The sequence below is a fragment of the Canis lupus genome, chromosome 23 (assembly GCF_011100685.1).
Source record: "Canis lupus familiaris isolate Mischka breed German Shepherd chromosome 23, alternate assembly UU_Cfam_GSD_1.0, whole genome shotgun sequence".
Lineage (NCBI taxonomy): Eukaryota > Metazoa > Chordata > Mammalia > Carnivora > Canidae > Canis > Canis lupus.
The window spans coordinates 16,758,603-16,888,419 of record NC_049244.1 but is presented as its reverse complement, the minus strand read 5'-3'; the positions used below and the strand labels follow the sequence as shown (position 1 = coordinate 16,888,419).

Genomic DNA, 129,817 nt, shown 5'->3' with positions numbered 1-129,817 from the left:
AGCACATAACGTGAAGACAGCTTGTGGCAGTGTGTTGAGCATGAGGATTTCATCAGTGCTGTGTGTCACAGCTGAAAAACAAGTTTTCTGAGAGAGTAATATGTCACTATCAAGAATGGCTCACAGAAAGTGATGATGCGGTGTTGCTGCTGGCTGAGGCTGAAAAAAATTCAACCAACCAGCCAGCCATGTAGTCAAGAAAGACAATGACATAAGATCAATGTGGCCCATCTCTGGAATCCAGTTGTTTGCTTTGCTCTAAATCAACCCAGCTTCAAAAGCTGCAACCAGACAGAATTCTTTTAATGGCTAGAGGAATGTAGAGTTAGGATCTGTGACAAATACGTGAAAAATGCCCTCTCAGGCTGGACGGCCAGTTTGGACTTTGGGCTTCCATGGTACTTTAAGGAAGAGTCTTGGGTCGATTCCAGAATTATTTCTGGAGCATGGGCCAGATCTCAGGGCTTATTCTTCATTCTGTCATTTTCATTATGCTGTTTGCATTGCTTTTATTAATGGATTGGCCAAGGGCTACCTCACTTATTACTAAGACCAGGGTAATAAAGTTTAGCTTTCATGTTTGTAAAGTGCACATTCCTTGTAAGGACAGAGAAAGCTGTAGGGTGTGGCTTCCTAAAGAGTTATTAGAAAGTAGAACTTAACAGCTCAGAGTCCTGGATCAGCAGAGCAGGGTACAAGTTCAGTCTCACTGCCTCTTGGTTATGTGATATGAAATGAGTCATCCAATTTCTTTAAGCCTCAGTTTTCCCATTTGTCAAGTTAGAATAACAAGAGCATCCGTCCTGCAGGGTGGCTGGGAAGATTCAATGAGCAAAGGTCCTTTAGGTGCTTGGCACAGTGCCGGGCTTAAGGCAAAGCAGGGTTTACACTGGCAGTGCTCAAACGTCCAAACAGCCGGTCATCAACACACTTGACAACTGGAACGAGGAGCACATGGACTCATCAGAATGGATGCTGTGATCGCCAGCATCCATGCCGACTGGTTGATACCTACACTGTTTCTGTTGTTAAGTATTTTTATATATCATTTGCTGTATTAATCATTCAATCAGTGTTCACTCTGGTTATTATCATTGCTGTTCTCACAAGGAGAGGAATCAGAAATTCACAGGGCAGAGTGCCCTGCACAGTCCGTACCCATACATTGAGCGTTGTATTCCTGAGCCTCTCATCCCCACCCCTCCTTGTTGCCAGGAGGAAAAGGCTTCACCATAGCAAACAGCGTTCATGTGCCATCCGTCAGATGGGGAACTGTTCAGTGTTTCAGCTGCAATGAAACAGATGAGAACCCCTCGCTTCCGCAGCTGAATGCTTCCAAGCATGTACAACATCATCACCAAAAAATGATCATGTATCTTCATCAAAGAGAGGCAATCTTTCCTACCCCTTTCATGCTCAGTGGAGAAATGATGAGATCAAGAACATAGAAAACAGAACGAGCATGTGAGGAGACAGAGCTGAAAATGATGGATACTCCCATTTATTAGAACAAAAGCAGAAATAATGAACAATGCCACTTTGTGTTCAGATAATGAATTCATTCATGGAAGTCTTACAATGGTCTGGCATGTGGGATAAGATTATTTCCTTCATCATTTGCACCAAAAAAATGTGTGTATTTCCAAAATACACGTGTCTTTTGATTTTCCCCCATAGGGTTACTTGGGTTGTCTGATGTTGGGGTATTGAAACAATTGCTTTTGGTGCTCCATCCTTCTTAGAACACAAGCTCTCTGAAGGGTTCCAAAAGTATGCACAAGCACAGGTGCCATGAAATAAGGTAAAAATGCATTAGATGTAAAATCTTATTTTCCCTAAAAACACTAAAGAGGATCATTTTATACTTTCTCTGTGAGATTGGGAATGGTAGAAATACACATGCCCAGAAGACATTTCACAGAGAACAACAGGGAATTAGAGCATTAAAAATAGCTAGGTGGTTCAGTTGGTTAAGCATCTGACTCTTGATCTCAGCTCAAGTCTTGATCTCAGTGTCATGAGTTCAAGCCCTACATTGGAGCCTACTTAAAAAAAAAAAAAAAAAAAAAAAAAAAGCTTAATTGTAGTAGGATTTCCTACTGTAGTTCTTGTTGTCATATTTTTATGTTTGAACTGGATAGTTCATTGTTATATTTGAATTTATAGCCATTTGCCCTGGAATTGAGTTAAACTCACCATTGACAGTCTATTAATATAAAGCTGTTTGTCTTTTTTTTAAGGTTTTTAAATTTTATTTATTCATGAGAGGCAGAGACATAGGCAGAGGGAGAAGCAGGCTCCCTGTAGGGAGCCTGATGTGAGACTTGACCCCAGGATCCCTGGATCATGACCTGAGCCAAAGGAAGACACTCAACCATGGAGCCACCCAGGCGTCCCTAAAGCTCTTTGTCTTTTTTTTTTTTTTATTAAGATTGTATTTATTCATGAGAGAGAGAGAGAGAGGCAGAGAAACAGGCAGAAGGAGAAGCAGGCTCCATGCAGGGAGCCCGACATGGGACTAGATCCTGGGTCTCCAGGATCACACCCTGGGCTGAAGGCGGCACTGAAACCGCTGAGCCCCCAGGGCTGCCCAAGCTGTTTGTCTTAAGAAAGAAAGAGGGTAAAGCAAGTTTTAAGGCAGATATAAACTGTGGTAGACAGATCCTTGTGTGGCTCCATGTTTATACCCTGCTTCTCCCTTTGAGTTTGGGAGAAATGTATTACTTGCTTCTAACTGATAGACTATGACAAAACTGATGTAATGTCACTTCTGTGATTATGCTATGATATGCATATTGTCAGCTTGCTAGCACTCCTTGGAGACTGGCTTTCTATTGCTGGCTTCACTAAGCCACCAGAATAGGGAGAACCATGTGGAAAGGCACTGAGGGTGGCCTCCAGGTGCCGGCCACAGCCCTGCTTGAGAGTCAGCGAGGAAGCAGGGACCTCAGGTCTACAAATGAATTCTGCCAACAGCCTGAGGGAGCTTGGCAGTGGATATTTTCCCAGTCAAACCTCTTATGAGCTCACAGCCCTACCTGAAGAAAAGAACCCAGCCAAACTATGCCTGAATTTCTAAGATTATAATATGTGTGATGTTAAGCCACTAAGTTTATGATAATTTGATACATAAAAATAGAAAACTAATACATAAACTCTCATCACTCAGCAAGTATTGCTGATCTCCTCTGTGACTAGCATGTAGCAAAACAGCATGGTGGTTATGAAAGAAATATGACCCCTGTCCTGCTCAGATTCTACTTGGAGGCAGAGAATTCTAGGTAAATGGAGGATGCAGCATACTTTATGAATTTCCCTAAATCTCTCAGATAAATAGAGCACTTAGACTACCAAAACCAAACATAGAGAGGCAACATCGACCATAAAATTGCATTGCACATGTCCTTACAAACCCTAAACACATGCGGATAAAGACAAACACCCATGTGGGAAAAAGAACTGCATGGGATGAAACCAAGGTGAGGCAAATGGGCTCCACACAGCTCCTAAATTACACAAATGCTCTCACAAGAAAGCACAGTGAGTTGGTCTGAGAACAGCCACTCCAACTGGAATATGGTTCTACAAGATCCATTATGGGTGTGCATGCAGGGAGATGGTGAGGCAATAGGTCTTGACAGTGCTTGAACCACCTGGGCCCTGAAAAGCCTCAGAGCTAACAGACAGGAGCTCTTTTCTAAGGTAAAGCCCTGCAGGAAGGCAAAACTGCTGGACATAGAATCCAAGCTGAGCAGATTAGGACACTGGGGGCAAAGGAAAAAATAAGGTCCCAATATTAGTAGGGAAGGAAGCAGCTCAGATATGAGTTGGTCTCAGAAAGTTTGAGAACACACACACATACACACACACACACACACACACACACAGTTTCTTATCACTGTGAAAACAACAGGACAGTTCCAGAGCCCTGAAATTAGAAAAGCTGTCCTTTTTCTTAACACAAAAGAACATGTATTTCACTTAAACAGTTACAAAGAGAAAAAAATCGTTGTAGAATCCTATACAAAATTACTAAAAGGAAAGAGAGAGCAAGGAGCAGAATAATGTCCTTATAGACGATGAAATCATGCCAGTGAAAACTAATATTTTAAAATGAACTAAAGTACAATAAGAAAATAACAGAAACTCTGAGAGGGGGCATCAATCAGAACCAGAAAAGGAGTATTTGAAAATAATGGTGACTTGGGGTGCCGGATGGCTCAGTCAGTTAGGTGGCCAACTCTTGATTTCGGCTCAGGTCATGATCTCAGGGTTGTGAGATCAAATCCCACATCGGGCTCTGCACTGGGCATGGAGTCTGCTTAAGATTCTCTCTCTCTCTTTTCCCCTGCCCCTCCTTCCCTCTAAAAGAAGGAAAATAATGGTGACTTAACATAGGAAAGAATTAGAAATAAGAGAAAAAATCATTCCATAAATAAAGACTAAAAAGCAACACAGGAGAAATAGGCCCAGTAGATAACACCTACAAAGCAAGGCAAAGGAAACAAACAAACAAAAGTAAATAAATGAAGAGATTTCTGGTTCTGGTTCTGGTGGAGTATCTAGAACTACACTAACCCTTCTACCATAAACAGTTATAAAACTGGACAAAATATAAGAAGCAGATGTTTTCTGGCATTAGATAAGAAGCTAAGGAAGCCTAAGAGTCCAGAAAAACAGGGAGGTTCATGAAGCAAGCCCTATGTTTGTCCCAGCTCTGCCTAGGGAAAAATGTCCTGATCATGGCACAGCAAGATAGAGTCCAAGAAGAATGACATGGCCCCATTTCACTGAGGTGACAGAGATCATATCTGGGGTCATCTAAAGATAGTAGATTATATGCTGGACTAAAAAGTAAGTGTATTAGATTTCAAAAGACTGAAACTTTATAGAGTATATAACACTCTCTGTCAACAACAGAATTAAATTAGAATCAATAACAAGATCTCGGGGCAGCCTCGGTGGCCCAGCGGTTTAGCGCCACTGAGTCCCACGTTGGGCTCCCTACATGGAGCCTGCTTCTCCCTCTGCCTGTGTCTCTGCCTCTCTCTCTCTCTGTATCTCTCATGAATAAATAAATAAAATCTTAAAAAAACAACAAGTTCTCTAGAAAATCCCCCAATATACATATATTAGAAAATTTTAAATAATTCTTGCATCAAAGAAAAAGTGACAAGGGAAGGTTAGAAAATATGTTCAACTGAATGATAATTAAAAACAACATCTCAAAATTTGTAGGATGCAGCTAATGCAGTTCCTAGATGCTAAAGTTTTAAATGCCAATATTATCAAGGAAGAAAGTTTAAAATCAATTATTTAAATTTCCATCTTAGTAAACTAGAAACAAATCAATTAAACAAACAGAAAACAAAAAAGAAAGTCACTCTTTATAAGTTGATAGCACTTATAAAATGCTTTTATTTCTTTTATTTCTCACCTATGTTTAGTAGTTTCTGATGCAAAAGTTTTTTTAGCCACATGGCCTTGCATTAGGGATTCTCCTTATTATTTTTTTTAGAGAGAGAGGAAGAGGGGGTGGGTACCCCCTTATGCCTGCACACACAAGCAGATGGAGAGGGAGAGAATCTTAAGCAGACTACATACTAAGTGTGGAGCCCTGCCTAGGGCTCAGTCTCACAACCCTGAGATCATGACCTGAGGTGAAATCAAGAGTTGGATGCTGGGATCCCTGGGTGGCGCAGCGGTTTGGCGCCTGCCTTTGGCCCAGGGCACGATTCCACCTCGGGCTCCCGGTGCATGGAGCCTGCTTCTCCCTCTGCCTGTATCTCTGCCTCTCTCTCTCTCTCTGTGTGTGTGTGTGTGTGTGTGTGTGTGTGACTACCATAAAAAAAAAAAAAAGAGTTGGATGCTTATGTGACTGAGCTACCCAGTGGCCCCTTCATTATAAAGGTTTAAATGAAGAACAGAAATCAATGAGATAGAAAGAAAACAAAAGACCAAAATTTTAAAACCTTAAAGTTAATTATTTGAAAAGGTTAATAAATTGATAAGCCCCTAGTGAGAAAATGAGAGAGAATACAAAAATTATCAACATTAGGAATGAAAGAGGGAACTATCTTTATAGATCCTACAAACATCAAAAGGACAATGAGGTAATATTAGCAAAAACTTTACATTAAGAAATGTAATAACTTAATTGAAATAAACAAGTTTCTTGAAAAGCTAAACTTAACAAAATTGAATAAGAAGAAAAAAAGAAAGAAATTTGAATAACCCTATATGTGTGAATTCAACAAAATATTTCAAAACCTTCCCACAAAGAATGCTCCAAGATGCAATAATTTCATGGGTAAATTCTATCAAACATTTATGGAAGAAATAGTAGCAAGATAAATAAATTCATTTAGAAGACAGAAGAGAAGTTAATGAATCTATCTCATTTTTAGACCAATATAACTCTTATTAAAATCTGACAAAGACATTATAAGAAAATTACTGACCCCCTAATGATTATGTGCAAAAATGCTAAAAAAAAAAAAAAAATTAGCAAGTAAAATACAGCAATATGTAAAAAGGGTAATGTATCATGACCACGTGGGATTTATCTCAAGACTGCAAGGTTGAGTTGACATCTAAGCATCAATCAATGTAATTTATGAAATTAATAGAATAAAGGAGAAAAATCATATAGCTATTTCAGTAGATGCATAAAAACTATTGAAAGGGCATTTGGATGGCTCATTGGTTAAATATCTGCCTTTAGCTCAGGTCATGATCTCAGGGTCCTGGGATCGAGCCCCACATCCAGATCAGCTGAGAGTCTGCTTCCCCCTCTCCCTCTGCCCCTCCCCACTGCTCTTGCATGCACTCTCCCTCTCTCTCTCTCTCTCTCTCAAATAAATATATAAAATCTAAAAAAAAAAACCATTGAAAAAAATACTCATTTTTTAAAAGATTTTATTTATTTATTCATGAGAGACAAGAGAGAGAGAGAGAGGCAGAGACATAAGCAGAGGGAGAAGCAGGCTCCAGGCAGGGAGCTGGATGTGGGACTCGATCCCAGGACTCCAGGATCATGCCCTGGGCCAAAGGCAGGCGCTAAACTGCTGAGCCACCCAGGGATCCCCCCTCCTTTTTTAAAAAAAAATTTTCTTTATTTATTTATTCATGAGAGACACATACACACACAGAGGCAGAGACACAGGCAGAGGGAGAAGCAGGTTCCATGCAGGAAGCCCCCAAAATACTCATTTATGATAAAATCTCTCAGCAAATTAAAAATTGAAGATAAATACCTAAATCCAACAATTGGATTATTTAAGAAGCCTACAGCTAACAATACACTTAATGATGTAAGAATAAATGTTTTCATTATAAGATTGGAAGCAAGGTAAAAGCTATCCATTCTTACCATTTTTAGTCAACATAGAACAAGAGGTTCTAGCAAGAAACATAATGCAAGAAATAAAAAATTTGAGGTGCCTAGCTTGGCTCAGTCAGTAGAGCATTCGATTCTTTTTTTTTTTTTTTTTAAGGATTTTATTTATTTATTCATGAGAGACACAGAGAGAGAGAAGCAGAGACACAGGCAGAGGGAGAAATAGGCTCCATGCAGGCAGCCCAACTTGGGGCTCAATCCCAGGTATCCAGGATCTGCCCTGGGCTGAAGGCAGTACTAAACCGCTGAGCCACCCAGGCTGCCCAGAGCATCTGATTCTTAATCTCGAGTCATGAGTTTGAGCCCCACCTTGGGTGTGAAGCATACTTAAAAAGAAAAGAAAAAGAAAGAAAGAAAGAAAGAAAGAAAGAAAGAAAGAAAGAAAGAAAAGAAAGAAAGAAGAAAGAAAGAAAGAAAGAAAGAAAGAAAGAAAGAAAGAAAGAAAGAAAGAAAGAAAGAAAGAGTAAGGGAAGGAAGGAGAGAGGGAGGAAGAAAGGAAGAGGTAGGTTTGGGAAAGAAGAAATAAAATACTCTGTTCACAGGCAAAATGAGTGTTGACATAGAAAATCCTAAGCAACCTATAAGAAATACAAAAACTAATATGTGGATTTACCAAGATCTTAGGACACAAGGTCAACTGAATTTGTATATGCTAGCAACAAATAATTAGAAAATGAATTTTAAATTACGTTATTTATAATTTTTACAATAGCTTCAGATCATTAATTACTTAGGAATACATTTCTTGAAAGATCTGGAAAATCTTTACATTGAAAACTACTACGCATTGTTGAGAAAAATTAAGGAAGCTCTAAATAAATTGAAGGATGTATCTGTGGATTGGAAGGAAGTCCAGTGTCCCTAAATTGTTCTATGAAGTTGATGTGATTCCAAAACCAGTAGTTTTGTTTTTTAAGGTAATGATGAACTTATTTTAAAATTTATATGGAAACACAAAGGATGTAAAATAGCTATAAAAACAATTTGGAAGATAACAAAGTTGGATGATGTGGTGGCTTTGCAGTGTCAACTTGGCTAGGCAGAACTACATTTCCCAGAATTCCCTTCTTGTATGTTTCCAGGGCCTCAAGGGAAATTTTTTTAATGTAGGATTTGGAAAGCAGATAGGATGCAGCAGGCATGTCAGAAGGTTGGAACAGGTATCTTTTGGTAGCACAATGACATTGTTGTTTATCTGCTGGAGTGTGTGGTTGGCGTAGGCAGCAGCCAGGATTGCACCTTCTCCTGGGTCCAGCTGCAGATTCTGTGTCTTGGGCCATGTCTATGAAGATGGTAGGCAGTGACACCAACATACAGTTCCAACTCATACTCATGGATTCCAGCTTACATCTATCTTCGTTTCCTGCCTACTTGTCCCATGGACTCGAAGCTCCAGTGTCTGACACTTAGTCTTACAGAGATTGTTTAGCCAGTTAGCACAATGGCACACAATCAAATCCCTGTCATAAATCCCTTTTTAATTGTATATAATCTTCAAATGGTTCTATATAATTGAACCCTGATATGGAGAAGTTATTCGGAATGGTTTCAACACCCACTGTAAAACCTCAGTTATCAGTATAAAGATATGTAAAGACAAATAGATGCTATTAGAAAGTCCTATGGTTAATTGATTTTTGATAAAAGGATTAATGCAATTCAATGGTAGAAAAGATAGTCTCTTTAACAAATGATGCTGCAATAACTGGATATCTATAAGAAAAAAAATTACCTTCTCCCTGTACATTACACCATACACACAAATTTATTCAAAATGGATTATACATCAAAGCATGAGAGTGAACTTATACTAAATTCTGAAAGAAAACGTAAGGTAGAAATCTTAGTGAACTTGAGATAGAGAAAATGTTTTTATTTTATTTTATTTTATTTTATTTTTAACTTTTTATTTATTTATGATAGTCACAGAGAGAGAGAGAGAGAGGCAGAGGGAGAAGCAGGCTCCATGCACCGGGAGCCCGACGTGGGATTCGATCCCGTGTCTCCAGGATCGCGCCCTGGGCCAAAGGCAGGCGCCAAACCGCTGCGCCACCCAGGGATCCCGAGAAAATGTTTTTAGATAGAACACAAAAAGCAGTATGTGAAAAGAAAATATTATAAATTTACATTCATTGAAATCAAAAGTTTCTTTTTCCATAGAATCATTAAGAAAATAAAAAATGAAAAAATAAGCCACAAAATGGGAGAAAATATTCACAATATGTGTATCTGAACACACACAAAGGATTTGTGTTCGAATACGTAAAGAACTTTCACAACTCAATCATAAGAGACAAATACCCAACTAAAAAATAGTCAAAACAATTTTAATTTTATTTTTATTTATTTATTCATTTAAGATTTTACTTTTTTATTCATGAGAGAGAGAGAGAGAGAGAGGCAGAGACATAGGCAGAGAGGGGAGAAGCAGGCTCCATGCAGGGAGCCCGATGTGGGACTCAATCCAGGACTCTGGGATCATGCTCTGAGCCAAAGGCAAGCACTCAACCACTGAGCCACCAAGGCATTCCAAAAAAATTTTAATTTTAAAAACAAATTTCTTTTTTCCAGGTGTTTGTTGTCTGATTTTTATTCCAATGTGGTGAAAAATTGGTCAGTTTTAAGTAGGTAAGTGATGCAATCTGATGATTTACATAAATTAACTTTTTTCTATTTCCTGTAACTTTTAATACTGGCATATTATTACAAAATTAACAAAATAGTTCAGCATTTTTTTAAAAAAGCATCAGAGACTTTAGACACATCACATATGGACATATGGACACAAACATATATGTGGCTGAATAGCATATATTAAAGTCTTGATAAAAGAAATAAAAATTAAAACCACAATGAAATTTTCTTTGTGTTGAGTATAATAGCTAAAACGAAAACTTCTGATAATATCAAATGTTGACAGAGATATGGAGCAACTGAGAGGCTCAGAAATTTTTTTATTCAGAGTGTTAGATAACACTACCTTGGAAAGCTTTTCAATACTTTTTTATGAAGTTAAACTGTATACATTTACCAAATGATCCAGCAATTATATGTCTAGGTATTTATCAAAGAGGAATGAAAATATATGCTCAGTAATAAATTTGCATGCATAGCTTTGTTCATAATAGTCTTACACTGGAAACAAATCAAAGGTAACTATCATAACCATCAACAGATGAATAGATAAACAAATATAGTAGTATAAGTATACATTGGAGCACTACTTGGCAGTAAAAATGAATGCTATAATGCACATTATATATACGGATATACACAACATTATGGATGAATCTCAAAAATATGCTGAACAAAAGAATGTACTCAAAAGAGTGCATACTGTCTACATTTACATGAACTTCTATAGGAGTTAAAACGAATGTATAGTGATATAAATCAGATCAGTGATTGCCTGAGAGAAAGAGGGAGGACAGTAACAAGAGGATTTTTTAGAATGATGAAAATTTTCTACATCTTGACTGGAGTGATGCTTGCATAGGTGTAAACTTTGTCAAAAGTCTTCACCTGTATACCTAAAATTTGTGAATGTTATTGTACATTAATTATACCTTAATAAGGTGGATCTAAAAGAAATGTAAATTTCGTAGGTCCGTCCACTGAAAAGGCCTAGCAACAGTAATTAACCCATTGCCAATGGATACCCTAGCATTTTGACTGTGATGCCTTGGAAAAAGTGCTAATTCCAGTCAGGAACATGTACATTTCCATATACAAAATGAGCCTACTGCACTTTGTCATGCCATAAAGCAAGGTAGTTCTAAAGACTACTAGGATTGGTTTAAAAAAACAAGTGTCATACTAAAGTTCCAAAGATGTAGCAAATTAAGCATCAATAATAAGTTAAAACTCTCAGATATGTTTAAATCCACAAATTCATTACAATACTTAAAGAATATCAACTCAACTAATTGGATTCCTTTGGAGATGCTAGAGAACAACTTCATTATTTTTTAAACTGACAAATAAAAAATCAATGTTTATCCTGACATACTAAGCAAAAAATGACCAAATAGTTGATATGAGAAGTTACCCTTTATAGAAAAATTACAGTTAATAAATAATGAGTGATAAGGGTGCCTGCATGTCTCAGTTGGCTGAGCATCTGACTCTTGGTTTCAGCTCAGGTCATTATCTCAAGGTCCTGAGATGGATTCTCAGCGACGAGTTGGATTCTCTCCCTCTCCCCCCTTTCCCCCCATCCCCTGCTCACACTGTCTCTCTCTCTCAAATAAATAAATAAATAAATAAATAAATAAATAAATAAATAAATTTCAAAAATGAGTGATAGAGTTAGAATACTACCATCTGAATTACTAAATGTAGGCAATGATCCTTAAGAGTTGATAACATCACAAAAAAAGAAAGAAAACCAGACATTACATACCTCCCAGGAGAAATACACAGCACCATTTATGGTGTAGCTTTGCCAAAATAACAATGATTGAGGCTAAACCTGGTCAAATCTCCTGAATTGACTACAAATTTATGGGAAATACAAGGCATAAAGAAATGTGTTAAATGACACCACAGGGATGCAGCAACAAAATTCAGACTGTGGGAAAGCTTAAGTCAAACAGCTCAAGTTACTTCTACAAAAAATTGCAAGAAAAAAATAAAAGGGAGATGTTAGAGGAATCTATAAGTTAAGAGATGAAACAAATGTATCACAATGTATGGACATTATTTTGAATCAGAGTGAAATAAAATGAAAAACAGTATATAAAACAAAAATGTGAACACTGGATATTTGGTTACATTAAGGGATTATTGTTAATTTTTTCAAGTTTAGAAATAGTATTGTGTTGGGGGAGCACTGAGATACTAACAGATGAAGTGATATAATGTCTGGAATTTGCCTCAAAATATCAGGTGGGGGGACTGGGTGTGGTTACAGGTGAAACACGTTTGGACATATATTGATTATTGTTGAAGATGGGTTATAGGTACATCTGATTTATTAAGCTAGTGTCTCTATGTTTTGCATATGTTTAAGAATTCCCATCATAAAAACTGGAAAATAAAAACAATCTATTTGAGGGTGGAAGAGAAAAGATTGACACATCTGAAACAATTAGCAAATCAGTTAGATGCTGAGAAAAAGCAAAATTTTATCCTCCAAACTCTGTTTCAACAAAAGGGTGAGTGGTCTTAAGTTCTAGCCCCTAGAAGTCTCTGTCATGGGTATCTTGCTCAATGATTCTACTTTGAAGAGCAAAGTATTAATGGGGAATAGTATATTAACCTGGAACCACTTCAATCAATACTAGCTCAAAATACACGGATATCAAGTGGTGAAGCTTTTTTAAAAGCAATGCAGATATTTAATAAAGCTGTTATCATTATTCCTCTCAGTTGTAAATGTTGGCGGTTTATTATAAAGAAGCTAGTTTAAAACAAGATCATTTTTTTAAAAGCAACTCGGTGATTACATTGAGGAAATCGCGAATGTAAGCAAGCAGTCCTACTATTATGTGAATAGCTACCTGTAGCTTGAAATATATTTTCTAGCAATAGCCCCATAAAGGGTTTCAAAAAGGACTTATTTGGAAGTAAAGACTTAGCTCGAAGTAAAGATGATATCATCTGGACACCGCAATTAATGACTCAAAATGTAGCCTGAGTGATGACTAAGAACTTCAGTTGCAAAGAAGTTCTAAATAAAACTGCCTCATGAAATGTGAGATAAGACCAAAAGGGAGTATTTCCAAATCAAGATACGATGTTATATAAAAAGCTATTTTAAAAACTCCTATGTGTTTAAATGAACACATTAAGCATGGTTAAGTAGACATTTGACTATTTCATTTACATCACCAAAAGCTTATGAGCTTAAATTGGGCATGTTTCTTTTTCCTCTGGTGGGGGCGGTTTCTCACTGGGAAAATGAGTGATTGCTTCCCATCTGGGGTGGCCTATATTCTGGTAGGTACAGTAAATTCACTGTGCTATAGGTTAGAATATAGATAAATGCAGGTGGTGGCTGTCAGGGAAGGGTTCGTGAAAAAAAGACGGGAATAAAATGGGTGAGTTCCGTACTAACAGTGTAGAGAGCTTTCCAGATGTGGAAGAAGAGATGAATAATATATATTTTCTTAACATTTTCTTTATTTACTCATGAAAGACAGAGAGAAAGTCAGAGACACAGGCAGAGGGAGAAGCAGGCTCCCTCTTTTTTTCTTCGATGAGTGACTCCATCCCAGGACTCCAGGATCATGCTCTGAGCCAAAGGCAGCTGCTCAACCACTGAGCCACTCAGGTGCCAGGAAGAAGAGATGAATAAAGACACATTAACAAAAGAATATTTACCTGGGGCTCTCACCCGAATAGTAGTTGGAAAATATTGGCTAGCATGGAGGGCCCAAGCAGATGACAATTAGTAATAAGCTATACATGTGGAGTGAGACCAGGTATGGAAGACCTTGACAAGTCAAGAGGGCTCTGGATAAATTCAAAGAGAGTGACGCTCTTTTCACAGTCAGGACTAACATGTGACTTTCATGGATCCTTGGCACTTCGGTCTTTGTGGGTCCCTTCCTTCATAAAAAAATATGAAAAAAAATATTTTATGACTACATTAGTATAAAGATTAATGTAATCCAGACTGAATTTATTATAATATTCATATTATTGTAGCTATTTTTTCTTCCTATTTTGAAAGAAATTAAAACATTTTCACAGTCCCCTAAAAGTATCATGGGACTTAGGCATTGTGCCTTCTATGTCTGGTAGATAAACTGGCTCTGATTAATGTTTGTTAATGTGTGTTTTATATATGTTACAGAGATTTTATGGTTAAAGAACTGTTACGGCTGTTTCATATATGTGGACCAACCATTTTCTGTATTTGGGGAGGCAGGTCTCACCTGGATCGCACAATGCTTCTTCATCGGCAAAGCTGGTTCAGGAAGGATGAAATCATTTTTTGCGTCTACCATTTGGCTATGACCATGAAACATGTCTTGCCTCCCCAGATGGAAAGCAGAATTTCGTGGGAGAATATAGTGTGTCTGAGAGGTTTTTATCTAGGCCCAGTCACTGGGGAAACAGCTTCTAGGACACTAGAAAAAAGATGATGCTCATCAAAATGGAGGTTGGAGTTGGTAAGGAAAGTCAGATCATCTTCTAAGTAAATTGTATTGGGCTTTGGGGCTGGAGTGTATTGCCTTAAGATCAAATACTTGAATCTGATTCTCATATTGTCCTTTAGAATTTCTATCACTACTTCCTTTTTGTGCTAAGACCAAAAATGCAGGCGGGGAGAGGGGGGCTTTGGGCCATTCTCAGGTAAGGGTTTTAAATGGCAGCAGAAAACCCTCGGGAGCTGATGTGAAACCGAAGCAGAGATCACAACCAGAAAAAGACTGCACAGAGAATGAGGAGCTTAGGAGGAGACTGCATGTCTACTTGCTTGATGGGGCTGTTCCAGAAGAATCAATTAGACAATACTTCCCTCCAAAACTACTGGAGTGCCCTGTGTCACTCTCCCTTTCAGGGTGGTTGATTGATCCTCTCTGAAACCATCAGGGCTGTAATGAAGAAACATTTATTTGCCAATAAAATGTAGTAGGGCCTGGAAGAGAGACACACTTATCTGAAGGCCAGTAAGGTTAGAGGTTAGAGGGTAGGGTGGTTAGAATTGAGGGTAGAGTGGGGAGGAGAACATAGGCTAGGGCCTTGCTACTCAATGTGTGACCTCTGGACCAACAGGATCTGCATTAGAATACATATTTTAACAAAATCCCCAGAAGATCTGTCAGTATAATTGAAATTTGAGGAGCACTGCTCTAGGATGTTAGCTGAGAGAATGAGGGAAGGGTAGGTTTGAAAAGCATAAGAAGGTAACAACGATCAGGCTTTGGAATCTTGATATTTTTAGAGATAGAGATGACTCAAATATGACTCCAAGAATACAAATTGGGGAGACTAAAGAAAACAAGTAATTTCCCAACATTCATTTGCCTCACAGATAATTGACGGTCTAATTAAAAATTGTATCCATTAATTAAAGCGCTGTCAGATCACATGTTTTGTTTGCCTAGTTTGATGTACCCATTAGCATTATTTTTATGCATTTGAGAATAATTAAGCTGTTCTTTTCCTGCTTGATAAATCAAACTCCGGTTGTGCTTACTCATATCCACTTCCCTCTTCATTATTTAATCTGGATTTCCTTTCTAATGTAACCTTGGACACTGCTCATTGTTAGGGCCATTGCAAGCAAGGTGCCATCTTCTTCAGTGTGTAACCTATTCGGTTACAATTTGGCATCATGAGTGTTACACATGTATTCCAAATATGAACCCCTAAGATGTTAGTTAGTACAGGGGACCGGTAAGAATGGTCTGGCACCCTGGTGCTATGAACGCGATAGACTAGCCATCATGGGTGACTTATAGGAATTCCTATATTGACAGTATAGGAATTCTAAATTGAGTGACTCTGGATTTCTCTGCTGGGTGAAAGAATCAAGAAAGGCAGGGAAAGGCATTGCATCTGTAAGGGGGAAGAGCACCCTCCTGGTCCTCATATACCAGGCAGCTATCCAGAGGCTGACAGAGTCAGTGACTTATCCAGATGTTTTGACTACATACTAGCTTCACAGATATTTGCAAATATCCTATAATTGAATACTTCTTCCATTTTCATCCCATCATTTTCTTTCACCAGGTAGGCATGCTTCTACCTCTTGCCCTCTCTCCCCAGATGCAGAGGGAAAAAGCACCAGTGAACACAATCTACCCATCGTAACCTGGCTACTTCCAAATTAGAAGTTCTAAATTGGACCAAGGAAACCTGTTCTCTGGATCTTTTTCTCCCCAAATGAAAGGAGAGAATGGAGTTCCTTTCCATTTCCTAAAGCTAAGGAGTGATGAAAGCTGCACATATTGCTTTTCATAATATATATGATCTATTCTTTAAGAAAAAGAAGTAATTCAGAGGAATTTTGGTGCCCAAGATGCTGAGAGGTTTTGGCTCATCTCTCAGGAAACAATTGCAAAGTGAGTTCAGTGGCCTACAGCTTACTCTACAACATTAGCTAACTGTGCTTTCCAAGCATTCTTGTTTCTCATCTCAGGTTCCAAATGTGTAGCCTGAAGGGCAGATCTGGTCTGTGGACATGTTTAGTTTGGACTACCCAGTGTTTTTACAAAATTTCAGCCAAAATTTAATAGGAAAATCACACATTCCTTGTATGACAAGGATCAGCTGAAAATGGCCAGTGAGTACCCCAGGGTGCCAATAGTCCTCACCATTCCCAATCATTTCCTGACTTCGAGGCTGAGAGCCCATGAAATAATAGAAAGTCAATATAGAAATATAGATATAGATATAAAGATACAGATATGTTGGTCTCTGACTCTGGTTCCTGGCACAGAGCTCCTAAAACCCTTACAATTTCCTAAGCCAGAGACAACTAATAGCATCTTTTATTCTAATATTTGGCCCTTGACCCCAGTTCCTGACACAGAGCTCCCAAATCCCTTGTAATTTCCTGGTCAATAATTATGCTTTTTGTTCCAATGAGGTGACTCTTGGTGGGCTCTAGGATGGGGGCTGGTCACCAGAATGACCAAGCCATAATTAGAAGCTTGGAACTTTCAGCTCTGCCTCCACTCTCCAAAGAGGGGAAAGGGCTGAAAAAGGGGTTAATGATCCATCATGTCTACATAGTGAAACCCCCATAAAAATGCCAAAGTATGGGGTTTGGAGAGCTTCCTGGTTGGTAAACACATCTACACACTGGTAACACAGCGTACTCCAATTGCGTGAGGACAGAAGCTCATGTGCTTGGGACCCTTTGAGGCCTCACACCATGTATCCCTTCATGTGGCTTTTCATCTTTATCATACCTTATATTATAGAATAAATGGTAAATGTGCTTTCCTGAGTTTTGTGAACTGTTCTCACAAATAACCAAATCCAAGGGCTGGTTCACAGGAACCTCTGATTTGTGGCCAAGTTGAACAGAAGTTGTGGGTAATCTGAGGATCTAGCACTTGGTGTCTAGAAAGTAGGAAGCAGTGTCTGATGAGTGTCTGAAAGTAGGAGGCAGTCTCGTGGGACTGAGCCCTTAACCCTTGAGGTCTGCCTTAAATCCAGTTAGTGTCAGAATTGAATTGACTTGTAGGATACTCAGCTGGTTTCATAAAAAAAAAATTTGGTATTTTTGGAAACAAAAGAATCCACACTCCTGGTGTTGGAAGTGTTGTGAGTGTGGCAGTAGTGTTAAGAATAAAGGAGAAACAGAAGAAGTGGATTTTCCTTTTCGGTGCTGGTTTTCATTTATTGAGCTTTGTACTTGCCCTTATTTTTCTTGAAGTAGAGAAATAGTTATCTGGGTCCATGTCTTTATTAAGAGTGAAGTAGCAAAAAGATAGATAATGATTCAAGGCAACTGGGAGTTTGCAAATTTCTTTTTGAGCTTCTAGAACATTCCTGGATATCCCATATGCAAACTGTATGTGTGTGTTGAAAGATAACTTAAGACCCTGGTTACTGCCTGGACCCTCTGGTCAATTGAATGAATGACTCCTTCCTCTCCATGATTTGGAAAAGAGTGCATAACTTGCCAGTGACAAAACTTAAATAAGTTTGCAGAACCACATGACAGTGTATGAGATGTTCCAACCTATATGTACCTTGAACTAGAGGAGAAGGAGCCACACTGTGCAGTGGTGTTATATAGGAAGTGTCATAGTATTTTCATTTCTGTCTTTCTGCGGAACCTGTTCTTAGCTCAGACTTCAATCAGGAAATAACTCTTCATGTCAAGGTGCCAAATAAAGACCTCTCGCAACCTCCCGCAGACCTGTAGCACAGCACACTAGCTGATATTGCTGTCAAATGAGTTGCTTATAAGAGAGTACCATAGACCGTGTGGTTTGAGAGCCACAGAAATATATTTCTCACAATTCTGGTGCTGGAATCAAGATCAGGGAGCCAGCACAGTCAGGTACTAGTCAGAGCACTCTTCTGGGTTGTAGATTGCTGACTTCTCATTGTGTCCTCATAGCGTAGAGAACAGAAATAAGGAAACAAGCTCCTCCTGACTCCTATAGGGCCACTAATCTCATCATGAAGGCTTCACCCTTATGACTTCATCTAATCCTAATTACCTCCCAAAGGCCTCACCTCCTAATGCCAACATCTGGGTGGGGGTAGGTGGGGGGGAGGATTTCAACATATGAAGTTTGCAGGGACACAAACCTATAATCCGTAACTCTGACCCCTGGTCAGGCTAGAGAGCGTCCTGTAAACAGAAGACAAATCTATCTGGGATAATGAGTAGAACAGCAGCCCAAATTTCCAGAGCACATCTCCAGGTTCCCTCCCATGAAGAAAGCAAGACAAAGATAAGAGTAAAATTCAAACTTTAAGTAAGTGCAGACCTGAGCATTGGGATATTGCAGAGTGAACAGAGAGAAGACAGTTAGTAGAACCCTGAAGAAGAAAAATGCAGAAGAGAAGGTGATTCCCTTACCAGAAGAGAGGTGATTCCCTTAGCTGAGACCCATTGTCTACTCCCCTAACACTCAACAGTACTTCTTTAGCAGAAAGAACCAGAAATTGCTACAGATTGCTCTTGATGGGGTGCCAGAACAGTGGAAACTTCCTCCTCCTCCTCCTCCTCCTCCTCCTTCTTCTTCTTCTTCTTCTTCTTTTCTTTCTTTCTTTCTTTCTTTCTTTCTTTCTTTCTTTCTTTCTTTCTTTCTTTCTTTCTTTTTCTTTCTTCTTTCTTTCCTTCTTTTTTGTTATTTTGAGAGGGAGTAAGGACAGGGTAGTGAAAATGGCCAGATTTTTAATGTTCATGGAAGAGTCTCTTTTCAGGAATTCTTAGGAGCAAAGGAAGATAAGAGGGGTTCATTGCTCTGGACCCTCCCCCCTTATAGAACTGTCCTCCAAGGGAGAGGTAGGAAAACTTTGTAGGGGACAAGAGGGATTGAGAAGTCCCAGCTCTTACTCTTTTAAGACTCAACACCTTGAGAACCTCCCTTCAGTTGAGATAAGCCCACTGACAGCTGCCATCAGGAAAAAGCCTCAGAAAGGAATTCACCAGGAGGCAATAGAATGTCGGGGCTGGTAACCAATGTTCAGCGCAGAGAGACGTGGGAAAGGGTGTGGGGGAGGGTTAGCAGTAGCATGGCATAGAGCTGAAGTCAAATACTTCACCTTATGTGAAGCACATGAAGTTAATTAAAAGAGCTGTAATTGGGGCAGCCTGGGGGCAGCCCCGGTGGCCCAGCGGTTTAGCGCCTCCTTCAGCCCAGGGCCTGATCCTGGAATCCCAGGATTGAGTCCCACATCAGGCTCCCTGCATGGAGCCTGCTTCTCCCTTTGCCTGTGTCTCTAACTCTCTCTCTCTCTGTGTTTCTCATGAATAAATAAATAAAATCTTAAAAAAAGAGCTATAATCTTGAATCAGTCCAGAGTTGGGGCACCATGGGCCCAGGCATCATTGGACCGGTAAGAGTCTCACTGTCACAGGGGATAAAGGTGCCTCAGACGGTGTAGGATCAGACTGAACACCCGTACCTGCAGCCAGGGCCCCAGTGGTATGAGACTCTGTGGTACTTTGCAGCTCTCTCCCCTACTACGCTGGTTTGAATAAGCCCCTGAGATTCTTAGACAATTCAAGGAATTGAGAGACATGCTGTACTTCTTGATAATATCAGTAGGGTTGAATCCACTCGAGGTGATCAATTGGGCCATAAGAGTTACCTGGTCTAGGTAAAACATAAAGACCAAATGCATGTGGTTTTCACCGCATTGCATAGAATCAGTCTTTACAAAAACCCCTGGCTGTTTTCATGTGACTCTCAGCTAAAGGAAGAGAAATACCTGGACAAGGAGTATCCTACTGAACCCTTGCACATGTGACTCTGTGGATGAAACAGGTGATTAGGCCTGCCTCGCTAATTTCTGCCTTAATGAGGTTATTTCCATCTGGATTTATAGATAGCATGGTTCACTTGCTCAGGTGTCTGAGGTGGGAGTGAGGAGGAGGCTGAAGATGAGCGACAATGGGAAAGAAATCTGTTCGCCTTCAATAAGACCACTAGACTGCCAGAGGGAGGCGACAACTACCTGTAGCAGGTACACTGCTTACACCTACCTACTCAAGGCAAGCCCTGAGCAAGTCTGATGGGGTAAGGGGGAATGTGCCATCCCCTGGGAATGGGCTGCAAAGGCACAGAAGCCAACACAGCAGTGGGGACTGGCTCCTCTCATCCCCCCACCTTAAACTGTGGGAGCATCAGGCTTGGGAAAAACAGCCGCCGGTCAGATGCACCTGGGGACGTTTCAGCATGTTCCAAGGTATAAGAATCAAGTTAGCACATACCAGTACAGCTTGAAATGGCAGATAATAAGCATTAATCTCCCTAATAAATTCATTAGTCAGCTGTATGGTCTTGAAAGAGGTTTGTACACTCAGATCATAAATTAAGCCATAGATAGACATTAACCTTCTCTGGCTTTGCTCTGCAAATCTCCCAGTAGCTCTAATGGGATCAAAAGTTTCTTGAGCCTTCCATAAGATCTAGCTTTCCTTTGCCTAATTACACTGATATAGAGCTTTGCAGAACATTTTTATGGTATAGTTAAAAAAAAAGTAATGCCTAATCTAACTTCTGTGGGCATATTTATTGGAAAAAGGAGTGATAAGGTACACAGTCATTTGGTATCTATTTCTGGGAACAGATATTCCCTAGGCCATCTGCGTAAGGAGCTTAGAAGATCTATCCATCACTCATGTGACACTTCTTTCAGGGTGGGCTCCTTTCATGCCTAGGGCCATGGCCTCTTGGTCCATAAGGCCAGCCATCTGGCCAGTTATCTTTCTCTCTGGATGCTCCAACTCGTATTCCCAGGGTAGTGCAGTATCTCTCTTACAGGGTTTATTTTTTTTTAATGTAAACCCAACCCAACATGGGGCTCAAACTCATATCCCTAAGACCATGAGTGTGTGCTCTACCAATTGAACCAGACAGGTATCCCATAGGATATTTTTTAAGATTCTATCTATCTTATCTATCTATCTATCTATCTATCTATCTATCTATCTATCTATCATCTATTTATCTATCTATTTACTTACTTACAAATAAGAGAGACAGAGAGAGAGAGAGTGCAAGCATGCAGGGGGAGGGGCAGAGGCAGAGAGAACCTCAAGCCAACTCTGTGCTGAGCTTGGAGCCTGATGTGGGGACTCGATTCCGCTGCCCTGAGATCCCAACCTGAACCAAAATCAAGAGTCCAATGCTTAACTGATCGAGCCACCCATGTGCACCCAGTATAAGGTATTTTTAAGCTTAATTATACAACATCTAGCCAACACTTTGTATTCCCTGGATATAGAGTGCTATGGACTAGCAAAGCTTAGAGAGATACCAGGAACTCTTGACAAAATGGCTTTTCTGCCATTACTCTGCCAATTACTCCTCTCTCTTAATCCCTAGTCTTTTTTTTAATTAAAGATTTTTATTTATTTATTCATAGAGTCAGAGAGAGAGAGAGGCAGAGACACAGGCAGAGGGAGAAGCAGGCATCATACAGAGAGCCCGATGTGGGACTCGATCCAGGGTGTCCAGGATCACGCCCTGGGCTGTAGGCGGCACTAAACCGCTGCGCCACCGGGGCTGCCCTTAATCCCTAGTCTTATTTTTCCTTCCCCTCTGCCTTATGCTGTCTGCTCAACTGAGAAAATCCTACTTTTGCTCGCTATTCTCTCACCTCTTCCCTCTAAATCACAGCACACACGTTCAGAATGCTCACCTCTCCATATTCTCCCTCAACTCAACCCCTAACCCCTATCCCTTCAAAATCTGCCATCAACTTCTGCTATTTACTGAAACCTTTCCAAATGGTCCCTTGTACTTTCTCATTCCCTCTTCTATTTCACTTGTTAGCGTCTGGAGATACAGAGCGTTTGCATAGCAGAAATTGGTTCTAAAATAATTCAGAATTTAAATCTTCCAGGCAGCTGATAACCACCACCAAGGGGCAAATGAGAGCCATAGCAACACGTTGAATGTCTTTGTGACAGGCATGATTTTAGGTGCCTGGGGATATGAGGGTAAACAAAGCAAAAAATACCCTTACCTCCTAAAGCTCACATCTGGTGGCACAACCGATTGATTTGTTTAACTGTTGACTGTAGCCAAACCTTTTAGATTTTTATTGAAGTTCCTTGAGAGTAAACACAGTGAGACTTTGTACTTATAAACATAAGTATATACATATAAAAGTATAAACATACTTTTTAAAAAGTTAAGGTAAAAGGGTGCCTGGGTGGCTCAGTTGGTTAAGCATTTGACTCTTGATTCCAGCTCAGGTCATGGTCTCAGGATCATGAGGTCAGGTTCCATGCTGGGTGTGAAGCCTGCTTGAGATTCTCTTTCTCCCTCTTCCTCTGCTTCTCCCCCTCTTCCTCTCTAAAAAAAATTAAGAAAAAGAAAAAAAACAAAGAAAGGCTTTTTTCCTTCTGTGTTTAGATGAATCCCTAATAATAATAATAAAAAAGATGAATCCCTAATGAAAACATAAGTACTGGTAGTTTACTGAGACTGTGATTGTCAACAAAAGGAAGATCAACAAATGCTTAGATCATTGATGGTATCCTGCTGATGGATTTACCCTTCCAATGAATTTTTTAAAAAGTAATCTCTATGTCCAATGTCTGGCTCAAACTCGTGACCCTGAGATCATGCTCTATCAACTGAGCCAGACAGGTGCTCCTTCTAAAGAATTTGTAATAAAAAAATTTTTAAATAAAGAATTTATAATAGAAGCTAAGATCCTTTGCATATGGAAAACTCTTATTTTACACAGTTAAACACACTTATCTATAACTGCTTATTGGTTTTTTACATTTCTCTATGTATTTTTCCATATTATGAATGCAAAATATAAGTTTTTAAGGGCAGATGACAGAAGAGAGTGTAGATGTATTTTCAATCCTTGGGTCTGCTTGTTGCCTGAACTCAGAGGTGACAGTCAAATATTTAAGGACACTTACAGTCATGCCTTGATCATTCAGAACATATATCAGCTGAACATAAGTCCCTGAGTGACTCCTAGAAACTGTCTCCTCTCAACCAAAGGAGAAAAAATGAAATTGAATATGCACATATTAGTAATCTGCAAATATGAGCACCAAAGTGTTTTTTGATTATTTATTTACTTTTGGCCAGCCTAGCATTGCTGAAAATTAAAAAGTGTGTGCATTTTCCAGTTGCCAAGGCTTTCCCCTCTGTATTGTATTTTCATCATTTATATAATAAGCCATCATACCTTCCTGGCCCATGATGGCCTCTGAGTTTGCAGGCCCTGAATTCGAAGCTTTCCTAGATCCCCCCATTTAGGTCTGACATTTCTGGTTCTGGTTCTCTCTCACTGCCTGCCTAGCATTGTGCTGTTTCAATAGGACACAGCAAGTCCATGGGAGACATAAGTTAAATATATTACTTTTAGATGCCTCTTAAGCTTCATCCTCTCTCCTTCCAATGATTTGGGTTCTGGATTCAATTTTATTGGTGATCATGGCAGTGACCAATTTTTAAGCATATTTGAAATTTTAAATCTAGACATTAAGAGCAATATGGGCACAGAAACTTCTCCCCTTTCTTCATCCATCCTGAGTACTTTAACTTTCTTGTGATTGGTTAGATAGGGCTGTTTCTGGTTGGTTGTGCCATGTGTCTGTCAGTCTAGGACAAAAAAGCAGGATTCAACTGCATTGTGGGATCTTAATGATCTGGTCTGGTGTGGCTCACTTCTTAGGGGATGGTTTTGGGGGCTGGGGATGAAAAGGGAAATGGGAAATTGTTCAGTTTCATATCATGTAGAACCCTGTTGTCATGGCCTGCGATACCACACTGAGGCAGCCCAAAATTATCCTCAAATTTAAAAAACTTTTTTCAAAATGTGTTCCTGGAGCCACCTGAACAGTAGGTTAAAATGCAGATTCAGCCACCCACCTGGGTGGCTCAGCGGTTGAGCGTCTGCCTTTGGTTTAGGTAGTGATCCCGAGGTCCTGGGATTGAGTCCTGCATCAGGCTCCCAGTAGGGAGCCTGCTTCTCCCTCTGCCTATGTCTCTGTCTCTCATGAATAAATAAACTCTTTAAAAAATGAAGATTCCACTCAACATCACTTGGCATCAGGGAAATGCAAATCAAAACTACAACGAGATGCCACCTCACACTGGTCAGAATGGCTAAAATTAGCAACTCAGGAAACAACAAATGTTGGTGAGGATGCAGAGAAAGGGGAATCCTCTTACACTGTGTGTGGGAATGCAAACTGGCACAGCCACTGTGGAAAACAGTATGGAGCTTCCTCAAAAAGTTAGAAATAGAAGTACTCTACAACCCAGCAATTGTACTACTAGGTATTTATCCAAAGGATATAAACATAGTTATTTGAAATGGTACATGCACCCCAATGTTTATAGCAGCAGTTTCCACAATAGCCAAACTATGGGAAGAGCTCAAATGTCCATTGACAGATGAATGGATAAAGAAGATATGGTATATATACATACATACATACAATGGAATATTACTTAGTTGTCAAAAAGAACGAAATCTTGCCATTTGCAATGATGTGGATGGAACTAGAGGGTATTATGCTAAATGGATTAAGTCAGAGAAAGACAAACACCATATGATTTCACTCATATGTGGAATTTAAGAAACAAAACAGATGAACATAGGGGAAGGGAAGGAAAAATAAAATAAGATAAAAACACAGAGGGGGGAGAACCATAAGAGACTCTTAACTCTAGGAAACAAACCGAGGGTTGCTGGAGGAGAGGTAGGTGATGGGATAGGGTAACTGGGTGATGGGCATTAAGGAGGGCACTTGATGCAATGGGCACTGGGTGTTATATGCAACTGATGAGTCACTAAAATCTACCTCTGAAACTAATAATATACTATATGTTAACTAAATTAAATTTAAATTTAAAATGTTAATATATATATTATATATATATTATCCTATCAAAGATTCCTATCAAAGCTGTGCTCCAAATCCCTGTGACCCACTTCAGAATTTGCCTGCAGCTATGATGGATGATTCTCTGCATTGATCTCTTCACCATTCTGCCCGAGGTCTTTTTCTGGGTTCAGAGGAGTATGTTAGTGACACAGAATTCAACCCTCAGCAAGACAACCCTCAACTGAGAAGGGGAAGGAGCCAGAGTACACACCCTAGCTTCTCCAACTTCAGTAGGGCAATTCTAAAGGAATGTTTTTCATGGTCCTTTGGAGGGTTCCTAGCGGGACTGAGCCCTGGCTACCCATGGCAACAACCAGCTCATTAACGCAGTTCCCTGTCTGGCTTTCTTGCATACTTGTGTCTCTGGAAACCATGAGTCCAAGAAATTGCCTACATCTACATCTTTGTTTCACGGGCTCCCTTTGGGAAACTCAGAGTGAAGAGCCTCACCAGACAAGAGGTGGTCGAGTAATAGTGGGTAAGAGACTTTGACACTAACTGCCTGGGTGCACATCCAGGCTCCACCACTAACTGGTTAATAAATAGTTAACTAGATATCAATCACTCTGAGCATCAGGTTCCTTATTTGTAAAAAAAAAAAGGAGTAACAATAGTCATTACCTCATACAATTGTTGCAACAATTAAATCAGTTCATACATGTAAAGTGCTTCTAATAGTGCCTGGCACATGGTAAATGTATAATAAATGCTTGCTATTATTATTATCTAATAAATCAAAGTTTCTTGGGTGGGGCCCAGAAATATGCTTTTAAAATAAGCTCACCAAGTGATTCTCATGCACAATAAAATTTGAGAACCGCTGATTTAGAGACACACCCCTTGACATTCCTGTTCACAAGAGAACATTTTAGGAAGCTTACTCTATCCCGGCAGATAAGCAGCCAAACGTCTTTTACATGAGAAGGCTTGAGAAACAAAAAGTGGTGGTATCACTGTTCAGAGCATTGGAGGAAACAATAACAGGTGATTCCATGCTTTTGGGCTCACCAGGAAGTGAATTCATCTCTTTTTTATCACACAGTTTTAGCCATATTCCCATTGACCATTGGGTAAAATAAGTCCTAAAACACACTAGTCCTTTCAAACCACAGAAAGTCATTCCCAAAGTATGGTCAGGCTGGCAGTGTTGCCCATGATCAGTGGGGAGTCTGCTGGAGACTCTCTCTCCTCTCTCACGTGATTCTCTTACAGGCTAACAATCAAGGGTATTCTTGAAAACCTCTTTCCTTTTGTTGCCAGTGAGATACAAAAGGCAGAATTTTGGGGGATGTGTTTCTTTCAATCAGATACCAGCAAATGTGGTTTTTTAAAAAAATGAAATCTCTACCCTGCTTAGTACTTTAATCCTGCTTAGTAATAATAGTGACTAATGGGCCCCAAAGGTAAAATGTCCAAGGGTTATTCGATGAGCCTTGTAGGAACTCTCCTGAGTTTTGCAATACAGGGAATATTAGAAAAATGTAATTGTTTATCCATAGTAAGTCCTAAATATTTCTTGCATCTAGCTTGGCAAGGCATCTCACAGATGACATTCTAGTATTTGAGCCCTCTGGCCCAGAAAGAGTATAGAACAACAACAAAATGGAAGAAATGGAGTCACTTAGGAAATTTTTGGTTATTTCTCAAAAGAAAAATTATCTTAAAAAGGCAGAAAAAGGGGCAGCGGGTGGCTCAGCGGTTTAGCGCTGCCTTCAGCCCAGGGTGTGGTCCTGGAGACCCGGAATTGAGTCCCACATCAGGCTCCTTGCATGGAGCCTGCTTCTTCCTCTGTGTCTCTGTCTGTCTCTCTCTCTCTCTCATAAATAAATACAATCTTAAAAAAAAAAAAGGCAGAAAAAAGAGTGAAATGAATAGTTTGCTTTAGGTACATGGATTCTCCTTCTGGTGCCCACTGAGACTTACAAACTGTGTAGGTTCATTTCACCTCTTTTTATCTATCTCTGACTTTTTGGCCCATTTTCTGACTTATAACCAAAAGAATTTGGTGGTGGTGGTGAACCGATTTTTCTAGGTTATTTCTGGGATATTTGAGAAGATCTCTACTATTTGAGTATTATCTTGTTTGATCTTCATGTTGTCCCTGTGATACATCATACCTTCATTCTACAGATAGAGAAACTGAGGCACATAAGTTAAATGACTTGTCTGAGGTCACATAATAATGAGGAGAATTCAAATCCAAGCAGCCCAAGTCTTCACCTGCTGCTGCTAAATAGTGAAACACAAGATAGTGACTACTAACAAACAATTTCTTTCGATAGCAGATATAATGATAACATTTAGAAAATACTAGGACAGAGGTTAGATCTGAAATTTGAGATCAATTTTAAAATTTTTTAAAATTTCAGAGCAATTTTAGGTTTATGGAAAATTTGCAAAAATACAGAAAGTACCAGATATCCTTCACTCATCTTCTTCCAATGTTAACATCTAACCATGGCACATTTAACAAAAATAAGAAATCAGGGCAGTCCCGGTGGTGCAGCGGTTTGGCGTGATCCTGGAGACCCGGGATCGAGTCCCACGTCGGGCTCTCTGTGTGGTGCCTGCTTCTCCCTCTGCCTGTGTCTCTGCCTCTCTCTGTCTCTATGAATAAATAAAATAAAATCTTTAAAAAAAAAGAAAAGAAAAGAAATCACACTTAATTCGGCTACAGACTATTCCAATTTTACCAGTTTTACACTAAATGTCTTTTTCCATTCCAAGATCTAATTCAGAATACCATGTTGTGTTTAGCTGTCATGCCTTCCCCAGACCAGTCCAACTCATGAGAGTTTCTCAGTATTTCCTTGATGTCTATGATCTTGACAGTTTTGAAGAGGACGGGGCATTTTGTAGAATGCCCCTTAATTTGAGTTTGTCTGACAAATTTTCTCATGAGACTGGGGAACTGGGTTTTGGGGATGAAATCACGAAGTGCGCTCCTGATCTCACTGTATTAGGCGAGGGTATGATATCAACATAGCCTGTCACTGGTGATCTTAACCTTGACATCCTGGTTAAGGGTGTGTGCACTGTCTTCTGCTTTCCGTGCTCTATTCATCGGAAGTAAATCACTGTTAAGTATAGCCCATATGCTCAAGGAAAGAGGAATTCAGTTTCACTTTCTGGAGTGAGGAGTCTCTACATTTATTAACTGGAAGTCTGCGTAGAAGATCTGTCCCTTATCCGTCCTTTATTTATTCATTAGATCATTTATTTTATCGATGTATACTCAGGGATATTAAGTTTACTCCTCATGTTATAATTCAATATTATCATTATTTATTTTATTGCCCAAATTACTTCAACTTTGGCCATAAGGAGCAATTGCAAGTTTTGTCCCTATGTCCTATTGACATGCTCAATTCCTTTTTGTGTGTGGGGGTGTGTGGGGGGGTGAGAATTTGTTCATTTTTAAAACTATAAGATGCTCCAAACTCACTTTCCCTGTCCAGCCCTTTCTCTAAGCAGCCTTGATTCTTTTTTTTTTTTTTTTTTAAGATTTTTGTTTATTCATGAGAGACACAGAGAAGAAGAGAGGCAGAGACAGAAACAGGGAGAAGCAGGCTCCCTGCAGGAAGCCCAATGCAGGACTCCATCCTGGACTCCAGAATCATGCCCTGAGCCAAAGGCAGACGCTCAACCACTGAGCCACCCAGGAGTCCCGAGCAGCCTTGATTCTTTATGTTGGAGATAGCCTTTAGAAACCAAGATCTTTTTCTTTTTTTTAAGATTTTATTTATTTATTTGAGAGAGAGAGAGAAAGAACAAACAGAAGGAGTGGCAGAGGGAGACAGAGAAGCAGGCTCCCTGCTGAGCAGGAAGCTCATTGTGGGGCTTGATCCCAGGATCCTGAGATCATGACCTGAGCCGAAGGCAGACACTTAATCACCTGAGCCACCCAAGTGTCCCCTAGAAACCAAGATCTTGACACTGGTTTTGTTCATCGCTTCTGGGTGTCGACTTCCAGGCCCTGTCAGCTGACAGAACAAGAAAACATACGTATGCATACACATGTTTGTATGTATGTACATGTATGTATACATATCTATATTTCTGTATCTAGCCATCTGCATGTACATATATTAAAACGCATGTTAAGGTAAATAAAATGCATATGTGTATATTAAACATATATTAATGTACATACCTTAAAATAAATGTGAATTTACACTGGTATGTCCTACTTTAATCCAACACCATAAAGCACATTCAGCCTTTCCCTCCTGGGTATTTGCAACTTCTTTCTCTGACAGTAGGTACTTCTTCATTCAATCCTGGTATACACTGCTGACCCATGGCTCTGCAAGAAACAAATTTACCTACTGGAGTAGGTATTTATGCAGAATTCTTTTTGCCTTTAGGCCTGCAGTACCCAAAGTTCCATTTTCAGAAGCTACTGTTGCTCAGCTCATTTTCCCTCCCTCCTTCCACGAGGTTATAGCCTAGTTTTCATTTACCATGACATTCCATTCTGAGAAGTGATAGATTTTTATAGTCCATTTGCACAAGGATTTGTTGAATATTAGGACTCCTGGAAGCCATGTAATGCTTTGTATGTTTTCCATGGATTTTAGTGTATTTATACATGAAAGCTCTATATATCATTGTTCAAATGGAGAAAAGCATCCATAAATACAGGAAAGCAAAGACAAAATAAAATAAGTCACCAGGGCGTCTATTGCCTGGAAATAACCATGGCCAAAATTTTAGATTACTTTCTTCTAGACCCATTTCGATAATAAATAAAAATGGCATTTTGCAATTCATATTATTTTGAATCTGCTTCTCCCCCTAAGTATATGACTAACATAAGAATTTTGATATTTAAAAATACAAATTAAAAAAATTTTCTCTCTCTTCCCCAGGAATTTCAGATTTGTAATTAGAGATGCCAGTAAATGCTATTATATCCCTACCAATAAACAACTGGGACTTCTCCTGACAACAAGAACTGATTAATACAATGTGTGCAAACATTAATTGATGGTGTGAATTAAGAATCGAATCCCCGTTTTAAAGATGTTATACACGCAGTGCAATCAAGGAAAGCATTTAACCAGATTTGTTCATGAATTTCATTGTGTGCTGTTGAATAGCTAATTTATAATTGCATTAGTCTGTAAAATAATCTATTAATAAAATTGGAAGTAAAATGGGGCATAGATTCATTATCTCCGTAAGTTGTGGATGCTCACTAAAGAACATTTTCCCTGCAAATGAGGTACAGACCTCATTATCATGCTCAGCAGAATGGGGAGTGCATCTTTGTCCTTTATTCTTCCCATGCTGAGTAATGTTCCAGCAACTCAACTAATTCATTAAAGTTAGTGGAAAACTTGAGTGCACGCTTAATCTTCTTTGGTGTTAATTAGTGTTGTTGTTGGCTTAAAAAATGGTTCATAACTTTCTGAACTGAAAAATCAATTGCTTATCAGCTTTGTAAAGGTAACTGCATTTTCTGCTACTAGCTCTTAGCCTTTGTGGAGAAAAAGCTGGGCCCTTGGGTCATCATTGCTTCCCATAAGCTTTGCATCCCCACTGCTATTTGCACTCATTAAAAGTCAGAATAAAATACCCAGAGAATCCACCTGGGGAATATTGTTAAGATTAGATTCAGAGAAATCTAAAAAAATCCACAACTAAATGGGAGAGGAGTGAAGAGCCTGAAGTGTTTATTCAACTAAGCAACCAACCAACCATCAATGACTCAGGACTGACAGCATGGCAGGCACTGCAAATATAGGGTTAATGATTTGGGGTGTCATGGCTGCACCACACAACTTCCAGCTGTGAGGAGTGGGGTGGGGGGGAAGAAGAGGAGTTAGAGGAGCTGGCCCTATATGCACTCCAACCCTGGGGAGACTGAGGACCCGATGCTGGGGGCCCAGACCAGCATGGTTAGCCACAGCAAGGCCCAGAGCAAGGCGGGCAGTGCTGACAACGTGATTTCCCACCCACCCAGAACCAGCCCCAAGTCCTGGTGGGTGTCCATGTCTGCCCCTGAGGTCCTGGTGGAGATGCCAAGTGTCAACTGTCCAGAAGGTGATCATCTGCCCCCATGGTCTCCCAGAAGATGATCAAAACGTTCCAAGATAGACAAGAGCACCAAATTCTTGCTGGTGATGCTGAGGGAGAATGGAGCTTCATTGTCTGGCCTGACTGCCAACCCCCAAGAGCTCAGCAACTGACTCTAAACCTAGAGACAGCCTTCTGCTCCATGTTCAAAGGAGAAGTTCTCTTCAGCCTCATGCAGAAGAAAACTGAGCTGCCAGTCACTGACAAATTGCTGTCTACAGTCATTTGTTCTGCCAGCTGCTGATCTCTCTGTAGGAACATGAAGAAAATGTTTCATGCCTGTTTCTTCTTCATCCTTGTTGCTATCCACAATGTCTCTTAGGAAGAGGGGAAGATGAGCTGGAAGGACCGTTTGCCTTCATACTCAGTCTGGATACCAGGGTACCAGTTATAAGTAGGAAGTGCTGCTAACAGGGCCAGTCCTTGAGCTGCACGACTGCATGGTCAAGCTATCGGCTCATATTCAGCAGTGCCCCTGTCAGAACTAGGCATCCAACAGCCTGCTGGAGGAGGAGGAGGTACCTACTGCAGTTGAGGCCACTCTCTGAACATCCCTGTACATCTTCATCTTCTTGTACAATAAAACTCTTGGCCAAGAGGGCTGGTTCTCCAGCTGGGCTCTGTGCGACCATTGGGACCGTGGTGCCAGGAGGTATACAGGGCACCTAGAGGATTCCAGAAGGAAACCCAAGATTCCAGGAAACATTCCAGGGACTCTGGACATCCATTCCCCATGTTGCCCAGCCACATTTCACTTCCAGTTTGTCAGTTAGAATTTTCATTCTCCCACGGGTGATTTTTGTCATCACAATAAAAATCTAAGTTTCCCCAATCTAGATCCACAATAACAACAACAACAATGACAACAACAAAAGACATGACCTAGGATTGACAAGAGCATGGGAATGTGAGCACCCTCACATAGCATTGATGGGAAAGTAAATCAAAATATCTTTTCATGAAAAGTAGTGGAAATTTGACAGTATCTATTGGTACTTAAAGTGTATATACTCTATTATCCAATAAGTCCAAATCTAGGAATATATCCTATGAAATATAGTGATCCTTATTTTTCATGAATTCTACATTTGTAAATTTGCTTACTCACTGCCATGAATTTGTAACCCTCAAATCATTACTCGTGGCATTTCATGGTCATCCATGGATGTAGAGGGGTAAAAACTTTGAGTTAAGAATTCATTGTCCCTATACTTATAGATGTGAAAAAAATCCATATTTATATAGTTCTTTCAGCAGATGTGTTGGAAATAACAGCATGAGCATTTGGAATTTACCTGGGAAGCAAACAGAAAAAGAAATTGCCCTTGCAGAGCTTATATTCTAGTAGAAGAAAGATCACTGCAGCACAGTTTGAGAAAACAGAAATATTAGAAAAAAACTCAATGTCCAATAAGAGGTGAGTGAGAGCCCAGAACCCCAGTAATCCCCCTCGTAGGTACATGTCAAGAGAAATGAGGTGTGTATCCAAAAAAGGACACATGCAAGAGAGTTCTTAGCAGCTTTATTTGTAATCAAAGGCTGGTCAAATTATGATACATATATACAAGGGAACATGCTACAGACATTGAAAATGATGTGGTTTAAATTTACAGACATAGAGCAAGTCCAGAAGTATTGAGGACTAAAAAAGTCAGTTTCAAAATACCATGTACCTTAGGCCCAAGTTTGTGAAAATGTGTAGTTATATTGACGTTCATACACACATGCTCGTGCACTTGCACATACACGCTCACACATTTGTAGAGAGCTATTTGGAAGATTTTTATAAGGGCTTTCTCTTGGTAATGGGATTTCAGAAAATGTGTACTTTGTTATCTTTCTGTCTTGTTTCAATTTTTTTTAATGTTGAATATGAGAATACAATAGTAGTGCCATTTACTATTGCAAATCTGCAGTGGCCATGCTTTCAAGGATTTATATGCTTTACCAGCTCACCTTTTCTATGTATCTCTCAGAGGATCATGCATTTGTCTATATTTGTTTTTCAGGGAGTCCTGACTTGCCTGGTCTTTTCGCTGATGGTAGAGAGCAGGAACTCACACATGTCCAGGAACTTTCTACAAATGTCACCTCTCACCCCTTCCACTGAAACCCTAGAAGGTGAAGTTCCCAATAAGCCATGGTCTCTTTCCCGAGCCACCACCCTAGGTAGCAAAATTAGACATCTGTCACAGCCAATTCCCCATGCTCCCCACTCCCCTACCAAAGGAACAATTCAACTTTGGGTGGTTTGTTTTTGTTTTTGTTTTTAATATTGGAAAATAGATATAAGAGAGATTGTGTTCTCCAGTTGCCTAGTCAGCAAACCCAAGCCCTGGTTGTGAATAGTTGTGTTGGGGGGAGGTGTGACACTTCACTCTGCCTTTCAGTCCCAGATAAGAGAGAATGGCTTCTGATATGCCTGTGACAATCCAGGGGAAGAGGGGGATGGAAGTGGTCCCAGAGCTGTTTGAGATGATCTTTTTAGCTGTCTCATTAAAGACCCTTTGTTCTTGTGTGTGTGTGTGTGTGTGTGTGTGTGTGTGTGTTTAGTACTATTCAATTCAACACTTTTCCAATTATTAAAAGGGAGTTTTGTTGAAAAAAATAGGTCATGACTCACAGCATAAATCCATGCTCAAAACAGCTAGTAAACAAATGGACAGAATACTCATATCCATTTGGGCTGACTGTATCTTAAAATGTCTGCTTAGTTATTTAGTCAGGATTGACATGTCAGGGGTGCCTGGGTGGCTCAATCCATTAAGTATCTGCCTCTGGAACTCAGCTCAGGTCTTGATCTCAGGATCATGAGTTCAGGCCCCACATTGGACTCCACCCCGGGTGTGGAGCCTACTTAAAAAAAAAAAAAAAAAAAAAAAAAAGAATAAAGATTGACATGTCATATGCCAGCCTCTTATCCAAGGTCCACATTCTGAGACATGTGCTATTTTTGAACCCAAGGTAGAGGCCCTGAGGGAGCACACATTGTCTGTGGGGCATTGAGATTTACAACTGTAAGGTTTCCATACCCCACTTGCTTTGTCTCAGGCAAATGCCCTCTCTAGCTTCACCAGTCCCCAGTGTGGGGTGCAGAGCTTATCATCAGTCTTGATGCTGAACTTCAAGGGATTCTTGAGCCCTGGTTCTCAAACTTAGTTACATGCTGTAATCACCAGGGACATTTTAAGAAGTAATAGAGCCTACATCTCTCCTCAAGATAATCTGACTAAATTGGTCTGGGAGCAGTCTAGATATTTGGATTTTTTTGAAACTTCGCAGTTGACTATAGTATACAGCCATGACAGGGCACCTGGGTGGCTCAATGGGTTAACTATCTGCCTTTGGCTCAGGTCATGATTCTAGGGTCCTGGGATGGAGTCCTGTGTTGTCAGGCTCCCTGCTCAGCAAGGAGTCTGCTTCTCCCTCTCCCTCTCCCCTTCCCCCAGCTTGTGCTCTCTCTCTTTCTAATAAATTTTAAAATCTTAAAAAAAAAAAAAATGCAGCCAAGTCTGAGAACCACTGTCCCAGAAGGCATCTTGTGGGACCAGATTGTATGCAGGGGGTCACATTGGCTTCTCAGAGGTACATCTCTCCCAATCTAATGATAATCCCTTATTCAGAGAGACTACAGAAGTAATGAAAGAAGCAGCTTCTCATTACCATGCTGTTTATACAGAGACAGACAGACAGCCTGCCTGTCATGGAACAGAACAGCAGCGGCTAAAGAGCTCCTTGCCCTCTATCGGTAATCCCAAGGATGCACCTGACAGGGAATAATATGACATTATGCCTTATTCCCAACGACTGAAACAAAAATGCCTTAGGGTGCTGTGGCGCTCATCCATGACTTGTAAAAAATAGCAGTTGTCTCCAATTATGGTGCAAAATAATCAGAAAGCATGTCTTCCGCGATATGCTCCCTATGCTTTGTGCATTGTTTTAAACACAGTCCTTTATTTCTCACAATTGCTGCCTCTTAATATAGTGAAGATGCATTGAGCACCAAGATGCAGGGTGCCACGCAAGCTGAGAAGCATTCCCACATGGAAAAGGAAGATTTTGCTTTCATCACATCAGTGAAGATCACCACCCTTCACCTCCTGCTGCCTCTTCAATTTGGCCTTCCAAGCAACCAAAAGACCCTCAAGACAGTAGCTATATGCTTTAATTAACAGCTACCACCTTATATCTGAAGCTGTGCTTGCCACAATGTCGAAGACTCATCTACAGATTTCGAGTGTAGTCACCAGTCTAAGGCAGGGAGCCATTCTGTTTCTTGTTCAAAAGCAGTTTCCTGAGGGCAAGGAAAGTGAGACTTTTACTCTCCACTCCCCCCCCCTCAGTTGGCCCATCCCTCATCAATTCAAGCTGAAGCAACAATTAGCTCGGCTACAGTTTAATCTCATTTCAAACACTCCACCCAATACGTCATTAATCCTCAGTGTTGCCTAAATCAGCAATAAGGTACAAAGGTTTTCTCAAACTGGCAGTTTTAGACCAGATACCATCATAAACCCAGAGGCTTACATGTAGTTCAAGGGTTATGAAGGAGAGAAAAACAAATCTCAAATGGACCTTCTTTGAACGCAGGGGTTCCAGTAGAAACAAAGGTGATTTTAATGTGGTTTTGGCTTCAAGAAGAAACCCTTGAACACATCCCACTTTTTCTGGTTGCTGATCCCTTGTCGCCTTTTACCTTTTTCTCCCACGTCGTCCTTCACTAGGAAACAGTAAGTGCTTGAAGTTCTTGAATTGTATTCTTAAAATATCCTCTCAGGTGCAGTTCACTTTGCCTGTAAGTCTCTCTGAAGATCATTGATTAGAATTAGAACTTTTCCTCAGAATTGATGGAGAAATGCCATTTGGCCCTCCAAGGTCATGAAGGACTCCGTTTAGAAGAACAACACATAATACTAAAACCTCAAGCAGAATTTCCCTGATCCTCATAGCCTCCTTATGTTTTTAAAACCGCTCTTGCTGCTTCCTGTTGAACAGCTTCAGAGACTGAGCCTCTTGGCTCTATGTCCACCATCATTTGGTCAAGCAAGGCGAATGTACATTTCTGGCCCAATTCCCTTTCCTTTGACTTCTCTGCTGGCTTCCGGCAGGAATAGGGAAGGGGCTGTTTTTAGGGGAAAGCCTACCAAGGTTGCTCACAACCAGATCTAAAGAGTTAAAGGATCTGACCCACAAAGGGCAGCAGCTATTTCCAGAATATGAGGCAAGGGGGGAGAGTAGGGAGTGAGAGATAAAAGATGCTACAGATCCTTTGTTTTGATCAGTTAAGGAAACACTAGCTGCCAACCCTAAGAACAGACAAGGACTGATCCTGCCTGACCACTTCCTTGTGGTCTGGCTCCCACATCCAGCTCAGGAATTTATTTTTCCCCCCACAACAGCCTGATAAACACTGTATCCTATCTACATGAGTTGGAAGAAACTGGATTCTGAGCTTTTCAAAGTCACATTCAAGGTTAATGTCTTAATCCTCCAGAAGTTGAATGTGTGTTGGAGATCCCCATCCATCAGAAAGAGTGAGGGCCTGGGGCACCTGGGTGACTCAGTGGTTGAGCATCCAATTCTTGATTTTGATTCAGGTATTGATTTCAGGGTCATGAGTTCAATCCCTACGTTCGGTTCCATGTTGGGTGTGGAGCCTATGAAAGAAAGAAAGAAAGAAAGAAAGAAAGAAAGAAAGAAAGAAAGAAAGAAAGAAAGAAAAAGAAAAAAACAAAAAGAGAAAGAAAGAAAAAAGAGGGAAGGAAGGGAAGGAAAGAAAGAAAGAAATATTGGGGGCCTAAGGGGATGGGCTAGATTTCCAACTTTTTCCATAAAATGATTTCAAGGCACAAATCCAAGATTCTCTGCCCCCACACTCAACACCTTGCTGCCTGGCTGGCATATCACATATCGGTCTTCCATGGTTCTAAATGATTATCACTATTTCCATCCCCCTGAAAGGAGGTGAAGGCTGGGGACCAGTGTTTTACAGGGCAGTGTTTTGGGCAATTGTGCTGTGGATGGCCCTGAGCTAGATACAGTGCATCACCATTGTGTTCAGGAAGCTTGGCTGATAATCTTCGGGCTGTCAGTCAAGGCATGGGTTGCCAACCAAGAATGCCTGGAACCGTCACCTGGCTTCTTAGGGTTAACCCAAAATGCAGAACTATATAGAAGGTTAGGCCTGGGGCCATCCTTGAGCATAAGTAGCCTGCCTTCACATGGATCGTTGAGTAAACAAGCCCAGAGCGATTAAGTTACTGGGTGGACCAGTTTCAAAAGCTGTTGACAGTGCCAGGCCACGACCCCAGATTTCCTGACCTCTGGACCAGAGAGCTGTATCACCCTTAGTTTTAATAAGACTCAGATCGGCACTAATGCACAATATGCCTGTGTCTGCCTAAAGTGTTCTTGCTCCCTGGATGCCCCCTTACTTTTTTTCATCTATTTTTTACTTTTCTTTAAAATGCAGCTCCTTAAGTCTTCTCTGGCATCAAGTATGAGATAGGCGACCCTCCACATGGCCCACTGTACGCCCTACATGCACAACACCAGTAACATTGCACTGGAACCCCCCCACTAACTAGTAAATTCCTTGAGGGTGAAGATTATGACCATTTTGATTTGTACAAAAACAATGCCCGACACAACGTCTGACGCACGTTGGTGGCTCGTTCCTGTCTGGTGAATGACAATATGAGCAACATTATCATCAGTGCATGACACCCCCAGCCACGTGGTGGTAAGCTTCACTTTACGGGCTCTCTGGAATTCTACAGTCCACAAAGATGGCAATGACAATAAGCTATTTAAAAGACAAATAAAAACACATGAGTGTGTCAAGCAAAGGTCCTGGTGTTGTAAAAGCCCATTTTCCAGGTGAGGACAGGGAAGGAGAAATTCATGGAGGAGCTGAGATCATGGATATATAAAACTTAGTAGCCAGATCTGAATTTCAAGTGCCTCATAACGAACTCATGCTCTTGTCGCTAAATTTGCTGCCTTGTCACTGAGACAAGAAAGGCTTTCTCAGTAGGGTCTTCCTCCTCTGTCCCTTTAGGCAGAGAGAAGAGTGTGGGTTTCCCCGGTCCTGTCCCCACCATCTCCCATTATCTCATCTGGCCAAGGTTAAAGCATAACCAAACAGCTAAGACTTATTAGGTTCTTATCACTGGAAACATCAGCTTTGGAGGCAGAAATGGGCCCAAAGACTTCTTGGATGTGAGACATGTGAGACCTGTGAGTCATGGTGTACCTATTACAATTATGTCAGGATGGATGGAAAGGAAGAATGGCTTGCCTTCCTGGCTTGGAGCAGAGGAAACCGTTGGCTTCCTGCAGCCTTCCACCTCTTCACTGGTAAGCAGAGATTAATTCAGTCAGGCTCCTGGAAAAGAAATGTTCAGTCCTAGATTAGGACTGAAGTGTGTCATAAGAATACAGGCTCTTGCTGTTAGTAACAAGCATTCATCACCATTGATACATTATATAGTGGTTAATACTAATAGCAGCTATTATTATCCATTACTAGTATCTATTTCTACATCAGATTTAGGGTGGAGATGGAGAATAAGGCTCAGAAAGAACTGTGGTGAGAGGCTCTGAGGATGGAGGACACCCTCTGCTTGTTCTCGTCAATTCTGCAGCCTGGAGGCCTAAAGCCTGGGAGGCCACTAAGTGCCAAGCCCCCTGCTGGCCACAAGCTACAGTGATGTGGCTGAACTTCCCTTGAAGATCCATTCCAGAGCAGCGCTGGGGCCCCTGCAATGCGGAAGGGACATCACTTATAAAGCTCACTCCACTTAGTATAGCCAGAGCCTGAAATGAACACAGTGGGGTGCTCCTAGAGCCTCTAAAACTGCAAATGTTGATGGAAAGCGTGCACCTGCCTGGACACAGTGAGTACTTTCTTGGAGAGTCAGGATGGCTATAAGAAGCATCTCCTTTTTGACCAAACATTTCCAAATGGTTGGGTTTTTTTAATTACTAACTTCTTTCTAAAGTTACTATCCTAAAAAATACTGTGTTCTCTAACAAAATCAAACTGGGAACTCCAAGTTGTGGCCACAGAGGGAGAATGCCCAGATGGGAACAAATATGAATGAACCACACAGTGAGGACCAGGCCCTCCTTTCCAATGTACTTCTGGTGCTGTCTCACCTTGAACCCACCTTGCCATCATCAGAGTAGCCTCAAGGCACTCTGATCCCTCTGTGTCAGTCTGACCTAATTGTAAAAACTCTGTTCTCAAGGACTCCCTAATTAAATTAAAAAGGGTATAATCAATACCACAAAAAAAAAAAAAAAAAAAATCACACAGGAAAAAAATGTGTAGGTTAAAAAAAAAAAAAAAAGCACAAACTGTAAAATGAACTGGTTTCTGTTCCCCTGGCTGGTGGACTTTATCCGAGTTCCCCAGCTTAGGTTTCTGCACATCCCCAGCTCCAAAGAGTCCTGCCCACACCAGGGCAGCCATAATAGAGCAGAGGGTTCAGGATTTGGGCTCAGAAGGGAAATCGCTCATGTTCAGATCCCCACTCTACTGCTTACTGGTTCTGTGGCTTTGGACAAATTCCTTGACTTCTCTCTGCCCCAGCTTTCCTGCTGCCTTAATAGGATGCCCTTCATGGTGTTATTGTGGAGAATATCTGAGATAATACTCGATAACCACTTAGGATGGAACCTGGCACACAGTTAATGTTTGCCAAATGGTGGCTGTTATCTATACCTGGGGACATTGATCTCAGTTGAGGTTCTGAAGGGTGTGTGCGCTCCTCAGGTGACTGACAATACAGAAGATTCTACTTTTTAAGTGCATCCCCACCCCCAACGCCGTCCCCCACTATCCCAACCCATCCATCTACAGGAGGTAGGTTTCTCTCTGTTTTAATAAAAATACTATAGCCACAGAACAAATGCACCATTCCAAACTAGGCTTATAGAGCTATGCGAAGAGGATTGTTCTCCCATAGATTTCTATGCCTTTTGTCCTTTTTTGATAGGGATTTACCCAACTGCTCATTAGTGGTTTCCTTAATCCCTTGCAGGAAAATGGGTTCCTCTTGAACTTTGCCACATAGCATGTTTCCCAACTCGTGGACTGAAAAGAATGTGGAAATCTTCACTAGTCAGTGATGGGTAGCCAGAGATATCTAGCAACCACACACCTGAGAACTGAGAATTAGGAAGTGAGCCTCCACATATCTGTCTTGGAGCCTACAAAACTGATGTCACAAAATCCTGAGCTCTAGATGAACCTACTGCCCCCTACAGGCAAAGGGAAGACTGGAAAAGACAAGGCTTTTATTAGTCTTTTCCTTAAAATAAAAAGGTCTGACATCCACAAAGGAGAGGACTCCCACCAAACCAAACCACACCAAACAAAATATGGGGTTCCTGGCTGGCTCAGCCAGTAGAGCATGCAACTAGCTGGATGTCAGGGTTGGGAGTTTGTGCCCACGCTGGGCATGGAGCCTACTTAAAAATAAATTTAAAAATAAATGTAAACAAAACAAAACTCTGGTGTTTTTTTTTTCCTGGTGCCATAAAATCTTTATGTACTCAGGAAACAATTTTTGACAATTTATTTATGTCACAGGATAGGATTGTGGGTCATGTGTGATGTTTCCCCCCATTTTCCCAGAATTGTGAATAAGGGTCATCACTGAAAACAAAAGTCACCCAGGAGCACAGAGTCAGAAAACTCACAGAATGAAGCCATTTTGCTTTTCTTCCTTCTGCTTCCACAACCCCAAACCCAAGAGCAGGGGAACATAAGAGAATCGCCTGGGATGGTGGAGGCTGGCTGGCAAGCATTCTTTGTGCTGCCAGCCTGCCTGTGTGCCACCAGGACTAGGGAAGTAGCAGGGCGACAGGCAGTGTGGCGGGGGCTGTCAAGCATCCACACTCACCATCCTGTACCACACCCCACTTTCCCGGCTCCTGAGAGGTAAGAGGCACATCCGTGCCCAAATACCCAAGGGATGGCATGTAAGCTCTATGGCTACAGCCTTGTCTGACACTACCACAGCATGAGCAAGGGCTGCGCCCAGGTCTGACCAATGCTGCCACGAGCCAGGGGTCTGTTAGACAAAGTGGCTGGATTTCCAGAGGGACCACTCACACCTTGGAGGGCTACCTTGAGGCACCCCCTGTCAGCAGGGAGCATTGGAGCTCACAGAGAAGAGTGAGAGCAAAGGCCTACAATCCCCCCCCACCCCTCATTCCACTCCTAGCTCTTAGACCCCCAAGTCTAGTCTTTGGGGGTTGGCTGAGAAGGAGAAATGATGTGAATCAGAAATGAGAAAGTTTTAGATGAGTAAAACTGAACTTTAAGACTAAGATGGGCCGTTTTACAAATGAAAGTAAAAAGCTATAGTGTTAGATGAGGGACTTAATTCAGCACACTCATTTGAAATTATGGAGAAAACATGTCATGATTCAGACTCTTCCATATACCAGGTACTCACACCATTCTTCCTCCATCCCCAGTCACTGACAAGATAGAAAGTAATTTCTAATAAAATTACAGCTTCAAAAAGAGACCTGCTGCCTGAGGAAAATAGCACCAGGAACATAATGTGTAGCTCAGAGCTTCCAGCACCATATGACATTCACTGCCCAATAGTAGAAAAAAAAAATAAGCTATCGTTCACTAAGAGAAATAAATAAACATTTCCTGGGCCCCAAGTTCTCAGAATTTATCATCAGATTTTGCTTATTGTAAGGAACTTTCCCTACAGCCATTTTTTTATACAGGAAATGCAAAGACATTTCCCATGTGATTTTGGTGCAGGGCCCAGTAAACAGCAGTCCTGAGAACAATGGTGAAGAAACAAGTCCTTCCCGGGATCCTCCAGCTCCGGCTGAATACAACACACCTGTGGCTTGTTTCTGGCTCAACAGGTATTATCCTCTCCTCACAAAGGAGCTCTTAAGCTCCAAACAAGCTTTCTCTCACTAATCTCCAAAGCATTTCTGTGGCAGGAGCACAGGAGACCAAGGCTCCTGCTATTTTAAAAACCATTTAACAAGGGGACTTGGGTTCATTGTGCCCGTGTCTCCTTACTTGCACCACCACAAATCTTAAGGGAACAAAATCACTAAAGCAAAACTAAAAACTCACAACAGTGAGCATGAAACTAAGAGACAAGGGGCACAGCACAAACTAATGTGGAAATGCTATGGCGTATCCCCTTGCTGTCTCCCGTCAGCCATGGCCAGACAGGGAATGGGGGGGGGGGGGCACCTGAAGCAAGAAACATCTTCCTCCACTTACGATGAGGCTACCTACTTAGAAACCCACTGTAAATTGAAAACCTCCTACAGCGAAGTGCACTTAGTACCCCCGACCCTCCAAACATCCTAGCTTAGCCCTGCTGGCCTTCAGTGCGCGCAGAACACTTACATTAGCTTATCATTGGGCAAAACCATCTCACCCGAAGCCTACTTGATAATGAAGTGTTGACTCTCTCCTATAATTTGGTGAATACTCAACCGAAGTGACAAACAGAATGGCCTAGACTGTCAGTGTCCCACCTGGTTGTTTACCCTTGGGATCACGTGGCTGACTGGGAGCAGACGCTGCCACTGCTCAGCAACACCAGAGAGGATCTCACTGCATACCGCCAGCCCAGAAGAAGATCCAAGTTCAAAACCCAAAGTTTCTACTGAATGTGTATCACTTTCACAACATCATAAAATAGAAAAATCATCAGTTGTGAGTCAGGGACCGTCTGTAGTAGCACATGCTGGCACTGTTTTTGTGGATGGTTACCATGGGAACCTGCCTCTCTGCTCAAATGCTGAGAGTCTATCAGGATCACATCCTTATGTTCCACAGGCCCAGAAGTAAAGTGTAGGAAGGAGGTTGGATGAGGGGGAGGGGTCAGCACTGATGAAGGATGTGAAGCAAATAGACTGTTGGAGGATCAGGACACATTTGCCTGCTCTGTTGGAGGTCTCAAGAAAGAGGCAGAAGACAGATGGGCCTTAGATGTAGGTCCTACTCTATATCCTGCAACAAATTCATTCATTCACTCATTTATACGCTTGCTCCTTCTTACATTAAATTTTATGGAGCACCAACCATACTCCAGGTACTCTACAGGATGCTGGAAATTTAAAGACCAAGAATATACAGTCCCCACCCTGAGGGAGCTCATAGTCCACATGGCAGACACACACACACACACACACACACACACACACACACACTCAATTAGCCATAACATGGTGTTAGTATGAAAATGTAAAATACCACGGAATCAAAACACTGAGAGCAATTATTTCTTGGGGTTGGTGTGAGGAGCTGGTAAGGGAAAGGTGTATTGAGAGGTTAATATTTGAGTGGGGTCGGGATCCCTGGGTGGCTCAGCAGTTTAGCCCCTGCCTTTGGCCCAGGGTGTGATCTTGGAGTCCCAGGGATCGAGTCCCACATCAGGCTCCCTGCGTGGAGCCTGCTTCTCCCTCTGCCTGTGTCTCTGCCTCTCTCTCTCTCTTCTCTCTCTCTCTCATGAATAAATAAAAATCTTTAAAAAATATTTGAGTGGGGTCTTGAGTGAGAAGTTTGTTAAATACACTGAAAGGGGGGAATGTCCAGGCACAAGTGAGGTACTGAAAGACTATCAACAATGACAGCGCTCACAGCATGCCCAGCTTCCATTCTATGTGCATTAGGGGCATTCTCTCATTTACTCCTCACAATGACTCTGTAGACTAAGTACTGCTATGCCATTTTACAGGTAAAGTAACTGAGGCACAGAGAGGTCAAATGCATTTGCCCACGATCACACTGGTATTAACATTGGGTGGCAGAGCCATGTCTCTGGCTCCCAAGCCCATCCTCCTAACCTTGGCATTATTAAGCTCATCCCACTGGTTTTGAAAGGCCAGATCACAGGACACATGGGGAAGGGGGAGAAATAAGACATGTGACTGTCTGGAAGCAGACCCTGAAACATGGGTGCCAGTGCAAGTAGTTTATTTAGGAGGTGCAGGGGGCACTGGTAGAAAGTGGGAATTGAGGTGGGGAAGGAAGGCAGCAAATGGGGAACACATTCACTGAGGCAGCTGCAATAGTGAGCAACTGGAGCTTACCCCTTGGAGCAGCTTTGGAAGTCGGTACAACACACACCTCTGTCACCTCGTGAGAAAGGTAAGGGGTGTTGGGATATTCACACACCAACTCCATCGGTTTGTAGTTGAGGTTGCTCTTGGCGAATGTTAATTTCCTGGCACCAGAACAGAGTTTGTGTGATTGGGGAAGGGGAGTCGGGCACAGAGGTGCACATGGGAATTGCTGGGGCATGTTGGCCATCAGGTGCTTGCATATGAACAGGGATGGGCAGGGTCTGCTATAAAATCAACCTTGCATCAGCATAGAAAGAGAGTGGAAGCTGAATTGAGAGGTCCAGTTTCTCCTAAGAGAACTTTCACCTCAAGTTTCTTTTGGTTTACCCTCACCAGGACATAGACATGCTTTTCTTTCCCCAACAGGGATTGTGTTCTTAGTTGTGGGAAACTGGTATTTTAGACTCTTGAACTGTATTACTTGGGTAAACGCCAGAAAACTTCACTACACAGTGTGGGTAGCTTCTATAGAAGATTATGTCATTCAAAGCTAAAAGCTGGAAACTCTATCAAACAACATTTATATCAGAGCTTGAGTAGGTAGAAAAGAAGGAAGAGGAGGAAGGGGAAGAGGCGGAGGGGAGAGGAAAAAAAAAAAAACTTCTGCTAAAACTAGCAAGCCTCAAACCCAGCTCTTGTATCTCACTGTTTGCACGAAACTTAGAATAGCACACACAGTTTCCAAACCAAGGGAACCAGGAACTAACATGAGACCCCACCCCACCCCAGCTAACCTTGAAGCATTTATCTACCATGCAACATCCCTCTGGATGGTATCCCCCTCACCTTCCCACCCCCTCCCCCAAGGTCTGATCTACCCAAGTTTTTGTTTTCCATTACAACTACAGTCTATGAAGGTAGGTGCTTATCCTTCAATTTGAACAGATAAAAACGAATAAATCCCAAACTTGTAACACCCCTGTGTCTGCTCCAGCAGGGGGTCGAAGGACACAAACCCACAAAGTCTGTTCTGTCGTGCAAAAACCATGGGGTTTTGTTTCAGAGCATGTCCTAGGGCTACATCAGAGACTGATGCCATGGCTATGGGGCTAGATCACTCAATTTAAATGATGTACTGAGTACCTCAGAATACATGATACCGTTACAATTTTCAAACGTTAGGAAATTTTTGCAAGTAGAACTCTCGTATCCAACTTATCAATGGCAGAAAACAGGTGACAAGCCTGCTGAGCGGGGACAAGTGGGCACTTCAGAGTCATACAGAGGGAGAACTGTATCTTAACACACTTACTTCCTTTGGCAAATGACAATTTCCTCTGATAGTCTCATAAAAAATTTTCAAAAAAATAGCCAACATCAAAACAAACATAGTGGATTCATTTAATAAGTCGGTATCAAATTTAAACGTGTTGAAACATAGACCATGTGAAATCATGTGTAGACCACAGTGCGAGGATACCGTCGCCTACCTTTGACACGCTCAAGTCACTTTCCAGACGTTGCTTCATTTACTCTTTCATCCTCAGGAGAGAGGACAATTCTGGCAAGTTAGGAGTATTTCCTGCCCTTGGGTGGGATGGGATGGGAAAGTATGGCTGATGTTGGAAATTTTGAAAAGCACAGCAGGATTATCAAAACACCAAGAATCACCCCCAAAAGGTAAAAGCAAGAACAAAGACACCGGTGTCATTTAAGGACAGACAGAGCCTTTTACAGAGCAGAGTATCAAAGAAAGCTCATTAGGCCTGGCAAGGCTCATTAAAGAGAGCTTCAGACAGGGCACTGACTCACAGGAGGCAGCTCAAGTGTGGTCCAGGGTGGCATGTCCTCCCTGAGGCTGCAACCGCCAACAAGATGGTGATGGAAGGTGGGGGAGTGATCTGTCAGTGTCTTCAAGGGCCTCTGGGGCAGAGCCATGGTGCTCTGCCAGCTGTGCAACGGAGACTGTGGTTCAGCTCCGTAGCCAGGGCTCGGTTACTGCACAAGACGACCTGTATAAACAGGCAGGTAAAGACCATCATCTCCTGGATGAGTAAGGGCTCTACCACTCATATTTATTTATAGTTTAGTTCTACCAATTAGCAAATAATGAAAGAAGTAGAGGCGATGATATCAGAAGAGTGTGTAAAAATCAAACTTCCTGGGTGTAAATTCAGGCTATGTCACTAGGATCACTACCATCTTGGGCAAGTAACCACTCTGAGCCTGTTTCCTCATCTGTGCAATCTGGATTTTACAAGAATCTTGTGAGTATTAAATAAGATGGCAGATGTAAAGAATTTAGTATAATACCTCCCAGTAAATGGGAACTATTATCTTGATAGTAATAAGTTACACCAAGGTAAGAGCAAAACTGATGTGGAAAATTATAATCTATGTATGAGGGATGTGGTAGGGGGACGTAGTGATGATAGGTGATGGTTATTATATCAGCCCAAGGTAGGCAAATATGGTTACTTTGGACATGAAACTAAGCTCTGAGTTTCCTAGAATCTAAGGGAAAAGGGAATCATTAAGGCCAAATTATTCTTGTTATGTTATTGAAAAAAAATTTCAGACATAATTCATTCTCAGTAAATTTGTGTGAAATGCAGGAGTAACACTAACCCAGCCTGCTTCTCTTCCTTCACTTCTCCTGAGAGAACTACTACTTCAATTATGAAGCTTTCCAGAGTGTCACTGCCTCAAGCCCTGCTTCTAGGGGACCTGATCTAAGTTACCCCTGTGACTAGGGCCCCAGATTTACTCTAGAGCCATCTCACCAATTCTGGGTAAGCCTTGATCATTTTTGCCACAATTTCTTGGTGATCACTCCTCTTGAGTAGATATTAGATGAGTACGTGTAGAAAGGCTTAGCATCATTATTTATTTATGGTCATGCAGGTCCAATGGGAGATCTGAATTTTAAAATTTTATTTTCTCAGGAAAAATTGAATTTGCCTCATGTGTGTCTTCAGTAAACTCCAAAGAGGTGGGAATATGCTCATCTACTTTCCCTTAATTTACTGTGTGTATTCACATAAAGAATAGCTTTGCTATCTAAATTTTAAGGACTACAGTTATATGGCAGATTTGGTGGTAGAAGCAGAGGTAAAACTTTTCTAAGAATGATTGTGGAGAGGGACGCCTGGGTGGCTCAGCGGTTGAGCATCTGGGCGTGATCTTGGGATCCGGGATCCAGCCCCGCATGGGCCTCCCTGCAAGATCCTGCTTCTCCCTCTGCCTCTGTCTCTGCCTCTCTCTCTCTGAGTCTCTCATGAATAAATAAATAAATAAATAAATAAATAAATAAATAAATAAATCTTTAAAAAAGGAATGATTGTGGAGAGATGTATTTCTAATTGCCTCCCTGCTCTCCCTCCATTTGTAATGACCGCCACAACCACTATGTGTGTCCTGTGATGACTGCAAAGAAGGTTCTTGTTTGAGAAATAACAAAGCTCTAACCAGCTAAAGAAGAAACTGAGTTACTTTCAGAAGAAGACTAGGTAACACCACCAGAGATACTGTCATTACACTAAGAACTAAGGATTTCATGGGGCTCTCAAAGGAGATTGATCTTTTAGAATTTGAAAAATTAATCACTCATTGGAGAGATTTTGCTCACTAAGTGATTTTTGAGTGGAAAGGAAAATTTTATGGTCCCAAAATGTGTGTGTGACTTCATATTCACCCCTTCTTTATTCTCACATCTTTACTGAAGGTTCTTAGACATCGCTAGCAGGAATAAAAACTAGTAGAATCATATGGAAAATAATCTGGAAAATTCTATCAAAATTACATAATTTGAAATGTATATTGACACCAGAAATTTTGATTTTAAGAATGTATCCTGTAGGTAACTTAATATTTGCATGTGGGTATTCTCTGCAAGATTGATTCTAATAGAAAAAGACAGGAAATGACCCAAATGCTCATCAGTGAGAAACTAGTTAAATATATCTACATAAAGAAATGGAGCTTCAATAAAAGGATAAAAAGCCCTCAATGAATTGACACGGATAGATTTTAAAGACTGTTAAATTTTTAAAAAGCAAGGTATAGAACAGTATGTAGACCCAGCTACCATTTGCATGGGAGAAAAAAGGAGGGGTGCCTGGCTGGCTCAGTCAGTAGAGCATGTGATTCTTGACCTTGGGGTCATGAGTTTAAGCCCCATATGGGGTTCAAGCCCCATGTTGGGTATAGAGCTTGCTTAAAATAAACAAATAAATATGTAAGAAAGAAAAGGAACAAGAAATGTCTCTCTTATTTGCATGCACATGCATCAAAAATCTTTGGAAATAAGAAACTAATAACAATCATTTCCTTATTTCAGGTTAGGAAGAAAATTGGGCAGATGGGCACAGTGGTGGAAGAAAGACTTACCTGCAATGCCTTTTATATATTTGTTTTTTGAACTATATTTAATGTACCTCCATGTCAAGACAAATAAATAAATGTAATTTAAGATAATCTTTTAAAATGCTTATTATGTGCAGAGAACTTTGATCACCACACAGCTCTGCTTTCTAGGAGTTTCTAACCCAACTGATGAGATAGAGGCAAACCGTAATCACTGATATGCCACATTTAACCAAATCTAAAACACCATTAATTTTAAGTCATAGATTATATATGTGTCACTAGGAAAAGAAAGCATGTGGCTAATTAAATTATGGCACACTACTTCCTCTTCATTTACAATTTTCATGTTATACCTTTTTTTAGACACTCATTTACACATCGATTTTTATCATATATCATTCTTGCATGATATATGATGTACAAGAAAAAGTGAAATAGATTAAAGAATTCTTAAAATGTTTTCTTATTTCAGTCTAACTCTTTCGAATCTTTTTCACACAGTATTGTCCTTTGTCTTATCAAAAGGTTTGGTGACATAGTATTTCTAGAAAGTGTACCACTAGGGCAGCCTGGGGGGCTCAGTGGATTAGCACTGCTTTCAGCCTAGGGCCTGATCCTGGAGACCTGGGATCAAGTCCCACATCAGGCTCCCTGCATGGAGCCTGCTTCTCCCTTTGCCTGTGTCTCTGCTTCTCTCTCTCTCTCTCTCTCTCTCTCTCTCTGTCTCATGAATAAATAAATAAAATATTTTTTAAAAAAAGAAAAAGAGGGATCCCTGGGTGGCACAGCGGTTTAGTGCCTGCCTTTGGCCCAGGGCGCGATCCTGGAGACCCAGGATCGAATCCCACGTCAGGCTCCCTGCATGGAGCCTGCTTCTCCCTCTGCCTGTGTCTCTGCCTCTCTCTCTCTCTCTCTCTCTGATGACTATCATAAATAAATAAAAAAAAAAAGAAAAAGAAAATGTTCTACTGATATTTCCAGAATTTTCTTCCATGCTGCTGAAAACCTTACTTGCAAATTTTGATGCAATAGTGATTGTAGAATGAATCCAAATTCCAGAACTATTGATATGTGGGGGGAAAAAGTGTTCTTTATAATTGCTTAAATATAAGAGAGGAACAATTTCAAGACAGAAGAGATTTGGGGTATCATGGAAGACGCCTATGGGGGCCAGAATTGAGGCTGGAGTTTAAAGAATGAGAGTGATTTTGGAGTCAGAGATGAGCAGGACAAATGAGTCATGTAAGCAAAAAAGCCTGGCAAATGAAGTGGAAATTACATCTGGGGGAAGGAAAAAAGACAATGTGGCCTTGTAAAGGGAAGAAATGGAGTTAAGGACATAGGACAGAAACTGGGACCCAACCGTAGTGCCCTGAATGGCAGACTCAGAGGTTCAGACTTTATCGCATAGGGAAACAGGGAATCCCCAGACAGCTGGAGACTCCAGCATTTGGGAGAGCCATCAATGGAGCCTTGGAAGCATTCATTTGGAGTAGAAAATATTAGCCAGGGACAACTTAGCTAGGCTGAAGAGTGGAGGGAACAAACAAACAGAACATCCAAAGAAAACAAAAAAAAATGTATACAGAGAGAATCCTGGGCCATAGAATTAGTGCCTGAAGTACTATTGAAGATTTTTCAGTTAATATTTTCCATTTTACAGATAAAGAGAATTTCCTAGAAGGCACATTATAGCTTGCAAGTGGCAGAACCAGGACTAAAAATTGGGTTCTGTGATTTCCTGAACAGCGCTCTTCCTAATGAATCATCTCAGCAAGTAGCAAAGGAAATAGTTTCAAGGAAGCAAGTAGTCAATAAAGCCAAATGATGGCGAGCAACGAAGAATAAGCCCAAAGAGGCCATTGGAAAATTGACCATTCATTGCAAATTCCTGATGACCTTCGGAAGTCTACCTTTGGGAGTAGTCTGGGTTGGAACGTGATTGTGAAATGTTGAAGAAAGGGGGAGGTTTTGCAATTAAAGGCACCATCAGGAAAAGTTTATTATTTTTTCAATGTTTCCTTTCAAAAGGCTCTCAGTACACTCCACAAAGGACTCTAGATTCAATATTATTATTTCCTGGAAATCCTTCAAAATCATGTGACACATTGTCCCTTGGGCAAGACAAAAATGTTATTCACAGGTGGCAGTCACCCAGATTTTCAAATCTTGCCTTTCAACTCTCAAAGAATCCATTGTTTTCTTACAAACAGAAATGTACAAACAAAGATGTTAATCAATAATAGTCTGGCCTATGGGTTTTCAAATTGCATCTCTATGGAACTTTCTTCACTGTGTAATTATCAAATACTGCTTTCTTGTACATCTGCGACACTAAACATAGTATATGTGGGCACCCGAACTGAGTTTCTTTCAGGTGAACAAAAAATCATATGTACCACAAGAAAGTCATCTTGCTAAATTGGCTACTACCGATGCCACTGTAAGCCCCTTAGTATCTCTAGGTGACACTTTTATCTTACAAACATCCTCACTAACAATTGAGGAAATTTAAATTAAAGCAATGAGGTGACATTTCATATTGGTAAATATGTATTTGATTGACAAAATGTAAAATATTAACAATGTGTAGAGAAAGTGACTCTGGTTGGCATTAATTATTACATCTATTTTTTATTGCAGTATACTAGGATTTATTAAAACTAAAAATGAGGGGCACCTAGGTGGTTCAGGCGATTAAACGTCTGACTCTTGATTTAGGCTCAGGTTGTGATCTCAAGGTCCTGGGATCAAGCCCGGCTTTAGGTTCTACCCTTAGCAGACTGCCTGAGTATTCCAGCCTTCTCCCTCTGCTCCTTTTCCTGCTTTTGCTTATGTGTCCTCTCTCTCCCCCTAAAATTAATAAATAAGTCGTTTAAAAAAACAACAACAACACAACTAAAGGGGGATCCCTAGGTGGCCCGGCGGTTTGGCGCCTGCCTTTGGCCTAGGACGCGATCCTGGAGTCCCGGGATCGGGTCCCGCGTCAGGCTCCCGGCGTTGGATCCTGCTTCTCCCTCTGCCTGTGTCTCTGCCTCTCTCTCTCTCTATGTCTATCATGAATAAATAAATAAATAAATCTTAAAAAAAAAAAAACAACTAAAAAGGAACACTCCCTATGACTTAACACTCTCCATTTCTATCGACAGAATAATATATGCACATACATAAGGAAGCATGTTCAAGGATATTTGCAATGGTTTTGTTTATAACAGTAAAAAATTAGAAACAACCCATATGTCCATAAGTTGAAGGCTGGCTAAATGTGTATGTGGTAAAAATATCAGTAGACCTGAAAGACACATGGTTGAATTTTGAAAAGCAAGTTGTAAATAGATATATTTAGTATAGTATCATTTACAAATACACATTGAATAATACTCTGAAGTCTCTGTGGATATACTAACATGTAGATATGTGTGTCCACATATGTGCAAGCACATACTCCAAAACTGGGAACAGAGCTGACCAGGGAAAAAGTGAGGTGAAATACCAAGACTTGGGGTTAGAGGTGGAGGAGGAAGGAGGAGAATTATAGCTTTATCTATAACGGTTATTTTTTTTTAAAAAAAGGAGAGTGTAGTTATGTATAACGTCAAATTTAAATTATTTTTGAAGAAAAGTTTGTTAAATACTGTCAAAACCTCTGATTCGTTTAGGAGACTTCAACTGTGATGGCACTATGCAGTATAGCCTTGATGAACGTTAAAAACATTTTTCTACGTTTGCATGTACATAGAGCTGTATCTGTCACTGTCTGGTCGAGATGATAAAGACTTTAAAGGTATTTTCTGCTTAAAATAAAGATTGAAAATGAAAAATAAATATGCAAAACAAACATGAGGTTCCTTTCAACTCTGACCTAGTTTTGAGTCTGTAAGAAATATATTACTCCAGTTAAAGGCCCGAGAATTAGTATCTAGAGAAACAAATTGCCTTGTAGTTTAAAACAACAGACCAGTAAGTTTGCTAAGTTTCTAAGACCCTAATGATACAGATGCTGAGTGTAGCTTTAGGCATCTTTCATCAATGCCAGGCCTTCAGAATAAAAAAGAACATGGCTCATTGCCAAAAACATTTGCCAAGTCCCAATTTGCAAGCACAATTCAGCTCATTTGCACTTCTATCTTGATCTTGAGTGTTTCTCTATTAAGTAATAATAGAACAATGACTTTGTCTCTTGGTTGGAGAGAGCTATGATTTTGGGCAGACCATTCTTTGGGACAAAAATATTCAGAAATATATGTAGCTTCCCATTTCTTATTGGGTTGAACACTCTCCCATGTTGACCTCTTAGGTTAACTCATGGGGGATACACCATGAATGCCAAAGTACTATTTTATCTCAATAATTTGGTCAAACAAGCATTCATCGCTAGAAGGAAATCGTGCGGTCCTAATTTCATGAATGAGGATTTTCTAGTGTTCCTTTCTCTGAGGGCCTGAATTAATCAGCAAATTAGATCTCTTATCAATAAAAAAAAAGAGAGAGAGAGAACAGACCCCTGCTGAGACTCCGAGTCACATATTGAGAATACGTTGTGTTCAGGAACCTCTGATATTTGTATAAAGGAATTATGAAACTCAAGAAGGAGTTGATATGAACCATTGCCAACAGATTGCTAATGGGTGAGATGACAGGAGACATCTGTTGTTTTTGCCTGCCCAGACACCATTCCTTTTTTCTGGCAGTGCCATCCTGATTTCCCCTCTCTCACTCTCAGTTCATGAGGTTCAGGTTGGCCTGTCCCCATCACCTGGCTCTAGGAGTGAGCTCATGACTCAGATCTGGCCATCAGAGAATTCCATGCTGCCGGTCATGGTAACTGACTCATAGATAGATGCTTGACCCAAGCCAGGCTAATGAGAATCCAGGAAGCTTTACTAGCACTGCTGAGGGAAAGATGCATACATTGTGTTCATAGAATTAAATTCTGGAGCCCAAGTAGCCCTGTCTACTAAGAGTGTCTACCTAAAAATAAAGCCAACGCTTTGAAGAGCAGGGCCAAAGGGAGAATGACAGTGTTGTGATGGCATCTCTAAGAACTGAAGCCAGTGCAATGCCTTGAGATTCTCAATTATATGGCTCATTTTGGTTTTGTCCGTAATTTGAGTGGGGTTTTGGTCACTGACAACCAGAAGAATTCAGACTAACAACACCAGCCATACAGTATATTCAGTGTATTGTTAAGCAAGTCTGTGCAGGGACGCCTGGGTGGCTCAGTGGTTGAGAGCCTGCCGTTGGCTCAAGTCATGATCCCAGGTTCCTGGGATCAAGTCCTACATCAGGCTCCCCACAGGGAGCCTGCTTCTCCCCTTTGCCTATGTCTTTGCCTCTCTCTGTGTGTCTCTAATGAATAAATAAATAAAATCTTAAAAAAAAATAAAAGGATGCCTGTGTGGCTCAGTCGTTGAGAGCCTGCCTTTGGCTCAGGGCATGATCCTGAGGTCCTGGGATTAAGTTCCACATCAGGCTCCCCACAGGGAGTCTGCTTCTCCCTCTGCCTATGTCTTTGCCTTGCCTCTCTCTCTCTGTGTCTCTCATGAATAAATAAAATCTTAAAAAAAAAAAAAAAGCAAGCCTATGTAGACATTACCCTTCCACTCTGCTTACCTGAGTCCTAATTTTTCTTCAAAGTCCGGCTACAATATTGTTTTATCCTCATTCGAAGTCATCTAGAATCCCACTGGACCTTAGTGGGTGTCATCATCTTTCTTCATCTGAGTTCCTGAAGTATTGGCTATCATTCATTATTACCCCTGTTTGTTTCCCATATATTCACATATCCTCTCTCTCCATGTTGATTAAAATGGATCTCAAGGTCAGGAACCACATGTACTGGCACCTCCTTATCTCAGTGACTTGTGTAGGTTAGGGGCTAAATAAATGTTCATTGATGATACATATAAAAGGCTGCAGCCTGCGTGATCCAGCTCTGTGGTTTTGTCTCAACTGCTCGCCAACATACACACATCCCCCCCAACCGAACATGTACCATATACATATACCCCACACATGCACAGAGCCTCAAGTAACGAACGCAGAAGGAGCTCCATCTCGTGTGTTGCCTTGGAGCTCTATTTGGGAGAGGACAATCCTAGCAGCTGAGCTCCTCAGAACTGTAATGGCTTGACTACACTGACAGACTGTTTGGTTTCTCCATCCCGGCCCTCAGTCCCAACTGAAACTCAGAGAAGTGAGGAGGGAGAGAACAAGCTGAGGAGAAAGGAGAGTCCCAGTGAGTAATACCCAGCCCAAATGAGTGCTGGGACTGTAAACCAGCTCCAGAAGAAAAACAGTGAAATGAAGTTTTGCTGCATCATAAGTACATGTTAGAGCAAACACACAGATTCACCAGGCACAGGCCCTGAAATAAATTACACAGGACTTGTAAGGAACAGGATCTGGGCGGGTGAGAATTTTAATAGCAACACAAAATATGACTCAGGCCTTGGCTCTGCCCCTCAGGCCTTTCCAACTCTCTGACCTTGGTTTCATCATCGCTCCTGCCACATAGCATAGAAAAGGCCTCTGCAGAGTTAGGCTTATTTTCCTTCCCCTACTTCCAGCTTCTCTGTGTGAGTGGCATGAAAGCCACATAAGGCAACCTCTATCAAAGAGGAAAATGAGTTTTTAAAATGGTTTAGGGTGGGGGATGGGCTAGATGGGGGGGCAGGTATTAAGGAGGGCACTGTGTTGAGCACTGGGTATAATATGTAAGTGATGAATCACTGAATTCACTGACAATGACTCCTGAAACCACTATTATGCTATATGTCATCTAATTAGAATTTAATAAAAATGTGAAAAAAAGAAAATAAAATATTTTAAAAGTATACATATATATTTTTATATTTATATATTACATATTTATATATTTTTTTCTTTTTAAGAGAGAGAGTACAAGTGGGAGGAAAGGTAGGGTGAAGAGAGAATGAACCCCAAACAGACTCCACACAGTTAGTGTGGGAGCCCAATGCGGGGCTCTATCCCATGAACACAAGATCATGACCTGAGCCGAAATCAAGAGCCAGATGCTCAACCAGCTGAGCCACCCAGGTGCCCCTAAAATAAAGACGTTTTAAAGAAAACAGTTAACAAGTGGGAACATTCACAGTGTAGAAGTCACGGAGAGGGGAGTGTTTCAGTAGCTACTTCGATCAGAGATTAACAAAGGGACTCCCCTTTGTAGAATTTCACTCAGTAATGGGATAGCGGTCCTCTCCTGAGCATGCATACCATTCCAAGCACCTCACTAAGCACTTTCCAAATGTCCCTTTACTCAGCCTTTTCCCCAACTATTAATTAGATCACTTCAAAATTCTGATTTTACAGATGGAGAGACTGAGGCTTAGAGAGAGTAAGTAGCTGTTCTAAGATGGAAACAGTCCTAGAGCTCAGGATCCTCTTACTCCATACTTTTACCCTCTCCATAGCATTTACTGTGATTATTTACTTTGTGAAATAAATGGTACCCAGAGAAACAGCTTTTCTCTTTGCTTGGTGGAAAACCTTAGGGAGGACACACCATAAAATTATAAAAGTCTTGGTTCCTAAGGACCTCCAGTACCCAACGCTTACACAATATCCTTACGTTACTTTCACAGAGCAGCCTAAATTCCCAGCTCCCAGGACGTATCCACCTTGGTTCCCTGATCCTCCTTTGCATGGAACTTGTTCTGAGTAGCCTGTCATTTTCACCAACAGCTTTTGTATTAAAACAGATGAGGGCATGGAGCAGGCCATCAGACATAAAAAACTGAGCTCTGAGAAGCAGGGTGCTTGGAACAAACAGAACCAAAAGAATGTCATGTACATTCAAATGACAGAGGTGAGCCTCAGGTCCGCCACCCAAAATAGGCTACAAGTAGCACCCTTGCTTGGGAATAGAGCCAAACAAGAGAGACCCATTCTTTCTACTTAGATATATAGACATTAAATCCCCAAAATTGTGGTTTTGGTTTTGCTCTTAATTTTGTTTGCTTTAAACTGTTTCTACTTCCAGTTCTGGAGAAGAGAATGATGCCCTTGCATTCACCCCGAATGTGCTTGGAGACCTTGTGATCAGGTTCTGTTACAAGTCATTTAGAAAAGGCTATGGGAAATAGAAGCTCTAGGCCTCCAGCACCTTCAGCAAGGCAGCTCATATAGCCGGATCATCCCTCTCCTCTCCCCCACCCCCCACCAAACCCAAGCAGCTTATAATAGGAATCAGGGCTGGCCAAACTGACAATGACACAGACATGGGCACTTGCCTTATCCTGTTGGGGCTCGTCAGGGAATACCAGCTGCCTGAGAGCACGCTCAGCAAGCTAGGCCATGGACGACTGTCCCACAGCTCTCCACTGGAACTTTGCTGGGAGCAGATTGCATCTGTAAGCTATTGAGTACAGGTGCACAATTATAGCAGCACATTGTTTCATTATTCTCAGCACCAGGCTTGAGAGCTCCAAGCCAATAGAAGAACTCACCCTGTTCCCAAGCCTTTTGTTACTGGCTCCTGACTCCCATGTCTCCTGGTCCTTACTCTAGTAGCTGGAGATTTCACAAAGAGTGAGAAATAAGAACAGGTATCCCCGGCTTATTTCCCTTGCTTTCTGCAGAGGTAAGAAAGTGATCACAGGGCATGAGATGCTCTAAAATGTTCCTAAGATTTTTTTCTGATCTTCCATCTCATCATTTACCTACAAAGGAGGTAAGATCACCCACATTTTAACTTTCAGGGCAATGTTTGCTCTCAGCTTGTGGGTCTCCCTGCTGGACTGGGCATCGTTTTTTTTGTTCTCAGAAAAGAAAGTGGTGACACAAATCTGCCCTCTAGTGGGCAATGAGGAGAATATAAAGCGTGGGGAAAAGGAGCTCCCAGAGAAGAGGGATGCTTGAGATTTTGTTGCAGTTCCCAAAACTGACCATTAGATTGGGATTTTGCCAATACTGTTCAGATTGAATATGCAGATCATGTCTACCAAAAGTTGACTTGTGACTCTATAAATGTAATGGCTTGTGGGAGAATAGAAATATGACATCAAGAAGTGGAAAGCCACTGGGTTTGGAGTCAGCTTTGAGGGGCACTAGAGTCATGTGACTTTTATTTTTTTTTAAAGATTTTATTTATTTATTTATTCATGAGAGACACAGAGAGAGACATAGACAGAGACAGAGACACAGGCAGAAGGAGAAGCAGGCTCCATGCAGGGAGCCTGATGTGGGACTCGATCCTGAGACTCCAGGATCACACCCTGGGCCTAAGGCAGGTGCTCAACCGCTGAGCTACCCAGGTGTCCCTCATGTGACTTTCAGATCACTCAACTATAATCTGTCAAATTGGGATGATACTACCCATGTCATGAGAATGCAGGACATTCTGGAATAAATATTATTTGTACTAAGATTCCACTTCATGGATTCACCCCATGGCATAGTGTTTAAGCACCTAGATTCAGCAACCTGACTGCCTGGATCGAAATTTAGCTCTGCCATTTGCTAGATATATGATCTGGGCATGTTTTCTGGCTCTCTGTGTTTCAGTTCCTCCTATTACCAGAGGATAACATACTTTCCTCGTAGGGCCATTCTGAGCAATAAGTGAATCAATGTCTGCAAAGTGGTTACAATGAGATCTAACACAATATTTGCAAATACTTGTTTAAAGTTCACCATATTCCACAGTCAAATTAAAAGGGTATGTTGATCACCTAGGAATGCACAGCACAGAATTAGAGAGGTACAAGACTGTTTATAATCCAGCCAGGGAATAACAGTAAAAATAGCAAAGCTTTATTAAACACTTACAACATAGTAGGCTTAGAACTATGTATTTCCCTGTTTGATATTAATATTAAACAGCGGCTAGATGCAAAAGAGCACATGCCATATAATTCATTTATATAAAATTGTGGAAAGATAAAAGGATGGAACACAAATTAGTGGATGCCTTGGGGCAGGGCAGGGGCATTGGGTTTTGACTGGTAAAAGATGAAAATACATTTTCCAAGGTCAGAAGAATGCTTTATGTTTAAAGACTCATTCAAATGCATATTTAAAATTTTACTTACATAAGTTTAACTTCAGTAAAGTTGATTTTAAAAAAAAGAAACTTGAAGGGTGCCTGAGTGGCTTAGGCGGTTAAGCATCTGCCTTCAGCTCAGGTCATGACCACAGAGTCCTGGGATAGAGTCTTGCATCAGGCTCCCTGCTCAGTGGGGAGTCTGTTTCCCTGCTTATGCTCTCTTTCTCTCTCAAATAAATAATTTAAAAAAAACAAACAAACAAAATAAAAACCAAAAAAATCTTGAAAAACATCAATAAATTGAAATGTAGGAATTTAGCTGTCTAGAATAAAAGCTTAAAAATATTTGAGACAATCAGATACTTATAAGAAAATATGTAGTCTTAAATGTTTTTATCAATAAAAATTAAAAAGTGAAAATAAATGAACTAATAGGCATAAGAAACTATGAATAGTATAAACCCTTGATCAGGAGAATTAAAAAAATAAAATTAGGACTTAAATAGGGAAAAACAAAACACTGATTAAAAAAAGAAAAGTATGTAAAACTCTGAAAACCATGGGAAAACAGAGAACAAATAAAAATAGACAACATTAGGGTGTTATACTATATGTTGGCAAACTGAATTCAAATAAAATAAATAAATTAATAAATATATGTATATACATAACATTAGATAGCTATTAAGCTATTAAAAAGCTATAAACACTGGTATATCTAAATATAAAATGGCCATAGGAGAATACTGAAAGAAATGAATGATTTTTAGCAAAACATCACTAGAATTAACCCAAAGACAGGTAGACATTTTGAAGCAAGTTTTTAAAAGAATAATATACAAATATGTTGGCTGGAAATAGCCAGTGCCTCCCAGATGCCTCCAACTGCCACAGCCTCTTCCCTAGGGATTCCTTAGAAATCCTCCAACACACACATATAATACATCAATCAAAGGGTTAATAGCTAGCACAGTGGTGGGCCACCAGCTCTAAAGATGGTGTCCATCTGATTGGCCAGCACCTACTTTACCATATCATATTACCTGCAGGAAAGCACTCTTATAATAATAATAAACTAAGCCCAGACCCTAATTCTGTTTTACATATATGCACAAAAATAGCATTACCCTAATACCAAAACCAGGTAAAGACTCCACTAAAAAATGAGAATTTATTGGCAATATCCCTGATGAACACAGATGCAAAAATTCTCTATAAAATACCAGCAAACCTAATCCAACAATACATTAAAAAAAATCATTCACCAAAATCAAGCAGGATTTATTCCTGGCTTGCAAGCATGGTTCAAATCAATCAACATGATACACCATATTTATAAAGGAAGGATAAGAACCATACAATCATTTCAATAGATGCAGAAAAAGCATTTGACAAAGTACAACATGTATTCATGATAAAAACCCTCAACAAAATAGGGTTAGAGGGAACATACCACAACATAATAAAAGCCATATGTGAAAAACCTACATCTAACATCATCCTCAATGAAAAAAAACTGAGAGCTTTTCCTCTATGTTCAGGAACAAGACACGGATGTCCACTCTTACTACTGTTATTTAATATAGTACTGGAAGTCCTAGCCACAGCAGTCAAGCAACAAAAGAAATAAAAGGCATCCAAATCAGCAAAGAAGAAGTAAAACTTTCACCATTTGTTGATGATATGATATTCTATATAGAAAACCCAAAAGGCTTCACCAAAATACTGCTAGGACTGATAAATGAATTCAGTAAAGTTGCAGGATACAAAATCAATGTACAGAAATTCGTTGCATTTCTATGTACCAATAATGAAACAGCGGAAAGAAATTTAGGAATTAATCCCAGTTAAAATTGTACCAAAAACAATAAGATATGTAGGAATAAGCCTAACCAAAGAGATCAAAGACTTGTACTCTGAAAACTATATGACACTGATGAAAGAAATTGAGGATGACACAAAAAATGGAAAGACATTCTACGCTTATGGACTGGAAGAACGAATATTGTTAAAATGTCTATACTACTTAAGGCAATCTACACATTTAATGCAATCTCTACCAAAATACCACCAGCATTTTTCACAGAGCTAGAACAAACAATTCTAAAATTTGTATGGAACCACAAAAGACCACAAATAGCCAGAGCAACTTTGAAAAACAAAGCTGAAGGCATCACAATTTCAGACTTCAAGTTATATTACAAAGCTGTAGTGATTAAAGCAATATGGTACTGGTACAAAAATAGAATAGGAAACCCAAAAATGAACCCACACTATATGCTCAATCTTCCACAAAGCAGGAAAGAATATCCAATGGGAAAAAGACCGTCTCTTCAACAAATGGTGTTGGGAAAACTGGACAGCAACATGCAAAAGAATGAAGCTGAGCCACTTTCTTATACCACATACAAAAATAAATTCAAAATGGATGTAAGACCTAAGAGTAAGACCTGAAGTCATAAAAATCCTAGAGGAGAACATAGGCAGTAACCTCTTTGACATTGGTGTTAGCAATTTCTTTCTAGATATGTCTCCTGAGGCAAGGACATGAAAGCAAAAATAAACTATTGGGACCTCACCAAAATAAAAAGCTTCTGCACAGCAAAGGAAATAACAAAACTAAAAGGCAATGTACAGAATGGGAGCAGATGTTTGCAAATAACGTATCTCATAATGGGTTGGTATCCAAAAAACATAAAAAACTTATAAAACTCAACACCCCAAAATGAATAATCCAATTTAAAAATGGGCAGAAGACACGAATAGACATTTTTCCAAAGAAGACATATAGATGGCCAGTAGATACATGGAAAGATGCTCAACACCACTGATCAGCAAGGAAATACAAATCAAAACTACAATAGGATAAACTGGATGATGGGCATTAAGGAGGGCACTTGATATAATGAGCCCTGGGTGTTATATGCAACTGGTAAATCACTAAACTCTACCTTTGAAACTGATAACCCGCTATATGTTAACTAAATCGGATTTAAATTTTAAAAACCAAAAAAAAATAAATAAATAAATAAATAAAAATAAATTTTAAAAGCTTACAATGAGAAATCACCTCACACTTGTCAGAATGGCTAAAATCAACAACACAAGAAACAACAGGTGTTGGCAAGGATGTGGAGAAAGGGAAACTCTCTTGCACCATTGATGGGAATGGAAACTGGTATTTTGCATTTTGCATACACACACACACACACACACTGTGGAAAACAGTATGGAGCTTCCTCAAAAAGTTAAAAATACAACTAACCTATGATCCAGCAATTGTACTATCAGGTAGTTACCCAAAGAATACAAAATTACAGGGGATCCCTGGGTGGCTCAGCGGTTTGGCGCCTGTCTTCGGCCCAGGGCGTGATCCTGGAGCCCCGGGATCGAGTCCCACGTCGGGCTCCCGGCATGAAGCCTGTCTCTCCCTCTGCCTGTGTCTCTGCCTCTTTCTCTCTCTATGTCTATCATAAATAAATAAATAAATAAATAAATAAATAAATAAATAAATAAATAAAATACAAAATTACAGATTCAAAGGGACCACATGCACCTCAATGTTTATAGAAACATTATCTACAAAAGTCAAATTATGGGAACAGCCCAAGTGTCCACTGACTGATAAATGAATGAAGACAATGTGTTATATATATATTATATATATATAAAATATATAAATTTTATATATTTATATTTTTATATATATGTCTTTATATATATATGTATATATATATATAAAGACAATTACCATATAAATTTCATTCCTATGTAGAATTTAAGAAACAAAACAAATGAGCAAAGGGGAAAAGAGAGAGTGTGAAAGAGAGTCATATCAAGAAACAGGCTCTCAATTATAGAGAACACAGGGAAAGGAGGGAAACTGAGTGGAGAAAAATTAGAGAGGAAGACACACCACTAGAGACTCCTAACTCTGGGAAACAGACAAAGAGTTGCAGAAGGGGAGGAGAGTGGGGGGATGGGATAATGGGCGATGGATGGGCACTAAGTAGGGCACTTGATGAGGTGATCACTGGGTGTTATACTATATGTTGGCAAATTGAATTTAAATAAATATTTTATTTAAATTATAGAGAGGGATGCCTGGGTGGCTCAGTGGTTGAGCATCTGCCTTCAGCTCTGGGCGTGATCCTGGGTCTGGGGATCAAGTCCCGCATCAGGCTCCCTGTGAGGAGCCTGCTTCTCCCTCTGCCTACGTCTCTGTCTCTCATGAATAAATAAATACAATCCAAAAATTATAGAGGACAACCTGGTGGTTGTGAGAGGGGAGGGGTTGGGGAGATGTGTTAAATAGATGATGGGGATTCAGGAGTGCACTTGTGATGAGCACCAGGTGTTGTATAGAAGTGTTGAATCACTATGTTGTACACTTGAAATTAATATTATCCTGTATGTTAACTAACTGGAATTTAAATAAAAACTTAAAAAAGAAAATACTAAATTCACAAATGCAAATAAAGCACAGGTATATAAAAACACAATCCCCCCAATAGCATGGTTTTAATAATAACTGAATGTTTAGAAATGCAATTATCATTTAAATTAACAGAAGATTATACTTTGGACCAAAATGTTATTAAGGTTTGTTTTTCATTTCGGCCTTGTGACATTTGAATCACCTGCCCACCCACAAAATCTACCTTTTTGTATATATAGTCATGGAATTTCTACATGTAGTTAAATATTTAACTACCCCTATTTTCTAGTAGATTTGTACCTAAACACTTTTATCAATATTCATATTATTTTATTATGAATTACTTTTAAATGTGTCCTTTATACTTTAGGTGATAATAATCACTTCATAAAATTAAGAATATAAGCAATTATACTATTTATTAATTTCACTTCAGGATAATAAAGGGAGTGCTATGGGTTGAATGTGTCCCTCCTCCTAAATTCATATGTTTAAGACTTAACCCCCAATGTGATGGAAATGAGGCTTTTGGGAAGTGATTAGGGTGACAGGAAGTCATGACTAGAGGCTATCATGAAGGGATTAGTGCCCCTACAAGAAGAGACACCACAGATCCCAGTCTGCTCTCTCTCCCCACACACAGGCACTAACAAAAAGCCGTGTGAGCAGACAGTGAGGTGATGGCCACCTACAAGTCCAGAGAAGAAACCTCAGATTGAAACTCACCCTGCTAACACCTTGACCTTGGACTTCTAGCCTCTAGAACTACCAGAAATAAAATTCTGTGGTTTAAGCCACAGTCTGTGGTATTTCATTATGATAGCATGATCAGACTAATACAGCGGATGTCATGAAATATTTTTAATGAAGGCAAGAGAGCTTTAGGACTAATAGGATCAGGAGAACTGATTTCACACCTAAGCTATTCCAACAAATTTAAGGAGAAATTTTTCACTTTTTGAGGCCTGGAATCCACTCTCTCTTTGTAATAGTATCTGATCTTTCTCAGATGTTATTCTCTTTATTAGTGCATTGTATTTGGATTACTTGGCCTCTCAATTGGATATAGACCTATATATCCTTTCATTGCCCGAATACTGCCAAGTATAGGTAAGAGACCCAAGTTCAGAGAGTTGGAATTGCCTTCCATGACTTTGAACCTTGAAAAGACTATGTATAAAAAGAAGAGAATATCAAGTAATGCCCTAGTGTCAAGTATGATTCTTCAGCCTTTGTCAACTCCCTTTCAATAAATTATCCCTATGGTTGATGGAGACATCGTTTTAGAGATCCTACCTAAAGTAGTAAGAACAGAAAACAAAAGAAGTATTACATATAGTAAAAATAAAGATACAAGATCTTATTTGTTGATAGCATGATGACTATATAGAAACCCTAAGAAACTTTATTAGAATTCTGGTGTAAACTAGAGAATTGGGTAAAAGATCTGAAAACAAGTTATATAAGGAGAAATCAAGAGCTTTTTAAATATTGCTAATAAATTTTAAAATTAAAAATTAAAAACATCCTCATTCATGATTAACTCATATAATACAGAGGAACAAATTTTCAACAACAAATTAGGATCTATAAAAGAAAAGCATAACATAATTTTAAAAGGTATAAAATAAGACTTCGGTAAGTAGACATATCATCTTGGCTAGAAATGCTTAATATCTCAAAAATGTAAGTTTGATCCAAATTAATATAAATAGGGGATCCCTAGGTGGCTCAGCGGTTTGGCGCCTACCTTTGGCCTAGGGCGCGGTTCTGGAGTCTCAGGATCAAGTCCCACTTCGGGCTCCCTGCATGGAGCCTGCTTCTCCCTCTGCCTGTGTCTCTGCCTCTCTCTCTCTCTCTCTCTCTCTCTCTGTGTGTGTGTCTATCATGAATACATAAATAAATAAATCATTAAAAAAACAAATTAATATAAATAAAAATCACAACCCAATTTTTTTCCTGAGTAAGGAAAAAGGTGTAAAACGTTTAGAGATTAATATCTCCCCCATTCCATGACTTGTCCTTATTCTCTTAACAATGTCTTTCAAAGTAAAGTAAGAACTTTACTTTCAAAAGTAAGTTCTTACTTACTTTTGATAAAATCCAATATATCAGAATTTTCTTCTAGGAATAGTACATTTGATGTCAGAGATTGCTTAGAAGTCTTTGCTTATGTCCACAATAGCCAAACTGTGAAAGGAGCCTCGGTGTCCATCGAAAGATGACTGGATAAAGAAGATGTGGTCTATGTATACAATGGAATATTACTCAGCCATTAGAAACGACAAATACCCACTATTTGCTTCGACGTGGAGGGACCTGGAGGGTATTATGCTGAGTGAAATAAGTCAATCAGAAAAGGACAAACATTATATGGCCTCATTCATTTGGAGAATATAAAAATTAGTGAAAGGGAATAAAGGGAAAGGAGAGAAAATGAGTGAAAACATCAGTGAGGGTGACAAAACATGAGAGACACCTAACTCTAGGAAACGAAGAAGGGGTAGTGGAAGGGGAAGTGGGCGGGGGGTTGGGGTGACTGGGTGATGGGTACTGAGGGGGGGCACTTGGTGGGATGAGCACTGGGTGTTATGCTATATGTTGGCAAATTGAACTCCAATTAAAAAAAAGAAAAAAAAAAGAAAAAAAAGTCTTTGCTTGACCAAGATCACAAAGCTTTTCTCCTATTTTCTTCTATAAATGCTAAAATACTAGATTTTACAGTTATGTCTATTATCTATTATTATTATTATTATAAATGCTAAAATACTAGATTTTACAGTTATGTCTATTATCTATTATTATTATGTCTATTATTATGAACAGATTTGAATACAGTGTGAAGCATAGATTACATATGATTATCCAAGTATCCTAGCACTTTTTATTAAGAAGACTACCCTTCCTCTACTGAATTGTTTTACAGTGTTGTTAAAAGTCAGGTATCAGTTGTAAGGGTCTATATCTAGATACCCGACTGCATTCCACTGGTCTATTTGTCTGGCTTTCTGTCAACTATATATACATACTGTCTTGGTTTGTGCAGTTTTATAATAAATCTTAAAGACAGAATCCTTCTTTTTCAAAGTTTTTAGGCTATTCTAAGTCTTTTCGATTTCCAAAGGAATTTTAGGAATCAGCTTGTCAATTTCTAGAAAATAAAGCCCCCTGAATTTATGTATCAATTTGGGAAGAATTAACTTTTTAGCAATATTAAGCCTTTTGATCTGTGAACATAATATAGCTCCCTGTTTATTTAGGTCTTCTTTAAGTTTTCTCATCAATGTTTTATAGTTTTTAGAGTATAGGTCACATATTTTGTCAGTTCTATACCTAAGAATTTTTTGATACCATTTTTAAGTAGTATTCTTAATTCAATTTCTGATTGTTCATTGCCAGTATGTAAAAAATACAATAAACTTGCGTGTATTGATCATTTATCCTACAACTTCCACTAAAAAAAATGTACTAGTCTTAATGACTTCTTTATAGAATTTTGTCTATGATCATGTTATCTTTAAAGGCAGTTTTACTTCAACCTTTCTAATCTGGGAGACTTTTATTGATTTTTCCTCCTTCTTAAAACTTGTTAAAACCTCCAGTATTATATTAAGTAGAAACAGTACAAGGAAACATCCTTGCCTTGTTCCCGATCTAGAGAAGAATGCATTTTACTTTTTGCTAGTAAGTATGATATTAGTTCTAGGTTTCTCATGGATGTCCTATAACAAGGTTGAGGAAATTCAGTTCTGCTACAAGATATTTGAGAGGTTTTGCTGGGAATGAATGTTGGATTTTATCAAATGCTTTTTCTGCATCTATGGAGACCATCTATGGAGACAAGCATAGTTTTTCATTCTTAGTCTATAAACATGGTGAATTTCATTGATTTTGGTGGGGGGAGGAGTCACTGATATTTTTAATGTCACATAAACCTGGGATAAATCTTTGTTATTAGGCTCATAAACAGGATTATTATGACCTATTGATAAATTTATTTCATTTTCATTATGAAATAACCTGCTTTATTATTTACTCTAAAGTCTACTTTGATATTAATATAGCCACTCTAGATTTCTTTTGATTAGTGTTAGCACATGCATCTTTTTAATCTTTTAAATTTTAACCTATATATGTCTTTATATTTAAAGTGAGTATCTTACAGGAAACATATAGTTATGTCCTACTTTTTAATATGACAATATCTGAATTTTAGTTGGAGGGGTTAAACCATTTACATTTAATGTGATTACTGATATTTTGGATTTAAATCTACCACATTGTTATTTGTTTTCTATTTGTCCATTTCTATTCTTTGTTTCCCTTTTCTTCTTTTAGTTCCTTCTTTGGGTTAATGAAATATTTTTTATGATTCCATTTTATCTCCTTTTTGGCTTATTCGTTGTCATTCTTTTTGTGTTATTTTAATGGTTACTTTAGGATTTTTAGCAAACATCTTTAACTTATCACAGTTTACCTTCAAGTCATACTATATCACTTGTACAGAATAAAAACTCATGATAATAAACTTCCATTTCTCTCCTCCTAGCCATTGTGCTATAATCATATATTTTACTTCTATGTATGTTATAAATACAGCAATATCTTATTTTCATTTTGAACAGTTGGCTTTTTGTTTTAAGATTTTATTTATTTATTCATGAGAGACATAGGCAGAAGGAGAAGCAGGCTCCATGCAGGGAGCCCAATGTGGGACTTGATCCTAGGTCTCCAGGAACATGCCCTGGGCCGAAACCACTGAGCCACCCAGGCTGCCCTAAACAGTTGATTTTCTTCTAAAGAGACTTTGAAAATAAGAAAACAGTCTTTTATATTTAGCGAGGTAGTTACCATTCCCAAGGCTCTTAATTCCTTTATGTAGATCCCAGATTTCCATTTGATATCATTTCCTTCTACCTGAAGCATTTCTTTTAGACATTTCTTAAAGTGTAGGTCTGCTGGTGATGAATTCTCTCAGCTGCCAAGTGTCTGAAAAAGTTTTCATGTCATCTTTGTTTTTGTTTTTGTTTTCATCTTTGTTTTTGAAAGATATTTTCATTGCATATAGAATTCTAAATTGATGGCTTTATTCTTTCTGTACTCTAAAGACGTTTCACTGTCATCTACTATACTTATTTTCTGCTATCATTCTAATCTTTGTTCCTTTGTACGTAATGTGTCCCCCTCCACCACCACCCCCCATCTGCTTTTGCATTTTTCTTATCACCAGTTTTAAGCAATTTGATTAACATGAGCCTTTTTGTTGTTTTCATGTTTCTTGTGATTGGCTTTATTGAGCTATTTGGATTGGTGAATTTATAATTTTCATTGCATTTGAAAGTTTTGAGCATTATTCCTTTAAATATTTTTTCCATGCCATTCTCTTTTGTGGACTCCAATTGCATGTAAATGAGGTTATTTGAAATTTTCCACAGCTCACTGAAGCTCTATTCCTTTTTTTTTTTTTTTGTATTTTTAAAAATTTCAGTTTTATTGAGGTATAACTGACATATAAAATTGTAAGATATTAAAGTATACATTGTGGTGATTTGATGTGCATGTATGTTGTGAAAGAACTCCCTCATTGAGTTAGTTAACATAGCCTTCATCTCACATATTTATTTACATGTGTGAGAACATTTAAATTCTACTCTCTTAGCAAATTTAAATCACACAATATAGTGTTATCAATTATAGTCACCATGTTTTACATTTGATGCTCAGTTCTGAGCATCAATTATTATTTATCTTACAACTGAAAGTTAGTATCTTTTCATAAACTTCTTTCTAAAAAAAAAAAAAAAAAAAAAACTTCTTTCTAGTTCCCCTACTTGTCAGCCTCTGGCAACCACTTTCTTACTCTCTGATTCTGAGATTGACTGTTCTTTTCTTTTTTCTTTTCTTTTCTTTTCTTTTCTTTTCCTTTCTCTTTTCTTTTCTTTCTTCCTTCCTTCTTTCCTTTCTTCCTTCCTTCCTTCCTTCCTTCCTTCCTTCCTTCCCTCCCTCCCTCCCTCCATCCATCCCTCCCTTCCTCCCTTTCTTTCTTCTTTTTTGGATTCCACATTTAAGTGATATCATACAGTATTTATCTTTCTCTGTTTGGCTTATTTCATTTAACATATCTTCCAGGTCTATCCATGTCACAAATGGCAGGATTTCCTTCTTTCTCACAGCAGAATAATATTCCATTGTGTGTGTGGGCATGTGTGTGATATCTTCTTTATTCATTTTTCTGTTAATGGACACTTAGGTTGTTTCCATATCTTGTCTATTGCGAATAATGCTGCAATGAACATGAAGGCGTAGATATCACTTTGATATCTTATTTTCAGATTACTCCCCCAAATGGGATTGCTAAATCATATGGTAGTTCTACTTTTTAAAAGACTTTATTTATTTTGAGGGAGAGAGACAGCATATGCATGAGTATAAGTAGAGGGGCAGAGACAGAGAGAGAGAGAGAGAGAGAGTCTGAAGCAGACTCCACACCATTAGAGTTTTCAAATAAGTTGTCAATCCTGAAATATAATGGAGTTTTCATGTAAGAATCCAGATTTCCAGCTATTATTGAAACATCTTCTGGAACCATCTCAAATCAACTGTAGTGTATTTAGAAGTCTAACTCTTAGCAATCAAGGCATTGGGGATGAGTTGCTGGGGTAAGCTCTGGACTGCACATCTTCATTGCCCCCAGTTTTACTCTTTTCTCCATTCCTCCCTGTATCCAGGAGGTTGACTTCTATGACAGCATCAAAAGATGTCCTGGTTCTCTGGCTTCTCAGTGGGTTTGGCCTATCAGGGACACTGGCAAGGGACCGGGCGGGGGCGGGGCGGGGGGGAGGGTGAGGAGGGGAGAAGGCAGGATGAGAGTCTGGTTTCCTCTTTGCTAGCTTACTACAGATTGGTCAAGTCCTTCTTAGAAAGGCTGCAGCTTTTAATGGCCTTATCCACACTCTTCTCTCTCTCTGGGTTCTAATGGCCCTGCCTAAGTACAAGGAGACTTGGAAATATAAAGAAACTAATGGGAATTCTAATGGAATACTTAGTGGATATTAGTGCCCTGACAATAGAGACTCTGCAGGAACATTTATTCCTCAGTGCCAAGCTAAATTCTTTTTGCTGAAAGGGAAAGAGTAGTGGGAAGGAGTTATTAAGGCACCCATCTCCAGATTAAGATTTAATTGTATTCCTAGAGACTCTCTTCTCTTTATGTTCTTTCAGAAGAGCGTTTCATCAATATGAGTAGGATCATCTCCCCCCCGCCCCAGTCTAGTCTATTTACAAAATGTTTTGACAGCTCTGAGTAGAAAAGTCCCTAAAGGAAATATTAGATATAACCATATCATTCTATTCTAATCATATTTTATATTCTATAATATCAGCTTAAAGATATTCTTCTCTGGAGCACAAATACACATTCCCACATACAAGCATGCACAAGCATTTCTGTACAGTACCTCAATTCATGTTTCTCTGCTTTTCTGCAGCCGCTATGTGGTCTTTATCTGCAGCCTTCTAAATATTTAGTGATGAGCACAGTCTAATTAGTTGATTCATTAGATCAATAATCACCTTTTCTTTTTTTTTTTTTTTACAGGAAAAAGGTGGAATCCTGCAAGAAGTAAAATGCTGAAGAATGTTTTTGGACTTTATAAGATAAAGATAAAACCTGCCTGCTAATATTAAGAATATCAGAAAATACCAGCGATTATGTAGGATATAGGACATATATTCTGTGGATTCTGTGCATTCACTACCCCAGAGCTGAGGATAGATCGAAGTGCAGGAAGCAATAGACATCACCTCATGACAGGCTTAGCTGTTTTTTTTTTTGTTGTTTTTTTTTTAAGATTTATTTATTTGAAAGAAGAGAGAGAGAGAGAGACAGCATGGGTGGGAAGGGGAGATGGAGAGGGAGAGAGAAAATCTCAAGCATACTCTGCATTGAAATGGAGCCTACTCAGGGCTTGATCAGAGAACCCTGAGAAGGGTCATGGATGACATCACCTCCCTAGAACAATCATCAAGTTATTTAATAGTCCTTTTTATCACTTATGATCCACATATGATGCTTTACCTTATCAATTCCTGAAATATACCTGTAAGGGGATTAGGAAATTGATAATTTTCCCTGGGAGTACAAAAGCAAATGGAAACATATTTTATCACTTTGTTATATGCTGGTTTTATGTGATTTCTTAGCAATTTGTGTGTAGCAAACTGTTTCAATAAATGTGTATCATCTGCTAAATCTTGCCAAGTCATGTACTTTGTTTATTTTCTCACTCAATTTTCTATGGCCTATGTTCCCCAGAGGGCCACAGCTGTTTCCTTGTGGTGATATATAACGGGCAGAGACCTTGGCTTTTTGGTTTACTCTGTCACATTCACAGTGTCATTGAGAATCATTATCCTGAAGAGATACTTGCACCCCCACATTCACTGCAATATCATTCATAATAGCTAAAGCATGGAAATAACCTAAGTGTACATTGATAGATGCATAATAAAAACTGGCATATAATATATACTATATAATGAATTATTTAAAAAGGAGGAAAATCTTTCCTTCTGTGTCGACATGGATCAACCTAGAGGATGTTCTCCTAAGTGAAATAAGTCAAACACAAACACTGAATGATATCACTTATATGTGGAATGAAAACAAGCCAAACTAATAGAAATAGAGAATAAGGAGCACCTGGGTGGCTCAGTCGTTTAAGCATCTGCCTTCGGCTGGGGTCATGATCCTGGGGAGGATCAAGCCCCACATCCGGCTTCCTGCTCAGTGGAGAGTCTGCTTCTCCCTCTGTCCCTCCCCCCATGCATTCTCTCTCTCAATCTCTCTTTCTCAAATAAATCAGTAAGATCTTTTAAAAAGAAAATAAATAGATAAAATGATGTTTGCCAGGTGTTGGCAGCAGGGGCAAAAGGAAAATGAAGAGATGTTGGTCAAAAGGTGGAAGACTATGAAGAGTCCAGTTATAAGATGAGTAAATGAGGATCAAGCGTAGGGCAGCATGGTGACCATAGTTAACAATACTGTATTACATACTTGAAAGTTGCTAAGAGAGTAGATCTTAAATGTTCTCACCACACACAAACAAGTGGTTATTATGCGATGTGATGGAAGTGTTAACTAACCTTATTGTGGTAATCATTTCACAATATACACGTGTATTAAATTATCAGATTGTACCCCTTAAACTTAAAAATATCATATCTCAATTATATCCCAAAATATGGGGAAAATACGTCTTTAAAAAGTCATAGAATTAAAGTTTCTTGTGTTTATGTCATTGGTAATAACAGATGTACTGAAATTTATTTCCTTTGTGAAACCCTTAATGAAATAATGGATCTAGTGGACAATCATCAATGGACAACGGCATGCCTCAAGGAGAGACAAGCCAGATATCATCATGAGCCTTTTGATGGAATATATTACCTTTATGAAATATTGTCAAACAATAGAACTTGGGGCGGCCTGGGTAGCTCAATGGTTTAGCTCCGCCTTCTGCCCCGGGTGTGATCCTGGAGACTCAGGATCAAGTCTCACGTGGGGCTCCCTACATGGAGCCTGCTTCTCCCTCTGCCTGTGTGTCTCCCTCTGCCTCTGTGTATGTGTGTGTGTCTCTCCTGAAAAAATAAGTAAAATCTTTTTTTTTAAAAGTTCTGTTAAAAAAATAGAACTTGAACAAGATCAAGTCTTCATGTGTAATTACCACTTTACTGGAAACCCAGAGCCAAAGGATCATGTTTTCACAATGGGGATGCAATTAGCAAAATCCAGAACCTAGAAAATTAAAATGAATGACTTCTGCAATACATTTTAAGGAGAAATAAAAGAGGAGAGCAAGGGGAAGACGACTCAATTAAGAGAATGAAGTGACGCATCAATCAGATGTGTGGGACTTATTTGGATCCTGACTCAAACAAACCAACTATAAAAAACAAACGAACTGGAACAACAACAAAAACTGAGACAATAAAGGAAACATGCTTGGATATTTCATGATACTAAGAAAAGACTGTTAATTCTGTGAGTGTGATCAATTTATATATATATATATGAATTCATATATATATGAATCTGTATGTTTTAGGGCTAAGTATGGAAATAATCATGGATTAGATGTCAGGATTTCTGGGATTTGTGAATAAGGTAGGGATTACAGGAGCAAACAAGAGCAGCCATGAGTTGGAAGACAGATATCTGTATCTGGAAGAAGATAAATGAGGGCCCATTGCTCTTTACTTTGGTGTATGTTTGAAATTTTCTGTAACTTTTTGAATTAATGAAGAATCATTTGCCAATGCATTTGAGTTTACCAGCACATATCATGTATAAAACCGGTAATTAATAATACCTACTAATACTTGGAGCTACGCAAGTTTAGAAAGCAGTTCATTTACCATCCCATTTCCTCCTCCTGGGTCCTACTGAGAGAGATCCATGTTGTTCAAATCCCCCACTTTGCAGAAATGGATGCAACTCAGGGAAGCCCAGGGCAATTGCTGCCAGGAAGCCACAGTCCAGAACTAGAACTTAGAGTCTTAGAAATTCCACGTTGTAGGCTCCTCCCCACCCCCCCCCCCCCCCCCCCCCCCCTCCCACAGCAAGGAGTTTTAAAGGGAAAGAATGGGAGTGGGATAAAGAAAATAATTGTTTATTATTCTCCAGGACCTGCCAGAACAGCGACTTCGGGAAGCCCTGCCGGGTGGGCAGGTACTCGCGGTGGCCACCAGATGGCGAAGGCCTGCTCGCCGCCCGGGAGAACCGCGCTCGCCCCTGGGCGCCGACCCTGCAGCGCGACGCGAGGGCCGAGGGCGAGGCGCTCCGACTGCGCGCGGAAAGCAGAGTCGAACCTAGAGTTAGAGAAGTTGCTGTGCGAGTCCTGCTGCCTCCACAAGCTTATAGAAGCAAGTTTAGGGCTTTTTAAGGAGACCTGGAGGTGGGGGATTAAAGTGGAGGGTGCACGCCCTGCTGCCCAAACCAAGCAGTGACTCGCGCGTGGGGGTTGGACGAGGATCCCTCGGAAGCCCGCGCCCTGGGGGGACCACCTCCAAGGGTCTGCTCCGGACGTGGCGCAGCTAAATCACTCCCGCTGGGGACCTCGATGCTCCTCTTCCGCGAAGCGCAAAGGGCTCCTAGGGCCGAGGGAGAAAAGAATAAGGGATAAATAGACCTTTAGGAGAGAAGGTTTATTTTTCCTTTCAGCCATAATAAGGGAAAAGTCGGTGGCCCTCAAGGTCAGCGTCCTCATCATGTTAAAAAAAAAAAAAAATGTCTGTCGTAACTTCAGGCGTCATTCCGGTCCGGGAAGGCGGGGACCCCAAGTGTGTGCGCTGAGCCCAGGCCTCCGCGGGTCGCAGGATAGGTGACCTCCGTCCCCGGCGAGGAAAGGTGCAGGTGGACAGATTGCGCGGGGTCGAGACCACCCGGGCCGGAGCTCGAACACCCGAAAGCCTGCATTTGAAGGATGGGAGACGGAGGGGTGGGGATGTCACAGAACCGGACTCAATCGGGCTCATTGCAGTTTTGCAAATGGTCTTTAAAAAGCGCCTCCCGGTGACGCCGAAATCCCCGCCAGGTGGAAAGCCAAACCTGGGCAGTGGGCGCGCAACGTAGTGGGGGACATCGCGGCGCGAACGCGAAAAAAAAAAGGATGCAGCCAGCATCCAGGCGAGTGGGAAATGAGTGATTTTAATTTCTGTCCCCCACTGGAGGATCAATTTCGATTAAAATCAAGGGACCTGCGGGAATGTTTTTACTCCGGTGCGTTTCCTTTACACCTGCAAATTTTTTAAAAAACTGCATCATCAGCACCTTCGAGAGAGAGAGAGAGAGAGAGAGAGAGAGAGAGAGAGAGACTTGTTGGTTCAGAAAGAAGGAAGAGACTGCAGAGGAAAGGGAAGGCTGCGAGTCTGCCTTTACACCAGTTTAAAGCTAATCAAAGGTGTCTGGAGCAGAGGGAGGCAAGGACCAAAAGCTGATCCCGAGCTTGAAATTTTCCATCACGGAGTTGGGAGACGCTTTGCTGCAGACTCCGAGCGGGCTCCAAACCCCGGCCCCCGTTCCCGGTTCGGCGCGCTAGTCAGCAGCTTCCCCCATCGCTTACTTCTTTTCCTACTCTTCCGGCCTTTCCCAGTGGGCGGCTCAGCACCCCACTGCCAGGACGGCCACCCCAGGCCCCAGCGATTCGCAGCTTCGGCACCCAGAGGGAGGAACCTGGGACCAAGGGGAGCGACCTTGGGGCGGGGTGGGGAGCGCAGGGAGGCTCCGCCCCGAGTTCTTCCCAAACCAGAAAAGACTTCCAGGGGCTACCCGGGAGCTTTTTTTTTTTTTTTTTTTAACTCTAACAACCAAAAAAAAAAAAAAAAAAAAGGCTATGTAAAGGACAGCGTGGAAGATGGCAACACCATTTCCAACTCAGAGTCGGGTCCTTTTTGCACTTGGTTCTCCTCTGGGCTCTCTCATTGCACTTTATTCGCTTTTGTTTGGAGCAGGAACCGAGGTGGAGCGAACCCCGGCGGAGCAGCGGACCCCAAGCCGGGGTCTCCTTCTTGCGCCCGGGAGCGCCGCCCTGCGCGGGTGCAGACGCGGGGACCCTGGCAGGGAATGTAAACAAGCGGGGCGCCGAGCCCTTGATCTTTATTTAAATAGAGGCTTGTTTATCGGTGTCATCCTAGGAGGATTAATTAGATACATCTCTTCACAATTTGGTGTCTGACACTCCATCTTAGGAATGCCTTATCACAAGGTGTTAATTGGGGCCACTCAGCCACTTACGTTTCTATTAAACACTGTGAGGGACTTTTCACAAGTACCAGGTTCTTTTTACTGTACGGTGCAAAAATATACAGGACTCGAAATAGACTGGGGCCAGAGTCAGCTTTATCCCGGCGGCCGGGAGCATTCTCGGGCTTTCTAGAGGGCGGAGCACCGCTCCGAAATTCCGTCGCAGCTCCCAGGACCTCAAGGTGCCTTGGGGGCGGGCGGGGCGCCGTCCGGGTTGGGGGGCGCTGCAAGCCCCCCCTCCCGAGGCTGAATCTGCCATCCACAACAAATACACAAAACCAGGTTTCGAGCTTTCGCTTCTAGCGTCGTAAAATTCCGGGCGGCTTTGGCAAAGCGCTTTGGACAGACACGGTCACAGACCCGGGGCAAGAGTCCTGGCCCCCGAGGTCGCGGGCGGCGGGGGAAGGACTCGGGCGCAGGGAGGGTGCGGGGAATGGGAAGCTGGGGAGAGGCTCCCGGCGGCCTTAATTGGGCGCGGAAGAGGAGGAGGTCCCGGCTGATTGCTCGCCTCCCAGCAGCTAATCCTCTTAGCAGCTGCATTTCCGCGCCACGCAGTTTAGCAAAATGACCCTCCCGGCAGACCTTTACCCCGGGAGGGTCAGGAAGGGGCTGGAAGGGTTTGCAAGCTGGGCCAGAAGCCGTCTGCTGATAAGCCTGGCGGGACGTCTGGCTGGGGGACAAAGGGCCCTCCGCCCCACTCCTGGGTTTAACTTTTCGGCGGGCCCGGGGCTCAGCCGGGGGATGCGGTGGCCTTCGCCCTCCTGGGGAATGAGCCAAATAAACGGAGCTAGACTCCGGGCGAAGCGCTCCCCGGACGCTGTTTGCAGAGCGGAGCTGCACGGGACGACCGGAATCCTCGTTTGTAAGTGTCGCGCCCGCCCCTGGCCCGCGGCGTCCCCGGCGTCTCCCGCGTCTCCGGCCGGGTTTGCCCGCAGCGCCCGGCCAGCGGCTGCCGAGGGAGCGGCCCGCGACGCCGGCGGGGGCGCCCGGGGCTCCGCGTACCGAGAAGCCGCAGGTTGCAGCCGACACTGGAGTTGTGGGCGGCCCGCTTCCCGCCGCGCTTCAGGGACCGGTAACCCGTGGGCGCTCAAGGGGCCACGGGGTTTCCCGGGGAGCCCACGTGGGTCCGGGGATGGGCGGCCCCAGGAGAGCCTAGGAAAAAGCCCGGAGAACCAAGTGGTCGCGGGCCGAGGCGGGGCCCGGAGTCCAAGGGCCGGGAGCTGAGCTTTTCCAGGCCAGGTTAAGCCTAGCAATGGGCAATCCTGCATCTCTGCAACCTCCCCTCTCCCCCCACCCCCGCCGGCAGGCCCAATACCCATTGTCCAGACTTCCCAGTGGGGTGAGGAAATAAACCCATTCATCTTCAAGAAAAAAAAAAAAGAAAAGAAGATAAACAAAAGCAACCCCACCCCCTTGTGACTACAGTGTCCACTTACAGATTCTAGAGCCTGGGGGAGAAGGGGGGCGGGTAGGGGACTTAGTGTTCATGCTGGAGGGGGTGGAGGAGGAAGCAAAATGATTTTCAAAACAAAGATTAAAACCCTTAGTACAGAAGACAGCTCTGCCCGTTCCCTTAATGAACCACATTTATTAAAAATGACTAAGACTGTACATAAAAATCCAAGGTATCTAAAAAGCCTATAGGAGCTGTGGCATCCGGTTTTAGTTTCTTCACATTATCGAGCTGGGTAGAGGGGATGGCAAAGAAAGAGGGTGAAGTAGGAGTTTTCATTAAACACGTTTCAAGTTAGTACAGAGTAGCTGAATACATTCTTAACTATCTAAGAAGTAAACAGAATATTCCCCAATATCCCAGATGATGAGAGAACCTATCCCCCTGGCCCTGCAACTGCTGTCGGGTGATTTGTGAATTCTTTACAAAGCCAAAGCACCAGTTTTACATAATCTCAGACACATAAGGAGGCTATTTGTACAATATATCCCACATTATTCTACAGTGGATCTAAGCACACACAAAACTGTACACTTTAAAATTCTTCTTTTTTTTCTTTTTTGGCGACTCCCTCGCCTGCCCTCTCCTGAGTCCTACTAGCCACCCCAGCATGTTAGCAGAGGCCTAGCAAGTGAAGCAGTCCTGAACTAGGGGCAAACATGGCTTGCTGCAAAAGCCTAGGAGGAAATCAGTCAGGTAAAGCCAGCACCTTCACATAAGGTTTTTCTCACCTCCCAGGCCTAGCATCTTTTGCCCCTAGCAGAAAGTAACAGCAAAAAGTCCCCCGTTGAAGCTTAAGGCCCAGCCCTCTCTTCCAGAAGCAAAACACCTTGCCACTCTGGGATTCTCCTTGCTTACAGATTTACAAATAGAAACGAGAACCGAAGCTTTTGACCCATTGGCTAGCGCTCAGCACTCAAATCTTCACAGCCCGATTCTCGGAATGTTTAGTGCCTCCAATAAATAAATCCAGAACCTCAAATAACCTTCGAATTTTAAAAACGCTTTACAGTCCTTCATTAATTTTATTTAAAAAAGAAAAAAAAATGGCGAGGCTCATTTCAGTTACCTGCAGCAATCAAAAAGCTTTGGTACCTTCTTTTAGAGGATTGCACAAAACGGGATGCATCGAGGTGGAATGCAAACGTCTTTTTGGCAAACCTAGGCAAAGAAGACAACAAAAAAAACACCACCAAGTCCATCTGCAAAAAGTGAGCTCATTTTGACGAAGTTAAAATAACTCTCTAGGGAGTTGTGTAAAAAGCATAATACCCCCCCATGCCTTTTGAGGTGTCTTTACTGTACTCTTCAGCGTTAATGTCCTCACACTTTATGGAGGGCGAATTTTCATTACTAGAGGTGCTAGGAGACAGCCGCCGTCGCTTACAAGCACTGGTGTATACCCCCGAATCATTGGAATCGAGAGACTTGATGGAAGGGGGTGTCTCTATCCAAGAAGAGCTAATTTCTTCTTTGACTTTCTCCTTGGAGAGCTGATCTTCAGAGAACACAGGGGGGCTTGTTCTGGAGGTCCATGGGAGTCCAGCTGCCATTTTCCTCTGATAAGAACCCCGACCACCCCAGCCTGCCATGGCAGGGAAGGTTGGGTCAGGGTAATACCCCAGGGCGTGGGACGTCTGGAGGGGCAAGGATTTAATACCATAGGGGAGCAAGGTGCTGGAAGTATATTCAGACTCATAGGAACCGATGTCTAGTTTGTTGGTCCCAGGTTGTTGGACAGGCGTGACAAGCCACCGCTGGGGAGGGTTGGCCACCTCTTCGCTCTGTTGGGGTGAAAGGAGGCCGTTGGTCTGTGGCACGGTTCTCTCGCCATTATAATATCGGGCTTGAGGTAAAGTGTTGACAAAGGGCTCCGGGAAGAAGGATTGAACGCCGTACCGACCTCCAGGGACAATCTGATGGGATCTAGGAGAATCCGTGGGAGATGGAGTTAACCTGTCATTTTCTGAAGCGGTGTACATGCTACAATATAAAGAGAAACACTTAAAAAAAAAAAACCCTAATGTTGTCCCCAAATAACCACCTCCCAGAAATCAAAAAAGCTCACATAGTAGGCTGTACTGGGAGCACTAGTCTGCTGGAGTGGAGGGATGGAGGTAGGAGATGCACTGGTCTACTTCAGCTGGACTGTTGGCTCATACAAAAAAAAAGTTTCCTCCCAAGCTCTAGGTGTTTAAAATATAGAAAAATCTGCCTTTCCAGGTCCTAGAACTTGGAGAACAGTGCAATTCTCCTTTGTCAGTGTCACAGAAGGAATGCTGGCTATGGTGTTAGAAATCCCACATGTAAATGGTCTGTTGGGGCCTTACTGTTTAATGTTGTGAAAATGACATCCTCTTAGTTTTAGGTTTTTCTTATGTAAAATAATAATAATAATAATAATAATAATAATAATAATAATAGAAAGAGTAATAATACCCAATCCTAAGAGGCAAAAAAAGTGGGATCAAATGAAAGGCATATAAATGCAGATTATGAAAATTTCAAATCGCCACTCAAATGTTAAAAAAAAATAGCTCCTCATTTTAGAGCCCTTAACATTGCTTTAGAAAATGAACAAAAGGGACGCCTGGATGGCTCAGCAGTTGACCGGCTGCCTTTGACTCATGGAGTGATCCCAAAGTCCCACATCAGGCTCCCTGCCTGGAGCCTGCTTTTCCCTCTGCCTATGTCTCTGCCTCTCTCTCTCTCTGCATGTCTCTCATGAATAAATAAATAAAATCTTTATTAAAAAATGAACAAAATCATTCCATGAAAATTCCAAAGCAAGATTAGCCATGGGGGGGGGGGGTGCGCAAAAATAAAAATAGGTGAAAATCCCAAACAAATGTGAAATCTCTTCCTAGAACGTTCTCTGGGAAGTGTCTGGTTATATATGTCCTGTTCAAAGACGACCGTGCAAATATGAATAAAAGCTGCACTTACGAATCGTAGTTGTCTCTGAAGCCTTTTGCAAAGGGGTTATGATCAATCTTTAGTTGAGTTATCTAGACAGGGGAGAAAAACAGTCGTTGAGTGCTTTGTCACACTGGATCTAGCTGTAGAGATTCTTGGGACGTTTAGGAGGACACTCACATCGGTGTTTTGGTAGGCAGTCACCGCAATGAACTGCGTTTCGGAGAAGGTAAAGGTCTGAGTCTTTGAGGGCTCATTCAGATCCTCCACACCATCCTCTGTCACTTCAACAATGTGCAGTCGGGGTTGGTACTTGTGTAAAGACTGTAACACTATCATCTGGAAGTGATACAGAGAAAGAGTTGCCAAATCCAAAGAGTCTCTTAGATATAAATCTTAACAAACTACACGTCTTGGAATGGGACTCCTGCTTGCTCCCCCACCGACAGTTCCCTTGTTCTATAGCCACTTTTTAAGATCTTATCATTGCTGCTTTTGAAACTTAAACCCTAGCTAGCTGGGTATGCGTGTTTGAAAAACACTCTTTTCTCTTAGTTTACAAAGTCTCCCGAAAGACTTTAGCATTTCTTCTCCTAACAGTCAACTCACTGTTAACCGAAATCTAGTAAAAATGAGAAAGGTCAAAAGGGAAAAAAAAAAAAAAGGTCAGAACTAGGTAAGCAAACAGGTGACACCTGCAAATATTACAAATACAGTGAAGAGTATGGAAACTTGTTAGGAAAGAGATCTATGGCCAAAAGACACCCCGTCCTCTGTCACTCTACCTGGGTGTTGTTGTTATTTGCGCCTTTGTTATTGGTGAGTTTTAATTTCCCAAAGGAAATCTCCTGTCTCATCCAGTGGGAACCAGTATTAGGAGACTCTGGGTGAACATACATTTTGTTGCCTAAGAGAAAATGAAACAAAACACAAAACCCAAGCAGATAGGGCTGATTACAAATGGACATAGGGGAGGGATGTCTGTTACTTCTGGGCAAAGATCTGAGAGATAGTCTTCTGGCACAAGGCTCCCCAGGACTCTGCTCTCCACTCTCCAACTAGACTCCACTGACAGCCCTCCCAGGGCCCCTGTGCTCCCTGCCTTCAGTTGACAAGGCAGTCCTCTTAATGCTACCTCCAAATAAAAATGAGAGCCACCAGGAGATGTCTCTTGAAGGTCAATTTGGGCCCTTCTAAAGCTGGAAGGGCAACATCTCTGATGGAAAGTGGCTGGGTTCTCATGTGGACTCAACCTTGAGCAAGGCCTTCTCAAGTGAAGGTTAGAGTGTCAGGAGCCCTTTCCACTAGAGCATTTCATAGGAATTGGTGGGGGGACTAGGGTCATGGTTAAAAGTATCCAAGTTTATACTGGTAGGCAAGAAATGTGACTTGGCAGTTCTCTCCCACTCTCCCCGTTTCAAACAATCAGTATCAAGCAAACTCAGACTAACACCTCTAGGCCCCAGACCAGGGTGGAAAGTGTTGGATTTAAATGAATTTTTTGAGTCAGGGGTTCCCCGCCCGCTCCTCCCCTGCCTGGGCCTCCTCTCTCCTCACCCTGCATGTTACTGTCCGCCTTGCCGCAGGTCACCCACTTGCCCCCCTGGAATCGCCAGTGGTTGGGGTCCGCCAGCACCACCTCTACAAACACGTTGTAGTGGGCAGTGGGATTGAGTCCGTTTATGTTGAAGCTCAAGAAAGGAAACATGCGCCTGTGCAAGGGAACAGAACCAGGATCAGCGATTTGAGTCCAGATGCCTGAAAGCAGGCCAGGTCTGCCCGCATCTGGGGTGGGTAGGCGGGCGTAGGACATTTAACAGCCTACAGGAAGAACCGAACACCGGTACAGAAAGGGGCCCTAACTCTGCGAAATACACCAGTTGTCAACTCTTGGAACGTGTCTGTTTTCTGAAACCCTTTGCCCCAAAGTCAGTATCTCCCAAATTGAGGTGCTACCACACCTTCTCCCCACTCAAGTCCTTAATTTTTCTACCAGGATGTTAAAAACCATTCTTTTCTTCTACGTTTAAGGGCCAGAGAACAACATTCAGTTGTTCCTGTTAAAATTTTTGAATTGTGCTCGCCAGGTTAAAAGCTCCCCTCGAGCGCCCCTCTCCCGGCACCCACCGCTCACTTCAACCATTCGCACCCACCGTTAGCAGTCGGATGGGGATCAGAACTTTCTCACGTCCCGAACCCCACCAGGTCCGGCTCCAGGGCCTGCCTGACGCACTGCCGGACCAGCTAAGCCTCTGATGCCGCCTCCCCCAGGCGCCCCACGGCGACTCCGGCGCCTAAAGCTGCGGGAGCCCCCCTGCTGCGCTCAGGAAGCCAACCTTTGCGCCTCTCCCCCGCCGCGGCTCCTCGCGGGTACGCGGGGACGGCTCGGGATGCCGAGCGGGCGGTTCTAGTAAATCCAGCTTTGTGGACAAGCCCCGATTTCCATTTCCGCCTCCTCGCCGGTCCAGATGAGGGTGACGGGAGGGGAAGGGATGGGCGGGGGCGCAGCTGCAACATTAGCGCCGTGCACAGAGCTGTGCGCGGGCCGGAGGGACACCCGACTGGAGGTGCGCGCGGGAAAGCGCCCTCGGAGCGTAGCGCTGGGCGAACGGGCACCGCTCCCTCACCCCCGGCCTTCCCCGGACCACGCAGTCACTCACTCAGTTGTCATTCACCTCGGGGCCCCTCCGCGCTGCTCTCACCTGCCCTGTTTCGTAATGATCATCTCGGTTTGGTGGCGGTGGAATTTGAGCCACAGAGGCCGGTTGCACAGGTAGACGTGGGCACGGAAGCCGGAACCAGGAACCCCCAACCCCCCCAGTCCTCCGCAGGACCCCGCGGCGGCCGCCCCGGGGTACGGCCCGTAGAGCGGGGCGCCCTGGCTGTACTGATAGGCCCCCGGGCCGCCGGCCCCGCCGCCGCCGCCTCCCGCGCCGCTACTCGCGCCGGCTCCGGGGCCGAACTGCGCCCTCCCAGGTGGGCACACGGCCGCGGGGAAGCCGCCGGGGGGCAGCATGGAGCCGTAGGGGTAGCGCGCCCCGTTGGGAGCAGGGTACACGGATCCGTGGGGCGCCGCGGCCGCCGCCTGGTAGGGGAAGAGCGAGCAGGGCGCGGCCAGCTCGGAGCCCTGAGGCCCGGGGGACTGGAGGTAGTAGCGCTCCGAGCTCAGGCTGTCCATGGAGTACCGCGCGGTGGCGGCGGCGGCGGCGGCGGCGGCCGCGGCGGCGGCGGCGGCGGCGGCCGAGGGCAGCTCCTCCTCCCCGCAGGGGGAGCCCTTGCGGCCGTCCGGGGGCCCGGGCTTGGCCACTGCCGCGGCGCTGGCGAAGGCGTCCCCGGCGTCGGCGTCACTGAGCATGGCCGCGGGGGCCCCCGCGCTGGCGGCCGTGGGCTCCCCGCTCCCCGTCTCGCACGCGAGGCTGCCAGGGAACTTCTTGGGCGCTTTGTCTAAGTCCAGCCTCTGGGGCGAGGGGGCCGCGCCAGGGAGGTGGCCTGCGCTCCCGCCGCCCCCGCCTCGCGCACTCTCCAGCGGGTAGAAGTGCGCGCCGGGCAGGTTCACCGAGCTCACCAAGAGCTGCTCCCCTAACTGCATGCTTTGCGAAGCGCGGACGGCAGCTGGCTGCTTCCTCTCCTCCCGCGGCCTTAATATAAAGGCAGGATGGGGGAGCCAGCGCCCTCTTCCGAGGGGAAGGTAACTTCCCCTTCCTCCGGTGCTGGGGCTACCCACCTGGCCGCACGCGGGCCGCTAAGGCGCGCGCCCGCGCGCCCCGAACACAGCGCCCTTTCCGCCGGGAAAGCGCCCTGGGTTTGAAGGCAGGAGGTGGAGGTTGACCGAAAAAGCACTCTCCTTTTCCTTCCCCGTCCTTCTGGCCTCTCTGGACCCCCGGCCTCCTCCGCGCTCACCCCCCAGGAATAAGAAGATTTAGATCTCTGGCCCTATCCACCCACCAGCGCTGCTATAGCCTTTCTGCCCTTCTCGACTGCCCAAGTGCGGGTCAAGTTGACCACTTGGAAACTTGCAGCCTGTCATTGGCTGCTTTATATATGTGCGGCCAGGGAGGGGCTTCGCGGCCCCACAACCCGGGGGCTCTCCCATTGGCTGACGGAGGTGACACTAATTCAATTAGGCATTTACTAATTGGATCATGTCGACTGCGACTTTCTTTTCCTTTAGGCCTTTTTTTTTTTTTTTTTTTTTTTTTTTTTGAGACTGTCCTACTGTGAGAATCAGTCGTGGTGTCCGTATTTTGCTGGAGTTTAGGGGAACAGGGTTTGGGGTCTCCTTAGCGGGGTCCACTGCTGGCACAGAAGTCATCTCGGCACTCGGAGAGGAGGATGCCGGGGCGGGAGCAGGTTTTAGAGGCTGGCACGAGAAAGGCTCTGCAAGCCGAGAGCTTGCAGGAGGCACCGGTCCCAGAGGGTGGGGATCTGGGCAAGCGAGGTTTCTCTCCACACCAGGAGTTGTAGCTTCAGGTACACTTTCCTCCCGATGGTGGGAGGCTCCCAGGCCTTCAGCACACAAGAACCCCATTTTGTTCGGTCCCGCTCTTTTACTTATCGGGAAGGGTTCGTGAAGAAGAACCTTGCGCTCGGCTTTTGGGGTTCCGGGGTCGGTGAGAGCACAACGTCATCCTTGAGGACCCAGCTTATGAATCAGAAGCCCGGGTGGGGTGGGGCACTGGAGACACCCTCATCCTCACGCCCACACGCCTGCTTTCAGGAGGCAATCGCATTTGCTCCCCACAATTCAAAATCCACCGCAGCTCAGTTTCCCTGAACCTCGGATTCCCTCCACACAGCATCTTCAGCTGGGCCTGGCACCAAGAGACAAAGGTTCCCCAGCAGCAGTGCGGTTGAGATTCCCTGCGCCTCTCCTCTGCGGCGCAACACAGAAGGTAGAATAATTAGTGAAATAATCAGTTTGATATTGAATCAAGCCCTTTTGCCCCAGCTGCCTGTTTCTCCCTTGCGTTTCCGCAGACAGTAGAGTCAAGAGTGGTGCCGTCTTATTTTATTGTTTTATTACCGAAAAGGGGGGAGGCACGTCTCATTGCGGATAAGGAGAAGCATGAATATTCGCTGTTAATAAGCAATTACAGACGCGGCTTGTAAGCGCTCCGGGAGCGCATTTTCCGGCTGAGATGTTGGGACTCTGCTTCCCCAACCGAACGCGATCACACGGGAAACTCGTAGCCCACAACAGATGAGGCGGCCGCAGGATTTGTTGAGGGCACACGCCAGTGCAGAGCGCCTCGAAGCCTTCCGACCTGGGCTCAGGACCGCAGCAGCGCCAGCCGACATCGGCACGTCTGGGGTAGAAACCGAGACGGTCCGTAACACACTCGGACGCTCCAGGGAATTTACCAGTTTTTCGGCGGGGGGGGGGGGGGAGGTGAAAACCGGGGGTGTGAGGTTGTCAGGGTCAGGCCACAGTCAGTGGAGAGCGAGCACATGAAGCGAGTGGGCCGGGCTGCGGCCCCGCAGGTCCAGGGCAGAGCAGCCCGGGAGCGCGTCCCTGCAAAGTGGCCCAGAGCGCGCCCTGCCCAGCGCTCCTAGCATTTCGTCCTGCCAGTAGAGTTCGGGTTTGACGTGGCTCCCCGCTCTGCCCACCCGGCCATCCACTCCCACCTTGCGCCTTTTGTTTTACTTCGACCCATGGAAGTCTGGGAGAATTGAATTTTTCAAGTACTTTGTGCGTTTGAAGACTTCGTCATTTCCAAAGTGATGGGGAGTCCGCGGGGGGTCCCGAGAACCGGAGAGGAAGGGGCTGCGCGGTTCGGGCCGCTCGGAGACGTAGTCCGGGTGTGGGGAACCTGGTTACACGACTCGGACACGGGCTTCTCCACGTTAGGCTGGACCTGAACCGCACGCGGGACGTGTGAGGGAAAAGTAGGGGTGAGATCGAATCTCACATTATTTGGAGATAGGGTGGCTGAGGGTAGATACCAGTTTTGCGCTTTATCACAGAGAGAAAGCGGGCTTCGGTGTCCCTTCAGACTGCTTTCGAGGCGGCCAGGGAAGCGCTGCGCGTGGCAAAGTGCCATCGCAGGCAACAGGCATCGTTCCGACCCACTCTGGCGCAAATAACGCGGGCCAGCTGTCCCCCGCGCCACATCAGAAAGGGTTGATTTTATTCCAGCCCCAGAGCAAGCTCTGAAAGCGCGTGGGTTCATTCTGAGTGCTACCTAATTATTAAATATATACACTGTATGTGTGATCAAGATTAACGTGGACTCTTGGCGCGGGAAACTGCAGTTTATATCTCCTCATCTCCCCCGATATATCTATTATTTTACCCAAACTTTAACACATTTGACAGATGGAGAAATAAAGAGGAATTCAAAGAGAATCCAAATCCAAGCTGCACAAAACTGCTCTGAAACCTGGGATTTGGGGAACATGGAAAACATATCCATGATTTATATTGCATTTGTAAGTTACAAATTACTTTTTGACATCATACAAAAAGCACTGTGTCAACTAAAGATGATTTTTTCCCCCCCGACAACATAAAGAAATCTCATTGTATTGTATGGTTTTTCCTGTATTGACTAATTGCATTATCATTATCGTCACATATGGAATATACTAATCTAAATGCCTGAAGAGTTATAGATGAGCAAATCTGTGATTTCCTACTTGGAACGGATTTTCTTTTGCTGGCCCAATTTTACTTATAATCAGAGAAAGAGACATAAAAAATATTTTCATGTATCCCAGCCAAACTTTAAAATCCATGCACTCTTTTCCAGAAATAGGAACAGAAAAGAAAGCTAAAGCAGTGGCTTCAGTGAACATGTCAGGCAGCACCCTCCTAAGATTGGGTGGGCAAATAACAGCGCCTTCCAGCCTGTTTGCTGTTTGATTTCAATTACACCCCAAGCTTCATGAAATCCAAATGAGACATTTATTGAAAGGTGCCTGGTTTTATGTGGCTCAACTGACAGTGTATTGGAATACATTGAACAAAAACATCAACACTGGGGAGGAAACGTGGAGACCCCTTGGAACCCCAGACCCAAATGCCGGCTGGATTAACTCAAATCTTGCACCTTTCAGCCTGAGCTGGAGCAAGCAGCACCCTTTGAAGGCTACCAGAAAGCCCAGGCCAAGCCTGTGTGTGAGCCTATGGAAGATCTTTATGCTCTACTGGTTTAAGCGATCAAACCAGCTTCATGCCACCATCTCATCCTGAGAACACAAAGTTATTGCCAACCCGGGGCCAGGTGACCTCTTTACCCATCTCTCCCCACTTAAAGGTAACCACTATCGGTACATTCTTTTAAGAGCAACACTGAGAAGCATTTTGCTAGAACAGGAGTATTACACATCAAATACATATGCATGTATATAAGTTACAGGGGTGAGTTATAGATGAGTGCAGTGATATATGGTTTTCCTCCTGCCCTGCCCCCCCCTCCACACACAACCAAGGGGGCCCATATAAATGTCCCAATAAATTCTATTATTTTCACCCCCACTAAAAATGTGTTATCAAAACACCGTCCGTGTTATTCAAACACTTTGTAAATTCTGAGCAGACTTGCTGCCGGTTCTCCTTTTAACCCTAGGAAAACATTCCAACATTACCCGGTCACCAGCGCTTCGCCTGGACTCTGGGAAAACGTCAATGGGTGTTTTGTGGTGAGTTGGTCCTTTAACTATTTATCTATGGCCTTTTCTTTGTTGATGTTACATTTTATTTCACCATCTCAGGTTAACTCTTTGGCCCTTTGTTCTCTGCTGGCCAGACCTGCCACCTCCACTGCGCTTTGCAAAGGGGGAGGGAGCTTTCATCACGGTAAAGTTGTTCGTGTTTCACTTTTTTTTTTTCTTTTAAAGAAAATGTCCTGTAAGATAAAACACTTTGGCAAGGACAAGTAGTTTTGATTCTGCTGACAACAGCAAGATACACCCACCAACCCAGTTTCACTTTTATAAGAATTTATATTTCACCATAACGGTGAAATAGACTGATCACTTGCTTTAAAAAAAAACAAAAACAAAAACAAAAACTCGCCAGTTCCACAAATGTGTGAGGCAAAGGACCTTAAACCTTAAACTCACTTTATTTTTTTCAAACAAACATGGAAAATTTAAAGTATTTTCTGAGTTATCAATCTATGTCCTTAGATTGCTAAGAGCAAATATAGTTCACTGGCAAAATCTGAGGAGGTGGGAGAATCGTGAAAAGAAAGTTAAGAAATATACCCAAAGTTGCTCATTATGAAAAATAACTGATGTTTTCTTAAATATTGAATCAAGAATCTTTTCTTATGAAAGTATTTTTTAAACTGCAAATGAATTCCTGGATTTCAGTGCTGCCTTATCATTATTATATTCACATTTATGGAAGTACATAGATTTACATAAATACAAGAAAACCATGTGGGAGCAAAGTAAATGAAGTAAAATATGCTCAGAAATAAATTATGGGGCTGTTTGGCTAATTATTGCTACATTAAAATACAAAAGGATTATACAGGGTTCCACCTGTTTTGCTTACTTTTGCACCCTGAAAGTCCTGACACTTAGTAGCGGTTCATCTGTTAACTGAAAGGAAAGGGTTACTAAACCAGAACAGATAAACTAGCTCAAGGACTGTCAGGTCTCAGGCTTTATAACCATAAAGACCAAAGTGAAAATGCTATTTTCTCCCATTAAAAGAAAAAAGATAACACAGATCTTCCTAAGTTAATGGACCTGACATCTTTATCTTTTTAAGACTTCTTAGGACTTAAAAAATCTTTTCTAGACCTTTTCTAACCAAAAGTTATTACATTATTGCATGGCTTTTCCTGTGTATTTCAAAGTTGACCCACTTCCACAGGAAAATAGAAAAGTTAGTGCTGGAATTGCAGTACAGCTGTTGATGGCAGCGAGCAACATGCAGCCAAGGAGAAATATCATCTTGAACATAAATCACCCGCATGTCACTAAGAGAGCTGACAGGCCGAGCCTATGGCAATGGATGTTTCAACAGAAGGCACCTCTATGGTACAGGTGCGGCAGGATGTCTTACACAACAGGTGGGCAGGATCCGATCCTGTTGACCAAAGCTTCAAAATGACCAGGCAGCTGGAATCTCCCATTCAGGCCCCCAGTGAGAAATGGGGAGAGGGGAAATCTTGGTTGGGGAGTTACTCAGCAGAGAGCTTTAAGCCGGTAAGATAACCGGGGAAGAGAGGGGGAGGGAGAAAGAAGGGCACCAATGAGATCATTCCATAAACTAAGAGAAAAGCAGAATGTTCTATGCAGAATTGTATGTACTTGTGGTTGTACCTATTACTAGCTTTGTGAGTCTGGGTAAGCTCCCTAACCTGCCTCCAAGGTCCAACTTGTAACAACAGCATACAGAATGTAAAGCAATTAGAACAGCAAAAGTCTTTCCTATTACTCCCCATCACGCTTCTGTTGAGCTCTCTTCTTGCCCTCTTCTTACTAGATACTGGGGCGAAATGAGGATGCCTAAGCCATAGTCTTTTCTCTTCCAGGGATTCCCATGCTACTGGGGGAAGGCTAGGAACCAACAGGTCAAAAGCAACACGAACTAGAAGTAGCAAGCAGGATTGGGTCAGTTAGAACCTGAGGGGAGAGTCCCCAGTTGCTGATAGAGCTTCTTTCAATTTCCCCAGAACCTCCTGGGATGGAAGGGGTGGGGGAGGGGTGGAATCCAGGGCCCTCCCCTTGAGCGCGGCTGGAAAGGTGCACTTCAAAGCGAGGCGGCTGGGGCGCCCTAGCCCGGGTGCGCCTTCCGCCCCCTCCAGGCTCCCATTAGCATTCTGTTTTTCCCAGGCCTCCTGGCCCTCCCGCCTCCTGCCGGGATTTTGCCGTTCTGGCCGATTATTTGTCAAAGAAAAAAAAATAGGGTATTTAGCTCAGGTTTTGTTGTCCACCTACTAGGTTAAACGCCCGACCGCGAAGGAGTTGAGTGAATGGTCGGATGCCTCCCGCAGGGCTCTCCCTCCAGGAGAAGGCACCCTAAATGGGGAGGAGGGGGTCCTTAAAAGCACACCGTCTGGATCCGCTCGTTGGGGGGGCCCTGCGGGCCTCAGTGGAAGCATCTGCAAATTGAGAGGACGTGAGCAAAGCAAGATCAACCGTAGAGGGCTGCTGCTGAGGAGGGCCCCAAGTCCTGGTCAGCCTGGACCGCTTAACCACTTAGCAGGGTCCGGGAAGGTCCGTGGAACCCCCTCCTCCCAAAGATTGCAAGGAGTCCACAGGAAAGGAATTTCCAGGGGGAGCAAAGAGCATCTGGAGTCATTACTTCATCTACTTGGGGCCGACTTGTCTCAAATAGAGCTGATCCTCCAATCCAGAGCCAAAGGAGGAAAATAAAAGCAGCAGCAGCTGACCATAGGCCAGACTCCCTGCTTTATCTCTGCGATCTTTTAAAATCGGCACCTTAAAATGTTTTTAACAACCCATTTTACAGAGGGGTAAAGTGTACTTGGAGAAATGAAGGCCCTTGCCCACAGGCACACCGCTAAAAATGGTAGCCCGGGTTTTCCAATCCTGGCGGTCTGAGCTGCGGGGCTCTCAGTTGGAGGGGTTAAGGATGCGTGAATGGGGAGGGGTGTGGGGCATTGTTTTCTTTGAGGGGTTTGGCTTCCAGGTAAGTGTTGGAATGGGAATCCCCTATGAGGGAGGAAGAGAGTGGATGGCACTCGCTGGACCTTTAGAATGAGTCTCTTTTATGGAAGCTGGGCCCCATAACTCTACTTTAAATACCAATCCTGGGTTCAGGCTGGCATTCTTGCTTGGGACTTCTCTCTACAAGCTAGGGCCGGGCCAAGTCCTTGGTGTACAATATTCCACGTAAACCCTCGCTACCTCTTCACGGAGGTAGGTGCCTTTATCATCCCCATTTTACAGATAGGAAGGAAAACCGAGTTTGAAAGAGAGAGAGATCAAGTAAATTGCCCGAGGGCATACAATTTGGGAGTTCCTGCTCCGGCGGACCTGATTGCTGGGAGGGCAGTGCTCTTTGCCCAGAACACTGAGACCTTTAATAGAAAACCGAGGTTTCTGGGCTCGAGCTTTGGCAAAGGGGCGAGCCACAGAGCGAGCAGTGGCGAGCGCTGCCAGTTCTGGCCCCCCTGCCTGTCGCGTTTCCTTTCCCTTTCCCCTTCCCAGTTACCCGGCGCGCAGCGCAGCGCCCAGGCCACGCGCTCCAGGGCTGGGATTGCGGGCGGTGGGGCCTTCCTGGCTATCTGGCGGACGCTCAAGCCTTTCATTTGGGGATGGGCGGGGAAGCGAGGCGGCCTCCCAGGTCGGTCTCTCCAGGCGCGCCCGGCCTCTGCGGCCGCCCTAACCTGGCGACACGCAGCCCAGGGACCGAGTCCCGCCCTCAGAGAAGCAGACGGAGTCTCTCGGAGCTGGGAGCGCGCAGCGAGTGCCTCTTCCTGACGCAAGATAGAGCCCACCCACGCCCCGGTGTGTGTGGCCCGAGCAAAAAAAAAAAAAAAAAGTCAATTCCAGGCGGGGCTGAAACCGAAGCTTCTGCGCGCCAGGCGTGGGTTCTCGGCTTCTGCCCCGCTGCAAGCGCAGAACTCCTAATGCACTCGGGTAGCCGAGCGCCTCAGTTTCCCCTGTCGCTTTCCCCGCAATCACCCGGGCGCCTTGAGTGATTACATATGGGAGTGTCCCACATATTTCTGGTCTCCGTCTTTGCCTTTTCACTCCGCGAGCCTTTCTGTCTGTATAATGGATAAGCCTAGAAGGCAGAGGCCAATTTGAACTTTCTTGACTTTACCAACCAGAGATAAATGTATATACGTATTACATAACCATATTGTATGGTTTTATAATAAAATATAATACCTTCCACAATAGAATGCGTTATATACAATACCATACAATATATAGCACAATATAAAATCTATCAATCATCTATCTCTATATCTATCCATCCATACTTGCGTAAGGCTTTTAAAAAAAAACTCAAAGGCCACCAGGTTGCATCGTCTGGCACACACCTTGGCCTGACGGCGAGCACGATTAATTTCTTGTATTCTCGGGGCTTATTATACGTTTTGCACCAGCAAGTGTGTGTATGCACCCGAGTTCCTCTTCATCTGTCCCCCACCCATCTGCACGCTTTTATAAGCACTCTTCAACAACTTGATTGTTTTCCTTTGAAAATACGCCTTCAAGTTAGTTCCTGGGGAAGTCGGAGTTTTTGCAAGCTCAACACACCCCAGGGCACAAATGACCCGAAAAGCTTAAGTAAATTAAATTGGTGTTTGGGGGCTTTCCCTGCAGCTGCGCGCGCCGACGCCGAGCCGAGCCGAGCCGCGAGCCCCTGCGAGGCCGAGCGCCTGCTGCTCGGAGGCCCCGGAAGCGCGCGCGGCGGGAGGAGCGCTGGGCACCGCGGCAGGCGCAGCGCCCCCTTGCACGGCGTGCGCGGAGCCCCGCCTGGGCCTCGCAGTGGGGGCTTTCGTGCCTTTGAGACCCCTCATTGTTCGTACTCTCAGACCCCAGAAGCAGGTAAACAAGCTCTCGGACCCTGCCCCGTGCTCCCGGGGCTCCTGGGCGGGGGAGCGATCTGCTAGACAGTCCCAAAGCTGATCAAAGAGGAGGACCTGGAGGGGACCGTCGGCCGCATTAACATCCCGCCTGGCTGGGCTGCGGGGGGCGGGGATGCAGTTGGGTAGACGCAGGCCAGAAATCGCGTGCGGCCAAAGGCCCAAGAAATGACCCAATCTGAATTACTCCCTAAGTCCCCTCAGGCTGGGGGCGCCCAGGTGGCTCAGGCGGGCGTCGGCCTTCGGCTCAGGGCATGATCTCAGAGTCCAGGGATCGGTCCCCCCGTGTTGGGCTCCCTGCTCCACGAGCAGCCTGCTTCTCCCTCTTCCTCTGTCACTCCCCCTGCTTGTACTCTCTCACTGTCCCGGTCAAATAAATAAATAAATAAATAATCTTTTAAAAAAAAATCAATCAATCAATCAATCAGTCAATCCCCTCAGGCTTAATGGCAACTCTTGAGTAAGCCAAAGCTCTCTATGCTTCTTAGAAGATGCACTGTGAGGCTCAGCTTCTAGGAGGGTGCTCTGGTGCGAGACTGTATGGACGGACAGTGTTGACAAAGATAAGCTTCCATGTCTTTAGAAGCTGGTGGGAGATACAAACATAAAGCAATTAAGAAAATATCAGAAAATCATCAAACAGGCTAATGCAGTGGTTGCCAATCTTGGCAGAATCACCTGGGGAGCTCTTAAAAATCCCAATGCCCCCGTAATATCCCAGGAACAATTAAATCAGGATATCTGAGAGTGAGATGCAGGCATCAGTAATACTGGAAAGTGTCTAAATGATTTCAATATGAAGCAAAGTTGGAGAACCACTGGGCTAATGGGCTCCGGGGTTGATGGAGGTCTTTCTGAAGAAGTAACATTTGATTTTAGAAGGGAAAGGGGAAAAGACTGTGAGGGAAAACCCTGTGCTGGGGTCCTTTGCTGGCTGGTACTCTGGGATTGGCAGTGGAGAAGGGAGAAAAGGCATTTTAAGAGCAGAAAGAAGCAAGTGATAGCTGAGCATCTGGTCACAGTGCTCTGCATCCCTGGGAAGTCTTTCAATTGCCCAGTTCCTAGGGAAGCTTTAAAGATCACTGGAAAATACCTAGTTTAAAATGATTGATTTTATTTCTTTTTTACTTTTTAAAAAATGATTGATTTTAAAACACAGAAGTCAAATAAAGCATGGAAATATTTTAAACATAGAATAATGCCAAAATGCTTCTTCATGAAGTATTTCATAAGGACATCATGAATTCTAAGATGCTATCCATTAACATATATCATTATCTTGTCACTAAGAGAGAAAAGGCCAGCTCCTAAAATTTTAATTTTGTGCTTACTTAAAAAACTGCTTTTTTAGACCAAGTGTTATTTTCATATTTCATTCCTATATACATAAAAGGAAAATAAAAGCTGGAAGCCCAGGTCAGGCTCTCACCTGACCAATAGTGATTGTAAGACATCATTGGTTATAGAATGCTTCTGAAAAAAAAAAAAGAATGCTTCTGGATTTCCAGAAATTAAAAGGTGTGTCCTAGAATTTATGCCAACCAGCATCATCTAATGAGCTCACACTGCTCAATGCTTTACACCTTTTAGTTCATTCAATCCTCACAACTATATGAGGTTGGAACTATTTTTTATTAACATTTTACAAATAAGAAAAGAGAAACATTGAAGGGTAAGTTACTTTAAATCAAACCACTACTAAATTGCAGAGATAGGATGTAAACCCACTGGGGTCTTAACCAGCACACTAAGCTGAGAAAATTGTCTCCATTGAGTCAACTGAAACTCAGAAGGGGAATAGAGGTGAGGGGAAAGAAAAGACTCCAGAGCTTAATTAAGTGGTAGAGTGAGGTCTCTATTTCAGTTGGACCTCAGTTTTATAAATGTTTAGGGATAGAAGCAAAACAACATTATACAGCGAAGAGCATTCATGTCATCCATTAAAAAAACTTATAAGGAAATGATAATCTGCATTTTTCAGGCCATATTTTAAAAATAAACTTCCAAAATTCAAGTGTAGTACATACTGAAAAGTACACATATCCTAAATATATAGCTCAATAAATTTCTCCAAATCAAATGCCCTTGTATAACCAGCAACCATGTTAAGAAATCCAGTTTTGCTTGAACTCCGGAAGGCCCCATGCCCTCTTCTGGTCAGTGCCTGCTAAAAGGTGGCCACCATTTTGACTTCTATCACCATCAATTAGATTCCTCGTTTTTTGAATTCTGTATTAGTGGAATCTTTTTTTTTTTCTCCACCTGCGTGCCTCCCCGCCACCCCTTGCTATATTAATGGAATCTAATAGTGCTTCTTTCATTCAACTTGTTTGGGATATTTGCTCAATGTGATGCATATGATTACATTTGTACATTCTTCTTGCTGTGTAATATTCTATGGCGTGCATATATAATTTGTTCATTCTGCTGGAGACATTTGGGTTGTTTCCAGTGTGGCTTATTACAGAGAGTATTAGTATGAACACTCTTGGACATGTCCTTTGGTGAATATCTGTAGTGCATTTCTATCAGGCCTCTGGGATTGCTGCATGATAGAGGTCAGATCATATATTTTTATTTTTATTTAAGTATTTTAAAAAATTTTTGCTTAAATTCAATTTAGTTGGCAGCGTATTATTAGTTTTAAGAGTAGAATTCAGTGATTCATCAGTTGTATATGACATCCAGGGTTCATTACATCAAATACCCTCCTTAATGCCCATCACCCAATTACCTCATCCCCTCCACCCACCAGACCATATATTTTTATATTTTTATATTTTATTAGATTCTACTTATTTATTCATAATAGACACACACACACACAGAGGCAGAGACACAGGCAGAGGGAGAGACAGGCTCCACGTCGGGAGCCCGACGCAGGACAAGATCCGGGGACTCCAGGATCGCCCTCTGGGCCAAAGGCAGGTGCCAAACCGCTGAGCCACCCAGGGATCCCCTGGACCATATATTTTTAAACAAGGTTTGTAACATTTTAAAGTCTTGTACTGGGAAGCCTGGGTGGCTCAGTGGTTGAGTGCCTGCCTTTGGCTCAGCATGTGATCCTGGAGTCTTGGGATCAAGTCCAACATTGGGCTACCTGCATGGAGCCTGCTTCTCCCTCTGCCTGTGCTCTGCCTCTCTCTCTCTGTGTCTCTTCATGAATAAATAAAAGATTAAAAAAAATAAAATAAAATCTTGTACTATTTAAACATGTCAACTTTTACTTATAGGACTGAATTATAACAGTGCTAGGGAGTATTAAGGGAAAGAATATCATGTTAAAGAAAGAAGGAAAAGATAAAGAAGAGGCGGGAAGGTCAATGCTGATGATACTTTAGCAGACATTTAGTGTTTTGTGTTCTGGTATCCAAGCCCTAAATGTTTATGAATGCTTACACTTTGTCTACAGATCATTGAACGTCCGTACATAAGGGTGTTGACAAAGCAGGCAGGGATTGGGAAGTACTAAGAATGCCAGAGAAAACCCCTCGATTTCCCTCCATCTTATATATTTATGACTCTAGCAATTGCCTCAGTTGAAAATTTCTAGCATAAATGTGGAGGCACTGATACTAGTAAATTCTCAAGTCTCTGTAAATTCTCAAGGTTTTCCACTGATACTTTGTTTTTTATAATCAGCGAAAAACTTTTTTCCCTCTTTAGGATATATGATGTTTGTTTAGGAAAAAAAAGGAATAGTGAGAAAAAAAAAAAACCAACAACCCTGAGCACTTGTAACCAAAGCTCTAAGTAATAACCCCTCTTTTCTCTTTGTGGCTACATATGTACAAACATAAAGCAATTAACCCCATTAGGGTTACTAATGGGTATCTTACCATGTGTCCATCTTATTCGACTTGTTTTTCCAAAAAAAAAAAAAATCCTATTTTATTCAGACATTTATTCCTTCCTCACATGACTCAAGGAAAGGTGATCCTAAACCCAGCATGGGGGAGAGCCTTCTGTAGTGTAAGCCAATCAGTATGCGTTGTTTCAATGGAAATTGCTACTGGTCCAGACTGAGGGGGATAACTTGGAGTCCGTGGTTAGGCCAAAGGTTTATTTTTTCCTTTCACAGTCCTACTTATGTAGGAAAAGGAAGCAAGTAGCCTGATGGCCTCGGGCACCATCGTAGGATAATGAGCGGTATCTCTTTAAGGGACCCAGTGCTCAAGCAACAGATAAGAGAGGCAAAGACTCTGGATCCTTGAGGACTTCTTTGAGTTGCTGATGGTTGGACCTGCCCTACCTTCTGAGATAATAATTAGGTTAATGTGTAAGTTAATTTGAATCAATATCCTAACTTTAACAATTGTGTATCTTTCCAGATATGGGTGGACATAATGTTACACAAATATAATACAAATGTAATATGCAAATATACAAACATTGTTCAACTTTTCCTGTTATAAGCAAAGCCACAATAAACAACCTTGCATGGAAATCTTTACATACACTACACTATTTCATTGTGTAATGTATGTAGTGATCTACACTATTTCATTGGAATGAATCCCTTGAAATGGTGTTATTAGACCAAATATATTTGTATAAAATTTTAGTATACATTACCAACTTACATTCCCAATAAAAATGTTTAAGAACATCTATTTCTCCTCATTCTCACCAACACCAGCTATTACTTACTCTTCTAGTCTTTGTCATTCTGGTAAGGAGAAGATTACTTTACATTTCTAAAATGACTAATGAATTTGTGCATCATGTTTAAATTTAGTAGAGCTCTTTAGATATCACATATATCATACTTTGTAGAGTGTTACAAGTATTTCCCCTTATTTTAGCATTTATCTTTCTTTCTCTCTCTCTCTCTCTCAGAATATGATGACATATTCTGCACAGAAAGTTTGAATATCTTTCTTAATACATGTTAGACTTTAGGTGAACCTGTAGAAAAACCAGACCATCTTTTTTAAGATTTTGTCCAATGTTTTCATATCATGTTTTTTTTGATACATTTGAAATTAATTTTGAAGAATAGAATGGTGGAAATTCATCTTTACATTCTAACAAGTAGCTAATGAGTTGTTTAAAAACCATTTACTGATTAGCCCTAATCTAAAGTGCTTCAAAAAATATATACTACATTTCCATCTAAACTTGGGTATACATGGATGGAACTGGAGGGTATCAGGCTGAGTGAAGTCAGTCAGTCGGAGGACAATCATCATATGGTTTCACTCATACAGGAATATAAGAAATAGTGAAAGGGATTAAAGGGAAAGGAGGGAAAATGAGTGGTAAAAATTTGATAGGGAAACAAAACAGGAGAGACCTCTAGCTCTGGGAAATGAATAAAGGGTAGTGTAAGGGGAGGTGGGCGGGGGGACGGGGTAATTGGGTGACAGGCACCGAGGAGGGCACTTGAGGGGATGAGCACTGGGTGTTATATGTTGGCAAATCAAACTTCAATTAAAAAAGGAAAAGAAAAAAAAGAAACTTGGGTATACTTTTGGGTTCTATGAACAGCATTGAACATTTGGCTTTTTGTTTTAGTGACATATTCTTTTTCTTAGCTTTATAATTTTCCCCATAGCACCAAAATATACACCGCTTTTTTTTTTTTTAAGATTATATTTACTTATTTGAGAGAGAGAGAGAGAGAGAGAAAGAGAATAGGGGAAGGGGCAATGGGGGAGGGAGAGAAAGAATCTCAAGCAGACTCTGTGCTGAGCCTGCATTCAGCCCCAGGAGGGGTGTGGAACCCAAGGAGGTGCTCACTCTCAGGACCCTGAGATCATGACCTGAGCAGAAATCAAGAGTCAGCTTAACCCACTGAGCCACCCAGGTGCCTCTACACTACTTTCTTTTTAAAGCAATTTATTGGCTATTCTCTTATTAGCCAAGAAAGCCATTCTTTTAGATGAAACTTAGAATTGGAGTTTTGATCAGGATTGCATTACACTCAGTTACACTGGATTACATTGAATCTAAAAATTTATTTATAAAAAAAAGATGTCTTTACTAAATAGACTTTCTTTCCAAAATTAATGTATCTAACATTTACTCAAGTGTTCTCTCAATATAACCTGTACATTTTGTGCATGCGGGCTTATATCTTTCTTTTTTTTTTTTTAAAGATTTATTTATTTATTCATGAGAGATATAGAGAGAGAGAAGCAGAGACACAGGCAAAGGGAGAAGCAGGCTCCATGCAGGGAGCCCGACGTGGGACTCGATGCCGGGGCTCCAGGATCACGCCCTAGGCGGAAGGCAGGCGCTAAACCGCTGAGCCACCCAGGGATCCCCTGGCTTATATCTTTCTTGATAAATTAATCTGTATGTATTTTTGTTGAGTATATTGTTACTCCTACTATAAAGGAGATCTTTTATTACATTTTCATTTTTTTTTAAAGATTGTATATATTTACTTATTTGAGAGAAAGCAAGAGAGAGAGAGAGAGAGAGAGAGAGAAAGTATGAGTGCGGAGAGGGCAGGAGAAGCAGAAGGAGAGGGAGAAGCAGTCTCCCTGATGAGCAGAGCGCCTGACAGGGAGCTCCCTGGTCCCTGGGATCAGGACCTGAGCTGAAGGCAGACGCTTAACCAACTGAGCCACCCAGGTACCCCTACATTTTCTAATTGGATTTTATTTGCTATAGTGAAGCTATTGATTTAAAAGAATCATCTTGTTATTAACTACTTTCTGAATTCCCTTATGACTGAGTAGCTTTACATTTGATTATCTTTTGTTTTTTCCCATCATCCACCTAGACATAGTCATAATCCCTCCTCTTTTCTAATAGTTTAATTTTTGAATACTGAACTATCTTTTACAACAAATGTTAAATATTAGTGTCACTAAGCTCTTTTATCTAACTTTAGTGGAATGTTTCTTATACTAAATCATCCAGTCTGATGCTAAATTTTGAATATATATGACAAATGTAGGAATTTAGAATACATTTGAATATGTTTTTGTAAATACATAGTTTGTGTCTGTATTTTGTGGATTTATGCAAATTAAAGAATTTGCCATCTACTCTTAGTATCTAACATAATGTCACATCTTAAAAAATTAAATAAATAGCACATTTATGGGGCACTGGGGGGCTCAGTCAGTTGGGCATCTGCCTTCAGCTCGTGTCATGGTCCCAGGGTCCCGGTCCTGGAATTGAGCCCTGCATCAGGCTCCCTGCTCTCCCCCTACTTGTGCTCTCTTGCTATCTCTGTCTCTCTCAAATAAATAAATAAAATCTTATAAATAAATAAATACATGAATAGGATGTTTATTCAAACGAATTATTTTTAAGGTAAAATTTATTAAGGTATGCTTTATATACAATGAAGATTCACTTTTTTTTTAAAAGGTTTTATTTATTTATTCATGAGAGGCACACAGAGAGAGGTAGAGTGGTAGGCAGAGGGAGAAGGAGGCTCCCTGTTGGCAGCACGACATGGAACTCAATCCCAGGATGCCGGCATCATGACCTGAGCCAAAGGCAGATGCTCAACCATTGAGCCAACCAGGTACCCCTAAAGATTCACTCTTTTTAGAAGTGTGTAGTTTGATAAGTTGTGACAAATGTATACAATTGTGTAACCAATACCATAGTCAAGATAAGGAAAGTTTCCATCACCCTGAAAAATTCACAAGTGCTCCTTTGTCATCAGTCCCTTTTCACAACCCCCTCATCTCTGGCAACTCTGGTTTCCACAGATATTAGTTTAGTTTTTCCTATTTAATCTATCATTATGGTGAATTTTACTAAGAGATTCTCTAATATGTAATACCCCTGTGATCCTGGAGTAAACTGACTATAGTCATATTTTATACCCATATCCATAGCACATTGCTAGACTTCTCATGCTAATCTATTATTTGGGAATTTTCATAAATACTTAAAAAAGAAATTGGTCTGTGTTGTCTGTCAGATTTCAATCACAATAGTATGCTAACTTTGCAAAAATAAGCTAGAACTTTTTTTTATTATCTATGGAACAGCTTAAATACCTGTATCAGTTTAATAAGAATGTATCCCTGAAATGAATACAACCTGGAAATGCCCTTTAAAGCTTTTTTTCTATTTTCTCTTATTCTCATCCATCTATTTAGTTCATAAATTTTCAAACGTTTTGCAGTTATACCACATAGTATAGCTATATAATATAGCGATCTGTTTTACATAGTAATATAGTCATGCTTCATGTTTGGTCTCAATTCTGCCATTTTATTTTATGATTTTACTTCTTGCCACCTTTTTTGTTTTCTTCTTTTTGTGTGTGATGCAGTCTATATCTTTTGTCTTCTTTTCTCCCTCTCCATACTTTACCCGTATTTCAGAAAAAACCTGCTGTTAGTGACTATTTTTATGGCTTTAAGTAATATATTTAAGTTTTTAAAAATTTTAATTATTTATTATTATTGTTTTTTTATTTTTTTATTTTTTTGAAAAGAGAGAGCATGTGCACATGGGCAGGAGGGAGGAGAGGGAGTGGAGGGCAGAGAGAATCTCTAGCAGGCTTCACGCCCAGCATGGAACCCCATGTGGGGCTAGGTCTCAGGATCCCAAGATCATGACTCGAGCCAAAACCAAAAGTCTGGCCTTTAACCGACTGTGCCACCCACGTGCACCCCTTATACTTATGTTTTTTTATGCCTCAGAAACACAACTGCTTTTATAGACTATTGTGAATAAGGACAACCAGGTGGAATGGACGTATCATGGCAGAGTGTGTATCTGTCTATTTCATTCGCTGCTTGGATTCTCAATGCCTGGTGCAGGGTCTCAGCCATAGAACATGTTTCATACCTTGAAATCGACTGTGTGAATGAATTAGTACAGCCACTGCCTCACGCCTTTGAATTTCTGACTGTAGACTTTGAGATTTAGTTTCCAGTCCATTGTATCTACATTATACCTATCTTCTTGTAAGTTTGACATGTTGTTTTCCCTTCAAAAAATAAGAACATTTAGGTGTGCCTGGATGGTTCAGTTCCTTAAGTGTCCAGGTCTTGATTTGAGTTCAGGTCATGATCTCAGGTTCTGGGATCGAGCCCCAGGGCAGGCTCCCTGCTCAGAGAAAAGCACAGACACAGGCAGAGGGAAAAGCAGGCTCCCCCAGGGAACCCAATGTGAGGATTCAATCCCAGAATCCCAGGATCAGACCCTGAGGTGAAGGCAGATGCTCAACCACTGAGCCACCCAGGGGTCCCCTTTTCATCTTCTTTTTAAAAGATTCATCTATTTGTTTGAGGGCAAAGAGAGGTAGAAGGAGAGAAAGCATCTTCAAGCTGACTCCCCACTGATCCTGAGATCATGACCTGAGCCAAAATCAAGAGTTGGATGCTCAACGGACTGAGCTATCCCAGTGCCCCTCTTCTAGATTATTCTTATCATGGTTTATAATAGTAGGTTATTTGCTCCTTTGTTTTAGCATGGCTGGCTTATTCTTTGTGTAGTATGGCTTTTGTTCATTTTGTTTGTTTTGTGGAAGAAAGTGTTCTGTAAGCCTGGGCCACCTTTTGCAGAAGTCTATTTTATATTTATTGTATTATTAAGTTGTTTGTTTAGAAATGTGATTTTTCATATTCACAGTTTTCTAGCATTTTCTTCTTTACAATACTGTAAACATTAAACAGATTTACACTTGGCTTTTCTAATGTTTGGGGGTTTTAGTTCAGTTTGCTTCACCCAGACAACTATTGTTTGTGGGGGGTGTTCTTAGACTTGTCCTGAAACCAGACCTGATGCCTATTAAGACCCAGGCAGATAAAGTGAATGAGGGAAGCAGTGTTACTGTCACTTTCTTGTCTCTTAATATGTTATTGTATTTTATATCAAGATCAATTATACTGCTTGAATTTTTAAAGAACTCTTGTTGAAATCCCAATTTTTATTTTATTTTTTAAAGGTTTTATTTATTTATTTGAGATAGAGAGCACAAGCAGGGGGCAAGAGGGAGACGGAGAAGCAGGCTCCCCAGTGAGCAGGGAGTCCAACTTGAGGCTTGATCTCAGGACCCCAGCCCAGGATCATTACCTGAGCTGAGGCAGACACCAAACTGACTGAGCCACCCAGGCGCCCACCAATCTTTTATTTTGACGATCATTTTCCATAGTTTTTTGTATTTCTGGTTAAAGTTCTTACTGTGCATTATTTCATAATGGGTCATCCATTTTTTTGACACACATACATTTTATTTCCATATTCCACATGCAGAAATATGATTTGCTTTCTGAGTCTATTGTATATTTTCCACTTTCAATAGAGACAGAAGGTTAAGTGCTATTTGATTTTTTTTCTTAACTCCACCATAAGAAAACACAGCTCAGGCAAGATGGTGATAATACCTGGTGTTTACTGCAGTGTATATGTGTGTGTGGGGGGGCACTATTTTAAGTATTTCGTGTATAGAATCATTTAATTCTCATCACAAAGTTGGGTAACAGCTATTATCCCACTTTACAAATAAGGAACCAAGGTACAGAAAGATCAGGCAACTTCCCTAAAGTGAACACTGGTCAAAAATGATGGAATCTAGATTCAAACCCAGGCAACCTGGTCCAGAGTCCATGCCCTTAGCCACCATGCTTGACTGCTGTCTGCAATGCAGCCATCACAAGTGCAGCTGACATTAGAGATTGCAGACAGAATTGGAATTGGGGTGTCTGTGGCACATTGGACCCCCCCATCTAAAGAGACAATCATGATTCAGCCCTAGCCCACTGCCACCTGGTGAGAATAAGAGACTACTTTTGTTAATTCTTCTCATTTTTATTCAAGAAAGATCAGAATTTAGATATTTGTGCAAATTTCTGGATTTTAAAATATTGAAAACCATTTACATATCTTAAAATCCAGAAAAATGTTGTCTAGGGCCAAGAAAGCATATCTGTGGGCTGAATATGGACTATAGGATATCTAATTGAACACCTGGTATAGACTATCTCTTCTGGACCCAAATCTACTTCCTAGATGGCTCACTATGAACAAAAAGCAATAAGAGAGATAAGGTAGAAAAATGTTGTTTATATACCTTTTTCCTTTTTTTTTTCCTTCTCTTCTCCCCCTATTTTGTCCTGGTCTTCCTCCTTCTTCTTTTTTTTTTTTTTTAATGTTTTTATTTTTATTTATTCATGAGAGAGAGAGAGGCAGAGACACAGGCAGAGGGAGAAATAGGCAGAGGGAGAAGCAGGCTCCATGCAGGGAGCCTGACGTGGGACTCGATCCCGGGTCTCCAGGATCACGCCCTGGGCTGACGGTGGCGCTAAACTGCTGCGCCACCTGGGCTGCCCTTCCTCCTTCTTTAGTAGGATTATAAACCGTTGCTACCAAAAAACTATAGTTGGATTAAATGAGCTTCCAGAATAGGGAGAAAGACTTTAGCAGAGTACCAAATAAGTCAAAGGATCTTAACAACTGACTCCAGGTATGTGATTTATCTTGGACAACATAACGCTTTTCCTAGGACTACAGCATTTTTTCAGTGCCAGCTACATTTAACACAAATTTAACACAAATTTATAAAGGACTGAATAGGTGCCAGGCTCTGTCCTAGCCTTGAGGATGCCAGGATTAATAAGGTTAGATTTATGTCTTTTAGGATTGTTAAATCTATTAATTCTTTAACATTGTCATTATTATTTTTTTAAGATTTTGTTTATTAATTTGAGAGAGTAAGAGAACAGAGGGAGAGGGAGAAGCAGACTCCCTACAGAGCAGAGAGCCAGATGTGGGGCTCGATCCCAGGATCCTGAGATCATGACCTGAGCCACTTAACCAGCTGAGTCACCCCAGCATTCCTTGTTACTATTATTATAATGTGATCTTACAAATGTTACTGGTAATACAAAATGAACCAAAGAATGGCAACAACAGAAAGAAGACAATTTAATTTGAAAGAAAAAATATATTTTTAAGATGTTATCTAGAAAAAGTGAATGTTTGAATTAAACCAAAGAATCACTACTTATAGATTGCTTGTTACTTATTTATTTTTTGCATGCCTCCTAGATCTTTAAAGATCTAGTATTACTACTGCTGAGTACAATGCTTAAACTTGTGATTCCAGAGAAAAGGAATGGATGTAATGTCAATCTCTTTATCTGTGCCTGTAAAGACAGAAAGCAATATTTTTGCCAGTATATTATCTTTGTCTAAGAAGGCCAATAGTATACTTTCAATTAACTTTCTGTATTTAGGAGTTCAGAGTATACACATTGATACAAAATGAACTGCAGCAACTGGATGTGGAGAAGAGGACTGTTAAGTACCCCAGATTTATGAAAATTGTGCGAATGTCCTCAGATTTCCCCTTTCAGAACATGAGGAAAGTGGCCAATTACTTTTCTGTTGAAAATTCTCAGATGTGTGACAGAGTGTGACAGTTTAGGGAGTGAAGCCGTTTCTCCATTAAAACTAGCCGCTGAACCTCTATTTCTTCTCTCTCTGAAGAGATCTGATGGCACAGGGCATAGGGACCTACAGGATAAAGACTTGGTTTTCATTCTTAGGTTCATAAATATATGATGGACAAAAGGCACCAATTAGATGATTGAAACTTAAGGTGATAGTTACTTTTAAAGTTATGGGACAGGACATTTCAAGAATTTGAGGAAATTTTATAAAAAATATCTTCAAGGGGTACCTGGGTGGCTCATTTGGTTAAGCATCTGCCTTCAGCTCAGATCATGATCCTGGGGTCCTGGGATGGAGCTCTGGCTTTGTGCTCCCTGCTCAGTGGGGAGCCTGCTTCTCCCTCTTCCTCTTCCTCTTCCTAGGTTTGTGCATGCTCTCTCTGTCTCTCTCAAATAAATAAATAAAATCTTTAAAATATTTTTCAAAAAAGAAGTCTCAAATTTCTTTTTAGCTTCCCAAATGGTTGAAATTAGAAAACAGGAAGATGATGTTTTTTAACCATTACCAAAAAAAAATGTAAATCAGCAGTGTAGATTTGAATGTTTAAAACTCAGACCTCTTTGGAATTTACAGAAGCTAAGCAGTCAATCTTTTCTAACAATATTGGGACTAAGGGAGGAATTAAGAATAGAATTAAGGTATCTTTAAAAGAGTAAGCAAAGCATATGAGTAGCACATGCCCACACTAATAGGATGCAGCCCAGACTACAGTTGCTTCAGGTCCTTTACATTTCCATATGAATTTTAGATTTAGCTTGACAAATATCTATAAAGCTGCAGGGTTTTTTTTTTTTTTTTAAGATTTTATTTATTCATGAGAGAGAGAAAGGCAGAGACATAGGCAGAGGGAGAAGCAGGTTTCCCTTGGGGAGCCTGATTCAGGACTCGATCCTAGGACCCCGGGACCATGACTGGAGCCAAAGGCAGATGCCCAACCACTGAGCCAACCAAGTGTCCCTATAAAGCTGCAGCTTTATTTTTTTTAATGTTTTATTTATTTACTTGACAGAGATAGAGAGCATAAGCAGGGGGAGAAGTAGGGAGAGAGGGAGAAGTAGGATCCCCTCTGAGCAGGGAACCAGATGTGGTGCTTGATCCTGGGTCCCTGAAATCATGACCTGAGCCAAAGGCAGACACCTGACCAACTGAGCTACCCAGGTGCCCAAAGCTGCAGCTTTAAATGAGTTTATAAAACAAAATGAAAAAGAGGAGGTAAATGAACTAAACACTTAAATTACTTAAATCACTATTTTAGAAAAAGAAAAACGATGTATTCATGCATATTTTCATTTATCTTTGTTAATTTCTTCCTTTTATTGTTCCTTTTGCTATGAAAAAAAAAAAAAAAGCCTGCTGGGATTCTCATTGGGACTACATCAAGTCTAATTCATATCTTAACAATATGGAAGAAAAAGGCAGAGTCTTCCCCAGAAGCTCCTGGCTTCTTCTCTAGTCTCAGACCTGAAGTAGCTTTCCTATCCTGGTCATCACTGAACCAGTGTCTGTGCCTAGAGAGATCAGGCCACTCCTGGCCTTGGGGATGGCACACACACAACCTCACAAACATAGAGAGTGGTAAGGAACAGGAAAGGGGGAAAATGAATACTTGGGGGTAACAAACACTAAGTCACTGCAGAAGACATTAATCTAGGGATGGAGGTGCTGGGGAAGAGCACCAGGGGACTCCTGTCTGTTCATCCTCCTGCTCAGCATCCAGCCGGACACTTACTGTGTAACCTTCACTATACAAAGTGCTGGGTGTATGGGAATGAAGAAGACACACAAGATCTTTCCTTTCAAGGAATTTGTAAAAGAGGATACAGAAGACAAACCAGAAAACAAGTAGGTAAGGCAATTGCAGATCCTGATACGAGTGAGGGAGAAAGTAGAGCCAGTTGGTATGAAAAGCTGATGGGAGAACCGCTCTGGACAGAGAGCCCAGGGAAGCCCACCCTCGGGGTTCCTATCAGCCCCAAAGATGGGCAGCAGCCTGAATCAGGAGGAAGTGCATTTTCAGCATGGGGGCAGCACACACAGCACCCGCCATGTGAGGACCAATTTATGATTTTCTTGAACCTGAAAGGAGACGGTTCTGGAGACAGTGGCAGACAGTGACGTGAGAGGAGATGAGAAAGGTGCTCAGGGACCAGATCGTACAGCACTCGTGGTCCCCGAATAAGCATTTTACATTTTAGTCTAAATGCTATATAATAGCAATATGAGCAGCAGAGGATTATAAGCAGGATTTATATTTTTAAAGTATCCCTCCAGCTGTCAGAAAAGGAGTTCAGAGTTTGTGAACTGGTCTAAGCAAGTGATGCTAGTGGCTTGAGCTCTGGGTGTTGCAATAAACATGGAGATCACTGGCTTTAAGAGATGCTTTGGATTAGACACTGCTGGGCTTGTTGATTAGGTGGATGACATATGTTTGGGTTTGGGGTGGGACAGTGACCACAGATAAAACTTGAACTGGATTCTATGCAAATTCTGATGAAATCTGCAGAGATTTTGGGATATGAGTACATACAGTGAGACAGCTACCTCAAATGAGTATAGAGAGCAATTCTTCATTAAATGGTATTGACAGCCCAGCTCAGCAATTGTGGAGGGACAGGAAACTTCATTTTATTTTATCTTTTAAACCTGTTTTTGTTTTTTTGTTATTTAAGTTTTATTTATTTAAGTAATCTCTACACCCAATGTGGGGCTCGAACTCATGACCCCGATATCAAGAGTCACACATTCTCCTGACTGAGCCAGCCAGGAATCACAAGGAAATTTCATTTTTAAACCTATACCTTGAATAACATGTCAAAATTAATTCCTGGTGACTTTAGAGTGAAAGATTTTAGAAATAAATACCCTCATATATCACATTTTTGGAGCATACTTAATTTTCTATCTTAGAAAAGATGTTTTTATAATTACTGAGGAAAAGAGAGACAAATTTGACTATAAGAAATAGAAAATGTGCATAATTTAAAAAACATCAAACCAAAATGAAACAGTGGAGTAAGGAATACTCATTGTAAATATCATATGTCAAATAAGGGAATAGTATGATAAGTGATAATGAACAAAATTTTTCATGAAAGAAGATTGCATCTTTAAAACAAAGATTTACATTACTAGTAATTCAAACAATTCAAAACAACTAAATCAAACCCATGAGTCCCTCTTGCCTAAGGAATATTTTTAAAACAATAAAACCTAATACTGCTGAAAGTATCAACTGTGGTGCTGTAAATGGATTTACTCCTTTGGGAACCAGATTTACCCAAGGAATCAAGGACCACAAAAATGTTAGTATCTTTTACCACAACTTGAGGTTTGCCTCAGTGACTCTTCTGGACTGTTCTCTTCCATACCTCCTCTCCAGTCAATGCAATGGAAATATCTGCGGATTTGAAATGCTCTGCGTTTCTGACTTCATCATTTTAAAAGTGAATATCTATGGGGCGTTTCAGTGGTGCAGTTGGTCAAGCCTCCAACTCTTGGTTTCAGCTCTGGTTGCCATCTCTGGGTCTTGAGATCAAGCCCCATGTGGGTCTCTGCGCTCAGGGCAGAGTCAGTTTAGGATTCTCTCTCTCTCCCTCTGTTCCTCTCCCCTCCACTGCACATACTCATGTTTGAGTGTTTTCCCTCTTTCTCAAATAAATAATCTAAATTTAAAAATATGAATATTTGTGTAAAATGCATATAAAATCAGGAGAGGAATATATAACTTTGAGAGAAGTTGTGCTATTTCAGTCTGATAGGTTAAAAAATGGTATGTTACCTTGATTTGCATTTTAAAAATTAAGGACTGAAGTTGAGGATTTTTTCCATGTTCATTACCATTTGCATTTCTTTTTAAAAATTAACTATTTGGGGTGCCTGGGTGGCTCAGTGGGTTAAGCTTCTGCCTTCAGTTCAGGCCATGATCCCAGGGTGCTGGGATAGAGCCCTCTGTTGGACTCCCTGCTCAGCAAGGAGTCTGTTTCTGCCTCTGCCAGTTTGTGTGCTTGCTCTCTCTCTCTCTCAAATAAATAAGTTAAATATTTAAAAAAAAAAATCAGCTATTCATTTAAATTGGATATTTTAGATGAACAAAACCTTGTTAGTTACTACCAACTTAATTATTAAACATTAATCTTTTGTAATACATATTTTAATACATCAGTTTTGCTTAAAATAAGCCTTCTTAACTGCTACTACAGATAGTTTCTTAAATTGATGGCTGGGACAAGTCAATTATTTGCAGGAGACATCTTCAGCATTCAGGAGTCGCTATCTGATTGGTTGAATTTGGATATGATTCCACGGGTCCTCACATCTGCTAGTGACACACTCAAGGCAGACTGGAGGATTGTGGTTTTTTTCTTTATATAGAATGTAATAACCTTTATTTGTTCTCACTATATAGCTGATGATCTCCAACTTAGTGGCTTTTGCAGATGAGATGCTCTAATGTTGCACCAATGTATGGCTAAAAACACACATACTTATATTGTGGAATTCTCCAAATTGTCACAGGTGTGAGAAAGTGGAAATTGATTGTTTTCCAGTGTTTCATGTTTGATGTTCCCTAGTTGGCCTGAGAGGTTGTGGTCTTGGGGTCTAACAGCACTTGGTTCATCTATTAACAAGATGCCTTGAGGCACCTGGGTGGCTCAGTGGTCGAGCGTTTGCCTTCCGCTCAGGCCTTGATCTTGGGGTCCTGGGATCAAGTCCCACATCAGGCTCCCTGCATGGAGCCTGCTTCTCCCTCTGCCTATGTCTCTGCCTTTCTCTCTGTGTTTCTCATGAATAAATCTAAACATTTTTAAAAAACAAACAAAAAAACCAAGATGCCTTTGACCAAGATGACAACCCGATGTCTAGCTGCAAGAGCCAAGGCTAGTTTCTTCTCTATCAAAGAACAAGCTAAGAAAGGAAAGTATAGCAAATAAAGGACAAGGTGGGAATGAGGCAAGACCACTGGAGTCTATTCTTGTGACCAGTTGAGTTACCTTGTGTTTTTCTTCCTGATGTTGGCCAAATATCCAGAGTGAATTATCTTAGGTCTGGTTAAAGCAAGAGTTGGAACAGACACTGTGCCACTTGGTTTGACATGAGTATATATATCTTTTAAGGATTTGTCTATGGTACTAGGAATCCTGTTTTCTTGAGAGGAGTTCTCTCAGGAGAGTGGCACAGGATGTGTGCAAGAGAGAGGGGTGGTGGCAAAAGGCATTCAGGAAACCTAAGTATGAGACCAGAATGCAATGAAAAGAGGAACTATCCATGCACCACCATTTACTGGCTAGGTGACTCAGCACTTTCTCCGTGCTTCAGTTTCCTAGAGATAATAATTCCTACCATATAGGTTTGTTGTGAAGATTCAGGGAGTTCATTCAGGAAAAGTGTTGTTAAAAGTATCTGGCACTAGTAAGTAGTCAGTAAGTATTAGCATCATCAGTACCGTCACTATTAAGAGGGTCATCCCTCCTGGTCCATCTATAACAAGTCACTTTCCCATCAGCTGAAGTGTCTGAAGGTGGATGTTAAAGATTGTTGTGCTAAAGGGAGAATGAGACTTTCCCAAGGATAGGATGTGAGAAGAGAAAAGAGAAGGGAGAGACATTTTAAATCCTATCCAAAAGGAAGAGCCACCTGTAGGGGTAATGAGGCCACTGAGAGACTGTGGAGTGGACTGATGGGACACTTCAAATAGCAGAGGGGAGAGTGGCCAAAGAGAGGAAATGCTTCACCTGTGTCATAGGAAGTGCATGTTCCCTCTGGTGGTCTCCGAACAAAACATGAAAATTCCCGGGAAGGAGAATCAACTTTCATCAATTGGCAGCCTCACATGTCATCATATGACAATGACAGAATCAGACCAGTGAAAGGTTTCTGCTTCTTTTCATCATCTTCCCGCTGCTCTGATTCCCAGAATGAGTCAGCAATCCTGATGGGAAGAGGGGAGGATGAGGCAGGAGGTGTGGGGATGAAGAGCATGAGAACAGGTTCAAGCTGCTTCCCCCAGCTTCCTGTCTTCAGAAGCCTCCAGAGTTAAGAAAGGAGAATGTTTTACTTTAAAATCATGTTCGAAATTCATGATTAGTATATGAGATTACAGAGGTTTAGCTACTAAGACAAGTTTTCTAACTTAAAATGATTGTAATCCTGCCTGCCTACCTCCCCCCGCCCCCTCCCCGCCACTTTCTTCTTTACAGAGTTATTAGAAAAATCACAGGACTGAGTTTTCATCCTGAATTTTATCCTGGGGCAGAGGGCATTTCCACATTGAATGCATTTTAGCAGGAGAGTAGGAGGCCTAAAATAAAGACGAGGTCCAGTTACATGCTGTAAGTTCTCTTTGTTTAATATAACGCTTTTTTTTTTTTTTAAAGATTTATTTATTTATTTTGGAGAGAGAGTTGTGCGAGCATCCACATGCCCAAGTGGGGAGAGGGGCAGAGGGAGAAACAATCCCAAAAAGGCTGAGCACTGAGCTCCAAGCAGGGCTCCATCCCAGGACCCTGAAATCTTGACGGGAGCTGAAAACAAGAGTCAGCCACTTAACTGACTGAACTACCCAAGTGCCTCAAGTATGACATTTTTTAATGTCACTATGAAGGAAGGATAATAAACCATCTGAAGACAGCTTCTCTTAACCGGATTATGCACATAAAACAAATTGTCCACATTTGCACCATGTTCTTTTATTCTGGTGTCACTGCTAGTTTTGAAGGATTTTATTTGACAGATGGTACCTAATGCAGCTTTTCCCCCCTCGCCTATTGTGAAGAGGAAACCATTGCCAAGATTTCACAATATGAAAATTGCTCCTGTTTCCTAAAGGGCAAAAATGAATCACTTTCTTTCTGGATTCTGAACAAGTTGGGATGGCTCAGAAAGGCATTGCCGTGGTTTACTTGCCAGAGTGCTGACATTCAGTGCTGTATATTTTTCTGGGAGAAGGTTTCATATTGTCTCCCTAGAATAGCCAGCCAGTTCCTAATGTTAAAGTGCTAATGTTGGAAGCAAGGCATTTACGTGGCATAGATTTCCGTGTGTGGAGTTACAAAAATTTTGTGTTTTTTAAACTAAAGCAGTTTGCAATGTGTACCAATTATGACTTTTTTACTCCTAATCTTGGCATTGTTAAGGAGTTCTTAGTTAAGCTCCTGGTAGTTGAAAACAGTAATAACTTGTTTTAAAATGAGAGATTGAAACATCAACTCAGCTCATTCTTATTATGTCTAAATTGCCCTTGTTTTTAAAGATCTGTACAAATTACCACTTCTTTCAGAAGGCTTTCCTAAAATTTTCACTTTTAGCAACACATCACTCTTCTGGTATTGACTTTTATTTTCTCTCTCATCTATTTTGTTTTCTTTGCCTAATTTATTTTGCACTGCCTTCTCAACACATTTATATGCTTCATAATTTTGACTCAGATATTTATAATATATCTAAGATACAGCTATCTATGCAATTTATGATAAATATTCCCATAACCTCATACCATACCATACCAAGGCATTTGGTAGGACCTCAGTGAGTCTGATTATGAGCATAACTGCTTTCTAGGAAATTAGTGTTAATGAGGAAACAATTATTAATTAAATAATTAGACTAAAGAAATGGTTCTTAAGATAGGAGCTGCTATTTTTGCCCTCTGCTTCTGTTAAAGGATCCCTCCCCCGCCTCTATTTTGCCCCTTTCCATTGATCTGCCATGTGATGTCAGAGAACTTTTTTAAGCTGCACACCTGATTACGCCATGCCTCTGATCAGTGGCTTCCCATGATGTGATCTTCAGGATAAGAGTCAAGGTGTGTGGTCGGCTCCCAGGGTTCTTGTGATCTGACTGCTTATCACTCTCCCAGGCTCCTTCCACTCTTTCCAGCACATGCTTCAGCCCCACCCCAGAGTCCTCCTACAGTGACTGTACAGGAATTTGCCTGGCCTTGTTGGCTTTCCACCCCCCCTCCCACCCCCCCATGCTAGGTTGAATTGTGTCCCCCACCCTTACTCATGTGTTTAAGTCCTAAGCCCAGTACCTACAGAATGTAGCTTTATTTGGAAATAGATTCACTGCAGATGCAATTAAATTAAGATGAAATCATACCTGAGTACGAGAGACCCTTATTCCAGTATGATTGATGTCCTTGGAAAAAGGGAAAATTTGAACACACACACACAACCAGAAGGAGCATTGTGTGAGGATTGCAGTGATGCTGTTACAAGCCCAGGAATCACCAGAAGCCAGGAGGCAAGCCTGGGACAGAGTCTCCCCCAATGCCTTCAGAGGGACACCTCAATTTCACACTGCACTTCTAGAACTATGAGACAATAAAGTTCTATTGTTCTAAGCCACCCTGTCAGTGGTTCTTTGTTATGGCAGCCCTAGAGGCTAGGACATCTTCTTTACACTTGGTAAACTCTTACCCACTGTATTCGGTTCAACTGTCTCATCTTTTGGAAGCTTCTCCTGACATTCCCACCCTCTCCCACTGCTGAATTAGGAGTCTCTTCTGGCTCTTTCTTCAAATCTTTAAAATTTGACCATTGATTTCTTTGCTTGTGTCTCACCATGATCTACGTCTTATTCATCACTTTATAGCAGCTCCTTGCTTTCTTATCTCAATACATGATATTGAACAAATGAATTTTTACCTTTTTGATGACTGTATCAGCAGCCCTGTGGAGAAATATTTATTTCAGAGGAATGTGGTGACATTCATTTTCTAGAGAGACATCTAGAGGTATAAAACACTGGAGTGAAAATAAATGATCAAGGTTACCTAGCATCTCTATGTCACAGCCAAGAGCAATCTTCCACATTTGGGATTTAATATCAAAACATTTTAGAGACTTCCAGAACCTCCCTTTTCAGATAGAGAAGCTGAGATCTGTTTTGTTAGCTAGAAATGTCTCCTCATTTGCATGGGAAAAAAGTCCAGGAAAGAATGAAGTTCATTTGTTTGGATGCATATGAAACAATTAATAAGGTTAGGGAGTTCTGAGAAATTTAAATGAAGAGTCAGAATGTAGACTTATCAAAAAAAAAAAAAGAATGTAGACTTATCTTGTAATGTAAACTCTTTTTATCTCATCTCAAGATGAGTGGGTGGATCTTCCACCATGGAAGAGTGTCAAATTTCATTTAAAATGCATCTAAGTATACTTTCCCCCCAGCTCTCACTGGTCCAAATTTAGTCAATAAATCTTTGTATACAGCAGAAGAAAGTTCATTTTAAAACAGGTTGTTAGAATTTAAGAATCCTAAAGTGATCCAATTCAAGGCTCTCCTGACAATAATATTGATATAGTCTGAGTCACAATTCTAGTGCTACCTCCTAATACAAATGAGTAAAGATTCCATGGCTAGCCCTGGGTACCTAAGCACTTTCTGCTGCTGGTCTTCAGGAAATTCACCGTGGACCTAGTTGAAAAACAAAATGGAAAGGAGTGGAAGGATCACATTTGTGTCATAAGCAAATCCTTTCTAAATCATCAGGAGACTGCAGAGATGGCCACAAAGAGATTTTGTCAAGGGTTTTATACAACTAAAATCAATGCATCCACTTTATCTGTTTTGAGCATACTGGGGACGCAACCAGAGATGTCACTTAGAGTTAGAGCTGCTCAGAAACCTTTAAGGTGTCAATTGACCATATTTTTAGGTGCAGAAATGTTACATGGACACACCACAGATTCACCAGTGATTTACTTTTAAAATCTGCAACAAATGGACCCAGGAATCTACAAGGGAATAAAAATATCATGAGAGCAAAGCTGAGTTGAAGCAGGGTAACTCAAAATCAATATTTTGCTTTTAAACTCTTAAGGGGAGACCCAGGAGGGCTGCACTCATTTTGTCCTCCTTACTTATTATCCTCAGAGGATGAGGTAAAAAGTGACAAGCCTGCTCCTTACTTCAGTCAGGACATTCTCTGCTAACAAGCCACTTGTTAGAATCCTTAGCTTCAATTTCCTGGTGAATGGCTTTTTAATAGCTAGGCTATCAGATGCTGGTTCAAAAAAAAAAAATCAGACTTACTTTCCATATTATATAAGAGAGATTGCATTTGGGGAAGCAGGCAAAGGATGGTCAATGTCAAACTTGATGGAGGAAAAGGGATCCTCTTGTTAGCTGTACCCATGAAGTAAAGGGAGTTGGAACACCACACATTGCGGCTGAGCTGTTCCTGCTATGAGTTAGAATTCCTTGCTATTAACTCAAACTATTTTCTGTCCTTGTCCAGGGACAAGCAGAACTGCATTTCCATTACTTTGCTGGTACCTGCAGTAAGTGCAAACAGTAAATTGAGGAGTAGGTGGGAATTTTATTTAAGGAACAGCCTGGGAATAGTTTTTATTCTGAGAGGATGACATTATTTAAGTTTTCTCCTTAAAGAGCCTACTTTTTATTTTTTATTATTTTTTATTTTTAGATTTATTTACTCATGACACAGAGAGAGGCAGAGACATAGGCAGAGGGAAAGGCAGGCTCCATGCAGAAAGCTTGATGTGGAACTTGATCCCAGGACTCCAGATCACGACCTGACCCCAAAGGCAGATGCTCAACCACTGAGCCATCCAGGTGACCTGAGCCTACCTTTCAAAAACAAAACCGAAACTAAGTTTGATGATTTCAAGGGTTGAAACTATTTAGAAATCAAAGACAAAGGTCCTGGTTCAGTGTGAAATGTCCCCTCAACACCTGACTTCTTGGCTTGTTGTGCTTGCTCGATAAGCATGGCTGGCTTGAGCATTTCCTTCATAGAAAAGACAGGAAGAGATGACCTCAGTGGCTTAAATTTTACTGTTGTCAAGGAAGAGTGGGAGAAGTATTATGCAAGATGTGTGAAGGAGAGATAATGCTCAATGCACTCATATATAAAAATATTTCCTGGTATAGTATTTAGGGTCCAAACAGGAAAACAGACACTGCAACAGTTATGTTGGTTGAGAGAATTTCTTTTTCTTAAGCTTTTGTTTTTTTTTCCCGTAAGCTCTACACCCAAGGTGGGGCTTGAATTCACGACTCAGATCACGAGTTGCATGTTTCTCGGACTGAGCAGGCCAGGTGCCCCGAGGGAATTTAATATGAGGAATCAGCTATACAGATTGATAATACTGAAAAACTACACAGCAGTGGTTGAGGTAACTCAGAGACAGTAATTCCAGGAGGCAATTATGAGCAGAAAAATGACCTAACCACAAAGGGTTAAACCAAGATAGTTTTTTTTTTTTTTAAGAAAAGAGTATTGAATTATTTTGCTCTCCCCAAGTGCAAAAAACTTTTTTCTTCCTTTTCTTTTTTGCTTTTTCAATTTTTAAGTGAACTTAAACTTATTAGCGCATTATTGGGAATATAAATGTAAATGTATTTACTGGGTTGGATGTGAGGAGGAAAACGATTTGGAGACAGCAGATCTAAAGAGAAACAAACAAATAAGCAAGTATCTCGCACTGTGAACTCCTTGCAGTCTTTAATTCACCACTGGATCTGCAGCCTGCTATACAGTGTCTGGCCCGAGAAACACAATAGATGCTCAGTACAATTTGTTCTGATCCCTCCCAAGTTGTAAGTGCTAAGGGCATGAAGGTTGCAAGGTATTATGGAAGTCAGTAAGAGGGGCACTCAAAACTGATCTGTGTGGTTAGGGAAGAATCACAGGGAGTAGAAAGAGAAGGAGGTAACTAGGTGACAACAGTGCAGCAGAAGGTAAAACCACCTGCAGGTTTCCTGACAAGTGTACTAGAAGGAAACCAGGTGGTTGAGGTGGAGCAGCAATGGGGGAACGAAAGGATGAGGTGGGCTATGGTCAGTGTTGCATTCAGGATTTCAACCACTTTCTGAGTTAACCCACAATTTATTTTTTTACTGGAGAATAGTTTATTTCACTGAGAAGCTAAGTAATATTTACTGCACCATTCTCGTAAGATAATGCATATAAATAGAAGTATTTCAAGGTAAGGAAGTGTTGAGTGAAATATGAGAGAACTAGAACAGTTAAGTGGGAACTTGGATATGTGCAGACTTCTTACCAGCTCTGTGATCAAATTGTATATATAAGGGCATACTCAGGATAGATGAATAGGTAGTTAGATGGATAGATAGATTCTGTAGGAATTTAAAGCAACTATTTGTCTATTTTAAATTATTTAAGTGAATTCTTCTTTGTAATAAGGTAAATAGCACAGACAAAACTAAGGTTCTTTACCCCACATTGAAATCCTGCATCAGGGCAGCCCAGGTGGCTCAGTGGTTTAGTGCCCCCTTCCGCCCAGGGCGTGATCCTGGAGACCCAGGATCAAGTCCCACATGGGGTTCCCTGCATGGAGCCTGCTTCTCCCTCTGCCTGTGTCTCTGCCTCTCTCTCTCTGTGTCTGTCATGAATAAATAAATAAAATCTTAAAAAAAAAAAAAAAAAAGAAATCCCACATCAAAATCCCCTATCTTGATATAAATACTTTGGAAGTTATGTTATGACTAATTTCTTTCTCTAGGTTTTTTTTCTTCTCTATGCATTTATATACATATATATGACCTGTAGAAAAATACAGAGTTATAGTGTTTTTGTTTTTAAAGTAATTTGTGGGTGAGCCTAGGTGGCTCAGTTGGTTAAACGTCTGCCTTTGGCTCAGGTCATGATCCCAGGGTGCTGGGATCAAGCCCCACATGGGGCTCTCTGCTCAGTGGGGAGCCTGCTTCTCTCTCTCCCTCTGCCCCTCCCTTTGCTTTTGCTCTCTCACTTTCTCTCTCAAATCAATCAATCTTTAAAAAAATGTAAGTTGCATCGTACTGTCTATATTTTTCTCCTAGTTACCTTTTTTCCATTTCACATTGATTCTTAAACAGTGTTTTATGCTGGTAATCTCAATCTAATTTAATCTTTTTAGCTGTGAAGTATTTTCCAATATGGAAATAATTCCAATATTTCCAAATAGTTTACAATTACAGACATTCTATCATTTATTCTATTCTTTTGATAGAAATTTAAGTTGTTACCAGTTTTTTAGTCATCACTGACAATGTCAATATAAACAAATTTCTGCTTTCATGGAATTTACCCTAGTTGGGAAAGAGACAATAAACAAAATGAAACAAAATACAAAGGATATTAGAAAATAATAAAGTGTCAGGAAAAAATTAAGATGGCTACAAAATGTCAGATGGGAAGGTAGCTGTTTTAGGTGAGGAAAGGCTTTATTGTGAAAATGATTCCTTTATGACCTGAAGGAAGTGGGAAGGGACATAAGGATATATAAGAGACATACTACATGTCTTTGCTACTGGTTGGGAATCCTCAGGATTTTTGAAAGCTTATTAGCAACGCTAGAATTATTTGTAACATATAAGAGCCAACTGAAGTATGTTTTTAAAAGATTTTATTTATTTATTCATGAGAGACATAGAGAAAGAGGCAGGGACATAGGCAGAGGGAGAAGCAGGCTCCATGCAGGGAGCCCAATGTGAGACTTGATCCTGGGATCCAGGATCAGGTCCTGAGCCCCAGGAGCTCTGGATCATGACCTGAGCCAAAGGCAGATGCTAAACCACTGAGCCACCTGGGTGCCCCTTAAGTACTTTTTTTTAAATACTACTCCACTATAGTAAACATGGCTTCAGCATTTGCCAAATTGTATTTTTGTGACTTTGTAAGTTTTCCATTTTCTGCCTTGGTTAACCACTTTTTATTAGCTTATTTATCTATTTATTTAATACATTTTCTCAGTTTTGCTAAGTATAGTGAGCCTTTGGATTCCCAGTTGAAACTATCTAGTGCTTTTATTCCATAGCTTTTTATATCCAGATGAGGTTGACCAGACTAAATGAAATATTTCTACTGATAGTGTATATATTCTATCCATTCCTCTGAGAAATTGGGTCTTGGTGTATGGGGTCACAGACTCCATTGAGAATCTGATGAAAGCTATGGATTATCACTCTGAGAAACACATGTATTTTTGTCCTCTTCCCACGAGATTTTGCATCTGATAATAGTGGGTTCAGAGATATCCAGAAATCCAAGCATAGATCAGAGTACAGGGGATCCCTGGATGGCTCAGCGGTTTAGCACCTGTCTTTGGCCCAGGGCATGATCCTGGAGCCCCGGATCGAGTCTTGCATTGGACTCCCTGCGTGGAGTCTGCTTCTCCCTCTGCCTGTGTCTCTGCCTCTCTCTTTCTGTCTCTCATGAATAAATAAATAAAATCTTAAAAAAAAAAAAAAGATTAGAGTACAGAATAAAACAAAACAGAACAGAACAAAACAAGAAAGGAATCTTTCTGAAACTCTAAAATCTGTCCCCAGTATAAAAATGATCTCTGGAGAACCTGCTAGCTGAGTCACATACATTGGAGCCTCTGAAGGACTGCCTGGTTTTACCTGTGCTTCAGCATAAAGCTGGAGCCCATAAAAAGGAGTGAGATTTTAAAAAACTCCACCTCTGAAGTTCATTATTGTGTTTACTCTAGGATCATTTAATTTATTGTGTTTTGGGATGCCGGGGTGGCTCAGCAGTTGAGTTCTTGCCTTCCGCCTAGGGCATGATCCTGGAGTCATGGGATCAAGTCCTGCATCAGGCTCCTTGCATGGAGCCTGCTTCTCCCTTTGCCTATGTCTCTGCCTCTCTCTCTCTGTCTTTCATGAATAAATAAATAAATAAAATCTTTTAAAAAATGATTTATTGTGTTTCTTTGTCGAGGTCCACAGGAGAAAGTTCTTTGTCTTTTTAAAATTTTATTTATTTATTCATGAGAGACACAGAGAGGCAGAGACACAGGCAGAGGGAGAAGCAGGCTCCATGCACAGAACCTGATGCAGGACTCGATCCCAGGATCCCAGAATCACACCCTAGGCCGAAAGTAAGCGCTCAACCACTGAGCCACCCAGGCATCCCAGAAAGTTCTTTGGGGGATGCAGATTTGGGAAAAACTTTTATACTTTCCTGACCAATGGATTTATTTTAATTTGCAGTGTCTCCTGGAAATCCTATCATCTTGGTGGCTGCTAGAAAGCTGAGATCCTGTGGAGGGGCTTCTTTTAGAATGGGAGAGGTTACAAGAGAAGGCCTTCTTTTCCAAGGGCTGTTTGATAAACAGTGTGATAAATGCCTTGGGGAAAATGTTCTCAGGTATTCCTCATAACAGAACTATGAAGTAAATGCTCTTTTCAATTTCCATTTTCTTGAGGAGGAAACTGAGACTTGGTAAGTGGACTTGTTCAAGGTCACAGAAGACTAGTAGGGCAGAAGCATAGACTTAGTTGTCTGACAGCAAAATGCTCTTAGCCACTCTCTAATGCTCCCTTGCACAGCCAGTATTTAGGATACTTAACCTTTCCTCTTTCTCTGCCTTGCCATCCTGCTTTTATCCCTGGTTTCATTTTTTTTTCATGTGTTTTAATTTTATTTTATCTTAATGTGTTGTATACTTCTTTGCAAGTTGCCTTACATTGTTTTCGGAAAAGGGAGAATATCAAGGAATAAACACAGATATTTCCGGGTAGTAATTGTGCACTGAGTAAACTTAGATAAACACTTAGAGCCTCCCTATCTCCTAATTTATTTCCCCCTGCCCCAAAGTGCTATGCATACTTCGATGCTTTCAAAATCTTATCTAATCAAGACACCGAATATTTTATTTTGTTAGAAAAATCCCATATGCCAGTCCTTTCTTTTTCCAAACAGGTCATTTTTGCCATTATTTCTTCCCCTTTGAGATAATGTATTTATGATTTCCTCCTTTCAAGTTAGCGTTAAAGTCCTTACTTCCCTCCACCATCCTGTATGAATTAGCAGGGTTGGTTTTTTTTTTTTTTTTCCTCTGAGACATTGAACCCTTCTTTATGGAAAGATGGTTCTGTAGGAGGGTAATACATTGGGATTTGAAATGTCGGCTGTTCAGCATTTCTTGAGAGTCACTGATGTATTATGTTTACATCAAATTGCTTAATTTCTCAGGGTTTTGGCTTTGACATCTAGGAAGTGATGGCAAGACATTCACTCTATTTTTCTCACAGGGAAGGAGTAGTTAAAGATCAATGAAGCTTTCTGAATGAGCAGGAAGAGGTGCTGGGCACCCAGCAGGGTGGGGCTCAGTGCTGTCTCTGGAAGATCAAAGAGCTGGGCTGTCTCCTGAAGTCTCTTCTTCCTTCTGTTATTGCAGGGACCTGGATGGAGGCCATGGGTGGGCTGAGGAGGAACAGTGGAGGAAGTAAGGGAGGGCACCAGGGAAGTGTGTATATGTTTTCAAAGAAAAAGGACTTCTGGTGAAGGAAGAGCATATGAAGATGATTCCCCTCTTGGCCATAAGTCAGAAAGGATCTGATTGTGCTTAGCCCTCTTAGAATGGTAATAATGCCTTTTGAATGCTTTTTTCCTCCAGGTTTCCCAAGATTGCAGAACTGAATTTCTGCCCTTCTCCTTATTATCCTTTTCTTTTCTCCTTGTACGATGGCACACAGCCCTCCGCATGGGGTGATGCTCATCATTCTTCCCTGTGGAGCCTTCACCCTCCACACAAAACCCACTCAGCAGACTATAGCTCTTGCTTGCTGTCTGTTCTTTGCATCATAAACCTACTCAAAGGATATCATTGAACTTTTACCTCTCTCACTGTCTCTTAGAACATTTTCCCTTTTTCATTGTTTGTGACCCTGCCAGATATTTTTCTCCACTCAGGGAATGTTGATCAGCCCCCACTGCTGTTCCTGCAGAAGCCCTTCTCTCGACCTTGTTTTGAACAGAAAAGCATGACTTCTTAGCAAAAGTTCACCTCGGGAGATGAGCATAAAATGTAGCTGGTGGAAAAGTCAATTCTGTGATGAGGGCAACAGCCTATCTCTTATTTCTTGTCCAGTCTATGAAGCTCTGGAACAGCCCACTGTTCAGGGTGCCTTACCTCTTTCTGCTCCAGCCAACCTAGGACTTCTACTTCAGCCATGTAGTCCTCTCTTGGTGACTGCTTCAGCCGGTAGCACGCCAGGGGTTTGATCCATGTTGCTTTGGTTTCTTTTGAATGACTTCAGGTCTGTTGCCTTAAGGAACCATGACTTATGGAGCTTTTTGGATTAGCATCTTGCTCATGGCAGTCATACTCCCTACCCCACCGCCCTTAAAGTGACTTGCCTGTTTATCTTTTCCACATGATGGAAGAAGTGTTCCAGCTTCTCTTTCACATGGTGAGCATGCACCCAGGCCCCAATCCCTCCTCCAGCTGCTTAGAACTACAGTAATGACTGTGTTTTCTTTCTCCTTAAATCCTGTATGGGAGACGTTTGCAGGATTCACTGAATAAACAATAAAAGAATCAATTGACAGGCTAGCCAGGGAGATGGGACAAGATTCTCTTTGGAGATAAGGTGAGGTGATACCAGGGTCATCAGAATGATTGAATTTGGCAGAACTACTATACAAAAAAATAAATAAGTAAACCAAAAGATGTTTTCTTTCTCCAATCCCATGAGGAGGTACTGGACTGCAAAGGCTCAGATTCTCTCTTCTTGGCTTCCTCCAATTGGGGTCAAGAAAGTGAGTACTTTGTGCACTTAGGTGTGTTTGGGTTTATTGGCAGTTACATTGCATCGCTTCTATAGCTCAGGGCTGGGTGAGTCCAGATCTACAGGTAGAAAAGAGCAGCTAGAGACAGGGTATTGTTAACGAGGCTCTAAACTGGCTGCAACCTAGGGGAGGACAGGGAGTCATGGACACCAGTGGCTGCATACACAGTTGTGACCTTCAGGAACTTGAAAGCAGACCTGGTGGGCACCAAGCATTCCCTCAAGCAGGCAAGAGCTGAACTGGAACCACCGCAATATCAGAAAATGACTCTTTGTGGAAGGGTCTCTGTTTCATTGTTTGACCAACTTTGGGTGGGTGGGAAAAGACTTTGCTTTTCTCATGGTGACATCAATTCTGCTTCCACGTCTTCAAAGCTTCTCATTATGCCTCCTTTCTTTTTCTGATTATCATTCTTTTTTGCTTCCCATTCTATGCTTATTTTTTATTTTTTATTATTAAAAATATTTATTTATTTTACAAAGAGAGAGAGAGAGTGTGTGTGTGTGTGCATGTGAATGGGGAGAGGAGCAGAAGGAAAGGGAGAGAGAATCCTGAGCAGACTCTGCACTCAGCAGGAGCTTGACATAGAGCTCCATTTCAAGTCCCTGAGACCATGACCGGAGCCGAAAATCAAGAGTTGGCCACTCAACCGACTGAGCCACCCAGGCACCCTTCATTCTAATATATTCTATATTATTTTCAAAGTATGAGGTGGAGACAGAGGAGGAAGCATGGTCCAGATAGGTAACTCAGTGTAAAGACCTAATCCTATTTTTGAGCCGGCTTGGAATAGCTTTTTTATGTTTGTCTTTCATCGTGTGCATTTGGACAGAGATCTCTGGAGTCCTGGCACTTGCAGCATGACCTTAAAAGCTTTGAATCAACATCCCCTGGCCCACAGACTCCTTGCCCCATGAGGAGATGTATGGCAGAGAAGCACCAGACAGTGTCGTGTAGAACAATGCATCTCAAACTATATTTGGTGAAGGTCTGTTTCTTTAATATTTATAATGATTTTAGAAATAATATGTAATATTGTGGACCAATAATTTTGTAAAATTCAGTCAAGTGCATAGATGTTGTGGCAATGTCAAGTCATGAAAGTTTCTGAATACTTAGGCTTACTCTCTATATTTCCCTTGCTGCATGAGTGTAACTCATAGTTTCTGGACTAACAACAGGCTGTGAACCACCTATTGAGAAGCGCTGCTCAAAAACCCTCTTCTCTGACTTTAAGAGTAAGGGTTGTCATCTGTGGTTTTAGTAATAAATTCCTTTTTTCACTCAAGCTCATACGGTTTCTATTATTTGCAACCAAAGGAATATAATAACTTATGTAGAAAGTAGCCAGCTTTTTTCTCTATTTTATTTACTTATTTATTTATTTATAGATTTATTTATTTGAGAAAGAGAAAACATGTTGGGGAAAGGGGTAGAGGTAAAGAGCATCCTAAGCAGATTCCACACTCAGCATGGAGCCTGACATGGGGCTCGATCCCACCACCCTGAGCCAAAACCAAGAGTCCGACACTTAACTGAGTAAGCCATCCAGGTGCCCCTCAATGCTCTATTTTAAAGGACTCATGGAGATAACTCACTGGCCCCACCCTTTTATACATGATGCATTTCTTAAACTGTAGACTCTCATCAAGTGATATGATTACACACTGTAATGCATGCTTTTGTTTCCAGAGAGTTAAGATATATTATATCCTTAATTGTATCTGACATCTGACATTTTAGGTAGTCTCCAACAAGATAGTTCTAGATACTATGTATATTCTTTAATTGTATTCTGGGGTGGTTTTGTTTTGTTTTGTTTTGTTTTTAGTGTAATCTCTAAGCTCAACATGGAGCTTGAACTCATGACCCCAGGATCCAGGATCAAGAGTCATCAGCCAGGTGCCCTGTTTTTGCTTTTTGTTTTTTGTTTTTAAATTGTACTGTGTCAATAAGTTAAATCCTTGAGCATCTCATCGAAGGTAAAGATTTTCTGTTTTTGAGACACAACATATTTTTTACCTTTGTATCAACTGTGTTAATTTATGACCCATATGCTATATACAAGTAGTGCATGTACTTCCATTTTTCTGTGTGGAATCATTCATCTTCAATGTTATTCATCAAACAACATATTAGTGTCCATATCTGGTTACGTAGATATATAAATACTTATAAAAAGAAATAGATAAATCTGTCTATCTACCTATTGAATTAATAGTATGAACATATCATGTTCAAAAAAGTGAGGTTATTCAAAAGCTGAATATTGTGGAATTTCATAATAGTATCTAATAAGAAAAGTAAAAAAGAAAATTCAGAAATATTTCATGTAAAATAACTTGAGAATTGTGCTCTAGCATAACTAAATATATGGTGATGTGTATATATGTAAATGAATCAAAGCTTTTTATTCAATTATTTGTCTGCTATCTGCAGAAAATATTCATCCTAGAAGCACATTCCACTTTTGCTCCTCTCCTTCCCTCCTCCAATTCCATCTTCTTTTCTCCCCTCCTCTTTTTACAACCCCTTCCCCCAGTTTCTTTATTTCTTCTGTAATAATTTGCCAATTATCTACTTATGGCTGTACACAGTGCTAAGTGTGAATATGGAAAAGTATAGCAAATGGTCCTTACCATTTGCAAAGTCACTGGGGAGATCACATACGTACAGCTCTGCAGAGTTAAGCAGCTTCACACGAGTTAAGGAACCAGCTCAAGTATTGTGGTAGAGATAGCAGAAGTAGAGATAGCAGAGGGTAGTATATATAATGGTGTATATAATGAGAAGTGCTCCAATTAGGGACTATGAGTTCGCAGGAGGCAAAGAAAATGTTATCTGAGGACTTGAGGAGCCAGGGAAAGGGTCTCTGAGAAAGCACATTTGGAAGTGAGCCTACAAGGGAAACTAAGACTTGAATTAGCAAGGAAGTCTGGGCAGGAAATTTATGAGATTTAAAAAGGCACCAGGCAAAGCAGCCTGGTATTCTTGGGGTAGAATGTAGGATGATTTGTCTAGACCAGAGAAAAACTAGAGACAGGATGTGATTGATCTGGCAGAGAATCAAGAATTGGTTCCTACTATGGACCCATTAATTACCAATCTATTGATCTTGTTCCAACAGGATTCTTAGACTATGGCTCCTTGTTTGGGGTTCTCCAAGGTCAAATATCAGTGCCTTGCTGTATTCCTTGGAATTCATCTCTGCTCTCTACACTTATGAGGCTGTTTACTGCAAATATGTACTTTTGCCTTTGAGCTTTAATCTCCCCCCACCCTGGCCATGTGAGCATGGTTGCTGGTGCAAAGGATAGGCTGGAAGTTTCAGAGTTAAGTCTCTCAATTGATGTCCGATGAGAACTTGGTGGGTACCTATTCCAGATCCTTTGCCCTCCAGTTGGGATAAAACCAGGGTTTGCTTTTGTGTCCCAGGGTTCCCTATCGGGAATGAAATCTAGTGTCCCACAGTGGACGTTGTAGTATTGGCCATGCACCATTTATTGACTGCATTCCTTTCCATCTCACTTTCCTACTGTCTTACTGGGGTTTCTCAATGTCCGTTCCCAGATGGACTACTTGCACTTGAATCTTGTGTCTCAGAGTCAAATTCTGGGGAATTCAAATCAACATACCAAGTAACCTCCTTTTCTGCATATTGGTTTCATTAATTGAAAACGGATTATCTTCTATATGCAGAACACCTCTCCATTGCAAGTCCTTTCAGTAGATAAAAGATGATATGAGTTTTGGATCAAATGGAAACACTGATAATATTAATTTTTAATGGTAAGTGTTATAATAAAGAATGCCCCCATAGAAGTTTATTTCTCATTCATGGAACACTCCACTGATGTTTTTTTTCCAAGCAATCAGGGACCCAGTGTGGCAAAATCTCTGTCACTGATAATTCCGTGTAACTTCTAGGGTTTTTCTAGGGGCCATCTCCATCCTAGTTAGTGGGAAGGAGGAAAGAGCATGTGGGAGAGTGCTCACAGAAGGGTGTGTGTTTCTGCTCAAGCCTGGAATTGGCACACATTCTACTTCTATTCCACATTCTGCTTCAACCAAATTCAGTTACAAGGTCAAATCCAAGTGTAAGGGAGGCAGAAAAATGTGGTCTAGCTGTGTGCCAAAAGAAGAGGACATGGATATTGTTGTACAACCATCTTTGTCAAAATGGACATGTTAATTGAATGGATGAGTAAAACAAAAGATAAATATTCCATGTGGGGCTGGGAATGGTGTCTGTCTGGCCCATCATTGTATGCTTAGTGCTTGCAGCATTCTTAACACATTCAAGGCGATAAATACTGGGGTGAATTATGCATGTCTACCAGTTCCTCCCTGGGAGTGTGTAATGAATCTCTACGTATCTCTTATTTCCGTGGTTCCCTTGAGCTCACCTTGGGGTCTGAATTCAGATGACAATGTATTGGGAGCCAGTGAAGTTTCTGTACTGAGGGAGTATCTAGACTATGCTGTCCAAAGGAAGAGAGACTTTTTTTTTTTTTTTCATTTTCCAGGCTTTATTGTTTCAAGTAGGTTTCTCATTTGGAATGGAAGGTCATTTTTAAAAATGTAAAAAATGAAAAAAATGTTTATCTCCTAACAAATGCTATGTGTGCCTCAACTTTTAGGGATGTGGAACATCAAAAAAGCTCCTCCACATGACAGCTGAGATGTTATCATAAAATCACAATAGGGGGAATCTTGCTGGCTCAGTTGGGAGAACATGTGACTGCTTGATCTCGTGGTTGTGAATTCGAGCCCCATGTAGGGTATAGAGATCACTAAAAAATGAACAAACAATAAAAAATACACACAATATTTAGAAACAGAATTTTGATACCTGAAATATAACAAACTTACAAAGCTTTTCCAGTATTTATAAGCTGTTTCTGTGGATTTTTTAGAAATCTTCTAATATTTTAAAACCTTTTATTAATGTAAAAATATATATCAAAAGTCTATGGTTAATGAATTTTCACAAACTGAACACATTTGTGCAGCCAGTGCCAAGATCAAGAAGCAGAATTTGCTATCATCCTGAAAGTTACCCTCACACTTCCTTCTAAGCCCTACTTCCTCTAAAGAGGTAAGTTATAACTTCTTTTAGGTAGCCTAGAATTTCCTGGTTTTTGTACTCAGATGAGTTAAATAATATGCTATATACTCTTCTCTGTTTGGCTTCATGCACTCAAAGTATCTTTGTGAAATTCACTCATGTTTATGTAGTCAGTCCTCACTGCTGTATTATTCAATTATACCATTATTCAAATATACCACCATTTATTATCCACTCTATTGGGATTTTAAAATTATTTTAAATAAAATTTATTTATTTGAGAGAGAGAGAGAAAGAGAGTGAGCATGCACTAGTGGAGGGAAGGAGCAGAGGGAGAAGCAGACTCCTCAATTAGCAGGGAACCCAATGGAGGGCTTGATCCCAGGATCCTGAGACGATGACCTGAGCCAAAGGCAGACACCCAACCGACTGAGCCACCCAGGCTCCCCCTATTATCCATTCTATTGTTAATGAGCTTTTGAGAGGTCTCCATTTTTGGCTACTGCTGGCACTGGTGAATTTTTTTTTTTAAAGCGGTGCTTGGTAATGAAATTACGGGACTCTATTAACAGAGCTCTGTTATTGTCAATTATTCCTTTTTCAGTAACTGGATTTATTTTCTGTAAGTCAAATAAATGATGGGTGTAGGTGGGAGTTAGGAAAGGGAACTAAAGGGGAGGCCCTGTGCAGTGCGGAGGTCGCTGGTGTCACCTGCCAGCCGGGGCTCCTGCGCGGGCTGTTGGCTCCCCGCCCCGCGCACCCCGCCCCGCGCACCCCGCCGCAGCTTCAGCACCCTGGCCAGAGCGAGGCTCAGGCTCAGGTCGCCGTGCGTGGGGCTTCGGGAGGAACTGGGCAGCCCTTGCGCTTCTCCCCCAGACCAGCCCTTAGTGAGCCGCCTGGCCCTCTACGTATTGCTCATACGCCGGAGGGGCTGCAGGTCCGGCCACATCCCGACCAGAGCCACCGTGAGAGGCCACCTGGGACCTGAGCAGCTGCCGGGTTGCCTCGAGGCTGCGACGTGGCGGGAGTTCCCGCAGGAGTCCCGAGAAAACCAGGCAGGACACGGGATGACCTGGTCAACACCAGTGCCTCAACTGGGGCCCCCCTGGCCGCTGCCTGCGCCCAGCACCGCCCCGAGGCCATGATCTGCGTCATTTCAAATCCGGTCAACTCCACCGTCCCAATTGCAACCGACGTTTTCAAGAAACACGGAGCTTACGACCCCAATAGAATCTGGGGTGACGACCTTGGGCATCGTCAGGGCCACCTCTTCTTCCTTCCTTCCTTTCTTTCTTTCTTTCTTTCTTTCTTTCTTTCTTTCTTTCTTTCTTTCTTTCTTTCTTTCTTTCTCTCCTTCTCCTTCTCCTTCTCCTTCTCCTTCTCCTTCTCCTTCTTCTCCTCTTCCTCCTCCTCCTCCTCCTCCTCCTCCTCCTCCTCCTCCTCCTCCTCCTTCTTCTTCTTTTTAAAGAAAACGGCAGCCTGCTTTTATTGATGCACGCATCGGCGGACCTGCGATTGGAAGGGGCGGTGTGTTAACATGACACTCGTGGTTAACGCAACGGAAACGTGAGCGCAGGAGATGGCTTTGCAGGGACAGGATGCCTTCATAAGTCAGGGAAACGGACTGCTAGCTGGCTGCCCTCTCATTTCAGGTTCTTCACAAACTCCTCTCCCTTCTTGATGGAGGCCTTCAGCCCGGGGATGGCTTCTGCTATCATCTTCTCTCCAAAAGGGGACACC

At 41.7% G+C, this 129,817-nt stretch overlaps 1 protein-coding gene and 2 long non-coding RNA genes across 7 annotated transcripts; 1 reads left to right on the top strand and 2 right to left on the bottom strand.

Moving 5' to 3' along the window:
- Nucleotides 1–22,794: 22,794 nt before the first annotated feature.
- Nucleotides 22,795–73,925, bottom strand: LOC111091971. Of its 2 annotated transcripts, XR_005376931.1 has the most exons (4): nt 73,805–73,925; nt 29,572–29,724; nt 27,833–28,025; nt 22,795–22,851 (listed from the first exon to the last, which is right to left on the bottom strand). It is a non-coding gene; the product is annotated as an uncharacterized LOC111091971 (long non-coding RNA). The 2 variants fall into 2 exon arrangements; XR_005376930.1 differs by lacking the exons at nt 22,795–22,851; nt 27,833–28,025; nt 29,572–29,724 and adding exons at nt 38,800–38,889; nt 46,386–46,585 and having other exon boundaries at nt 73,805–73,906.
- Nucleotides 32,767–39,722, top strand: LOC119865364. The gene is made up of 3 exons (XR_005376932.1): nt 32,767–32,916; nt 33,509–33,620; nt 39,052–39,722. It is a non-coding gene; the product is annotated as an uncharacterized LOC119865364 (long non-coding RNA).
- Nucleotides 73,926–77,758: 3,833 nt separating the features above from the next.
- On the bottom strand, nt 77,759–113,758 carry EOMES (eomesodermin). Of its 4 annotated transcripts, none has more exons than XM_038570654.1 (6): nt 113,562–113,758; nt 82,117–82,271; nt 81,345–81,466; nt 80,740–80,898; nt 80,590–80,651; nt 77,759–79,626 (listed from the first exon to the last, which is right to left on the bottom strand). In XM_038570654.1, the coding sequence occupies exons 2-6, from the start codon at nt 82,265–82,267 to the stop codon at nt 78,888–78,890; spliced, it is 1,233 nt and encodes a 410-aa protein (XP_038426582.1). In that variant the 5' UTR covers nt 82,268–82,271; nt 113,562–113,758; the 3' UTR covers nt 77,759–78,887. The 4 variants fall into 4 exon arrangements, with proteins under 4 accessions (XP_038426582.1, XP_038426583.1, XP_038426580.1 ...); XM_038570655.1 differs by lacking the exon at nt 113,562–113,758 and adding an exon at nt 84,505–84,643; XM_038570652.1 differs by lacking the exon at nt 113,562–113,758 and adding an exon at nt 83,262–84,498.
- Nucleotides 113,759–129,817: the final 16,059 nt, after the last annotated feature.

Excerpts from the sequence above, each read along its gene's own strand:
- EOMES (XM_038570652.1), bottom strand. The coding sequence starts at position 84,148 with ATGCAGTTAGGGGAGCAGCTCTTGGTGAGCTCGGTGAACCTGCCCGGC. Across the intron at positions 81,467-82,116 it reads GGCGGACAGTAACATGCAGG|GCAACAAAATGTATGTTCAC; the intron begins GTGAGGAGAGAG and ends ATTTTCTCTTAG. Across the intron at positions 79,627-80,589 it reads TTCAGAGACAACTACGATTC|CATGTACACCGCTTCAGAAA; the intron begins GTAAGTGCAGCT and ends TTTATATTGTAG.